General features: G+C 39.0%; 4 protein-coding genes across 6 annotated transcripts; 1 reads left to right on the top strand and 3 right to left on the bottom strand.

Moving 5' to 3' along the window:
• Window positions 1-23918: 23918 nt before the first annotated feature.
• Window positions 23919-124110, top strand: LOC108076854 (uncharacterized). Of its 3 annotated transcripts, XM_070283207.1 has the most exons (3): window positions 23922-24358; window positions 52549-52873; window positions 52938-53181. In XM_070283207.1, the coding sequence occupies exons 2-3, from the start codon at window positions 52721-52723 to the stop codon at window positions 53100-53102; spliced, it is 318 nt and encodes a 105-aa protein (XP_070139308.1). In that variant the 5' UTR covers window positions 23922-24358; window positions 52549-52720; the 3' UTR covers window positions 53103-53181. The 3 variants fall into 3 exon arrangements, with proteins under 3 accessions (XP_070139307.1, XP_017025462.1, XP_070139308.1); XM_070283206.1 differs by lacking the exons at window positions 52549-52873; window positions 52938-53181 and adding an exon at window positions 123983-124110 and having other exon boundaries at window positions 23919-24358; XM_017169973.3 differs by lacking the exons at window positions 52549-52873; window positions 52938-53181 and adding an exon at window positions 33228-33611 and having other exon boundaries at window positions 23919-24358.
• On the bottom strand, window positions 34681-35470 carry LOC108076853 (caspase drICE-like). Its single transcript, XM_017169883.3, has one exon. The coding sequence runs from the start codon at window positions 35437-35439 to the stop codon at window positions 34681-34683; it is 759 nt and encodes a 252-aa protein (XP_017025372.1). The 5' UTR covers window positions 35440-35470.
• LOC108076855 (uncharacterized) lies at window positions 58447-59373 on the bottom strand. Its single transcript, XM_017169885.3, has 3 exons — window positions 59111-59373; window positions 58872-59048; window positions 58447-58811 (listed from the first exon to the last, which is right to left on the bottom strand). Exons 1-3 carry the CDS (start codon window positions 59354-59356, stop codon window positions 58647-58649), a joined length of 588 nt encoding a protein of 195 aa, XP_017025374.1. The 5' UTR covers window positions 59357-59373; the 3' UTR covers window positions 58447-58646.
• On the bottom strand, window positions 75877-80332 carry kek1 (kekkon 1). Its single transcript, XM_017170518.3, has one exon. The coding sequence runs from the start codon at window positions 79096-79098 to the stop codon at window positions 76408-76410; it is 2691 nt and encodes an 896-aa protein (XP_017026007.1). The 5' UTR covers window positions 79099-80332; the 3' UTR covers window positions 75877-76407.
• Window positions 124111-125781: the final 1671 nt, after the last annotated feature.

The following is a 125781-nucleotide window of genomic DNA, read 5'->3' as shown; positions in this document are numbered from 1 at the left end:
AAGCTTTGCAGGAAAAGCCTTATTTTCATTGGCCTAACTTGCGAAAGTAAGTTTCTCACGCAGACGCGGTTCAAATTAAAATAATATCTTACTTTTTGTGCCAAAAGAACATTACAAAATTATTAAAAATTAATAAAAGGATTATTCATTTATTTTAAATTATTTAAAAATAAATAGTATTTCTAATGACGGCTTAAAAATATAATTAAACGCTTTTCGCCAAATAAAAATATATTTTTTGAAAAGCTTAGAGAGCGATTTTCTTTATGGCTTTAACCCATGCGTGTGACTTATTAAAACCCATTAAGTTAAAATTTACATTTTAATTTTTGACTTCCCCTACTTCAAACCTTTATTTACCGAATATTTCACAACAGCTTTCGATGCCAGTGATTATTAAGAATTAAACACCATCAGCAAAAGTGTTTTCATCTCAGGGAAATCCTTCGAACTTTTCGGTCTCGCCTTTGACAACTTTAAGCTTTAGCCTCAAATTTTGCCTGACTAATGTGGCACTGGACGTGGCCATAAATTATATTTATAAGCCCCCCAAAAAGCAGTCCAAACTGTTTTGGAGACAATTTCCAGCCACTTATTACCCATCCACCTACAGATATATATATATATATGTATGTATATATATGTATTTATTTTAGATATTTGCTGGGCGCCACCCACCGAAAATGAGCATTCCATTTGTCTTTATTTAGGCGCGCACACAAAATGGTTGCTTGGAGGCTGCATTTATTGACAATAAACAGGTCATAAATTACAAATTGAATGGTCTGAGAAGTAGGCAGGAGACGGCCTAAAAAAAATTGTAAAAAACAGTATACAATATATGACAAGTCATGGTATAGAAAAGAATGGTTAGTGAAGTTACTCACAAGTGTTGGTGACTTTAAATAATTTTTAAAATTTAAATATTGAAAGGTGGAGCTTCCTATGCATACATATATTATTAATTAACTCTTTAAAATACTATAAAAAACTTCCATATAAAACTGAAGGATTGTATTAGAGAATATTTTTAAAATAATAAATATTTCTATATTTAATGCCAGAAAAATTATGTTTCTTCAATGGAAGTTGCATTTGTCCTAGTACAAAATATTTACTTAAAAAAAGGTCTAAAGTTATGTAGATTAAATGAGCTATGTAGTTATAGCTTAAATTGTTAATAAAAAATAAAATAATAAATAATAAATCAATACTAAAAAATCAAATCGCATCATTAACATTCTATCTCACCCTGCAATGTCTAAGTTTTCGTTTGTTTTTAGCAGTTCCAGCTACAAAATATAAAAACCAGGGCTTTCTAACTTCAAAGGGGAAGTTGCAAGGCCTTTTGTTTTTGCTTTTAGTGGGCGGTGTTTTTTTCCTGAGGGGGGCGTGGCCGCTGTGGAGTGCACTTGAAAACAAAAAGCGTAAAGTTATTAAAGGTTTTGTGTGTGCGCTTTGTGTGCTCGCTTTCATGTCACTTACACTTTTGGCCATGTTTCAAAGCCCTTCCTCATTCCCTGTCATTCCGCCGGCTTTTATGTGTGCCGGCTGGTCGGTCTTTTACTTGGTAATCTTGGCAACGCCTTTTGCATACACATTCCACTTTGGCGGGAAGACGGGGGAGGTCAGGAAATTTGGTGGCGAACGCAAAACTTCAAGCGTGCGGCAAATTCAATTTGAAATTTTCAGATGTTTTTCTTATTTTCCAACTCACAACCTTTCTTCCGCCGCCAATGCACACATATTTTTTTTTGTTCTTCCACTGTTTGGAAATTACATTTTTTATGAGGGGTGCCGCTGGAGTGTCAATCCCCGATGCCAGGACATGAATGGGGAGGGCGTGGCGGGTCCCAGGACCGCCCCGTTCTCGAACTCCTTTGAAAGTTGCATCGCCCGCGCCAGAGAAAGGGAGCCAAATGAATATTTTATTGCCTGCGCATCAGCGCCAGCCGAAAGTGAGTGAAAGATTTTTGATGTATGGCGGCAAGTTGCTTCCCAAAAATTGGCCACCCGCCGTGCAGCAGCAGCAGGAATAGGAGGTCCTTTATATTGGTAGAACGGTGGATGAATTTTGGTACATTTCATGTAAATATAACAAATTACTAAGCTGTTTAATAAATATATGAATGGAGTTTCCCTTAACTGAAAGAGACTTTTGAAATAAAATTGAATTCAAGATCTTAAAATCTGACACAAAAGATAAATCTTTTAAAATAATTCTTTTTATGTATGAAACCCCCAATTTCTAATCTAAACATTCCCCTTATTTTATATTAAAATTTCCTGATCCACTGTGCTGAGTTTCAGGATCCAGAAGCTGTGCTGTTCCCGGTGCCCTGGAATCTTCTTCTATGGCCGCTGCGGGATTGTGCGTGCCACGCAACTAAACAAAAATAAATATATATTTCGAGGACCCTGCTCCGGTTCCTGGGGGGCAGCTCCATCGGTTCACGCATCAAAGGAGCTATTTCGGATGTGCCAAAAGCTCCTCAGTGGATGTCATGCGGCGCCTTCATTTCTATGGCTCTCCAGTCGCTGGCTGCAACAAAATGTTGCCAGAAAATATATATATATCCTCGTATATGAATATTTTTAAAATATTTATTTTTGCAACCGAAAAGTGTGAGAGGGGCAAGTGAGTATTTCTGCAAAGTGTGAGAAAGTTAAGCGAGTGAAAGTTCGTGACTTTCACTGGAGAAAGCTTATTGCAAACATTTTTTGGTTGAAGTTTTTACTAAAAGAATAATTAAAGTATTCATTTCGCTCGACAGTTGCAATTAAGACATCTTTTGGGACACATAAAAGTCTCACTTTTGTTGATTTTTTATAGAATTTTTCTTTGTTACATATACATATCTTTGGTAGAGGGAGTTTACTTTTAGTATCCTAAAAATAAAACAAAATATTTGTGTTTAGAACAAGCTGCTGACAAATAAAAGTAAACAAAACCACAAAAATCGCATTCAAAATCTAAACAATATAACTCAAAAACTAAATCGGTTTTAATAACGATTCTCCAAAAATCCCGTTTCGGCAAGAGCGATGGATGGCCGAGGGAAAACCGCAAATTATCCAAAAAACCGAATCACTGTTGGACGCCAATTCCCCGATGGTTTCATTTGCTTTTCATGTCCTGTCTATGGTGCAAGACACATGGAAATGGGCGCTCACACACGGACACACTGACATGCTACTCCCGCAAAGAGGTGACAGCGAGCATACGGCTTTTATAGCATACTTTTTCGCGCCTCCTTCCCTGTCTCTGTGGGTGTGCGTCTATTTTTCATTCTATGCCCAGTGACAGCAAGCTGTCTAGGTGTATGTACACTTCAAAAAAGTACCTATTTTAATTTACAGTAATGTAGAAAAATTAAATAGAAAGGTTTAATTCGTTGAACTATGATTTTTGAAAGTATATAAAATAGATTTCTTGATTTTAAGGTGATTTTAAGCTTTATTATTCTGGAGATCTTAAAATTTTTTGTCTTTTTAAGTAAAACATTCAATTCTAAGCCTTCCAAATAGATCACAGATGAAATTTCACTCTTGAATTTAGATCGCGGCTTTTTCCCCGTGCACGTGTCTGTGTGTGAGCATGTTAAAATTCATTTGTCAAAGGGATTACCATGGTAATAGGGTTTTAAGCATATCCCGGCAAACATTCACAGCTTTTTTTGCGTGAGAGATATTCCTTTTTTTGTGTAATTTTTTTTTCCGCTTGGCTTCGTTTGGTTTTTGGTTTTGGTTTGTTTTGCTTTGTTTGCTTTCGGTTGCGGCGGCCACAGGTGGCTGCTAATTAAAAAAGCGGGATTAAGCAATTATGACTGACATTTGTACAACACACACATACAATCGCACCATGGCCATCCTGGGTACTTTGCTCACCTTTGGCAAACAGATTTTTCTTTTGGCGGCAAGCTGCTAATAAATTGACTGCAATCAAAGCTGTCATAAGTTGGGCAGGACAACGCCCACGCAGCCTTGGCCAAAGGACAGATAACTGAGGTCAGGTCAGTCAGGGGTATGGAATTAAGGGGGTTTTTTGATTAACTATTAATATTTAATATTTAATATACTATTACAACCTTAAAAACCCTTTGAATTGTAACAACAAATTACAAACATTATACATTTAAGAAAAAAGAGTGTAATTCTAAGGGAGTAATAAATAAACATTAATATTGTATATTAAATTGTAAATTTAAAACTTATTTCTTATACCTAATAATAAATAAAAAATCTGTATCAATATTTTGTATTACTTTTTCTCAGATAAACATTAAATTTTTAAGAAATTAAGAAGTAATTAAGATATTAAAAGAACATTTCCTACAGAAATATCTTAACGTAACTTGTATATTTCTTTAATTATTTTATTAAATTTTTACTGAATAATAAATCCAATTAAAATTTTTATTTTATTTAAAAAAAAAAGTTTATTAATTGCTGAAAATTGACTGCTAATTTACCATCCCCTCGTAGACTTAAATCCATGCCGTCTCTGTCTTTGAACAGAGGCAACATCCACGCGCAGCCAAATGACAGCTTAATCGCCCAAAAAATCAAGCCAAGCGAAGACATTGTCCTCTCCGAACTCAGGGATTCCTTTCCTGCTGGCTGCCATGTGTCGCCTTTGCCATCATCTTCACGGCTGTGGGAAACTAACCCCTCGAAACCCGCATGCTAGCCAGTCTCCAACGAGGCGAAAATGTACAAATTGTTGTGATTTATTTTAACAGATTTTTTGTTAACCCAAAAGGAGCGAGTGGAGACAGAAGGAGGTCCGTAGCTGGTGCTGGTCCTCTGGCTTGAAGCATTTGCTACTCTATTGATGAATATGCTGGTGGGTCACTCACATGTGACAGAGGGGCCGGCGCCGTAGAGAGGCAGACCGAGCGGGAGCCCGGCGCGTGACAATGCGCCAATGTGTGGTCAAGTGCGCACGACTGAGCCGAGGGAGCCCCCAAAGGAGGCTCCATCAATTTGTCCCCAGTTGCTGGGCTGCTTCGAGGATCGCAGGAGGTGTGGAACATGCCGGGATGAAGCAAAAGTTAACGTTAACAGGTTTAACCAGGCTAAGGACAAGTGTGGAGACAGTGGCCAGAAAGGCAGCGGCAATGATGGAGAGCTGGGAGGGAATGGGGACGGGGCGTTTTCTGCTGCTGAGAACTGTGTGGTGTGGATGATGATGTGGGGGGCACCCTCATCATTAGTGAGAAATGCTTGAGTTTTAACTGAAAGATTTAGATGAACACGTGTCCCACAGCGTATGTGTGTTGCCAGCAAGGACGTGACCAGGAGGGGGACTAAGGCAGGTTAAATGTATGATTTTTTTAAATATTGAGGGGACTTTAACATTTAAAAAATTAATATTTTATATGTTTATATTAATACATTCAAAATTTTACATAAAAAGTATTTTAACTTAATTTCAAGGCGGCTTTAAAATGTCTTTACATGACTTTTGTGCCAGATTAGTTTATGAATATTTTGTTAATCTTTAGAATTTCTTGAGAAAAGATTTTTTTATTTAATTTTAAACAAGTATTTTTGAAGCCATAAATATACCTAGTTCCCCTCCTTTGGCACGCCTGTGGTTACCATGGAGATGCCTTCGGTGAGATTTCCCAACCGAGAACCGGCTGAAAGGCTTCACTTTAATGTGAACACACAGCATTGTAACAAAATGTTTAGCACATCTGATATCTCTTCGATTTTGTTTTATAGAACGGTGGTGCTTCAGTGAAGTTTTCCCGGCTGGGAGTGGGTTTTAACCAGGCCTGGGGTTACAACCGTGAAAGCATTGCTTTTCAGCTGAATTTATCAAATTTAAGTTAACATTTTCCTCAAATAGTGGTCATTTTTTCATATTGTAAGATTATTAATTATAACTTCACATTGCTAAATTATTAACTGCTTTAAAATGGAAACATTTTAACATAAAAATTCATGTTATCCAATTAAAAGGGACCTAAAAAATTCTATTATTGTTTACTAATTGCATTAAGTGTTTATTTATGAGTACTCTAATGATTGCTACTACTAATTCAACACTGAAAAAACGTAGATTTTTTATTAAAAAAATCGTATTTAAAATTCTGTTCATATTTTTTTCCCCTTGTATCTTTTCATCAAAGTCAATTATGAGAAAAATAATAGAATTTGTGTTACTTTTGGCCCAGGCTAAAATAAATGCCAATTAGCGAGTTCAGCTGGACTTGGCAGGCACTTATCCTGACTCCGCCTCTGTCCACTCACCTTCCCCTGATTTTCTACGCAAAAACAAAAAACAAAAAACTCCACTTCTTGGTTACAATCGGCGTGGTTTTCTTTTATTTAGGCTAAACAAACGATGGCCCGGGATTAGGTTCCGTTGCTGGGTATCTATGTCAGCATTAGCTAATTCTATAAAGCTGCGCCCGGACCCTCGTTCCGTCGTCCATCTCCACTTTATGAAATATTGCGGAACACTTTTTTTGTCCGCATTCTGCGGCCGAGAGCTGGGTGGGGGAGGGTTTGTCAGCTCCGGTTCCCTGATGGAGATGCTGCACATCGATGGTGGCACGTACTTTGGTTAGCATTTCAGCTCAGCTGCGGCGACAGGGCGACAATTTAATTTATTTGGCCGCTTTACGGGTACGGAAGGCTGAGTGGTGGGCGTGGCTGGAAGTCAGCGAATTTACGATTGACATTTGCGTTTAACCTACTTATGCTGATTTGATGGCAGCTCATAAATAAAATTTAAACCAATTGCTCGGACTCGTCGGGACCTAGACCTCCTAGATCATTTCCGCCCCATCCCCTCCCCTAAGAGTTCCTCTCTGTCCCACGCCCACTCATCAATCGCAGCTGCTATCAATGTGGGCCATCATCATCTGGGGTCCCATCATCCTAATCATCATCCCACTTTATCATTATCCTCCATGAGCTCTGCTCGTAATTGAACTCTTAGTGAGGCAAGCAATTTTGATTTTTAGTACGAGTACCAACCAGCAAAGACAAATATTTAAAATCGCAGATCCACGGAGAGAAATTATAGTTAACATTGGCATATTTACATGATTTTATTAGTGAGAGTCATAAAAAGATTATGGGAATAAAATAGACTGAAATGTGGCTCTGGAAAAAAAAACAAATTTATATTAATAGTTTTTAAGTTCCCATTTATATTTCTAGCATTATTACGAGGTTTTTTTTTATTCTTTAATAATTTAACTATCTGAAAAACGATTGATTTATAAATATATTTTATTTTAATAATAAATTATGCAAACCTCAAAGATCCACAAAATGAAACTTCACTTCTCATGTAATAAACATTATACAACTTTTTTCCAGAAACCCTACCCATCGCATGTGCATTTCTCTCAGTGCACTCATCCACTTCATCCTGTCCAACTGCTCGACAAATTTTTGTCGTCGGTGTCAAATGACGCAGAAAGTCGGCGCTGCCTAGAAATTAAAACGTGAAATGAGTCGTAAGAAAAACAATGAAAAACTCCTCGAAATGGGAATGGGAAAGCGGAAAACTCGGCTGAAAGTTTTTCGATTGTCTTGGGAGCGTCTCTACTGGCTGGTGAGAGTTCGGAGGGGGAGTGCATGATGGGGGTTTGGTTCGGTAGCAAGTGAAAGGTTAGGAGTTCGGCTAAATGTGTCACTGGGGTGCAATTTGAAAATGAAATTTTCCTTACTTTTTCCAAGCTTTTTGTATTTTTTTCCCATTCCCTACCATTGCACAGTGGTTGGGCTTGTATGGAGACGCGGCCAAAAATACTTCTAGTTGATATATCGTTGCGAAATTAATACCAAAAATCAAGAAAAATGTCATAAGTATGTCCACAAAAAATTGGCCATATAGCACGTCTATATCATATAGCTGCCATAGGAACAATCTGTTAAAAATTAACATTTAGTATGAAAAACTTTTTTGTTTTTCAAAATATCTAAACCAAATTCACAGATTATATGTTTGGCGTATATTTATATATTCTTACCAAATTTGGGTTAAATCGGATAAATATATCTTATAGCTCCCATACAAAATTTAAATAAAATCATTGTTTTCCATGACTTAAATTTAATTTTTTAACTCTTAATGAGAACATTGGTAAAATATAAGTGCCGAAAAGTAAAAAAAAAAATATTAACTTATATATTCCGTATTTTATTCGTCTAGCAACAAATGTACACAGCTTCAGGGGGGGGGGGGGGGGGGGAGGGTAAGATTAATTCGGTGCAAAACTAACCACTTTTCAAAAAAATGTTTTGGCGAAACGGCTAGACTTAGCTTAATAAATTAAATACCATATAATGAAACAACGTTTGGACTTTTTTTTAAATTTTTGTATTAAAAAATATTTACAGGCTTACGATAAAAAGCGAATCTCCTGAGTCCCCAACCTCAATTTTTAACTAAAAAATTAAGTTAATTTGTTTAAAAAAAAAGAATAAAAATATAAATTAAAAAAAGCTTTACGTGAGTACCTGTAGAATTAGTTAAAGAACATATGTTCTAAATTTCAAATCGATTGGTAATGTAATTTGCGAATTATCGTGTACACCGATATTCCAAATGGCATTTTTCAGGAGAGCGCAGTAAACTTTGTGATACTCATACATCGAACACCAAACGACCTCCGTTCAACTACCCATAACTTCGTTAATTTTGTAATAATCGATGTGAAACTTTCACACAATAATTTTAAGATATTAAACCTTTATTTAAAATAAAAAAAAAAAAAAACTAAAAAAAAAATATTAGAAACCTTACCCTCACCTGTGTTAGTATTTTTAAGATTATAGGCAAATTAGCAAATATTAGCAGCTAAACTTAACATTTTTATTACCTTAAAACATTGAAAAATACCCTGATAACACTTATAAAGGGGGGATCGGGGGGCAACATATCTAAAAATCTACTTAAACAGACAAAATGACCATCACAATATACTGAAAATTGGTATTAATTAAAAAAAATAATAACAAATACTAAATTAATCAAATTAATTTCAGTAAAAAAACTTATTAAAGTAAATACCTTCAACTTTAAAATCCTTTTTAAATAATTGAAATCGGAGATAATTTGAGTATGTTTGTCCACTTTAAAGTGCAGATTTGATGTGACGCAAACCCACTTTAACGTCGCTGTCCTGTTAAATTGAACACGTGTTAACGCATTCTATTCTATATTTAGAAAGTCCCATTAGAATTCTGGGAAAAACAGGTTTGCCAATGCAAAATTTGGACAATTTAGAGCTGATTTGCATACATTTTGACTTAAAATTTTTAGATGGATTTTTTGATTTTTGGCCTATGGACGCAACCACTGTGCATTGCGTACTCTTAACGCTCTGGCAGATGCCAGATGACCTTGAGGTGGTGTGAGGAGGGAGTGTAGTGTGTGCTTGTGTGTGTCGAAGATAGTTTCTCAACTTTTCTAACTTTTCATGTATATGCAGAGTAAGTTAATTTGATTTTTTCCAATAAACGAACAGAAAAAGTGGAGAATATTTTTTTGTATTTTATTTTCCAGCAAATTATGCCCTAGAGAGCTAAAACAGTGTGTTTCAAGGCTTTAAGGCAGGTCAGAGATGTCACTATTAGGTTTTGTTTAAGTGTTTGCATTTAGAGGGCATTTCAGCGTGATTATTAGCAGTTTTAACTTTGAAATTGCCCTTTTATTTAGAAAATTGGTTAATATTTTTTTTATTTAACGCTAGCTTCAGTTCGTTTGTTTTTTAATTAAAATTATAATAGATTATATATTAAATTTTACTAACCAAAAAGTTAATTATTTATTAATTACCCATTTGTCTTCCCAATTTATGATTATATTTCATTTTATTCGACTTTACATAGTTACAATTTATTTATATTAATTATTAGTGAACTATATTTTTTATTATTTTAATAAACTTGCTCAAAGGACCCCTTTTATATGTTAATATCTGAGCCTTCCTCTCGTCCCAATTAAAATCAACTTAATGCGATTATTAAATATGTAATTTAAATTACTCTTAACGACTGCCAGAGCGTACATATGTGAAATGTGATGACCGACCCTTTTTAATATTTAAAATACACCCATTTTATTACAATATCTCACCCTGCAACATAATCTCTTCATAAATATAATATTTATTAAATTTTGCGACTGGCACATGCACACACGAGAAGCTAAACCTGACCTTGGCCCAACATGAAATCCCCAAAGACGCTTTAAAACCATCAGCTCCCAATACTTTTTTTTTCGTGTTGTGTTCCTTTGTGCCAACTCTCTTTTCAGTTTTTTTTTATTCCGTTTTATGCACTGGCCGGAGGAGCCAGTAAATGGTTTGAAATTTGACATACTTATGCCCAAACAATTCAAATAAAGACCGGAGCTGAACAAAAAAGAGCAGTGGGGAAAGGTTCCGCTTTTCTTCTGGGTGTCAGCGGCATCCCAGAGGGCTGAGTGTAATGGGGATTGGATTGGTTACGGGGGCCAAAAGGATGGCAACCCCTTCTTTTCTCGTTCTCTCTCTCTCTCTTTCTGTTATTCGGCAGAAGCCCTATTCAATAACTCAGACGAAAAAGGAGTCTGTAGATGGTGAAGAAGTGGGTTCACTTCGGTTTGGTGCCTTTGGTTTAATGTGCATGTCGAGAACTGAGGCAAGCAAATATTTATAAATGCGCAAATAGAACAGATAACTGTATTTTTATATGCACACACTCAAATCCTCATCACCCCCAGCATCCTTCTACCGCCATGAATATACACGTATACGTAATACGTATACGTAATATGGGTATATATATATTGGGGCTCACTTTGCTGGGGCCAAAAGTATTTCGAGATTCGATTCGATTTCCCATCTCGGGAAAGTTGAGTCGTCGACGGGTCGACGCTTTCGTTCATTCATTCATTCATTCGTTCAATGGCAGCGCGGCAGCAGCAACAACAGGAGTTACATTTTTATTGCTTGGCATCGAGCATATGAAACCGCTCGAACGTACTCATTCCCCCAGTCAGAAGAAAACAACAACAAAAGCACACCCACACAACCCTTTAATGCTTGTTTTCAGCTGAATACCCTATAAGCGGATGTCGGAACTATTAACGGAATTATTCGCCAACGGGAAGATGCATTCGATTGTCTTTATTTTCATCATAAGGTTTCCGGATGTTGAGCTTGCAGTGAAAATTAATAATAAATAATAAAAATAGTAATTAGGTGAGCAAAAAATATTTGATTTGATGAATGAATGATCTGTTTTAAATATGTATATAATAAGAGATGGTATTACGGTTTCTTAAAAGTCTAAGCAATTAAGATATTTTCCAAAGAAGATATAAAAGGAGAACACACTTTAAATATATAAATGTAAATTTATTTTTGAATCTTACATTTTAAACTGTCACAAATTAAAACAATTATACAAACTTTAAATAAAATTCAAGTAACGAAAGAACTAGATTTTCAAGCTCAGAAAAGGCTAAAGAAACGTTCAAGGATATTTAGCATTCGATCTCGCCCTATTATCCATACTTCCCGTTTCCCGGTTATTTCGATTTTCCCCCTTTTCTTTTTTTTCTGTTTTATTCTGCTGCCAACCCAAACGAAAAAAGCGCAAAGGCTGCGGGAAAAAAAGCTGGAGGAATGGCAAGTGGTGTGGGGATGGGGAAAGGAAAAAGGGATTGCTTGCTTGCGCGCAGGAAAGAAATATATATTTTTCCGATATTTTAACATGAATTTTGCATATTGTTAATTTTGCCTTTCAACTGAAAACGTAGCGCAAACAGTGGCAAGGAGCGGGTTGGAGGAAGCGGAAGTGGGAGTGCGCTTTTATAGCATTTAGCTTCCGCTTTCGAGTAAGTGTGTGTGTGTATGACTAAGCGAACGTTGTCGTTTGTAAGTGTGTGTATGTGTGAGCGTGTGTAATATTTATTTGACAAGCGCATTGAGTTTGATTTTTGCTCTTAAGTATGCGAAATGGAGGAAATGGCACGGAAAACTAGAAAGTCATTTGCCACCAGTTGCTTTCTGGCAGCTCAACCAGTGTGAATATTTCCCATCTTGCTCTTTCTAACGTTTATTTGAAAACTTGCATAGCTGTGGATTTGAAATTAATTAAACAAGTGTCTAAAAGTATGCAATACATTTTTTATCCGAAAGTAGAACCAACCATTTCACTATGGGGTTTTTGACCAGTTTTTGTGGCATTAATTAATAACTCGGTCAGTTTTGGAGATATCGACATGAAACTTTACCAATCATCAATTTTTGATCCTAAGCACATATAGTATGAAAATCGTTCGGATCAGGAAACTATATCCTATAGCTCCCATAGGAACGATCGGGTAAAAGTAAAGATAAATAAATGAAATTTAAGGAGCTGATATTGTTGCTCTTTTAACACGATATAGCAATTTTGAACAAAATCGGACAACGCTTTCTCTAGGAACGAAAATAACCAAAAGACGGGAATTCAGTGTTTTCCCATACAAACAGCCACCAAATTGGCGTTGAAAACAGTGAGGTTATCTAAGAAAAATTCAAATTGCACCAAAAGTGCGGAAAAGTGCACAATAAGACTAACTGATTTTTGCTCAGAATTGACAACGCTACAACATACACTTGGACGCATTAAAAACTAATGCGAACTTCTATTTCAAAACTCTTACCAAAGTTGAAATTTGTTTCTCAAAATTCAGCTTAAGGTGCACTTATAAAATGACAAAGTGCAAGTATAAACAGGAACAAATTAAATAATTAATACATTTAACATGTAGTTAAAACCTGTGAAATTAATGTCCATTAGTTTTTTCCTTCACAAATGGTGTCTTACACGAATAGTTTAATTTCAAAGATCACTTCGTTAAAATGGCAAACTTTGCAGACGTGCTTTCGGATGCAACAGCTGACTTTACAGCTCTGTTGCTAACATATGCTGTTAAGTATTAACATTTTGAGTATGAGGCATAACAGTTCGATGTTTTGTTAATACAATCCCACTATTTTTTTTTAAATTAGAGCACTTTTAAAAAATGATTAAATGCCACATAAAGTGGTCAAAAACCCCATAGTGCATTTCCCCGATATCCTTAAAATTCTAGGTTTTATAATACAAATTCTGAATTTTCTTAGCTTATATTATAAAATCGAACTTTTATTACATTTTACACAACTCATTAGTATTTGAATTTATTGCATATTTTTAGACACATTTTTAAAGGTTTTCAAACTTCCCCAATTACACTTTTTCTGCAATAAACCCATTAACTCTTCGAGTACCTATTTTAAAAGGTGTTATATGTTCTGCTCCTGGCGTTGTTCAATTTAATTGCGTTTAAAGTAAAAACTGCAGTTTTTTGCCTAACAGGAAAATTGATTGCAAAAAGTGGGGATTTTTAGTGCAAATACTTGAAATGGCCAGCAGCAGCTGTCCGTTGAAGTGAAGCCTCTGGCAATTGCTATGATATGTGCCTTTTAATCGAGCTGCCAAGCTGCAAGAGCGTTAATAAATGTTTATATTAAAATCAACATACATACATGCATATATTCCATGTTAATTCAGAGCGTGCTTGCGGCTCTTAAATAACTTGAACTGCCATTCGGGAGTTAAATGGACAAGATTTAATCGAAATGCTAAATATGAGGCAGAGACTGTGGTATTTAACACAGAGACAGAAACCAATTTAATGGTTAAATTTAAAATTTCATGGGATTTATTAAGTATGATTAAAACTTTCAACTAAACTTTCCCACTTCACAGCAATTTTGGCTTTCTGCTGCTGATATATATTATATAATTTATGAAACTATTTTAATTTTAAACAAATTGTGGGCAATGAAACAGAAATTCATCATTTTCAATTAGCTTTCAGAAGTTGCATTTTCATAAACCCTAATAATGGTAGGAAAGCCAATTAAAGTGATAAAGTTAGTCCCAGATGTGGGGAAGTATAATCATAATAATTTAATAACCAAATCCGGTTAGTTGGTTTGTGAGAGAGATCGCTGCCATAAGTTAGCCCCTCCTTGTGTGTAAGTACAAGCATTTGTACTGCTGCTGGCTATTAGATGTTTGCATATGAAATTTGTCAGCTTCCCATTTTGGCCAAAACACTTAACTTTAACCTTAACCTTTAGATATTTCTTAGTGCATTTATGCATATTTCATGTGTTGCTTGTTTCTCCTGCTGCTGTTGCTTGTGTTGCCTCGTGTTGCCTTGTGTTGCAGCAACAACCACCAGCGATTTGACTAATGGCCTTGACTGGAGGAAGGTGCGGGCTTTAGTACTTTAGTGGGTTAAGACCAGGACAAAGGATGGAACCACAGCAGCTGCATGGCCTGATAAACATTTGTTTAACATGACCATTAAGACAAGTCAAACTGCAAACGCACATGCATGCAGTGGCATACAAACACACTCTAGCTCTCTCTCTCTCTCTGCCCAGATAGAGACACTCTCATCCATGCAAATGGCGCAATATGGCATAGAACATGCAATATGCCACAAGCACACACACATCTAGCACCGGCACACACACTCACATACTAATAAGTAACAAACAACAGACACGATTACAACCAAATGACACAGAAAATCACTCCTGGGCGTTATGTAGATGCTCATTGCATTCAGTTCGCCAGGTCCCACCTCGCTTCGCTCCTCCTCGGTTTTGGTTTTGGGTCGGTTCGCATCTGCCACGCCCCCTTAAATAAGCGACCCCTCTCCACCGCTGTGGGTCCGGTTCGGTTCATATGAAAGTAAATTAGCTTAGTTCCCGTGGATGCACTAAAAAACAAAATGATTTTTCATTAGAATTTTGTGGCTTAAGAGGAGTAAGTTTTGGTTTTTGTAAAGTCCTTTATAATTCCTAGCCAGAGAGCGCCGCTTAAAACTAAGCAATGATTTTGAAACCGGGTATTCTGCGGTCGGTGTTCTTACTTCTACCATTAAAAAATATATAAAAATATTTAAATAATTTAAGGAATTTTTTGCAGTGTACCTTCGGCTGACTTCTGGCAGCTATTTATGTGCAATATGCTCCCCTGCCATCAGGCCCCCGTGCATGTTCCATAGGCTGGTGCGTGTCTGCAGTCCACAAAATACGCCGTGCCTCAATTCCATTGCCGGACGGAGAGATGGAGAGACATAAGCCCAGTGCCAACTGACTTAGTGACTCTCTATATCCTGCTGCCCCTTCACGCTCCACGCTCCCCGTTCCTCGGTCTTCCTTTATGGGCTCGGTCCAGCCAGCCAGGCGATATGGCTTAAATCGACATAAATGCGGTCATTGGGGGGCCATGGCGAGCATTTCGCTTTCGATTTGTTTATAGCTGCGTTTAATAAATTGCAAATGAACTTGGAACTCCGCTTCGTCTCGTTGTACCCAGCCTTGGCAGTAGATTTCTCTCTATGATAAGCCAATCGAACTAAAGGCATTTGCATTGTTTCTGGGTTTTATGTTCGATATGTACGGGGATTCATAGAGTCTCTGAACAATCAAGAGGAACTGGTGGATGGAGAATTATGGCAGAATTCTGGATGAATAATGAAAGGGAGGTTAGGTTGTGGGAAGCACTACATCAGTTTTTCTATAGAAATTTCTTGACGAAGAAATTAATGAAGAATAGGGAAAGTTTTAGGGGAATAACATTTTCCGTACTGGCATCGGGTATAGAGGTGATATTTAAAAAGGTAAATAGAAAAAACAAAAACGCAGTTCTATTAAGAATCATTATTATTGAAAATCTTTTAATGAATATAATAGAAAAGAACTCACTATCTATTTACTAACACATTTGTTGACAAAGCAATAAAGATTATCCCAAGCTCGTGGTTCCCAAGCCAAATACTACCCTCGTCTGAAATAATTGCAAAAGGGCAATCCCTGGATGGCAAACAAAAAATTCATTCATATAATACCACCACCATCATATATTGATCGAGTTTTCTTTTTGTATTTGCTCTCCGACTTGGCAATGTTTATTTAGCTTGGCTCTTGGGCTGGCTTCTCTATTAGTTTTTGTGAGTGTTTTGTATGAGTTCCAAGAAATATGAGTGCCCCGTGGCTGGTCGAGCGGCTGCTCCAAGTTGCAGCCTCCTCTGCTGCCGGATCCTTGCCGCCTTAACCATTTTGCTGCCCCCGTTGTGAGTCATAAAAATAGTGCAAAATAGTAAATGCTACAAGCGCCAACGAACCAAAAATGAAATGGCTTAAGCTTTCCAAAGCGTCGCCGATGGTAACTTCACTTTTTTCCGCCCATTTCCTTGCCCTCCGTCCGTCCCTTCTTTCTGCATTCTCCCTTTCTTCCAATTCCCTTACTCCCACCACTAAATTCCCAGCCTTCTTTTTCCCATCGTCCTTTAACTGTGTCCTGTTGTTGTTGTTGCTACTGCTGCTGCCGCTGCTCAAATATAAATGCATTTGCGCCCGACCACAAAATGTGTTCAGCCGGAAATTGTACGTGAAGAGGTGCACTGCTAGGAAAAGTTTCATTTAAAAGAAAGAATAAAGTTCTATGGACAATTAAACAAATAATTTAGTTAAAAAGAAAGAATCCACACAGCGTATGAGTGATATTAATTGATTGAATGTCCGTCAACACTGCGTATGAGTGATATTATTTGACTTGATGTATATCACTCATTCGCACTGTTGACGGACTTTACCTGAAAATGTGAATATAGAAACATGTTTTTAAGTTATTAATGATATTTAATAAATTATAACAATAAATTAAATTAAAAAAAAAAATATACAAACGGTGCCATTGCATAGAAGTACCCATTTGTAAAGTCTTTTTAATTTCTCATAGTGCATGGCACATGTCGGAATGTCGGGGGCAAATGAAACCCCCCTTCACTTTTTGGGCTAGGGATGAGTGCCTAAGCTTGGACGGGGCCTGAGTGTGTTAAGATCCCCTTGGCCCCTGTTCTGGCAGCCATATGTTCCATTAGCTTTTTTAAGCGCCTATTGCCATCGCGGTTGGCAACGCTTTCTCACTGCTGAAATTTTAACAGATTTTCCCCTCCTGTTACGCTGCCATTTTGAACATTGCGGTTGAACTTTTCACTAACCGACAACACGAGTCAAAATAAGGAGTGAAAAAAATCGAAATAGCAACCGGCAGCAAGCGAAACCAACAAAAAAACAAGAAGGGCAAGGCTAGCTCCGATTTGTGGAACTTCGAATACTCTCATGGGAAGATCGCTTCTGTGGCAGCTGCAAGTTTAAAGGATTTTCTTTATGTTTTTTATTGAAACCTCTTTCTTTAGCTAGTAAATATTAAGTTTGGAAGATGATTTCTTTTTGGAGATTAGGGAAAACCTTAGAATATTTTGTATTATTTTGTAGAACTGCTAAGTTTTATCTCAGATTAAATTCTTCAAAGAATCGCATACTTCCATTGACAGCCAAATTTCCCTCTAAAAGAGCATTAAAGCGCGATCGGCCTTTGGCGACTCAAGGACTAAACTGAGCAATATCGCCGCCTTTTGCTTATTTGCATCGATTTGCGGAGCCAAAGGATGGGGCTTGGACTTATTGGATTCGGTGTTCGGGGTTTAAAAAGGGGGATGCCATGTTCTTTGGTGCTGTTTTGTGGACTCGTTAACATCGCCATTGCCGTCAGCTGCACCTGCACCAGCGCCAGGACCTGCACCCGTCTGACGCTGCAGTTTCGTCCTGCCACACGATGCCGTGTCATGGAATTCTGAGCTGAGGACGCGTCAAAGTGCAAATGAGCTCAACGATGTCTGCATTTGCACCCCCCTCCATTTCCTCCACCTCCTGCACCTGCTCCTTTTCCCTCGAGGGACACACACAATCAGGACGAAGGAGTTGGGACGCTGGGTAAACACAATAAATGCATTCATGCAATATGCATCAGGTAATCTCGTTGCTTTTAATCGCTGTTTGACATCAAAATTACAATTTTCTTAAGACGCTCAGCCTCAGTCTCATCCCTATCCATCAGCCGGCAGCTGGCAGGATGTTGTATGGAAAAGATAGCCATTCATTCCAAGGAAAATGTTTGCTTAAGCTCCTTTCCTTTGATGGGGTTAAAAAACTGGCAATATCTTAAGAAACTTTCTGGCCATATCCGCAAACAATCATTATTTCTATGGCATAAAGGAATCTATACGCATCTTTGTACAGTGAAAATGGTTTTAGTTTTTCCTTACTTCCTGGCAACTTTTCTAGCAATATAATCTTCTTCTTCGATGTAGTCTTTACAGAGTAAGTTTCAAAATATTTTAAGCTAAGAATTAGGATTGTTAATTATATATAATTTATATTAATAGTAAATAAGACTAAATGCAGTTTTTAATTATCTGTTTTTCCATCAGTTTCTAGACACAGAACACTCCTGACTTCAGTTGTCAAGCATTTGGGGAATTAGCTCTGGGGTCCTGTGTCCACTTGGACCTTCTATTGATGCCCCGACACGTCCCGAACAATCGCTCACTTTGACGGCTGCCTATTGTTTGAAGTTTTTCCTCGGCCGTTGTTCGCTTTTTTTAGTTTTCCCCTTGCTACTTTTGTATTTTTCCCCTGTTTTGTTTGTTTCCTCCGTCGCCGTCGTCGTTGCTTTCCTAGTTTTTCATACTCCATTACAATGGCGTTGGAGGTAGCTGGAAAATTGGGGCTTTCTGTTCCGGGGGCCAAAGGACTTATTGAACTCGACGCTCTCTCTCTATAGTGGCCAATGCTAAAGGCTGTCGATGGGGCATCTTGGGTCGAGTAGCCTTTTCGCTCTGTTCCTTGAACTATGGAGTGTTTTCAACCTAAAACGATAAAGTGATTTGGGACATTTAATCTTGTTTGCATATCATTTGGTCGGAGTTTTAGAGCCAATCCTGGAAGCAAAAAGCGTTTCATAAGTGTTTCCGGATGATTCAATTAAATAATTCAATAAAAACAAAAAAGGGGAAAAAAATAAACTAATAAAATAAGAGAAAATCAAACAAAAGGCTATTAAAAGAGAGCTTAATAAAGAAAAACCGTGTAAACACAACTGATTTCTGGACAATAAACTTTTATAATGAGATAAATCCAAAGTAAATTCTGGTTTATTTAAACAAAAGGCTTGGATAATTAATTTAACAAATTCTTTTATATTTGCGGTTGTTGCTAGAATTTTTTATAATAAAATACAAACTACATAAAGTGAAAATAAATGTTTTTTAAATAAAAAAAGGGAAACGGTTTAATGTTATAGAAGTATTTACAAAGTTTCACATAAAATATAATTTTTACTAAAATGTTGGGCTAATTTCTTTAAAAATTAATATATTCTATATATGCTTAAAAATAGCAGAGCACTCCGTTCCTTGACAAAGCTGCATCAAACAGTTGGGATTGTACATCCTTCACTGTCCAAAGGTCTCGTCTCAGTTGTGTTCTAAGGAAAGAACAGCTGTGTAACATTGCCTCATGCATTCAGGTGAAACAGTTTTGCAATTTCACGCGGACCAGGCTTTGTTTCCCCATTTCCTCGTTTTTTTTCCCCCCTTTCTCCTTCGAACCTAATCGGAGCTGGTGTCCCTTTCCGCTGCTTGGACTACTCACAGATCCAACAACGTCAGCAGTTGGCCAAAAGACAAATGGAAGGCTTTCGCTTGCTTGGCTACTGGTGGCAGCAATTAAAAGATTTTCATGCTGCTTCAGCTGCTTTCGTTTTCGACCACTCCTTTATCACATCTATTTAAGTCCTGGTTCAGATCCCACCACCCTGGGCACAAACACAACATTTTTTTTTGCTCTTGTCTCCATTTAGTCACTGTTAGTTTCAACTTTAAGGGTCATTTGTCTTTTTTGGAAAACTTTTCGTCTCACTTTGTTTCGCCAAGTTGCCATGTCATTGTGACGGAAAGGGAGCGGACATATATAGACCCGTCTTCCTCGGCTTGGTTTTTTATGCTCAGAGGATATTTATGTTTTGCCAGAGCATCCTTTTCGTTTTTTCTGCTGTATTTTCTATTTTATGGGCTCGGGACTGACCTGGATTGAAGAACTATTGTTCTGCATTGACAGCATGTTGTTTTTATTTATTAAAGGGTCATTATTTCTAGTATGTATTAAGTCTTGTTTATAAATTTAGAATTCTTTGTCCTTTTAAAATATAGTTCTTATATTTTTAAGCTAGTTTTTTCAACAGCTTTTAATTTTTTGTAGCTTTAAATTCTAAAGAATACTTCTCAATTTATTTATTCAATACATTTTCATCTAGCCAACTAGGGCTAAAAATTACTAATTAAATGCCTTGTATTAACCGCAAACATAGATCATTGAACACTAATAAATCACTGCTCATATAGAAGAAAAATAATAACAAATAATTTAGCTTTTTGAGCCCATTTTCAATGGCTTCTCAATGACCTTTAGAGCCGAAAATATTAAACCAAAAAAACACTTGCCAAAATACTAAAAACTAAACCAAGGGTATGGGAAAATCTACACGGCCACTTGGGTCATCCGCCGAGTGTAGTGAACCACAAAAATGGCGCTTGACCTCGCTGCGTGTGTGTGTGTGTGCGTGTGAGTGTGTGTGTGCGGACTCACACGAGTGCATTGTGTCTGTGCGGGACCGCAATAAACAATACAAATTTATGTGCGCTCGGAAACATTTTAATTAATCACTGGAGGGCATCAATTGCATTTTGTATGCTAATAATTTGCGCCATAAATATTCCATAACCTTTTGCGATCAAATCATAGAGACCAAGGCCCGGCCTCATCTGCCATTCGATTTCTTTTTTGCAGCCAAACTCCACTTCATCCCTATTATTGCGCGCATTTTAAAATGAATTGATATTCAATTAAGCTAAAATTTCCTCTTTCCTACATACAAAAAACGAAAATGTGCATACAACCACTAGAATGCAGCAAATAATAAATATTTATTTAGGTTTGCAGTTCATATTTTATACTATTGATGCGCTGTTGCATGGTTTGTTGTTTTATATTTGGTGTGCGAGTGTGTGTGTGTGTTAACTGCAATGGAAAACAAGGGAAAAAGTTAAGTAAACATTGATGGGAACGGAAAATGCTTTTTGCCCGGAGGTTTATCGAATTTGAAATGCGCTGTGAGAAGAGACAATAGTTATTTGTAAGAGTGGAAGAGAGGGAAACGCCTAAATTTGTAAAGAATTTAATAAGCTAAATTATTATAATTTTGTGTAATTATCTTGATATCAGCTCAGATAATTCATCTTTTAAGATTTTTGTTTACCCTGATTACTTATTTACAAAAAGATAAATTGATTTTAATTAGTATTAAATGCCAGGTAATCGTTAAATAAATTTGTTAAGCTAAATCAATTAGCAAAAATGTAGTTATTCCCTTACGCCTTCAGTAAATCCTCCTTTAAATTTTCCACTTTAAGGAGCATTTAAAACTCAATTAAGCTAACCATTCCCAAAGGCTTTAGAATTGAAACGAAAAGCCTACGGAATATAATCTCTTTCGAATGGGGTTTTATATTGATTAGCAGACATTTTAATATGCAGCCTGCGCAAATAAACAATTAATACGGAAAATTAATGTACATTGTTCATTGTTATTCATTGTAAAAGGTAAATCCCCAAAAAACCCATCCCTTTTTGCCCCCACCGCGCGTGGACAACAAATTTTAATTATGCGCCCAGTTTCTGGCTTCTATTGAGGGCGGGCCCTGCTGTATACACATATATATATATATATATATATATATATATAGATTATGTAGTATTTGTGTGTATATGTATATTGAAATATTAGTAATTACAAGTTGAAAATTCATGAAAATACAATTTGCGATTATTGTTATTAGTGTCAGGCAACAGGCAGGCTTTCGGCAGGGATTCGTTTCCCTCGCACAAACTTTCGTCCTGCGTGGCTGCGAAAGTTTGCCGTGTGCGGCGAGGAGGAGCTGAGCTGAGGACGCAGGACCGGCGACAGCAACTGAAAAATTTATAAATTCAATAGCACCTAATTAAAATTAAATCTGAAAGCCGGTCCCTGTATCGACGGTGGAGCACGGCTTAGGCAGACGTCGCCGCCATTGGAAAAGCTACAGGCTTACAGGATGCCAAACAACAGAGCAGACTGCCAGTAGAAAACAGAAGGAGAGTCCTTGTTGGCTGGCCAAGGATACAGCGCAGGATATGCATGGTAAACGCTGTAGCCGGAAATGAACACGTGCTGATGTGTGGCAGTTGAACACTTGGCAAAAAAAGGGAGATGTATTATTATTTATTTTATATCATAGAGATACGTAAGTTTTAATTTCTCGAAAAATATAGAAATATATAAAATTCTTGAAAAATACAAGCTTCAAATTATCAAGCAATATAAGGACCTCCAGTCAGGTATTAGCGAGAAAAATATCCTTATAATATGTAGCTCAATTTATATTTTCATTGTTAACTTAATTAAGGTTTAGAAAATCGTTTAACTTTTATTTTAGCTGGTAATGCTAATCAAAATAAATAAATTATCCAATTTTTTAACAAATATATTTATTGATTTTAAGTAAAACATAATTTATAGATCCTTTAATCATCAATATCCCCAAACACCGAAACTTCTCCAACTAGATTTCAGCAATAAAAATATTATTTTGTTTACTTTACGCAATATATTGTTTCCTTTTGCCAAATATTCTCATCTGGCCATTGGTAAATTTCCCTCTACTGGTAAGTGTGTGGTGTGGTAAGTGTGTGGATTTTCGGCAGTGTGTGTGCACGGCATGGAAAACTTTACCAACTGAAACGTTCTGTGTGTTTATTTATGAGCCGGCGTTTGTTTGCCCAGCCAGCTCCTTTCCCAATGGCTGTCGTGGGGTTGGTTGGGGCTGCCGGTGTGCTATATTAATTATTGAAAGATTTGATATCGGCTTAAAGTTACGTTCGTCCGTCTGTTGCTCTTATTGTTCCAGCACACCTCCCTCCTCTGGCAACCCCTTTGAGCTCACACACACACACACACACTCATACATACATCTTAAGGCCTTCTCACCTGAACTGAAAATTTAACTCACTTGTCGCATGCATCATCATCAAGGCAGTGCCAAATCTAATTTACCTTGTATACTCGTCTTCCCTTTGCCACTGGCACAGATTTTCCCCAACTCCACCTCGACTTTTCACTGACTGCTAGCTGCACTTAGTCCTTTACCCAGGCGCCTGAAAATGAACCAATAAATCAGTTTATAATAGTAAAAAGGGCGCAGGGTGAAAAAGAGTGAACTACCAAGTCAGGTTCAACTTTTGATGCAGGCCAGATCAATGGACCCGATGGAAAGTTGAAAGTGTTTCTTCCCAAAAGAAATTATGTTTGCCTGTGCAGAGGGGAGAAAAAGCCAAAGTCAGAATCTTAGATGGATTGAAGTCTAAGCTGGAAGGATACTGGTGCATTTGATGGAGAAAAGTCAGCAGGAAAAGGGGAAAAAATACTTGGTAATTGAATAACGAGCTGGTTAGGCAGTGTCTATAATAAAGAATTTTTATGCCTGAATAAAGTTTCAAAACGAAATAATTATGAAGAATGATAATGGAAATGCGAGAGAAGCCTAAAATTAATTAGAATAAATTCCTTTTGCTTTATAAGCTAGCTATGGACAATGATAAATAAGCTTTTCATGAGTTTTCTTATACTAAAATCATCTTAAATTCAATGCATTGGAAACACTTTTGTCTCAGTTTTGAGATTATTTCAACGTTTCCATTTGCCCGATTGATTTTCTGTCGAAAATGAGTCATTGTTGTGTGGACTAAGCTTTCAATTTGCTGAATGAAATGTTTTTCAGTTGAAGAGAATGGTTCATAATTTAATTTTGGTATTAGTATTTAAACTTTTCAAGTGAGCCGATTTTCCAGATCCTGAGCCGATTTCTTGGTAATCTTTGAGGCCACAACACACACGCTCGCACCCATAGACACAGAGACAGACAGAACCGGAAGCTTAGCGAAGCTTGTCAAGTGACTTTTCAAGTGCTTCTCGAATTTCGTATTTTATTTAAAATCAAGACAAATCTCTGGCACATGGCAGATGACATTTAATGTGGCCTTTAGAGCAAGGCCTGTCGACACCAGCCAACAACGTCAAAATCGAATAGTCAACAACGCAACACAATGCAAGTGGCCAAAATGAGAGGGAGGGAAATAAACGGATGTTGGGGTGTGGGTATGCCGTTGAGTGAGGAGTCAGAGCCACGCTGCATATTTCAACATTTCCGGTTTGATTTCACATTCCAAACAAAATGGCCGGCAGACGTGCTTCCGCCATCTGCTGCACGCACCCGCACCTGGTCATTGGAGGTGGAGCCAGAATCAGAATCAGAATCAGAACCAGAACCAGATTCCGGATCAGGGCTCAGGTAAGAACCATATGCATGTGTCCATTGCGTGCACTGAAATATTATGTTAAGCTTTGTTTTTAGTTTAGGGAGAGTTCAAGTGCAAGATTCTATGGAGTGGTGTACTTTTCAATTTGTAAATTACAAGCTTTTAAAAAAATATTCATAGATAGGGTCATACGGAACTGATATAGGCACTTGACAAGAATATTTACCAAGGGTTATAACGAATTTTAAGAGTGAGAAACTATTTATTTCTATGAAACTGAGAGGCACAGAATCAACTTTTTATTTTGTTAATATTTCCTCGTTTATTTATACGCCAAATTATTTTTTTAATAAACATAATTAAACCTAAAAGGTTTTAAAAATTCCCTCTAATTATAAATATTTTTCTTGCAGTGCCTTTTGTAACTTATACCCATACCAGAGCGTGTTGCCATCGACAAATTTATTGTAAGCCAATTGATTAAATCAGATGTCCTTTTCATCATAACAGGCTTATTATGCCATTCAGTTGCATAGAGTGATAAAAAAATAAAGCAACAGAAAGAGAGATTGCATGAATATTCCAGGCGAATATATACATATATATAGTTTTAGGCTCGGCACTACGGGTATAACATTTAACTCTTTAATCTTTTTGATGGGCCAATCGACATCGGGCAGGGGGGACATAAAAAATTTACCAGTTGATTTTATGCTGGATTAAGCTTAAACTTTATACTAAAAGGAACTAAGCAAGCGTAAATGGAGTTTCTTTTTTGCCCCTTTTTCTTCAATGCTGCCGCTGCTGTTGTTGTTTCCAGTCCCTTTCCTTGTTAAAATAGCTTTAGTGCGGTCTTTTGCCTTCATCTGGGCCGTGTCCTGGCCCCAAGTCCTTTTTCGATGTATGTGTGTGTGTGTGTGTTTGGGGGAACCTCTTAAGCTACGTCTGACTGATTCCGGCACATTTCGGATGGGATGTCGAAAGATATTTGCTGTGACAGTTTTTGGCTCCAAGTCTACTCTGCGCTTTTTCCCGTCCCGTTTTCTCTTTTTTTTTTTTTTGGCTTAGGGGGTTGCATTTCGGCCTACCGCATCTCTAGACCATAATTCGCATCGAAAACCCATCAAGTAAATTTTTCAAAAGGCAGGAAAAAAGGAGCAACAAAAACAAAAATAAAGAAAGCAAAAAGAAAAAGCTATGGTCAAAGGCTGGGCCTTGGTGCTTTGACGAAGGCAATTTTGTGTTCAGGTAATAGCTCTATTATATAATTATGGTACATTATTGTCTGCGGTTTGGTCTGCTGAACACGCACTCCATAGGCATAAATATATAACTATTGGGGGTGCATAGGACTTTGACCCGACGTACTGGTCAATTTCGCAGTAGTTGAGGTACGCTTATTAATATTCCTTGAAAAGGCAATACAAATTTGTGTCATTCAACTGCGATGCGATGACAACGATGAATTGGAATCCCAGAACTCTTATTCCCCAGCGATTCATCCCGGGACACAGAACACTATCGATATGTGCCCTGACAGAATCCAATTCCATTTCAATTGACCAGGCAATGCATATATAATACTGTGTATATATATGATTTGCCACCCATCAACATCGAGGGACTCAAAGCCAGTCCGGGTCGTAAGTGTTGACATTATTTATTATGTGTAGCCATCGCCATATGATTGGCTTTTTGTATATCTCTGCTTTTGCATTTTACATATTCCATATCTATTGTACATGAGGCCAGTATATAAATATATAAATTACTTTTTACCTTTTTTGTCTTTTGGTTTATGTGCAGCACAAATCAATCGCGAATTCAGTTTTATTTCATTTCAGATTAATTTCTCCTCGGGGATGGATTTCTAAAGAGTGACTGTTATGGCATCGTAATTAATGTAAATATATTTTTACACTATTTTAAATAAGGATTATTTCGTCTTATGTGGGGGGGGTATTGACACTTAATTGTCTTAAATATAACAAAATGAATTATTTTTCATAATTATTTACATTGTAATAATTAATTTAATATCTTTTGATATTGGAAATATAAAGTTCTTGCATCAAAAAATATTAATACCTGCTTCTGAAAAATGATTGCCATAATTCATTTCATTTAAAGAGGGTTTCTTTCTTTTTCACCATTTTCTTTCACATAAAAGATCAAAATCAGGTGAATTTTTCTGAAATTTTCCGACAAATTAAACTTAAATTTTCTACGTCATTAATCTCGATAGTACACGCACATATGTAAATCTGTCTGTAAATATTGAATAATAATTGTTAAAGGATGTCTGTCTGGGTTTCTGTTCATTTGCGGTTCCTGCAAAAATTATCAGCAGGACCTCCTGTGTGTGGGTGGTTAATAAAACCATAGCAAATAAATCAATAATTTTTACTCTTTTGTGAAATGCTCGCGGCTACTTTGTGTTTGTCCCTCCATTCCCCCTATAGTATGTTTCTCCTCTACTTTATCTGGCTAGCTCCTCGCTGGGAGAAGAACAGAAAGAAAATGTACATGAACGTGTGTATATATAATATATATATTTTTTTTATCCACATAAAAAAGAGAGCCGAGCCAAAGAAAGGCGAACACATTTTATTTGGCTTGTTGTGGTTTTGGTTGCGAGCGGAGCTACAGTTCCACGCTGCTAGTGGGCCAACAGAGGGCACTGAAAGAAACGAGGCAGGATCGAATATAATAAATAATATTAAGAGATATTTAGACATACATTTCATATGAATTCAGACATATAATTTTTACATATATTATAATTATTTTTTAATTACTTTTCTTTAAGTAAGCCACGATTTTATTTTTTTATGTGCCGCCCTCCGGGCAACCGTTTTTGTGGTTTTCATCCTTTTCAGGCTACCAAGAGAAAGAGTGTGTCCTGAGCCGGGCCTCTTTTGCTCTGTTTCTGGCCAGTTTCGGTCCTTTTTTTTCTGATGCTTGGTCTGGCCTGGTCTCGCTTTTCTTTAACTGAAAATGTGACGAAAGCAGTGACTGTATTTCACTAGCTACCACAACACACTCACTCACACACCTCTCCTCGCAGGATACCACACATACATACATACTTACAGGCTATGTTATCCTCTTTCCTTCATTATTTTGGCTCGTTTCTTGTAGTAGCCGCATAAATTGGTTGGCAAACTAATTGAAAATGGTCTTTTCCCCTGTCACCCATACATGCTTACATATTCAATAAGCTGCCTGTGCATTAGTGTGGTGTATGTGTGTGTGTGTGCAATCTAAACGCTAATTAAATGATTCAATGATTCCTTTTCCACTGGTCTGTCCCCCTCCCTCCCTTCCGTGCTTGCTGGCTACTTTACCTTAATTTCTTTTTATTGTTTTTCGCATGTTCTTTCAATTGCTTTTATGTGTGTGTTAGTAAGGGGGTAGGAGTGTGTGGCAGTGTGTGTAAGTCCATGTAACTCCTTCAAGTTAGCTGACAAGTGCCAGGGGTTGTACTCCCCTCAGGATACCATCAGCGCCCCTCTCTGATTTCTGTGTATGTGCCAGTGTGTGTGTGTTTGCGGGTTAATTGAATTTTATGTGTTGGTCGCCAATCCTTAAGATTGTCTGCTCCCCTTCCTCCCCCCCCCCCCCGGGGGCCCCAGCCTGGTTCCTGGACTTTGGAAATTAATTTCCTTATATTGACTTTTTTCTCCATCTGCTCTCTCCTCACATTCCCGCTCAATTTCCGTTGCCGTCTGTAGAATTTCTTAGGAATTCTTTTTCTTTTTTTTGCGCTCCCATTTTTTTTCTCAGGATTCTTTGGATTTATTGCCTCTGCGGTATATAGAAATTCTTTGGCTGACTAATGAGAAAATTATAACCAGGCATCTGGGGGTACTTAAGAATCTCCCCCTTTACTCAAAAGCTCTTCATCTTGGTCCTTCACATGCCCAAAACATGGTTCCTACTAGTATCTGGCCAGAAATTCTGTACACTTTACAAATAATTTGGAATTTTCAAAGGAAAATGTAAAGAACGTCGCTGGGTTTTTGTATAAATTGCAATGCTTTCAGATAAGTTGAAGTACGATCATTAGCTTAGTGATCTCTCATATAATTATGTCTTGATTTAAGCTTTTTATTTATATTTATTAATTTTTTTCTAATAATTATTAAATTCATTTACCTTTAAAAAATTTATTTAATATTTATAAACTTAGCTTTTGTCATAGCTACTCATTTCTCTTAGTGCTTTCCATCTAATGCTTCACTTGATGTTAATGGATTCGCACTTGCAATGAACCACAAACATATGCAAATGTCTCGAGCACCTGCTAACAACATTAACTAGCAGGGAGTCTGCATACTAGCATTCCCCCTCATCCCCCAACCCTTGAGTATACTCATCATTTTCAGGCCTGCTCTAACGCTCACACTCCATCAATAATTATATGCTGCATACATTTAGGCGTCGCTCAACCCCTTTTCCACCATTCGCCTCGTTTCACTGTGCAAATGTTTGTGCAGCACTCGAAGTATGTGTGTGTGTGTGTTGCATTCACCCAAAAGGAGGTGGTAGAGTTTTTGGAGGCAGGGTGGCAGAAGGTAGAAGGTAGCGCCGTCATCATCAACGTGGCAAAAATAAGACGGTTAACATTTTTGAGTGCGTGGTTGCAATTGGGTCTGCCTCAGATGGTTTGATGTGGCTTTGCACGTAGAAAAATGTCAAGTAAACTCTTGAAATTCGTAGGTATTATTTACGTTTTAAATATTATTTTTTGTATAAATTTTAAGTTTAAAAATATTCAAATTTAAACTTCTGGAATTATCTAAAATAATATTAATAACTAATTCTGAAATTTCTAATATTATGTCCTATTTTTCTCTTTGTGTATATGGAAAGACGAGGCTTTTGGGTTGCAATAAGGTGGAATCGTAGGCTGGGGGCTGCCGGATTCCTGTCGAGTGTGTGTTTGAGGCTTTGCTTTGCTCTTTGCCGGCTGCACTTAAATATTTTGCATATGCGTAAAGTGGAGCATCAGCGTCGACGACAGCAAAGACTTTGTTGTAGTCTTCAGGCTTCAGACTTTGGATTTCTTTGAATCCTCCTTTACGTCGCCGCAGAACTTCTCATACCAATTTTGTAGTACTTCAAAATGGAGCGCCAAGGATGAGACTGTACTTTGGTAGTTAGCAATTCGATAGAACCCTGGTAATTGATGGAAATTCAACGGTTTTTTCACTTAGGGAAGAGGGAAAAATTTAAAGTAAAATCACTTTATTGCCTTCCTAAGTAATAGTCAAATTATAATAATAATTTCTTATGCCTTGTTTGTTGTCTGCTTACAAATATTACTTCTTAAATCCTAGATAGTCTCTCTTCTCCCTTTCCCTTATGAATATTAAATAAAAATTCCAGTTGACTAGAGCCTCCAATCTAAATTATGTTTGCAGCGACTCACTTGATACATTCTATTCGATCCTGCTGGTTAATTGCATTTGGCTCATTGGCTTTGAAGTGGAGAGATATTACCACATGGCCGCAATTCAATTATTTTATTAGAGAAAAAGGGGGCCTGAGCAGCAGAAGCAATTGCTTTGATTGCCGACGGCCCTAACCGCAAGGCAAAGCCAAGCAGCCAAGGCTCCTGTTCCTTCAGCCACCCAAGGAAGGACCTTTCCCCCAAGACAACCAGTCCCTGCCCTACCCCAGTAACCGCAACTATGATAAGGATACTAGGTCGGGGCGGGCGGGTGTTCTGATAGCAAAAATGCGTTTTAAATATGAAGAGTTGTGGGCGGGGACTGTCGAGTGAGCTGCAAGGACAATAACCGACACAAGGCCTTGGGTTGCCTGGCTACTTCTAATTAGGGATGTGAAACGTAAAGAAATAGTTTGTGTTAAGACTATTATTGCTATAAATTTCTATATATTTTTAATATAAAGGAGAATCGTGTTATTTGTTAAAATATCTATTAAAGTTTGTGGTCGTTTTAAAGGCTTAGGATTGGGAATGACAGAAAATATAACTAAATCAATATTTTGTCGATATTTTAAGCAAAAGGTGATAGGTGAACTTCAATACATAGAATAATGGTATATTTCTAGTTTGATTAAAAGTAAAATTTCCATTTACTCAAGAAAGTCTATTAAAATATAATTTAATTAAAACTAATACCTAATCGATCTAATATAAATTCTACTCCGATATTTCAATATATTCTGTCATCCCTAATTCCAGCTCTTGGGTTCTAAAATTTAACCGCCACGCTGATGGCAGCAATTAAACAGAAAATGCCAGGCCGAGAAAATGCTCAAGAATTTGTGGTACAAAAATTCAATTAATTTTTGCCCCAACACACAATGGGTGCAGGAGGTGGAGTTGTAGGGGGACGAGGAGAGCTGGGCTGGGAATAAGGGATATTTTCCGGGGGAGACTCGTGCTCTGTGTCTTGCTCGGCGGTTAGCGGTTAGCAAAACTATAATAAATTATTGTACGACATTTTCGCCCTTGATTAGCATGGTGGGCATCATCAGCTCCATTCTCGTGAAAGTGCTGCCAAAGGGAAATAAATTACTTGCCGGGTGCCAGAATGGAGTCGATGGAGGCCATGGAGAGCCTGGCTGGTGGGGTTGCAATTGACCAAATTAGTGGCCACATACATAGATGGGGTGAAAGGAAAAAGTATATATCACATCATCGAACAACTTCCGTTAGTGTTGATGCTAAAAAATTAAGTTATCAACTTGCAGGCAAGTCTGCGTGTGTGTGTGTGTGTGTGAACATAGAAAACTCTAACCTAAATTGGTTCATTGTGCGATTGGCTGGGCGATTTTTGCTGGCGGACTTTCCACATAACCTCGCTCGAAAGTTGATAAGTTTGTTTGGTTGCAATTTTCCCAATGATCGAATTATTTGACTTTCATTTCGTAATTAGTTGAAGCCTTTGGGTTTCAAGAGTCAAGAGTTTATCATTGAGTATGAGAGGAGTCCAGTTGGGCAAGGACTTTCAACTGAAATTTTTAATTGAAATAAATATATAGTATTCAATTATAACTTATTCATTCAAATTTTCTTTTTTAAACCAAAAATCACTTTGGGTTTTCTGAGAATTTAAAAAAAGAAAATACATAAACTGGGACAATAGAAGGCCAATGGCTTTCTCTAAATTTCCTCTCTTTTGGGACTTTTCTTAGATTTATTTAAATTGACAAAAAGGCAATTTTCAATTTACTTGTATAGATGGGCGATTCCTCAGTTCGAGTATAATTTATTTGATTTGTGGGCAATATTGACGGCAATTAAGATAGCAAAAATGTACAAAAAAAAAAAAGGAACGAAGAATTCTAAACGAATTTAAATTGAACTTTTATTATGCTCCCACTTCAGGCTACTTCTTCTATTTTATCTATGCTCTGAGGTAGACAACAATAAATTCTTTTAAATAAATGTTTTGTGTGTTTGTGGGGGTTCTTGAGAAATAAAAAATAAAATAGGAGGGACAGAGATGAAAAAATTTCCTTGGCGGTCGAGTCAGCAAAGCTTAAATTGCCTACGCAGGCAAAGACAAGGTCTAAGGGGATGGGAAATTGGAGGGGGGAAAACGGACTGTAGGGGTGTGTGGGCCCTATTTACCATTAAAACAAACACACGCACACACACACACCCACACACAACAACAGCAACAACAATTCACGATGCATAAAAAATGGGCTTGAGCAAAATACAAAAAAAAAAAGGAATTTGGGAAGGGAAAGCGACGCATTGCCAAATTTTTTTGACACTTATCCCTTGCCTCCTTCCCGATATATTTACTTTACACTTTAAATATAATTAAGTGATTTAAAATCGAACTTAAAATGGTTTTCTTAATATTTAATATTTACATATTTTTATAAGATTTGTTTCTGTATTTTATGGGACGACACTACAAGTCTATAATAAGACCTTAAATATTATTTGTATCAGCTAGGTTTCTGCTAAAGTTCAAGTTTATTTTATTAAATAAACTTCTGGACTTCAAAATATATATTTAAGCAACACATATTTTTATTATACTTGTAATGATCGATTGTTTTCCTCCAGTGTATGCAAATTATGTGCGGATGTGAGTAAGTGTGTATATCTAGGCCCTTGTCACCTGTCTCGCTTTTGCAGTCTCAGAGAGCCTTCATTATTATTATTATTATTATTATTATTATTATTATTATTATTATTATTATTATTATTATTTTGTTTTCTATTTGTGTATCGTGTATAAAAATATTTGGGTTGGGTCTTCTTGGGGGAGTATTTTCGCTTTTTGATTTTTATTGTGAAAATGCGAACGTCGGCCGTTTTTTTAAAGCCACCACAACACAGCTCAGCAGCGCCCACACACATTCTCACGGACGGCAAGGATTCCTATGAGTGTGTGTGTGTTTTGTGTTTGTACGTGTGTAGAGCCCAACACTTACACGAAAATGATGAATGATTTTATGGTTTGCTTGACCTGAATTTTATAGTATGCATGCATGGTGGCTCCCACCGCTATTGCCGGTGCCACCCGCTGTTCCCCATTGCTGGTGGTGGCGGCCAGCCCATTGCGAGTGGAAAATTTTATGTTTGCATAAGAAATTGGATTTTTGCATTAGTTATGGAAATGAGAAAACTTCAACTTGATTTGTTTTTCACTGGTTCACTCGTTCCACTCCCCACTCCCACTCCCACACCCTCTGTCTCATTCGAATTTTCTTCATTTTTTCTACGTGTGTATGTGTGTGTTTGCTGGTCAGAAGAAAACGGTTTTTGGCAAACTCTCTCTTGGAAAACTGTTTGAATTTCCTTCATTTATTTTCGGTTTTTCTCTTGTTGTTGTCTTCCATTGGGTTTTTTGGTTTTGTGCATTTGCTCTTTGGGCTTTTGTGGTTCCTAAACCCATTCGGCAGGAGAAGGAGAAGAATGAGAAGCAGAAGGAAGGTCGCTGGAGGAGCCTGGGATATACTATACTCTTCTTGCCTAATGCTTATTAGATTTGGCTCATGAATCAGTCCCGGATTGCAAAGTGACTGCCGGTGGTGGAGCACGGTGAAAATGCAAATGGAAATGGAAATGGAGATAGCCTTCCCTCAGAGAGCTTACTTTTAGGGTAGCTCTGTGTCAGCGGCTGATTGTTTGAGTTGCAGCTGCATATTAAGTATACGTCAAGTGCCCGGAAAGATGAAGGACTCAACAGCAGCAGATGGATCCCACGTTGCCCCAGCCAATATTGCGCAATATGCCAAAACAATCGACGATATATATGTATATATTCCCCACACACTTATAGAATTCACTCCCACAAGGATAGTGCCAAAATATACGATTAGTATGAGATTTTAATACCCTTTAAAAATATGAAAAATTTAAAACTGCAATCATAAGATAATCATAGTAAATTCATTTTACTAATTTAATTTCACTAATAAGATAAATATATATAATTTCCAAATCAGAGTATTCAACTAGGGTCTTTAAATAATCAGCGATTGAATATATCTCATATACTTTTATGTGTACCAAAATATATTGTGTTTTATAGAAAAAAACTTTTACACGGAGAAGCAATAAAGCAGTTGAATGCATCGTCTGGAGTGTGTGTGTTTCTGGGAGATTCCTCCGGGGGCATAGAGGGTGGAATATGGGTTCACATGCCAGCGAGACCAAGACACAGGGTTCAATAAACAGACAGACACTTTCCCTGGGGCCAGCTGAGCGGCAGAGCAGTTCATGTCTCTAGCCACAGAATTTGACCGATTATAGCACCAAAAACAAATTGCTTTGGAAAAATAACAAATAAATTCTTTTACGGAATTTTAACAACTTGAAAATGGTTTAACGACTTCGAAATATCGTAAGATAAATAGTAAATTTGTAGATAATTGATTTTTAATAGTATCAGTTTAGTTACTTGTTAATTACTTTACTCGTAATATATTACTCATACGCAGTGTAGACTAGGGTAACATATTTTTTGTTAAGTTCGGGGAAAACGAGATATTTTGAGCTCCGAAAAATGAGATAAGATTAAGAATAATCTAAAGTGTGAAAACAAAGTAATCACTGATACATGTATCTAACCTATCTTATCTTAAAAGCCTAAGAAACGGATTTATTTATTATTATTGTCATATTATTATTTACCACCGTAATATACGAATTTAGGGAATCCCATAAATATATTTTTTTTACAATAACTACTTCTACTTGGAAAGTTCATACATTATATCTAAAATTATACGACATTTAAATTATTAAAGAAATTTGTATATTTAATTCAACCAATTTTATATTTGTTTTATTTTAATTTAAACACAGAAATATGGTATTTAAAATGATAAAAATTTTCGTAAAGTGGATTATCTACTTGTCTTCGAATCGCAAAATACGGGTCAGCGTTGTGGCGATGCAAGATATTTGCTGCATGCCATTATCCGGTGGGTGAGACTCGAAATTGGTGACCCGCTGGCAGACAAAGGTGAGCAGAGTAAGCAAGTCCAGCAGCTTGCCATTCTCCTCCAGTTCGGCGCACAGACTCTGGATGAAAACTGAGCCCTTTTTCGTGTTACGCCAAAAGAATCCAGAGATCGTGGAGTATGCGATCAAAAAGTCAACATCCGACTCAAGGGAATAGAACTTCAATGCGGTTCCTTCCATCAATCTCGTGCCCTGGGAGGTTTGGATAAAGAACAATTTGGGTTTGCCGGCCAAGGATGGGCAATTATCGGATGTGAAGGGATTCCAGATGTACTCTACAGGGTCCTCGGCGCTGATGTGGCCCTGTTCGCCGTGGGAGAGCACAGCCACCAGAATGCAGTCACTGTCGCTATGATCTTGTGCTGCCACTTCATTGATCGTCTGCTGGATCTGCTCATAGCGATAGTCCTCATAAACGGATACATGGAAGTCGAGTCGCTTAAGCTCCCGTTCAAGGTTATTGGAATCCACTTCTGCTCCTGCACAGGCTGTCTCGTCATCATAGTGCATTTGGTTGAAGATCAAAGCCTGGCCGCGATTTTTATGTTTCATATTATACTCGGAGGCACGGCGAGCTGGTACCATTTTCTCCACACTTGGCTCAGCTTTGCTAGTGCCCCATATCGAGTCGTCGGATTGTGCCATTTTAATAATGTATATTCTAGACTTGCTGAGATAGATGTGTTCACAAAAGTCACAAAATTATAATGAAAATAACTCGATTTATGTTTAGCTCTGAAAGGTATTAACCCACTAATGAGCAATTGGTGGACTGCGGCCGGGTTTTCATACGCGTTTCTTATCTCTAAAAGATATAATCGTTGAATCACATTCGGTTCCTTTCTTCTTGAATTGCACCTTATCACTGATTTAATGAGTCTTTGTCATCTCTTGCGAATATTTTTTATTTGAGTATGATTAAGTACATTTAAAGTCAGAGCTTTAAATAATACGGGAAAAATAAGCTAGACTTTTTCAATATATCCTTCAATTTAAAACCTCGTTAGTTACACTTACCTTAATTTTTTCATCGAAAATACATGGTTTAAACATGACTTAATTTAAATATTCCTTTAGTTTTATTTATGGCACTTAGCAAATGATTTTTTGGAAGTACTTTTACCAATTCACTAGCAACTTTCCAACCTTGAAAAGGCCATTTGAAGGACTTCGTGTGAAGACTGCCAACCATTTAATCTTCAGTCTTCACCCCTGAGAAACTCTGCTAGGGTTCCTGATGGCTCAGTTTTAATATTGGCAACTTTTTTAATTATTTGCTTGAACCGCTTGTCGATTTGTTGGATGTTGCCGGTTGATTTGTTGGCCCTGTGCCCTGTGTTGTTGCTGCCAGTGCCCGATGGTGCCAAACTATGGCGGCAATATGTGCCAACAGTTGAATAATCTGTCAATAAGCTATTGTCATCGCTTGGGGTCCTGGTTCTCCGGGTTCCCTCTTCCTACTTTTTTTACGAGAAGGACAACAGCGTCAACTGCTGCTGCTACGGCTGCTTCGACTCCTGATGCTGCCACAAACAAACATTTTTCTATTGGTTTGCCAGCGGTGCCCCGAGGGGTCACCCTCAGATGTGTTTTCCGCAGGGATCGGGGTTGGGGTTGCTGGAAAAGTGAGTGGAAGTTTTCCCATATATATTGCGTCTTGGGGCCCGCTCTGTCTTTTTTTTTGTGGTTTCCTGGTTGGTTTGGCGGTTGGCGAAAAAAAAAACTTTTTAATAAAGGTCGATTGCTGCATGTCAATTTGCCACCTCTTCAGCTCGCCCCTCCAAGTTTTTGGCTTCCTATTGTTATACCCGGTACTCATAGACCACGGGGGCCATATTGTATTCGCGTTGTATATGCCACAGGGAAATTTGAAGCCTTTAGGAATCTATGAAGGTGTTCCCTGCATAGTTCCCTTTGACTCTTTTAATTTTCTCTTATTAAAAGCTCTTAACTGGGGTTTTTCCTGTTTTAAAAACATAATAAGAAAATTCACCCAGATATTTGACTTAGATATCGTTGATACATTCTTATAGGCTATCGATTAGTACGTTTAATATATCGAACTTTATCTAGAAGTATTTTTTTTTATCGTTGTTTGACGTGTAAGATATTATAGTTGAAAAAGGAGGTATAATATAAATTATTTAAATACAATTTAAAAGGAAGCGATATGGTGAAATTTTATCAGTAAAATATGAAAATATTTTTACATGTTTTCATTAAAAAGATCAGAAATCTTTAAAACCGGGTATCGTTAAGTCGGACCACTTGGCTTTAGCTTATTATTTCCTCTTTTTTTTTTTGAGATTAGCTTTGACAATAGTTTTCTAGCGCTGCATGGCGCATCCGGTGTGGAGGCGTTGCCCCACCCCCACCTCGATCTCCCACTCCTCCATCTTGGCCTTCTCCTCCACCGCTGTCGCCTGCTTGTCTTTGTGCTTCCGTTTTATCACTTATTACTTCCGTTTCGACACTTTGGCACAAGGTGCTTGGCAGCTTGAGCTTAATGCCGTGTCACCTTTTGAATTTTAATTTATTTTCCTCCTTTCGCGTAATGAGCTGCAGTCCAAATTGCAATTTCGGCAGTTTTTTGTCGTATTTTTTTTGTTCTTCCAAATTAGCATTTATATGAGCGGCAGTAGCACAAACTTTTCATTCGTCTAATTGCTAAGCTAGATGGCCGAAATAAATCTCGGGCCGGACCAGGCCAGAGCTCTCAAGACTCTCGAGTGGGTGGGCTTTTCCGGTGCAACGGAGGGCGGCGGTAAAATATACATAAATAACCTTTATTACACATGCTGACGACGCTCAAGTGCTCCAACTTTTTCAAGTCCACTTTGCCCGGTTGTTTCTCGAGTAGTTTTTCGGTGGTGCCTTTGTTGCTGCCGTTGAACCCACCTTTTAGCCACGTGCAATCGCAAAAAAAAGCGAACAAAAATAAATAAAAGTTGGCAACAAGAAACTCCTTTTATTATAGGCAAAAACGGTAAACGAAAGTCGATGGCTTGGACCATATATAATTTAAAGGGAGCATTTTAAGAAATTGGTCCTTTGATGTCTGCCTTCGCAGAATAACGTTTAAGTTTAATTTTTGCAAGTATTTCAACAACAGGAGCTATATTCTTGGGAAAATCTTTACTTTAAGTATATGTTCTTTCAGTGCTAAAGAGAGAATTTTCTTTTTAATATATTTTTATTCACTTTGATTAGGTATTTAGTAATTCTCAAATATGCTTAAAGTATTGTTAAAATAATCCTCTGGCACATGTTTAAGCCAATTTCTATGTAATGCCCTGACCAATACCTCGCAAATCTTACGTAACCATCTTCTGTCTCCAATGCCACAGAAAGATAACCCAATTTTCCCCTTCAGTCTTCTTCTGCGATGAGGAAATGGAAATAGATTTTGTCAAAGGCGGGGACACACTGTGCCCGAATCGGTGTTTGCAGTCCGTGCAACCAATTTGAGTTAATTAAACCACGCAAATCCTAATGTGACCTAATTGAGTCTAGTTCCTTACAGATTGGCAGATGTCCCTGGAGAGGGAATAGCAGAAGGATAGAGGATGGCAAAGCTGGCCTAAACACTTCGTTCGCACTTCGAGGGCTCCTCCTCTCTCATTTACACCCATTCCCGGACATTCTTTCTGGCAAAGGCTTTATGTTCAGCAGCTCCTTAACATTTCCTCTATCCTGATTTCCTTTTTTTTTTTTTTGCAAAGGCAATGCCTTTGCTCTTCCTAATGTACACTTGTGCAAAAAAGTGTATAATCCAATTAGGGTTACAGAGAAAAAAACAAAACAGACAGATAATAAGAGTATGTATAACAATAAATTTAAAAAAAATTTAATGTGTATCTATAGTGTATTCCTATGATAAAAATTAAAAAAAAACAAACATAATTTAGAAAAAATTTAAAAATATTTATGAAACAACTTTCTATACAAAAATTAGATCACTTAATTATAATCAATAAAACAAAAATCTTTGTAGTTATAACCTTTTAGTTAGAAATTATTTATTTGTGTTACTTTTTATACTACCATTTTGTTTCCAGTGTTTCCCATAGCTTTTCTATTCTAAGTTATGACCCTTTGAGATGTGAGCTTGTTGCATGCGCGAATGCCAAAAGCCCCTGCTTACTCCTTCGTCCTTCGACTCCCATTTGCTGGCCGAATTCAGCTGTCCTGTCCGCATTTGAAGCTGTCCTGCCACGACTGTCTCGTGTTCGTCCTGGTCCGAGGCTTCCGTTTCGCCGCGCCCCATAATCCTACAAGCAACTATAAGCCTTGGTAATTATCTGCAAAGTGACCATTAGGCGATTAGTTGATGCTGCCTCGCTGCTTCGCCTTGCTTGCGTATTTTCTACCACCTCTGAGCCAGGGCCGGAGGTCGTACTCCTTTGCTATCTATTTTCGCCATTTTTCCGCTTCATGTGAAACTGAAATATTTTTCTCGCTCTGCGTTAACTGTCAGTAAAGGCGACAAGCAAAGGACCCAGAGATTGCACCAAGAAAGAGCAACTACAACAGATAAGAAGCTGAGATTTAATTCTATTTGCTATATAGAAAGTTTGTAAAATTATATATCCTTTATTTAATTTCTGAAATTGTATGTATGTAAATAATTCCATGTACATATACATTTCGAAGTTGCAACAGTTTGAATAATGATTTCCGCAATTATGTGCAGCATTTGAATGCCAGCGGTAATGAATCCGGCGGTTGATAACTCGCTTATTAGGTTATTAGCCTTAATTAGCAGTTCATTTCAGTTGTCAGCGCGCTCGCCACTAATTAGGCCAAAAACTGAAATATCAATTTTTGCGCCGACAACATTTCAGTTAAATCACTTTTATGGCAATATTTGTGTAAATGTAAAATTTGTAACTACTACAAAAGAAAAAGATTATGTGAATTTTAAAATTTACAATAAAATCAAAAAAAAAAAAAACGTTACGTTAAAGGTAATTTAGAAAGTTATTAAATATTTAATTTTAGAAGACTCCAAATTTAAGGGAAATCCTTTTGATTGTACTCTAATATTGCAAACCCTATTCAAAGCATAAAGTCGTTTTAAACAACAGACAATTTCAAAAAGTTTCACTTATCCTGTCACATATATATCCTGCTCTATTTCCCCTCCATAACTTTACGTTACAATCTTAATGTTCACCATACCGTATAGACAACTTTTGCCGTTTTATCCAACCGCATTTCTTTGTGTCTCGCATTTTCATCTAATTTGCATTTCCATAGTTTTTTAGCTCTTGAAATCGTGGCGAAAATGATGATGAGCTTTCTTTTGCTCATTTTGCATTTTGCTTTATGAACTGCTGCATAGGGCAAAATGTCCTAAGTAGCTGACTTAGTATGTGATAATTTCGCTGGCCGATAGTTACATTTTCATGTTTTTGTCATAAACGTGGCCAAGACGACGGCGAAAAGAAAAGCCAAAACGGATTTCCATAAGCAGGCGGAAATGGTGTGGAGAGTGAGAAGAGAAAAAGGGGGCAAATTGTAGTCGAAGCACATGCGAAGCATTGAAAATTATTTACGATAACGATCGCATAATCATAATAATAATCACATTATAATAATTCTTGCCTTTATGTGGTCCGCCGTGGCCTGTCGCTGGGCTCCTTCGGGGACGTGTAATAGTTGCTAATAAAATGCAATGCCCATCGACAGGGCAGGCGCGTAGCAAAAACCACAAAAAAAAAAAAGTATGAGGAAAAGTGGGCGAAAGATTGTAAATTTCACAGTGGGCAGTGGTTAAGGGGGTGGTGGCTCTTAAAAAAAATGGCAACTGCATTGATGTTATTACCTCAACCGACAACTATTCGCCAAAGTCAATAAACCAAAATGACAGGGCCCCCTCACTATAGACCCACTATGACTGCAGTTATGTTGCTGTGGTTTTTTTTTGCGTTGCGCTGCTAACAAATTATTGTTATGCTTTTGGCTTTTGCGCATAATTCTGCCGTTCTTTCCGTTCTCTATTTGGAGTATGTTACTCATACGCCACGTTGGCAACTTTAGCATGCACTTTTAAATGAGGCATAGCCATAGCAGACATGACACCAATTTTTATTCATCCCTGCTTGCCGTTTTCCCCCAACTCATATTTGCCCGGCTTTGTTCACCCATTTTCAATTTGTTTTGGCCGTGGTTTCTGGTGGGTGGTGGTGCCTGGTGGTGGGTGCTTTGCTGTTGAAGTTAGCTGTCGCCGGGTTTTTGCACTATTTTTTGCTGTACTTTTTTTTTAGACAATTTCTTTATTTTTTTCGGCATACAGAAGTGAGGGCAATGACAGAGGTTGCTTGACATTTCTGTGCAAGATGTGAATGGAAATGATGGCAAAAAAAATATAAGAGGGAATGGAAAACTAGAAAGAAATTCTGTAAAGAGGGGTGGTGGGAGGAGGATTGAAATAATGCTATCAAATTTAACGGAGCATCTAAAATGGCTTTATCCTTGGGTATTCCTTAGAATTTTGCGGGTTTAAAGTGAAGCTCTTCATTAGAGGGTTAATTTTTCCTACTTTAAGTTGGATTATGGCTAAGATTATCGTATTGTAAGGCTTTAATTGTTAATAAATAAGGTTTCCCTTGAATATTTAGTCTAATTTAACTGGTTTCCATTATAAAAAAATTGTTAAGTTAATATTTAATACAAAACAAGACTTTAAAAACGCAGGTGTAATAATTAATATTTAAAAGCCCTTTTTAATGTAATTAAAATATTAAATTTCACTCTTTCTTTTTGCTAAAATTCTGACTGTTTACTTTATCAGTTTAAACCATAAATCTTTTCCAACATGTAACACAGATTTCTGGTTATTAGATAAAATAATTGAATAATTTATCTATTTCCGCTCACCTACTACTATTGCAGATAATAAAACGTCTGATAGAGATGTCACGCATTATAAAAAAACGAGGACAATATGTTTCGTTATCCACTAGGGTATTCAAATGTCAGGCCATGGGAAAGTGTCGCAACTATTTTTGTTATGCCAATGTTGGTTTTTTGTGTTGCGGTTGGAAAACAACCTTAAAAAAAAGTAGAAAACGTATACGAAACGAATGGAAAAATCGACTAAAGCGATGATGGGGAGACAGACTATGGCAAGTTTATTTATGCTTTGCGTGTCTGCTGTGAATTAGTGCCAAATTTGATTATCTATGACTGCACATACACACCCCGGGAAAGGGAGGAGGTAGGGAAAGCCACATAGCGTGGGAAACACGCCTATAAGTAAGGCACGACGACAGTTCTTCCTGGTGGCCTTTTTGGGCTAAAATTTACGCCCCTCTTAAATTGATTTCTCTCTGATCAATTTTGAAATTTATGAATTTCCTTTCATTTTCCGTGCTCTAGAATAAAACTTTCTATTATGCGGAAAACTTTTATTATGGCCGCCGCCGTTGCCGCCGGGCGGAATATGATTTTTAATTTCACCTGAAATAATTTAACTTTTCATTTCGAGCATCGAACGGGTTGTGTGGCCGCGCACACGCCCCCTAAAGCCCACTGGCGTGTATCCATAGATTTTAATGTCATAAGCCACATGCCAAGCAGTAATTAGCCAACTTTCGCCTTCATCATCCTGATGGCCCTCGCCGTCTTGTTGGGCTTTAAAGGTGTCGCTTTAAGCCAGTCGCAGCGAAGGATTTAAACATGCTACTGCTTCTGCTGGTGATGATAATGATGATGAAAAGTTACCGAAGTCTGTGGGTGTAAGAAGGATTAATTTGATTAGTCTATTTTTGATTTCAATTATTAATTGAAATTCCTCAAGCTTACGCAATATTTACTTACTGGGAAATGTAGTCATTTATGTAGTCGTTTTCTGTAATATTTACTCCAAAGAGTTCGAGGCATTCGGAGAAAGTTATTAACTTAGATTTGTAATTAAGCCACAGCAAAATCCTGGCAGAAGGTCAACTAGCCTTTGGGGTGATACACTTTAGGGGAAAATATTTAAGGGAAATTGTATTCAAATTAAATATAATAAGGGGGAACGTTAAATGATATGTTAAATACTGAAACCGGCAACCCTTCAACCTGGCTGTTAAAACATTAAATTCATGTTAATGTTCATGTTCATCTCACAATTCGTGTGCAATTCCAGGATCTCTCTCGAATTTCTTCGTAATAAGGCCATCAATCGAACGGCATTACTGGCCGGAAGTATCAAATATTCGGCGCACAGTATGTGCCACATCAATTATGTTTATTCCTTATGATATGCCATAACAGATCTCTGCTGTTTCACATTAAGCTATTGTGAGTGAATTCAATGGAAAACATATTCAGGGCTTGTGTGCGTGCGAGGGCGGGCGGGGGCGCAACAATGAATTCTCTGGCTCACAATATCTAAATCTTTATTAATTCGACTATTTTGTGACAAGTCCTGGCACCCTCCTCCCACCACCCATCTTGTACACCGGAATATCCCGGGCTTTCGGGGACCATTTTGTTTGGGCTCCGTACATTGGGCAAGCGGCGCAACTCAACAAATAAATTAATAGCTATCAATCAGAAAATCTGCCAAAGGACCTTTTCCTTTGAATGCAAAAGTTCCTTTTACCCAGCGTATGTGTGTGTCCTTTGTGTTTGTATTTGGAAGTGGCGCGTGTGTGTGTGCGAGTGTGTTTGTTGAGGAAGCGCACAAAAGCGCGCTATAAACGCACTCAATGAATGGCTAATATGAGGAGTGCACGCGCTTCCTCTGTTCGGAATGAGTTGGCGGTTTCCTTTGCCAGAGGTCACCAAAAAGGCCCCTGAGAGGGGTCAGAAAAATTGATCCGCCAATTACATCAAGGATTGTGCAAATTAATTGGAAAATATGGGGTTTCAATTATTTTCTTTTAAGGGAATTACAGCAAGCTACTAGCTGGGAATTAAGGAAATAATCCCTTTTTATATTGAAGCTGCCTTCAGTTATTCCCTTAGAATATATTAATCTATATTTTAATATTCCCTATAAAACCTTCAAGTAACTTCCTGGCAACTTCACTCATAATTTCCTCCACTGTCAGCTCTTGAAATTCATATAGCTGATCTCGGCTTAGATCTCAAGTCATGACAGTTAAAGAAATTACTGGGATTGCCTCATGCGAATGGGGCCAAATGTGTGACAGTTCAATTTTATCAACAACAAAGAGAGAAGGTGAAACAGCCGGAGCAGGACGAGGAATGCCATAGGAGACAGAGGAGAACCGGAGACGGAGCAAGCGACTCATAAATCATTCGCGATGTCGACTCCGATGACGACTGGCAATCGCATGGATCTGATTGACTACTGTCAAACGGATGGATGGTCGAGGGGAAACCCAAAGAGAGACAGAGTTCCACGGATATACACACCATGCTATATATGTATAGGTATGATGCTGCTCAAATAGAGCAAATATATCCTGCGAGCAGCATACACACATCTACATATGCTCGCTGCGATGTTTATGCTGCATGTAGCTCGTACAATACACAATGCGATATATGATGATGATGTACTGCTCGACTTTGGTGTCTCTTTCACTGCCTATCCTATATGTATATCTATATATATAGAGAAATATGTATTTATATCTGTGTATTGGCATCTGTATCGCCTGCATTTTGTTGTAAACGACACTAGGAGACGGCTCTTGCAAACGGTGGGTTGTGCTTTGGCCCCGGCTCGAATGAGTTCAATTCTGTCGGTTCGGTTGGGTTCGGTTTCGTTTGTTTGGATGGGGTTTCCCAAACTCATCTCGCTGGGCTCTGTTGAATTCATATGCACAGTCTGACAGTGGATAGTGTAAACTATTTATTTGATTTTAGAATAACAAGAACTATTGCAAGATTTATCCTTTAGGTGTTTTCTTGGGGTACTTAGTTGCGAATAAATATAAAATAAAATTAATTTATACAGTAAAAAATCCCCCAAAGATCAATAAAATTCCCTTGGTTATCAAAACTTTATATTAATTCCCAGACCAAGGTGCATTTGTAGTATTTGCCATCGTATTCGGTAGAGCATAACAAATGAAATGTGACACATTATGCGACGAGGCGTATGACTGTTCTTCCCTTCGTCTTTCGACGATATACAGACATACAAACATATATCTCTGTTAGTGGGAATTGGCGTGGTATTAAATCAAATCGAAATGACTTTCGTACTCCATCAAAGGCCGAAATTATGCAATAACTTCAATTGATTACGCGTGCGGGAGTAATCTAGTGGCTAACCCAGTAAGGACTCCTAAAATTCACAACAAAATCGAAACGATACTTGGTTGGAAATGGTTTAAAGCTAGTGGTAGTAGGTAGGTCCTTAATGGGGCTTCTTGGCTGTCTTCGTTTTATTATTATTCGTTGTTGTGATGTTTGCTTTGACAAGCCACTTTAACTAGATGGAGCCAACAAACCTGTGTGCTCGTCATCTCGTCCCGTTTTCCCCTCAGCTTTTCCTTCTTCGACAAGCAAATTGCACACGCATCGACAGCACAAAAAAACCGAATAACACAAGGGGTTTAGTGGGTGGGAGTTGGGTTGGAATGGGTTGGAATGGGTGGCGGAGGAAACCCCTTCAAGTTGTTATCTGCTTGCTTAGCTATTGCTGCTGTATGGCTCTTGGTATTTGCTTGCCATGTGTGTGTTTTTGTACCCCGCACTTATTTGGCAAGGGGAGTATGTTAAAAGTTTATTTTGGTAAAGCAAAACAAGAAAAACAAGAAAATATAAAAAAATAATAAAAAGATATATTAAAATTCCTATATTTAAATGTAAGGAGTTATTAAAGAAGCTATAACTTTTAAAGGGGCTAAAAAACATATTTTTCTATGGACTATCCATTTTATTAATCTGATTTAATTGATCATATTATTTGTATTCTTAATCTTTAAAAGTTAAAAAATTAAATTTGATATCTTAGAACTTTTCTAATTATTTATTATAATTTATTTACCGGGTATCTTTTAGTCCATAAAATTAGTAAGTAGCTTCAGCGACTCCCTTTCTGTTTGTATGTTTTTGTGCAGTCTTCTCTACATATCCAGTTAAAAGGATAATGGAGCACAACAATTTTTACACGCATATATTTTACAAATATTTGCATTTTTGCAGGGTCTACCTGCCTGACAAGTGAACGAGCATGCAGAGGGGGTCCTCAAAGTGCCGAAAGGGGTAAGAACGACAGCCACATAACTTTGGCGTACCTTTTGCATTGCTGCTTCTCCTCTTTTTTTTGACAGGAGGAGAGAAGGTGGTTTAGGATTTTCCGTTGCTTTCGCTCCACTTTTGGGGTTTTAGGCCTCGAAAGCCTCGTCCTCGCCGGCTCTCAACTAAACGGGGATTGTGATTGAGGTAAAAGTACGCCGAAGAGGAGACTGACGGGTACGGAACGCCTTTTTGACTGCGCTTTATTGTATTTTATTCCCCCGATCGAATTACGTGCCCTTTACTTTACACAGACACATACACTCTGTAATGTGATCGGCAGCAGTTGATATTACGACGAAAGCCGTTTATATGCAAATTTTAGGGGAGCCAGAAAAGGAAGTATTCTTTAGCGACAAATTGTATGTATGTATATAGCTCTTATCGCTGATGAGTAATTTTGGGAAATGCCTTTTGTCAATGGTTTGATGGAAGATAGTTTATTGTAATTTAACTCGAGGAAATTATTATAATTTTTAATGTATGTTCAGGTAATGTTTCTGTATCATATCTCTTGATTCAATTTTAATAAAATAAAAGTAAATCGTATTTGATTTATTAGTCTCATTTATCCTTAAACATTTTAATTATTTATCCAAATTAAATTGCAGTATATTCAGTTTTTCCCAACAAAAAGAATAAACTCTAACTGAATGGCATTCCTATATTGAGCTCTTGTTAATTCCTTAATCGAGTTAACGTCAAAGAACAAAATGTTGCACCGCAAATCCAATTGACGTGGTGTGTGTGTGTGCACACTAATCTACACATCAACTTGCTCTCACTGACAATTAAAGAAATTCCGAAATATTTCTGGCAACCGACAGTTATTGCATTTTAACAGCAGGACAAAAATGCATTTCGAAATACCATCGCATAGCTATTCGGCTGATGGAGTTTTATTGCCGCCGCCCAGCCATTAACAATTGCATTCGAAAATAATGAAGAAATATGAATTGATGCGACGCGAGACGGTCAGTCGAGTTCGTATTTACCAATTCATACATTTATACATATATTCAAGCAGATGCAAATGCTAACTGGCATATACATAGAGCTGGCGGCGGTTTCGAATGTATAAATTAGTTGGAAATCTGTATTTGATGGCCATTAACCTGATTGTGTTCATTAAGTGGGTTTGCTTGTCCAATGACGTTCGGTTTTCCTCAGCTTAATTTGGGTCGACAATGAATTATTGCACAATTATTTCATAATTTCTATTATCTTCTTGCTACATTTTATTCATCAAGATAGTGCTAATGATTAATAGTGAAAGAGATTTTAGCATTGATGATTAATTGATAAAAGTGCTTGGCTATCTCAAGATTTATATATTTATTAATATCTACATAAACTCTGTTAATTTAATGGATTTGCTTATCAGACCATTTCTGATTTATGTGTTTTAATGGCTAAAGAAGGTTCAAATTCTTCTGTAAAAATGCTTTTGTTTGATGTTCTAAAATATTACCTTAGTTAGTGACCCAAAAAAAGGACTTTAATTAGCTGTGCAGTTTGGCTAAGGTCAATGTGCAGTACTCTTATTATTTGTGCATCCTGCATCCTGCGGATATAGGTCACCATGGGCTCATCCACGTGGCTCCTCTCAGCGTCTCTCACTCTCTTCGTCTGGCCCTCTGGCCATCATCTCCACTTGAGCCTTTTGCATAAAGAATGATGTGCGTGCCGCGCAGAAGGATATGATGATGAGAATGACTGGGAGCCAGAGACGCCACTATAGCCAGGTCAGGTCAGGTCTGGGCGGGCTTAAAGCTGCCAGGTTTGTGCCTTTGTTCTTTGTCCTGTATTCGACTTGAATGGCCTTCTGGGCACTTGAAGAAATGTGTAACTATAATATAACATTAACATCTTACGAAAAAATAATAGAAGCTTTAGGAAATGGTCTAAAATGTATTTATATATAATTATAATTTTTTTGAATTATTTATTTTATTAAGAGAATCTTGGGCAGATTTTTGCCAGTGTTTGAAGCACTGTGCCTTGTGCCAGCTTTATCTGAGCTAGGGGACGTGCACCATACTGTCAGCGTCGTCCTAGTCCTCGTAGTCGTTCTGGTCGTCCTTCTAAAAAATTGTTGGCCTAGCGGCTGCGTGCAAGGCAAGTGGCGCCAGTTTGTATTGTCATCCTTTTTGCAGCTTTCCTTCTTTGCTTCCTTTTTTTTTCCAGTTGCCTGCCTGTGTCTCTGGCTCCATTTCCAGTGTCCTGCCTGTGTGAGTGTGTGTGTGTAAGTGTGCTAGGAAGCGCTTTTTCTTTTCTATTATTGTCTCACTTACAAGTGTACCCGATGTATTATGCATATCCTGTAACACTCCACTTTTGTTGTGCATTAGTCAAATGTGCGACAGTTGGAAAATGGCGAAGCCAGAGAAACATTGAGGGGAGCTGCAGGATACCCGGCAGGAGGCCGTGAGGGGGTCAGGACACATCCATTTAGGGCTCGCACACACAATTGGCCAGGCACAAGACGCAGCCAGGTTGTTGTTCTTGGCCAATTCTGCTTTGTTCTTGGCCAAATTAAGAAATTAAAATGCTGAAAACGGCAACGAATTAATAAGCACCTTAGCCTCAGACTTAGCCGCTTAATTGGTGAGCATTTGGCTGCAAAGCCATGAGCGCTTTATTTATATTAATATCAACCTGTAAGCCCCGGCTAGATTGGCTCTGCCCGCCCCTCGGAGAGGGGGCCCAATTAACACAGTTCCCTTCAGCTGGGCCAATGCCATAAAAGTGCCACTTAAACTGTTTTAGTTTTTCCCTTTCTTTGTTTTCCTTTTGTCGGAATCCAGTTGCAGGTGGCAATTGCCCGATGGCTAGTTGGGAAGGCGTTGGCCTGGCCCCAGACTAATGTCCTTACACACGGATCAGGTGAGGTGATGAGAACAAGGAGCAACGAGGGTAATTCGGATGTGGATTCATTGGATTCCCAGTTGCAAATTTTGAAATATTTTTCTTATTAAATAGAATATTTTTAATGTTCAATGAGTCTTAAGAAAGAAACTTGATCATTAATCCTTAATACAAGGCTGATTTTAGTTGTATTAATCATTAAACATTTACTTTTTTACTTCTTCTTCTACTATTTCAACTCTTTCTAAAAGACAAATGATAATGACCTATATATTTCTCTATCAAGCAAATAAAATACCCACAAACTACGTCTTTTGTAATAATTTCGATTAATTACTAGACACAAAGATTAATGCTAATGGTTTTGTGTGACAGATTGCGTAATGATTTACTTAGGAAAAAGTTCGAAAATATATTCCAAAGTCAATTGAATTGATTGCCTAGCAGGATAAGTGATTTTCTGATACGCTTTTAATAGCTTATCGATTTAGTATAGTATTTTTCCATTAGGGCTTCTCAAATATTTAACTAAAAGCAACCGTATTCAAACGTCGAAATGTCTGTTCTGTTCTGGTCTGCTCCGTTCCGTTGTTGTGACAACGCCATGGAACGAAGTACAAGTTTTAATTACAAGTGCGAAGGTGGTGCCTAGATGACGGTGCTGTTTCGCACTTCAAATTTCCAGCTTTTGACAAATGCTTTCATCCTTTAAGTCCTGCCCCCAATTGCGCACCTGTTTCCTGCAGCGCTTTCGGTGAGTGCTCGAGTGCCAATTATGGGACGTGTTTAATTGCTCGATTAGCGAGCATTTTGTTTGGCCCAGTCATGCCACGCCCACGCACCTTCCTGCCTTTCTACACCCATTTTCCGTCGATTTCCATTTTCACATCCACACAGCGCGCTGTCTGTCATCGCTTTCCCAGCTGCACACACAAATGAAAAGCGCGTCATCGTGTCCGCCCTCGCCTTCACCTTCTTTTTCGACTTTGACTCCGCCGTCGCCTCTGGCGGTTCTGTCTTCGGAGTCATCATCTCGCCCCCGGAATTCCCAGAGCTATAATCTTGAACTTGCTCCCCTTCGGGGGAGTTCGAAATGAGATCGGGGCACTGGGACTGGGGTTACTTTGAGCTGGCTCTCCATCCTGGTTTTTAACTAAATCTCGTTTTCAATTTCATTTCCACTCGAGCAACACTTAAAAACAGTCGCCGAATTAAATTATTCAAAATGTCAAACAATTATTCAAACGCCAAAAAAACGGACGGACGAACGGAGAAGTTTCATCTCCCCACCCCAGCCCCCTTGAGTCTGGGGCACTGCTCTGACTTTAGGAGTATATATAAGCCAACTTATGATTTAAAAAGATATTAGACTTGTTCACAGTTTGCCGCTCCCTTTGTTGTTGCCTTTTGTCCTTTATGCTAAACAGACGCCGACGGAGACGGCGCCCAACAAAAGCACTAGAGCAGACCAAGGGGAAAAAAATAAAGCCGGAAAAATCGAGGAAACCTGGGGTAAAAAAGTAGCACAAGCTTTGGCAAATTATGCTGGCAATGGCAAATAAATATATGTGTATACTGATATGTTTGTATGTAAATGAAAAATTTGTCACAGTCTGATATTATTGAGGGGAAGTTTTAAACCAAAGATGGGATGGGAAAAAATTAAGATAAAATGCAAAGGGAAATTTCTTTCTCAGCTGTCTCCGTTTTTTTAAGCCTATTTATTAAAGGTGTAAAATAAGTATTATAATTTGTGGCATTGTTAAATAATAACGGTGTATTAAGAAATAAACAAAAACCATTTTTGTATATGCTAAATTCACTTATTAAGAATATTTTCCATTTTCCGTCCATTTTAATGGGGCTTCTCTGTTATTTAATAGGGGGGGAATTTCATTATTTCTAAAGTTGAGAGGGCAGGTTTATGGACGAATGCTAGGCATAAACTTTTATTAACTGTGTGCGTATTTTACAATTTTCGGGGGAAAAAGTTTTCATTTCCATTCCGCCAAGCCGTCAGCCATTGTGATGGCTTTTAAAGCGCCGCAAAGTATAGCAAAGTAGGACTTTCGTGTTCCAGGTGAATCCCCTTTTTTCAATTTTAAAGAGGCTGCTATGAATGTTGCATGGGCCCTGTCTGTCTGGCCGCTTATTCCGCAGCTCACGCAATTATGCAACTTGTTTCTATCAATCAAAGGTCCTTGCCACAGAAGCCACCACCGTTGCCACACCCGCACATACACGTGTATACAAACACCTGCGATTACAGCTTTCCACTGAGCAAATTTAATGGCACTGTGGTTTTTATTTTAATTTGCCCAACTAGAGCTGATCAAAGGCGCGAAACTAAAATATCATTCTACGCGGCGCGACCCTGCACACTTCCATCCAAATAGCTGTTTTTGACTTTTCCGTTGTGCGGCTTGGTTTGGTAAATATTAGAGTGTGTTTCGGTGACACTAGGCACAGGCCTAATGAGTCAGAATTTGGCTTTGACGTGTGCAAAATTTAACGAATGAGAGTTTATTTAGCCAACTGAGCGAGGCCAGGCGGGTTTCTCGAGCTAATGGATAATTGGTATGCCAAAAGATACGTGTGTGCGAAGGTTAGAAACATGATTTTAGGAATTTTGCAGAAAATCACCCTTAAATTATATGATACTCATATGTATTTATAAAAAATTATTATGTATATTAAAAATTAAAAATAATTACTTACAACATTATATTGAATATTGAATTTAAAACTCCCGCCATATATGTATTTTAATTCAAAGTTCGTCTTGACTATTTTTTTTTGTTAGAATTTAGAGAAAATACTAAACTACAATTAAAGGTATCTATGACTTAATAAAGTTCATTTTAACATAGTCATTCGGTGTGTTTTGTTATAATCGAAATATCTTTATATTTTTAGAAACTAATGCTTTGGGTTCAAAAGTCAGGTTTAGGTTTAATTATTATTATTATTTAAACCATTCAACGAACCAGTTAATAGCTCTAGTAATTTACAAATAATTGTTCACAATTTAACAGCCTAAGCTTAAACCATTAAAAACAGAATAGAAAAGATATACCATTCTGTTCTTTCGTTGCTCTTTGAGAGCGTTTCGTTTGATATTAGTGTAACTTGAACATTTTAACTTAATAATATATTTAAATATTTAGAAATGTAGTTTTTAGTTTATTTTTAGGGGATTTTTTAGGGATTTTAAGTGAGGCCTTTTGATTCCAACCGATTTCTTCTATGATTACTTGCTCTAATGTCATGCACATAAAACTTTAGTCTCAATTAAAAATATATAATATTCAATATTTATTAAAGTGAAGAGAATAATAAAAATATTTGACAATCTTCGTGTATTTATTGCTTGACAAATCTTTTTTCTCATTAATGATTCATCGAATAATACTTTTTAAATTATATTACCAAATAATGGGGTTTTTAGAATAAATGTATGGATCGATTAAGCATATAATTATTAAATGAAAGCACTTTAAAGCTCATGTTCAGCTTCATATTTCAGTTTTTTGCTACAACAACTATGAGTTGGAGCTGTAAGGCCCATAAAATGAGGCTTTATTTAATAGTTTGTCCTGTCCTCACGATATTATTATCATATTTGAGCGTAATTTACAACAAATAATTAACAATTACCTTAATTACTACCATAAGCTTTTAGATTGCTGTCATCTTTAAGCTCACAAATGTTGTCTGTGAGAGCTACAATAAGTCCTGGTTCGTATTCAACCAATGCCGCCTGAGGGCCGTGAGTCGCAACAAAGTGGTCCTGAATTTAAATGGAACCTTATTACATCCGGTAAATGACATACAAGCTCACTATACAATGTTTAAAAGGGAGAATGGCTATAAGCCGTGGCTAATTAATAACAAACTGGACTGTTGCCGGTTTTGGCGCAAGCACTATGATCCGTTTTATAAAATCGTCGCCAGTCTCCTTAGCGAATTTACCAACATGAATCATACATGTCCTTATGTGGTGAGTGGTGTTTCTTGAATTTAATTTAAGATTTTAAATACTTTTATTATTATATTTGAAACAGGGCCCACAGATTCTTAAGGGATTCTATCTGAAGCCTGAATTATTGCTGCTTCCCTTTCCAATGGGTAATTACATGTTGTCGTTAAGGTGGTACTATGATAAGAGACTGCAGGTGGACACAAATGTTAGCTTTGAGTTCATTGAGGATCTAAAAACTGGAAAATAATATTATATTTAAAGATACAATAATTATAAATGTGAAAGTTCAGTGAAACTAAGAAGTAATAAATGCATAAAACTTTAAAGGTGGGCAAGCTCTTGCATTCCCTAATTAATGTTCAATTATTTAGTAAAAATGAATAGGAAATTCCAATTAAAATTACTAAAATACCAGATAGTGTTCCAGCTTCATTTGGTTAAACATACAATTCACACAATAGAGTCTATAGTTTATTGAAGCAATTGAAGGCACTACCTTCGCCACACCTTCTACCTCCGCTACACCACAATTAATTATATAACCACAGAGCCAGAACCAGAGCCCTCTGTGCCCGCATGTAGCTCCTCCAATACGGGATCTAGTTCCTTTGAATCTCGCCGGAAGAGCAGTTGTGCCGTCTTAATTATGTTTTCTTCATCTGTCACTTCTCTCACGCCCAAGCAATCGAGCACTCGCTTTCGCCGCAAAACCAATAGCGCAACAAATGAAAAGCGCGTTGTGGGGGGTAAAGGAGGGTGGGAAAAGAGAAGAAAAATATGGGAAAAGTGTCATAAATCCATAACAAAAATGTTGCCCCATTAGTGGGGAGCAGCTAGAAGCTGAGCCGGAGCAAGTTTTGCAATGGCTTTCAATTACACTTGACGCTCATAAGTATGCCATGATTAATGTAAAAGGTACACTCGAAATTCGAAATGGGAAATGCGAACAGCGAGAAGCGACCCCTCATTATGGCATAGCATCGCCTCAGTCGATTTATCATAGACATCTTCGGTTGGCTGGAAGTTTGGGAAGTTGAGAAAATGGGAAATGGTGTGTTCGTAGCTCTCAGCTCTATGGCAAACTTTGGCTTTCTTCGCTGAAGCAGGAATGATACACATACACATAACATGGCTCATAATTACAAGGGTCCAAGCGCTAATAGATGGTCCACAAAATTTTCATTTGTTCTACGTAATTTTGGTACCCTGGAAAAAAGATATTTTGAAAGGTTTTAGGCGAAAAAGTGGAATTGGTTACAAAAAGGTGAAATTTTAAAAATTATTTATATAACTTGTGAGACGAAAATATATATAAGAAAATATAAACAAAACTACTTCTATGATTTCCCGGGGTATTGGCTATTTCAAACCATTTCATCTCCTCCATTTGGCTTCTGTCGCAGTGCAAATTAAGTCATTAGACTCGCACTGGATTTTCGGTTGATTGACACAACATTTCGCACGGCAACTAATTGATGTTAATTATTCGTTTTTAGTTTTGCTTCAGGACGATGCCTTGATGGATGGTTGGCCATTATGTAAGTGGAAAGAGCATTTTCTTTCGCGGCAGCTGTAAGTACCAGCTTAAAGCCTTTTTATAGACTAGATTAGCCGTGGAAAATGCTATTTAAAAGCAATTTGGCTGCCTTGGCTAAAAATAGAAGAAACAAAGTCTCAATGGAGAGGGTAAAGTTAAAGCGACACAAATCGAATTGCCGAGCAAGCCAAAGGACGAGTTGGTATTAAGCCGGTGCCGAGGGGCTGGGTAGATGTTAACCATCTCTCAGCATTCGACACTTGAGGAAAAGTTGTCCTTGTCGATGCTAGAGCGTAACGGTAGCAATTTCTGAATTTATTTTTATCCGTACGAATGCCGCGGAAATCCTTTCAACGATGTTGACGCATTTCTGCGTGGGTAGCTAGTGGTGGTGGTGGTGGTGGTGCCGTCACCGCAGCCAAGTATTCTTTATCCCCACTTCCACATCCCAGAAGCTGTCTTTTTCTCATCCTTCCTCCTCATCGAAAATCCCCGCCTGCTTGCTCCACCATCCATCGGTCTGCGTGTCTGTGATAACAAATGCAATGGCGTAATCAGGAGCAGACTTGGCCCTGCAAAACAATCACTCACTGTTTGACTTGAGTTAATCGCCGTTGGCCTTCGAAAGCCACCTCATCGACTCTGGCTCCGACTCCTACGACTACTTTGCCTTGGAGTGTAAGTACAGTTGGAGAAATGTCTTGGTGAAATCAAATTAAAGTCTTGAGAAGAGAATATTATCTACATTTGGTTTAAGTAATGTTTTAATAAAAGCTGTAAACTATAGCTTACTTGAAGTGATCTCTTAGAGATGATAACAAATTTCTGGTATTTAATTACTGATTTTTTCAAGTGCTTATTGAAAATGTTCTCCCTTATAACTGCAACCCCCGCACACACACTCACGTATCGAAGGAGCTCCGGGGGTAAACAGAATTGATTGCGTGTATTTTCATTTTGCGGGCATTGCCGCAATGCCATTTCATTTTCGGCTTGCCAGATGAATAGTTTGCCCAGATCCCAGGTCCCTGGCATTTTGGCTTGACTAGCATCTTCTTGGCTCTCTGACTTTGCTCTGGATATATGATATGAAACATTTGAAGTATGCACTTCGTTCACAAACATTAAGCCAGGGCTGCAGTGTTCATAGAATTTAATTGAGGGAGCTTAAGATATTGTTAAATAATAAGATGTATATATAGGCTAGCATAACATATAACACTTTATAATTTAAATAAATTTAACTACCATTCATAGAGGTTTATTTTAAAGGCTTAATGTCGCTATGTGCTTTACGTTCTCTTTCCCTTAAAAATCTCAGAAATCAAGCCTTGAGTTGTCATGTTGTTTCCATATCGTATTAATGTCAATTGCGGCGGCCATTGATTAAAAATCGTGCGTCCTGCAGCCCTGACACGCACTCCCTCCTGCCAGGATGTTTGCATCAAGTGCCTGTGTGTTTGTGTTTGGGTGTGTGCGTGTCCTTTTGGCTTAACTTGCAATTTACTCAACTCGGTTCAGCTCAACTGAGATCCCGGCAATCCGCACTCCACTGTCATTTGTTGGCGCTTCCTTCGACCTGCTTGCTTGCAACTTATGCGTGACTCAAGTGCACACTCGAGGGCTCACAACGCTCGGCGGAGCTCTGGGCGAGTTGGGGGCTAAAAGCGTACGCGGCTAAAACTTTACCCACTTGAAATAGTTTTCCGCAACCCACTTTTCATCATCTCCCAGGCTCGACTGGTTGACTTTATGCAAATAAATGTTTTTACTCATTTTAATACACATTTTTATGGCACTTTTGCTGGTAATGCGCCGCCAAAACCATTCCATTCCACCCTTTCCCCCTGTTTTATATCCGTGCTCATCTTTCATCTCGTTAGTGTCTTGTATTTATACAGAAATTGGCTCAATTTGCTCTCGATTTATGCAGAAAGATACTTGAATGGCTCTGCACTGCGAACTGCGATTGTTTGCACTGATGGCCTCCCGAGAGCGCTCCCGCTCCGACTCCGGTCTCGTCCGAGCCAAACCATTTGATACTTAATTGACTTGCATTTTGCCCAGCAGCTGATTGCCTTAATGATGGACCATTAGCGATGAGTGCGTGAGCGAAAGTTATGCAAACAACGGACAAGTATTGTTCAGGCAAGGCCCGGCCTGAAGGACTGTTGAGAAAATTGTTAAGAGGCTTTCGGCGCAAGCCACTTTGACTTTAAAATACAATTATTTTTATAAAATTCAATACAAATGAATGTGGAAAATAATATGCAGAACTGAATTTGTTAACAAAACTTTAAAAATATTTAAAATTCTCAAAAAATAGAAGAACAAACTAATAAAGTTGTATGGTACTAAGGATATTTCTTTAATGGAAAAGCGAGTAAAGTCCCTAGTATTTTATAACAATTTTAAAATGTGTTTTAGAACTATTTACTATTTTTATATATATCAAAATCATTTAGTTTTCTCCCATTCCAAGAGACCGCACTTATCGCCAGGACATTTCCCTCCACTATCGCATGAAGGCCATCACCATTGACAGCCTGATGATGTCCGCTAAGTGCATAATCCCCCCCTTTGGACCCAGAACCGCCTCTAACCACTTGGAATATATAAATACATACATATATATTTATGTGCGATATTAGTTCTCGGCGCTAGGCCACAATGTTGCCAGTTTATTGTGCAATTGCCACGAGAGGAGAGAGAGGGAGAACGCGCGACATTGTGGGTAACCTCTTGGGTAAAGAAAGGGCAATGCAGGACCAAGGGGTTAAGGACTAAGGCGTAAGGGGTACCAATGGGTCCGTAGTATTGGGTAAACCTTTCTTGCCGTTCTCGCCGGCAGAGTAAGCGATTTCCGGCGCAGGACGAAAAGGTGGCGCCTTACCAATTGAATTGCAAATGTTGGCGGACGACAATGAGAAGGAGAAGCAGCACCAGGAGGAGCACCAGCGCCAGCAGTAGTCCCGAGTCCTGGATAAAGGATGTGGCGGTGGTAACGGACGGAGGCGGAAGCGAGGCCATCAGAGGCAGCCATTGAATGGCTTACTGAAGGCGACTCATGATTTCTGATTAGTGCACTGAAAATAAATGGGGTTTTCTATTCAATAAGCTTATAAAATTAGAAATAAATAATTGGATAAAACCATATTTATAAGAGACAAACTTATATAAATAATATTAATATATCATATTGGAAATATCAAAAACTTTGATTTATACTAGAAAAATTTTCATTCCAATACAGGTTATAAATTGTTACTAATACCATATTATTAAAAAAAATAATGTTTTAATAGAATTACATTTTTTTGCAGTGCCAAGTTCGCTGTGTGTTTGGCCTGCGGTTTGCCTAACGCGTTGTTTGCTCTGCGGTTCCTCCGCTCGCCCGCTCTCCCGACTCTGATTCGGATTCCGATTCCGACTGCGATTGCCGTTGCCGCTACGGCTGCGTCTGAGGCACCTCCTGTTCGTCCTGCTCCTGCTCGTGCTGCTCCTCCGGACTGTTTGTTTGCTTTTGCGGCATATTTATTTGAAACGAGCCTGCACTTAGCGCGACGCTTCAGGGGCATCGGCGGGGGTTGGGCTAATGCAAAATTCAAACGAAAAGCGCTGCAAATGAGAAAAGAGAGGAGGCTGCAGGGGATGGGGGATGAGTTCACGCCAAAATGGTTTCCGGCACGAAAGCGGAAGTCAAAACACGGGACGGGATGACGGAGACGGTGACGGAGGCGGGGCCATTGACTTGGCGCCCCGCTTATTTATGTTTTCTGCGGCACCGGCACCGGCACCCCTTTCCATTCCTTTCCTCACCTCAAATCCCCATCGCAGTCGAAGGGATTGCCTAATTTAATTAGTTGTCCTAACCGGGGGTAAAAAAAATGGAGAGAAACAACTGAAACAAGGGCAAAGGAATGGCAATTTCAGGAGCTTTAACACCCTTGAATACCCTTGCCTGGGGCCTTATGAATTATGATTATGAATTAATATCTTAGGGAGCAATATGATTTCAAATTTCGTTTTACTGAGATTTAAAAATGCACAACAATTAACTGCTGTAAATATACATCATATAATAGTAAGCTTTAATAAAAACAATCTTGTTTTTGAATAACATAAATAATAAAGATAACCCATATACCAGAACAAGTGCAGGAAAAATAATATTTTGTGGTGAAAGATATCTCTTGCGAGTTTCAAATAATCAACACATATGTGTGAAATATATTAATTGAATGTGGATCAGGATTACACAACTTTTCCAGGCACTTCCATGCAGATAGAAGTTGGATTTGGTACACCATCAGTGTTGTAAGCAACAAGCTTTACTACGACCCTGTGGGGTCCCGGACCTAAAGGAACGGCGACACTTAGGACAACTTTCAGCACAAACGGATCAACAAGTATGAGTGTCTAAAAAAAAAAAACGACATTACAATAAAAAAATAATAATATAAGGCCACGTTTTCTTACTCCCTTGTGGTTGAAGCATTTATCCTTAACATCCTGCTTATTGGAGATATATTTAATCGAATAGGGATAATACAGCGTGTTCGTGTCATACATCTCCTTGCAAAAATCCTTTACATTCACTGCCAAAGCGGTTGGCTTCCAGTTTCCTCGATCCAGCTTTAATATGGCGACATTAATCTTAGATTGAAATGATACGACATTATTGATATATTTTTGTATTGTTCAATCGTCGAGGTCACCTCAATTCGATCAGTTGGTCCGATATCCCAGGTTGTTGTTAAGTTTCCTGAGATGTGGATTCCATCCTTATCTTTTTTGGTGGTGAATCGGGAAATATCTACCAGGTGGTTAAACGGCTTGGATCCCGGAGGTGGGTTAAGACATTCAGTAAAAATATTCTCACTGTCTAGGACATACTCGCGTGAGCTTAGTGTAAGCCCTATAATTTGTAGCAGGATCAGAATTTTCCAAGGGGCGCGGTCCATGGTTAACTGCCTTTCGGAATGAGTTTAAACCTCGGGCTTTGTTCACTTAAATAAGAGTTTTTATTACAGTTTTACGTGCTATTTATTACATGTTTTGTTGTTGAAAATAGTAATTACTATCTAATTTGATAGTAAAATAATTGTAGATCAATATATAAACTTATGAAAACAGATAACAATGCTGAATTAAAACTATAAAACTTCTAACAGATAAACATCTCAAAAACAAATGGCCTTTTGGCATGCTATTTATATTATCTGCTGTGACATCAAATGTTAAATTAAAAATAAAAAAAAAATTAATTTTAAATGCTTTACAAATATATAGCATTTAAAATTTTTAATTTGCAGTTTAAAGAGCTATAATGTTGGCAAACCTTGGCATAAAATATGAATATCTCCTTAGCCATAGTATAAGCAACAAACTTAGGAAGGCGCCTTCTTACGCATGGCTTGATCCAATGATTTACTCAGCTTTCCTGCTGCTGCTGCAAGTGGCTAAGGACAGGGATTCCGATTCGGATACGGATGCGGATGTGGGTGGAAGCAGGTGGCCGAGGAGCTGGTACCTAGCAATGGAACCTGGCAGCTGCTGGCAGCAGTTGGCAGCTTGACGTCGACATTGCTTGTCATGTTTGTGACACACACTTCAGTCTGCCGTCTTCAGCCAGTTGAGGTGCCAAGCCCCGGCCTGGCCATTCCATCGCAGCCAGTCGTGGTTTTCCAACCTCCCCCTCACCTCTTCTATAATTTTTGAAATTCTTTTTTTTGTATCTTTCCCTTTTTGTTTCTCTTTTCCCCTCTAGCTCTCTTTTTCTCGTCGTTTCTTGGCGTGCCACATGCAAGTTGCAGGGCGGATCACTGGCCTGCCTGCCTAGCTGCGTACCTGCCGTGTCCTTGTCAGAGAGGCTTTTGCCGCTGTCAACGTGGCGTATACCCTGCAGGATTTGCCAGGTAACGGGGTATATATCTAGGCTAAAGCGTAGGAAAGCAGCTTGGCATGGGATCAACTTCAGACAAATGTAGAGTGAAAGAACTGTAGTTTGGATTTGTGTGGGCAAAAGGACAAATTCTAAGAATTGGAGAGTCCTTTAAGAGCAAATAATATTACTTTAAATTATTACACATAAGTATTATGCCTATTTTATATTTATTAGATATTATTCGAGGATACGAAATTTAATTTTATATAATATCCTAAGGTATATCCTTATTTATTAATTTCAATTTAAAACCAATACATAAATGCAAGTCTATTATTTTTGAAGAAATTGACAAGCGAAATCAGGAACCCACTTAATATCCACTGATTTCAGTACTTAACCCCTACAATTGCTCAATTGAGGACGGGACGGTGCCAGGTAACAGGTCAGACAACCGTTGACAGATTGACGGATAACAGTCACCATGAGTTTGTTAAGGTTCATCCTCCTGTTCATTAACATCATCATCTTCATCTTTGTCACCTCCCCTTTTGGAAATCGGTTAAAGTTCAATTTAAATTTCTTTTCTGGGTATTTCGTAGTCAATCACTCTCCGCCGCGTCAGTATTACTTAGATGTTGTTTTTGGTTTTTCTTCATTTTATCAAGCACTGCATAAAAAGCTGAAGCTGTCAAAGATGGCGGGGAAGTTGAAGGCGGTGGGCGGTACGGGGGAGTAAGGTGAGGTTAAAATACGATTCGTTGCCACGGCGATAAAAATCCTTTTGATTAGAGAAAGACAGAGACACAGAGGGCGAGCGAACGAGTACGGCTTGAGAAATTAAATTGGCAGCTTCTTCTTTTCCCTTAAGCTGCACGCATTATGTGCACTTCAAATAAAAGTCTTGAAAATGATTTAAATTTATTTATTAATAAACAAGAAGAATAATAAGTTAATAAGCCTAATTTAAATGTTTTTATTTATGAAAACTATTGTTATTTTTATAAGTTTAAAGGATTTTCTAATCTAATATAATATATATGAATTTCCAAAGATTTTCAAATTTGAATTAAGCGAATAAAAAGTTTTTGTTATAAAGTAATTCACTTTCAATTTTAAATTCAGGACTCTTCAAAGTCCAAGTGTAGTGCATTTCTGCTGCGTCTGGCTTTTGGCTTCAGCTTTGCTCCTGATAAATTTCCTTATTTCATGCTTCGTTTTTTAATTTATTTTGTTTTTTGTTCGCGATTTTTTCGCTTTTTTTTGCGCCTTTCTCCCTCTGATTCTGTTAACCGCTCGCGGCATTTCCGCTGAGCCAGACGCAAGGATATACAAGGATATGCCACACACACACACACTCTCTGAGCGAACAGTTGTGTATTCTTGTAATTACAGTTATGTCTCTAGGGTAATATAGAGTACACGAAGGATGGAAATCGCCTCTGATCAAATGAGTACAACATCTTTTTTGTGCATTTTTGTTTTTCATTTAAATTATTTTCATTATTGTGCTTTATATACTCTTATTTTTGGCTTTAATGCAATAATAATGCCAGATAAGGGAGCATACGAGCTGTGAGAAATCTGTTTAGTAAACGTTTTTCTCATATATGGATTTCTCCTTGCCCCTATTTCCTTCCCCTGTTTACTGGCTGGACGTGATTGCAACAGATTCTCCTTGGGATTTGCTCAGGATTTTGGGCTTCTCATGGCGTGTGAGTGAGTGAGTGTAAGAGTGTGCGTGTGAGGGTCCTTATCGGGTTTAGCGATTATCGCTGCTGTCGCCTGTCTTCTGTCTCTTGTCCTTTTCGGCTGCTATCTTGTCTGTTATATGCTCTTTGATAATGACAAGCGGGGATTTTATTCACGTCTTACAAAGTCTGTTATTTTTGTACTCCTTGATTTGAATTAAATCGGACTTCAATGGGGAATACTTCACATATAAATACCATATACATATATATGCATTTGATGTGAAAGATGAAAGAAAGTGGTGATGCATCTGCAGTCAATTGGGAACTCCCAAGCTGTCAGACACCTTTTGAAGTTTATTTATATATATTTAGAGATTTTGTTTAGGTATTTAAGGTCTGCGAAAAGCTGTAGTAAGTACTGTAAGAGAGCGTTTAAAGATATGAAATTAGCTGAATTAAATTAAGTTTATTTTATAAATTATTAACCTGGTTTCACCAACACATGTTTAACTGATAGGTATTAGCTGATGAACTAACTACTAATTGCAAAGTAGAAAGTACAAACATTTATAATATACAAACAAACACGCCCCAAAAAGAGCAGAACAAATTAATTATAGGCTATTCCGCCCTAGTACCATAGTTAATATACAAGGTCGGGCAATTTTTCCTCAACACTGCGGGCATACACAGAGTTTTCAAGTTCATAATTTTCCACTCTTATAAGGGGTATTTATATTTTTGAAAGAAATATGTAGATTACAAAATAAAAGGATTTTATAACGAGAAATTAAAAGATTAAAGTTAGGTTGCTACATTTATAGTATTATATATACATTTTTTGATTGGGGATATTTATATATATATATATCAAATATAGGATTTATTAATTCTCTGTAAATTGTAAATTGAAATTTAATTAATTTCAAGCTCCTGTCTGCCTTAAAAATAAAAGCAAGGGTGTATAAACTTTGGTTTTTTTGTAGTTAAACTTTCCGCCCCGCTTTCAATGTTCCGCGTCTCTTTTATTATATTTTGTCCACCTTTTTTTTTTTTGTTCTTTTTTGTTTTATTTTACTTTTTAGAGCTGAGCTTCTGAACAGAGAGTTGAGTGGCTTGCCCTGGGGCGCGATGTTGTCGAGGGGCTTGACATCACGATGGTTGTTGCCACTGCCGCTCATCGTTAGCCACCTTAGTGTCCAATATGCCATGGCACCCTGGGCTCTTATACAATATATATACATATATATATATATATTCATCCCTGCTCTTTTTATTATGACAGCGAAAAGAAGTGGGGCGAAAAAAAGGGAAGAAAATTTAATAATGCCATCAACAATAAATCTATTTGCTGTTATTGTTCCTAGACAAGAGCAAAACATCTGCCGGGCACTGGCACTGGGACAACGACACCACCGACACCACTCTCCCTGCCGGATCCGGTTCATTCCGTTTAATGGGTTTTGTGTTGTTTGGGCTTAAATAAATCTGCGGCTATTTTCATTTTTACCTACTTTTTTAATTGCATTTTGATGACGTCTTAATTTTTATTTCGGCTGCCGGACTTGGACCCGAAATCCAATTTACCCCAGCTTCTCGAATAGCTGTTGTTTTTTTTTTAATGCAGGGTATAAGGTGAGGGAAAGGGTATGTGAATTTTATAGAAAGAAAAAATAAAATATTAGAAGAAAGTAAAGAAATTCTTTATAGTTTTTAATAGTTACTATAAGTATCTGAACTTCAAATACAAAGTTTAGTAGTGAAAATGTCTATGTATTGCTTTAAAACTTTAAAATACCAAATCCGTTTCGTTTTTCGAAGCTCTCTGAATTTTCTCAACAAATAATTAAGTTCGTCATTATATTAAACACATCTTTCCTAACGTATGCAATGCTTTTTTGAAGTGCAATGTCCGGGTATCCAATGGTCGGTAGAGTTTAGCTTAACGCTCTCCCACTTGTTCTCCCTGCGAGAGCTCCATTTTTATGCGCTTAATCTGCGGTTGCCATTTTTCAAGGTTTTCCCGCTTTGGTCGCTTTCCCAACAACCCCAACATCCAACTGGCAGTACATTAAAACTCTCTGTGGCCGTTACAATTTCATTCTTTCTGTTTTTTTTTGGATTTTTGCGCTGTATTGTTTTTGTTTGCGGCAATTTTTGGCATTTGCTGCGGGCAGTAAGCAACCAAACAACGACCAAAGTCACTCAGCAACATTGTTGTCATGTTGTTTTTGCTGCCGTTGTTGTTTTAATGTCGCGTGATAAGCGATTTATGGCGGAGCTCTCTTGAATTGGTACTTCAGTTTTTGGCATTGCGCTTGACTGACTGCCACCGCCACCACCAGCGAAAGTGGAAAGCAGTGCGGAAAAGGGGAAAAGCCAGGGGAAAGCGGGAAAAGACACCAGCAAAAGGAGGGGTATGTCTTAATTCTATTTAATGGCATGCCATGGTTATAAACTGTAAATGGTTTAATTGTTAGGCAGCGAGCAACAGCAAAAGTATTGCCAATAAAATTTCGACTTTTACTTCCTTCTGAACAGTAGAAAAAAAAAAAACAAAACCCCAAAAATAAATAAATAAATATGTAGAGATAGGGTTAAGGTTTCCCTAAAGAGTCAGAGGAGTTCCCCACTGGCACCTGCAGCGGAGACTTTCCTGGATAGTTAATCAAGGCTCGGAGAGATGGCATGACAAGATATGGGGTCATATTATAGACATGCGATCCTATAGGAAAGGAGTTTAAGAAAAAAGTGCGGAAAGAGGTAAAGTAATGGTGCAGTAAAAATAGTCTTTTGTTAAAAAATTGTTTAATGGAAATATACTCCTGTAAAAATATTATAGCTGAGGGAAATCTAACAATATTCACCACACCTTTTCAACGATGATAAATAAAAAGAATCTAAAAAGGAAATATTTAAATTTAGGTTCTGGGAATGTAGGTGTTACATGAAGGTGTGTCCTTCCTAGCAAAGAAATTAAAAATTAATGAAACCAGGTGGTAAATAGTAGCTATGTAATAGTTATTTAGCGTATAAAATCGATTTTTTAATAGAGGATCTTAGCTTAATAAGTATCGGTATATATTATTCATTGCAATTTAAATTTCACATAAATAATTACAATTAAAATGACAGGCAATTCAAGGTTTTTTTAAATTCTGAACCACATATTATTTACACTTTAATAATAAATAATATTTTAAATATCTAAACCTTTACCCAACACTCTTATATTTAATATTAAAGGACATCGATAATTTACTTTAAGTTCCGTTGCACAAACACTGACAAGAATGTCTGGAATGGCATATGTTCTTTGTTTTCCCTGTGCTTTAAAGCTTTCTGAATGTTTTCCGTTGGGCCACCTGGCCCAGCTTTTCTGGCACCATTTTCTTCCACCTTTACCTGCACTTAATTGAGTTACGAAAGTATCTTATCGTCGTAAATGCACTCCGAACTCCCCAAAAAAAAGAGCAAGAAAAGAAAAGGAAAAACTTTAATGGGATATGCAAGGCTTGAGTGGCTTAAACAGCATGAAGGGGCGACATTTTCCAATGCGGACTCCAAAAATAAACAGGAAAAACAAGGAAGAATTCATTTGTACATATTGTACACACTCATGCAGGCAATAAATAATGCGAATTCGCTGTTCTTGGAGCAAAAGCGAATCATAAAAATTGCTGTTTTTCGTCCTGACCCGTTCTCTCTCTCTCTTCTTTTCGTGTTTACCCCGGTCAGAAGCTTTATTTTCGGTATATAATTAATAGTTTTTCTGCTTACCTGACATTTTACTTGCTTCTGTGAGCGACTTAAAGCCTTGGTCCAATAATAGAGTTCACTTTAAGTTCCTTCCCGACGAGGATGATGAAAGCAAAAGTTTGCCCCAGCGCCTCCCGTGGAAACTTGTTGTGACGCTCTACTTTGGAGGCATCGATGAAGGCTTATAACAAGTTGCTTCCCCCTGTATTTGTTTGCGTCTGAGTGCGGTGTAGATTACGCCTTAAAGTTGCCAATTAAAAGTTTTCCTCAATCTCTGATGGATGAGTGGATGGGGCAGAATACTGGGAATTCTGAGGGTGGTCTCGCGGTGTGTCCTCGCGCACTGATTCCCGGATTATGTTTAATATCTGACTGCGATGGCAAAACCACAAATAGTTAATTAATCTTTGGAATACCTAGAATACTATAGTTATGAGATAGCTGTCGCGTATGTCATGTAAGCTAATGAGTGTAAGCCTGTTTCATATATCAACAGATTTCTGTTACATTTCAAGGGAAAGGCTGTGATTTTATATGAATTATCATTAAATTTGTGTCACATTCTAAGTTTGTGTATTAAAGCTAGCCCTTTTCCAGTTCTGTTTTCTTATAGGTTTTCGTGAGCTGACGACTTTTGTGTTTATAGACCGGAAAAGTTATTGAGCCCAGCTTCGAACTGCCCTTAACCTGAATTCTTGATCACTTTATCCATCTGATTACGATTGATAAATCTTTAATTAACACACAGTCACGCAGGAAAGGCAACCAAATTGACACGAGCCGTTCGTCATTGACCCTGGCCGAGGACCTGGTGTTCAAAGGGTTCGGCCTTGCTGCCACAAAGTCATCGAAAAGGGGCCAAAAGGAGTCGCATGTGTGGGCTGTTATTGAATTTTTAAGATTTATCGATTTTTATGTGCACATGAAAGCGAGGCAATCGGGGGAGGGAGAGGCAGAAGGACGCCCGTGTGTTACCTGGCAGAGCTTTGAACTCGACTCGACTCCTCGGCTCGACAGCTGGCGGCGGCATATCGTACGATGTTATAGTCAATGTAAAACACAGAACATAAAAAACGAAACACATCGTAACCAACCAACTGACTAGGGGGCATCATAAATTAAGGGCCTTAATAATGATGAATGGTTTGGGGGTTTGAGAGGTTACACCAAAGTACTACAGCCTGCAATCAAGTGCTTTAAGGGCTGCCCCGTCGAATGATTTGTAAGTTCGACCCCTGAAAGCAGCCTTAGACGCCTTTATGACGTATTCGAATAATAGTTATGACTTCATAAAACCCGTTCAAACTGACACTTATGGCTGTCGAGGTACTAACATGTGACGTCTGAAGTCGCGCCTTAATTCATGTCGGCCAACGGAGCGTATACGCAATGTCCTCCTCCCATTGAATATAATGTAGTTTTAAGTTTCTTTGGCTTTTAATTAATGTTTACACAGTCTCGACTTGAATGACGTATGCGGTTGTGTGTGAGGTCATTGATGGCGAATCTAAAAACATGTGTTTAATTGCGTCGGCGGCAAGGAAAAACACGTAAGTGAACTGTAAGTGTTTTCCATGACAGTCGAGAGCAGAGAGTTTAATTTTAGAAAACCCTTCGATTGCCAAGATACATAAATTTAAATGAATCAATCAATGCACTTAGCCGGCGGGCTCAAATAGACAATTAAGTGATTTATTGACTTAGCTTCGGTTATATTAATTTGGATTTTAATAAAAGTTGAGAAGGAATAAAAAAAAGTTATTTAAATGATTTTAATGGTTTAATTGAGTTTGGTGTTTATATATGGATATATTTTGAATAATTTATTAAATGATTGATCTTGATTTAAATGGTTAATTGGAATTGATGAATAAATATGTATATTTATATTTATAAAGAGAAAACAAACGAAGAAATCTGAGAAATAAGAACCATTGAGCTCTATAAACCTTTCAGTTAACAGGGATTTTTTATTTATTTTTTTTATTAAGCCAATAAATACAAATAAACGTATATATGGTAAACTATTTTGCGCTTGTAAAAATTTGGATACTAAGTAAAATCTTAGTTTCTTTTCATATAAAAACTACGATATTAGATATAATCTTTTATACCTCTAAAATATAGGTTTTCACCCATAGATTTTCCCATAAATGAAGCAGAGTCTGCTACTTTGCTTCATCCAATATCATTTCCTTTCCGTTGCATTCGTTAAACGCACTTTGTCACATAATTACCGATTAATAAACCAGTCTCCGTTTCGGCTGCCATTGCACTTTTCATTTCGACGTTTTCCACTCAGCGGGCATCACCGGTTCGCTCGTTGTTCATTAACACGTATTTGTCAAACCGACGAAAATTGTTCGTGATATATGGAGATAATTATTGACGATATTGTCAGACAGGAATTGTAGTGGAAAGGGGGAAGACACGGGCAAAACCCAGCCAGGATTTGTGTGTTGGCACTCGCACGCACTCGCCCCTGATGAGGTGTGACAGATGGCGGTGGGCCGCCAAAAAGTGAAAGTTCCACTTTTTCCCATTGCACAACATGAATTATTAACCCCTTATGTATGTGCCCTGCCACGCCCTCGCAGTCGCAGTCGAAGTCCTCGTCGTCGGCGTCGTCGTCCTTCATTGCCGTGCTTTTTGACAAATTGACTAAATATTTGAGCTGGCGTTGGGAAATGAATAACAATCGATAAGTCATAAATGTCTCCGAATCAGACACGCAAAAACCACCGGGCGCAGCGACAGGATATTACGGGTATCGTCGAGTGGCACCAGGATGGGTGTTCGTTGCCAAGGTGGGCTGATTATTATTTAATCACGCTGACAACATGGGCGTCGGAGGTGGCAATGAACTTAACTTAACTAGCCGGCTGCCTCGACACTCAACGAATCAATAAGAGACCAGGGAACACGGATTCGATTTGATTGGCAGCAATTTGATTCGATTCGACGCGATTTCAGCTGAGTAGAGTTGGGGAATGGAGTCCATAATCCTGTCCTATCTCCTCTGCGGTGGCGTTGACACACGTGCCCAATTATCCTTCGAGGCGAAACGAAACGAAACAAAATGATTTTGCTACTGCTTTAATGCCGCCGCTACCGCCTCCTCAAAGATTAAAGTCAAATTGCAAATTGTTTTTATAATTTTTCCTTTTGCCCCCCCCCCCCCCCCCAACATCTTTTTCCAATTTGATTTGCATGGAAATGTAATTGTTGTTGCCGAAAAAATAGAGAGAAAGCGGGGAAGACAGACGGGTATCTATCTCAATTCAGGTAAGGCCACCACCAACAACAACAATGCATTCACAATGTATTTTCTATTGAATTTTTAATGAGTTCGACGGCAAAAAAGAAGCTGGCATCGGATAGACTGAGATCTTGATATTCCCTGTACAGCAGCATTGCGGCCTTGTTATTGCCGATTCTAGCTGAATTCCCCACGAATCCCAAGCAGAAAATAAAGTGGGCGAGAAAAGAGACGATGATGTGCCTAGAGTACATTTTCCTGGAAATTAAAAATGACAAGACGGAAGTAAACATATCTGCACATTAGGTAATTGCGTAAGATGGCGAAAAAGTATGTAGAAAATGTAAAACATACAAGAGACCTGATTTTGTGCTTTAAGAAAAGCATAAATAAACTGTTTTCAATTATTTTTTCTTGGATTTAAAGAGGAAAAGTATTTATAGGTTCTGTTTGTGAAAATTTAATTGAAATTTTTGATTTTTGTTAGCAATATAAGTTAGACTTTACATATTTACTATCTTTACTTCCAATTTTTACATAATGTGGCTTAATAAATTTTTACATTCACATTCCGGATTTTGTACCAATAACGTTTCGATTGAGACCCACTTAAAATCTCTTCTAATACATTTGTAATAACCATTAAATGCATTTTTAAACCAACTCAAATGCTTTATTGATTCCCTATTTTGGGCTAAGCTCTCTGCTTGTGTGCCGGCAAATCTGTATTTTACATTTTCAATGCCCAGCGACCGCCGCCTCACAAAAGTTTACCATAATTTTCCGTTTCCCAAATTTTTCGTAGCCTACTTTCCCGGGCATATGCTCAATGGGCTTTCCTCGTTATATCTCTGCGTGCTGCGATGTGTGGGTGTGTGTGTGTGTGCCATAAAACAAATATCGATAAAAAGCAACAGACAGAGAGATACAAATACAAATACAAAATTGTGATTTGCATAATGTGACTCGCTCGCACACACGCACAAAGAGAGAGACCTGGGCTCGGCCCACGTAATATACAATATAATTTACATTAAATTGCTGATCAATATAAATGTATCTATCTGGGCATTAGCTTAATTTGTAGCTGTATTTGTGCTGTATGTGTGTGTGTTTCTGTTTAGGATTAAATCGTTTACCTATCGCACACACAGACCCACCCACACACATGGACACACATCATATGGCAACATTTTTGGCGCTGACCGCCCGCGAGCCTCGATATATATTTTTGCATAATTTCTGGTACTGATTTGCTGGGGTTTTTCTGGTTTTTACGCTTTGTACGCACCATAAATTATGCTGAAAAAGAAGAATACCAAAAAATATGGTTGCAAAAACCATAGCAGAAAGTAATTTGGTTTATGCATCCAACTCCCCCTTTTCGTTCGCCACAATTGGAGGCGTCAAATTCTGTTTGCCGATCAAAACAAAATTATCATTTGGCCAAAAATTCATCCCACATTCGTGCTTATTTGCATTTTTGGCTGCTGATTAATGTTTGATGTGCAGTAATTAAATAGACACACACGCACACACTCTACTCGCATGCAGCCATGTTGCATGCAAATTTTCTGGGCTCCGAGTCCCTTTGTTACTGGCCCCCTTTCCCTCTCTCTGTCTCTATTGGGGTTTATGTTTATGCAATTTCAATTTGGGGCGTGCAATAAAAGCGATTTGTTTTAATTACTTACGCACATGGCATTTAATTATTTTTATTGATTAAATAAAACAATTAAGCTTATGTAAATTAATGTAGTTGACGAGTCAAGTCAGAGTCTCTTCCCCTATTTTTGTTTTTTTATGTTTGTGTGTGTGTGTGTGTGTGGATTGTTTGGGCGTTGGGCGTCGAGTTGGTGGGCGTGGCATGTGGGCTGTGGGCATAGCAAAGTCAAGTTAATGGAATAGCTGAGCAGGGCAGGCAAGTAAAATAATTTAAGGCCAAGCATACAAAATTAATGAGGCCATTAAATCCTGGAGACGCTAAAGAGACACACACTCACACGCAGAACAAGAGTCCTCCCTGTGAGTGTATGAGTGTGTGTGTGTGTGCTTGACAGTCAAAGGACAACTCTTTGTTGAGTCTCTGTTTATGACTCTCGGTGTAGGTGTGTGCGTGTGTGTCGCCTCTTTGGCGTGTGTGTGCCTCATTTATACACTATGCAAAGCTGAATTTGTTAGCAGGGCATGTTTTCTTTTCCCTTCAGCAGCACTTTTTGTCATCCAGTTGCCGCAAAATTTAAGTTTGATTAACAAAAAGAAAAGAGAATTATTTAAGTTTATAATATTTACATTACAAGTTATTATTCTAGCTAAAATATATTAAAAAACATTTAAATTTATATTTATTTGTGGAAAACTTAAAATAAAAACTTTGTAACATATTTTAAAAGCATTTTTAAGATGAATTCGAATTTATTAATTATTTAATATTATTACAAAAATAGTTAAACATGTACAAAAATTAGTTTATAATATATATTCTTATACCAATACTTACTGCGTTTAAGTAAAACCTTTTTTTATAATTTTTTTCCCTTTAAATTTTTATTTAAAAACTTTCAACTGGTAAGGCCACTTAATTTACTGCCAACAGCTTTCCTGAGCTGAGTTACCCGGAGAGTTTCCTGCTCGTTGGCTCCTTATTTAACTTGTGGCCGCTTTTGGTCGTTCGGCCCTAACTCACACACACACACACACACACACACGGGCCAAAAGGAAGACAAAATGGTACAAAAATATCGCTCAGCATTATGCTCGTGCACCTTCAAGCAGCTGTCTCTTTGTTGCTCCTGCTCACATCCATCAGCGGTTGCCAATTGTCCTTCAGTCCTGCAGAGTCCCCGAGGCCTACACTTCTTTTCCTGTACCAGGATCAGACCCAAGCTGGCCGGGTTTGGATGGCTTGGCTTAGTAGCACGGCCAGAAGCCCCTCGATTGAATGATGTTTTCTGGGTTCCCCCAAAAATAAACTGCCGTTTTCAACAATATTTACGGCCCGTTGTCTGTTAGCTTAGGCATACGCACACTCTCGTATGAGTGAGAGCGAGTGTTTTGTATTTGCCTGCGTGTGTGCGGTTTACCTTTCGTCTTCGTGGCGCGTTTTTTTTTGTTCGCTTATAAATTTCGCATGGCTGGCGAGGATGGGGGTGGTATAAATACTACGCTACACTTTAAAGATTAAAGTCAAGATTTTTTCAAGTAAAAAAAATGTACAAAAATATATTGAATTGGTAAGTACAGATCCTGATCCTTCCTTGAAATTAAATATAAAAATATTATAAAAATTGTTTGAAGGATTTATAACTTGATTTCTAAATTTAGTTCCCCTATAAAACATTATTTTAGTGATTTAAAATTATATTTTCATTTATGAAATATATAAATTCATAGTTTTTCTCATGGTGCAGAGGCATATGTTGGCCAAAGTCGTTAAAACGCCCCCGAGAAGGCCGCAACGTATGCAACATAAAAGTGCGACGAGCACCTGACGATGCCGCCATAGCCATGGCAGAGGCTTCATTAGAGATCACCTCGGCAGCAGCGGGACGGGTAGAATTAGCGCGGTCTGAGGAGCAGGCCACGTTTTGCATTTTTGGTTATTTGCACAGGCGGCACAACGGCACGTATACGTAATAAAGTTGAACAAATAAAATTCACTTTTTTTTTTTTTGTTTTTGGGTTCTTTCGGCGCAGAAAAGTTCTAATTTTTTCCATACCACGACTACCGTTCCCGCTCTGGCACTCCGCTGTTGGTCTGTGTTTTGTTTGGCTTTTGTTGGGCTTCAGTTGCAACCTAAATTTCATTTGAGGCACAAAACTTGTTTAGTTGGCAAACTTTGCGCGTCGTCAATAAGGCTTGCTGCCGTGGCTAAGGAGGGGCTGTTGGTGAGGTTGAGCCCAGACAGTTTGGCATAGCCGCCGCACGCCATGATATAATCTGGTGCTGGGCCGCTGTATTTATTACGCGCTGCCTAACAACTCCCACCCATTCGGGTCTAAACACACACATACACACCCAAATCGGAGGCACCGTTGCCGCCCAAAATAGACACACGGATCGGGGCAGAAGGCCACCGGGTCGCTGGGTGCATATTGATGGAGTCTTGGGGTTACCCCACAAAAAAGGCATCTCCAATTTGCCATGAAAAATGTCTGACCAAGTATAGTTCTTTCTCAGCAAGTTCAAAGATTAAGGGCTGTAGGAAAATTGCCTAGGGTAAATATGCAAAAAGAAAATATTCAAGTTGCAGAGAAAACACAAATATAGAGAAATAAATATGTAAAATTTGACATAAAAATAAATAAAATAAGTAATGCAAGGAAAAGTAAAATAAGGAAATATATTAAAGAAGTAAGCCAAAAACTCTTAAGGTTTATTTCGAACCATACATTTCATTTCCAGTTAAGATATGTTTGGCTTGGGTAAATAAAGGCAAAAACTATTAAATGGACTAAGGATAAATATGCCAAAAACTTTTTAAAGGTTTAGGTATAAATACATGGCCTGTTCAAAACAAATGAAATTTTTATCATGTTATATGCTCAAGAGTATAAAATACTTTATTTTATTGAAACTTAGTTCATTTCAAAGCGGCCTAAATTTTTTCAAGTGCATCCATATTAGTTTTGTGGGTAATCTGCTTAGGGTATTCCATATTCTGCATTCATGGGCATCATTTTGGCCTCAACCGATTAGCCATATCGATTCCAGCCACACTTTCCGCTTACCTCTGTGTGGGAGGTGAGCTCAGGGGCTGGGAATTGGAGGTTTTGGTGGCTTGGAGGTTGGTGTTTGGGGGTTCAGGTTGAAATGCATAATTGGCGATTAGACGATTGGCCCTAATATGCCAGAGCTTTGCAGCGAATAACAGGCGGAGTGCAACGGCAGCGGCAGCGGCAGCAGCAGTGACAGCAACAGCAGAACCGGAGGCTTTTGGCTTTAGCCCCAGCTTCGGACGGCCAACTAATTGGGTCATGTCATCCCCAGGAAGCCCCCGAAATCTGGTACCTACCTTTGGTGTCGCTGCGGTGGAACCTTGTGCCTTGTGGGGGCATCAACAGAACAGGAGAAGAACAAAAAAGTAATGACAATGGTTTATGCTTTTCGTTTATATATATATAGATATATATAATGTTATATATATTTCCTTTTTGCTTTGTTGTTCATTCAGTTGCTTTCATGCATTCAATGCTCGCCTTTGTCTGCGGGCTCCTTTCTCCTTGTTAGCTATGCCGCTCTGTTGATAAGTGTACACATCTATAGACTATATATATTATACTATACGTAGGTATATATATATATATATTATACAATACATAATACATAAGTTCAACTTAAATGCTACGGTTTTTCTTGCTTGCTCTTTTACGTCTCGTTTAAGATTACTTTTCCGATGTGTGTGTGTGAGTGTGTTTGTGTGTTCTGTTTGCTGCGAGTCCTTTGAAGAAGGAAGTCCTGCGCTCATTTAGATGCAAAGAAAAAAGTCTTTGGTTTACCTTAAAAATATTATTTTGTGTCTGTTTCTTTTTCATCTTTCGCTTGCTTGTTGTTCTGTCTGCTTAAATCTTAAGTCTTAGCACATACGGGCAATTAATATCTTGCGGATACGTTTTAAATCTTTACGGGGGACAAAAACTGGCATACTGACATACATATCTACATGTAAATGGTGTGTGTGTGTGTGATGTGTCTGTGTGTGCACTTTGAGTACAATTTACATATGTTTATTTACGTATGCATTTGATGAATATTTTCCACTCTTTACTTTTGAATTCTCTTCGATTTGTTTTGCTGATTTTATTTGGTTAAAATTTTTTGTGTAGCTTTGCTCTTACTTTTAGGGAAATGTACATTGTTGATTTAATTTTTATAAGCTTCTATCATTTTTGCGTGGAAAGCTGTAAATCAGTTTTTGGGCAACAAGAAAAATGGTCAAATTTAATTACGAGAGTATTTTTGTCTGATCAAATTGGGTCAACATCTTTTCTTTATTTTTGTAGTATCAATTTCAATTAACTTGGTTGAGAAAGAAGGTTGTCAAGCTGTCGAGTTGTAAATAGATTGGGTTTTAAGGGGAGTGAAGAAAATAGTAGAATGAAAAATCCATGCTTATTGGGAAATACTTTTATAAGAATATTTAAAAAAATCGATTCAGATAATTGTTTAACGAAATTACGTATTAAAAAATCGTTTAAAAATATAGATTAGGCAAGAATTATTTTCGAAATTTAATAATGGTTTAAGGATCAAGTTCTGATTAACTAAAATCAGGAACTAGAAAATGTACTGTTGAAGAATATATATTTCCGGATGAGAATATTTTAAAAGTTTACATTTAAGCTCAAATAATTTTTATAAATATTTAAGCTAAAAATGAGCCAAGAGGAAGTAAGTTAAATATGGACCATAAAAGATATATAAATTATAAAAAATAAATAATTCAAGCTTTTTCTGATTTACTGCTAACCCTTTGTGAGACCTGCTTAAGTTTTTCGCATTATTTCACAGCTTCTAATATGGGGAACATGGGAAGATTTCAACAATAGTCGGATCCAGAATTGGCTTTCTTTTCTTTTTGCTACGGGAAATAGCTAATATATACACACACAGTTACAATGATTTATGTTAGTTCTTATGCAGTTTTTTACCATTTACCATTTACCGTACTGTATACATATATATCTATATATACGAATAAGTATTTTACAAATGTTGAGACACCATTTTTGGATTTATTCAGTTCTGATTTACGATTACAACTCTTGGAGGGGAAAATGGGGGTTGTGGGCTTGGCTTGGGTTCCTTTTTAACACTTTTTCTTATTGAAAATTACACCACGTATACACACACACATATACACATACATATGCATATACATATATATTTCATAGATTTAGTTACATTTTTCCTTTCTCAAATTTATTGGGTTATTTTTTGTTTTTTGTAATTTTATGGGGACTTGAGGCTCGTTTTTGTTTTGTTTTTTTGTTTATAAAGAAAATGTACTGTACATATCTTAGTCTTAGGCTTTACGTTTACAATTTAGTTTTAGTTGTAGTTTAATTTTAATTTAGTTTAGCTTTAGTTTAGTTCAGTTTAGTTTAGTTGAGTTACTTGCCAAGAAGAGAGTATACTTTAGTGTTAGTGCAGTTGATTTCGCTTTAGCTTTTCTCTTTTGCTTTGGGCAATTATTATCTTCATTCGCATTATCTTTTTTGTCAGACACTATCACAAACAGTTCGCTTGCACAATATAATAATAATCGCTGCTCGCCTAGGACCTCTGCGCTATCTATTATGAATGTTTTTATATACCTAAACGGAGGAGCAGCTGCCTCCACCACCTCCCTCTCGCTGTGTTAAGTTTAGTCAGTTCTTGGTTTGGTTTCCTTTCCGGCTAGCCGTCTCCGCCGCTTACACGTCCGTTCCGCATCCCTCCTGGTAGCCCTCGTCCGGCGAGTTGCGACTGCTGCTGATAAGGGCCCGTTTCAGGGCCGTCACCGGTGGCAAGACGGGCACGCCGCCCTTCTGCCACACGCGTATCGTCTTGGCATTGATGGGCTGACCGTTGGGCAGGATCGAGCAGGAACTGGATGAGCTGGGATTCGCCTGGGCGGGCGTTGGCGAGGAGCGGGACGAGGAGCTGCCGCCGCCGGCGTCGTGCAGTCGTGGCAGGGTGCGACTGCTGAAGTGCGGACTGCTGCCAGTGGAGCTGCCCTCCTGCTTCTGATGGTTCAGCGTGGAGGTGAGCTGCGCCTGGAGCTGCTGCAGCGGATGCATCTGCAGCTGGTGGTTGTGCTGGTGCTCCGCTCCCGGCACCAAGGGCAGGCCATAGTCGTTGGGATAACCGCCTCCGCCAACGCCAACTCCCGCCGAGGAGCCACCCGAAAGATTTGTGGTCACCGTCGAGGCAGTGGAACCAGTGCCTCCGCCTCCACCTCCCGCCGATGTTAATGCCTGCTGCTGGAGGTGCGACCTGGGAAATGTCTTGCTAAAGTAATCCGTGGCTGCCGTGCGCTCGTGTAAATCATAAAGCTGCGTGGAGGAGCTGTCGATGATGGGTGTCTTGTCCGTGTAGCGTTTCATGAACAGATCATCCGCCGAGGTGGCGCCCACGGATGCATTGTGCTCCCAGAGACCGGAGGGATACAGAGAGTCACAGCCATTGGCGCGGCTATACTCCCCACTGCCCCCCACTCCGCCACTGATGGGTGGAATCTTCAGATCCGCAAACTCATCGCTGCCGAAGCGCTGGGTGTCGTTGATAAGGTCAGGATTGTTACCACCATTTCCCGCTGATCCAGTGGGTGAGATAAAACAGGTGGCCGTGGACAGGACACTGCCATTGTTATCATATCCCTGATTGGCGTATGGAAGATCCGTTAGCCTCGGTGGTTTCTGTACGGGATTCGTGCTGCGTGGGTCATGTGCCACATGGGATCCTCCCCTGCCTCCGCTGCTGGTCTTCCGCTCCAGAGTTCCGGCCTGAACCACACTGCCATCGATTATGTTGGCCACAGCTCCGTTGGCTATGACCACGCCACCGATGCTCCCATTCCCCGTTGCCGGCTGCGTCTTGTTCGTTATGGAATTCTGATGATTGACCGATGTTATCACCTCCATGTGATTGGGGGTCTTGCTGTCCACATACGGCTGCCGTTTGACCCTCAGCAGGAGGCACATAATCACCCCCAGGGCGAAGACAATCAGGGCCACCAGGGCGGCACTCAAGCCCACAATCTGGCCACTTCCCAGCGAAGCCATTCCAGCGGCTCTCATGCTCACATGCAGCGTGAAGTTGGCCTCGGCCATGCCAGCGCGATTCTCGGCTACGCAATAGAACTCACTGGAATCCGTCTCCTGGGCATTGGTCAGCACCAGTTTCGATCGCTTCTCGAATCCGCCTTCGACCTTCTCGAACATGTGTATCCTCTGGTACGCAGTGAAGGCGGAATTATTCGACAAGAGTCGCCCATTCCAATACCAATTGATATTCGCCACAGGGATCGAGCGTGCGCGGCAGGTGATCGAGGCATTCTCACCCATAGCGGTCTCCACATAATGGGAAATTGGCAGCATTTCCGGTCGACAGGCAAACTCATCCACATGCAGATCGGCAAAGGTGCGATCGATGATCCTTTCGGGGCCGCCGGAGCAAACGGGCGCCACCGGATATGGAATATTGCGCTGCATCAGCCACAGTTTCGTGTCTCTCAAGCGGCAGTCGCAGAGCCAGGGATTATCGTGCAGCTCGATGCCATGCAGACGACTCAGTGTCTCGATTGTCTTGGGCAGCAGCTCGCTCAACTTATTCCCATTCAATCGGAGCAGAGTTAGACCCTGGAGGCCACCGAATGCCTGGGCGGAAATGGTTTGAATATCGCAATGTGACAGATCCAATTTGTGCAGCGACGGTGTATTTCCAAAGGCCTGGCTCTCGATTTTGTGTATGTGATTGGAGGCCAGGGTGAGCTCCCTCAGGGACGAGATAAAGCCCAAGGCCAGACTGGGCACGGTCACCAGGAGATTGTGGGAGAGATCCAGCTCCACCAGGTTCGTGAGACCCTTGAAGGTCTCCCGCTCGATCTCACCGATCTTGCAGTTGCGCAGATACAGCTTCTGCAGGTTGAGGAGATTGGCGCGGATGAACTGCTCGTTGGACAGGGTCTGCAGCTTATTTCCGGACATGTCCAGCACCTGGGTATTGGGATCGATGTGCTCTGGAATCTGGATTAGCTGACGATCGATGCATTCCACTGTCTGCTTGCCGCCCTTCCACTTGCAGGCGCACACCGTCTGACAGGTGCTCAGCTGCTGGGCAGGTGGATCCAGATCGGAGCCCATGGAATGGTGGACAGGTGGTGGGTAGTGGTGCTGGTTGTAGCCATCCTCCGTCATTGGCTGGCTGTCCGCCACGGAGTACACCTCGTTCTGGGACGACTGCGAGGATCGACTTGAAGATGTTGAGGAACTACCAGCTCCGGCTCCTCCTCCTCCCGCTACTCCATTGGCGTAAAGATGCAGCTGATGATGGTAGCGATTGCCCAGAATAACTTCAGGCAGCAGCAGGCTGAGTACCAGGATTGCAAGTCCCCTGATCTGCATTTTCCTGGCTTTTCCTTCGATTCTTCTAGTTTGCGGTTGAGCTTTCTAGGCTGGAGCCCAGCGTGGTTTGGTTTTGACTAACGATATCATATAGTTTAAGTTCTTTTTCCCTTGTGATATGGTAAGTTTTATGGTTTTCACAGGTTGTCATTGGTTAATTTATTATAATTATAATTTAATTGAGTCTTTTTGTGATATGAAAACTTGATTAATTTCTGTTTTATTTATTTTATAAAGTAACTTTAATGTTTAATAAGCTTTCAGCTTGGTTTTGTTACTTTTTTTGATGTGTCTTGTGTTTATTTGTTAATATATTGAACATTTTTTGGTTCCTTGTCTTTGCTTTATTTATATTCTTTTTGCTTGATTTAAGGATATGCTTTCGTTTATTCTTACTTTCTTTCGGTTTTGTATCCTTGGTTTTTTTTGTAATTATGATATGGAAACTTTTGCTTATGGGTCAAGCGGAAAATTGATTAATTGCCGCCTTGGCCTCACTTGTTGTTGTTGTTTTTGTTGTCGGTGTTGCGGTTTTGGCCAAGATTTTCATGTTTCGCCGTAATTAGCCAATGTTATTTATAGGGCTAGCCTATAAAAACAAACACACACTCCGCACACACAACACTTACACACATACACACACTCGACACACACTCACTCACACCCGCCTGGATGATAATCGTTTTTATTTTTTTCGTATTTTTGCTTTTTTCTATTATTATTTTGCTACGCAACTTTTGCCAGCACAATTTTCCTCCGCTTTTCTTTCTTTCACGTGCTGTATTCTTTAGATGTGTGCATGTGTGTGTATTTCATTTATTTTTTTCTAGCTTCTGTATATATTTTCTTTTTTCTGGTTTTTTGTTAGCGCATTTTGCCACGCAAAGCTTTAATTCGCATCGCGTTTTTTCGTCGTTTTCGGTTTCGGTTTAGGTTTCGTTTTCGTTTTCGTTCGGTCCAAACTCAGATGATACGCAACCGAAGGGTCAGTTCCAAGGGGGTTGAATTTGTGACTGGGCCTCGGGGCTGTGATTGCGAGTTGTGATTTTCGGGCACGTGTCACTCTACTTTTCTTTCACTGCACTGCAAACCACAGTGGATCCTGCGAACGGGACTCTTTATGCATCAGCATCAGCCAAAGCCATAGCACACACACTCGCGCGCACACACACACAAAGCAACGAAGACGACGACCAGGACGACGGAAGCGAGAACGACGCAACCGCTCGGCAGCTTCGACTTGAACTGACTCGATTGAACTTGATTCTGAGCTTCAGCAGTCGCTTTTCTCATTCGGCTAGAGCCGAAGGCACTTCGGCCACTCGGCTGGCCGTTCGTATTCAGCGAGAGAAGCGACATAAAGCCATAGAAAGTGCCATAGAGAGCGGAGCTTGGACATGTTGCTGTAGCCGCTTCGCAACTCTGCAACATGTTCGCAACATGCAACATGTGGCAAAGGGAAGTAAAAAGGATTAAAAGTACGAGGATGAATAAAAAAGGAAATTACGCACGCCTCCGTTGTAAAGATTGTGAATTATCCTGGCGCCAAATAAATAAAAGGATTTATGCGTTAAAAATAAACTGAAACGGATGCGTGGGTCGATTACCTGACATCATTAAAATCATTATAATTGAAGAAAAGTACATTTTTCTTTGTGATTTTCCCGGAGAAAATTGACTAAAGGAAGACAATTAGCCAAAATGAAAGCAAGAAATAGGCCTAATATAAACCGAAATACATTTGGTAAGAACATTATTTTGTTGCTGGCTTTTAGTTTTCAACCTATCATACAAAACAAAAAACAACTTAATTAATTAAAATACTTTCTCACAGCTTTCAAATGTTTTCTAAAAAATATGTTAACTCAATTGTTAACATATTTAAAACATTTTCGAATTCCTGGAAATCTGGCAAACCCTATAATGTTTTTTTTTGTCTCTCCTCCTAGGTACATCTTAACTTTCCGACTAATTAACTTCGTTTGCCCAAGTTTAAGTTATACTAGGTAGAAAAAAGTCTTGTTTACAGCTTTCGAGTGTACTTGGGATACTTCCAACCACTCGCTCTCCCATTCTTAATTCTTTATTCCCACTGCCTACAGTCAATCAGCGATCAACCTACTCAGGCATGAAACACCAACAGAAACAGCCAAAAAAAAAAAAAAAAAAGAAAATATATAGTATATATAAAAAAGGCAACGAAAAAATCCGGCATAAAGAAGTAACAACAAAAAGAATTGCTTAGCTTGCAGCCGGCACAGACGAATAAGTAGCTGGAAAAAAAAGAAGGAAAGATAGCTCGGCTTCGCTTCGCTTTGCTTTTGCTTTGCTTTTGCTTCGAGTGCGGCGCAATTTCAGTCTTGACCGAATGAGTCACATCCGCCAGATACGAGAGATACAGTGGTCATTCGATAAAGGGGAAACCAAGGAAATTGGAGCTTGAAAAAATAAGTTATCCAAAGTAAGCTTAATCTGCGAGAGCTAGTAATCGATAGAACTTTGTACATCTAAGTGACTTTCGCATAGGATATTTATCGATAAAACTAATAGTAAATTAGTTTAATGTTCTTTTATAGGTCTGTTTTAGTTTTAACACAATAAAAGCAGCTTTACTTATATTTATTGTCTCATATCTTGTGAAAAAACTATATAAAATTATAATAAAAAATATGATATTCATTGATAAGTTAATTTAAATTATTTTACCTTTCGACAGTTTAATATTTCTGGTTATTTAAATTAAAATTTATCCACATTCATACTTACAGTAGTAATTAATCTACAATTTAATAAAAATGTTTATTAAAATTATTCATAGGCAGTGCTTACTGTCTTTGACTCAATGGGTGAGTCCAATCCACTGAATGAATTCCCTGCACGGTGTTCAGCAAATTTCACAATTTGATGATTTTATGGCCAAGTCGTTCGTTCATTCAAGATCGGTTTACATATGCCCAGGGTGAGAGATCTGCTAAGCTATAGAAAAACTATCTCGGTGGCTCGTTTAATGATGCCAAAGACTGAGAGCCAGAATGGCGAAGAGCTCTAAACTAATTACCCCGAGGGCCTAGGGCTTTTGTGGAGCGGAGGCTGAAATGGCGTATAAGTTACTTCACCTGCGGACGACTCCGGGGCAGGTACATGATACCTCTCATGTCTCTTTTGGCCAGACAGGAAGCGCTCGCAGTGTTACCTGTTTCCAGTTACCAGTTTACCTTACCTGTTCTGCGTTGTGCCAGCCAACCTACCTACCTGTCTTTATTGCATACGTATATATGAATGAAATTGCATCGCCGCATCTCCCAGCACCAGCAGCAGCAGATGCCTTCGTCCAGATTTAGATTGCCTGAGAAGTTTTCGCAGCAAACTTGTTTACGGCCAGAAAAAAAAGATAGATACGATACCTGCTCGGCTGTTGTTTGTCCCCTTTCGGAGGCGAAGAAGATGAAAAAACACGCGATGCCATTGCATATGCTTGCTACACTCGAAGATACATTTCCAGTGCAGATACATTTCCATTTTCCCACCCACACGGCCGACTGACTGGCGAAGGCAAGAAAAACAAGCAAACTCAACGTCGTAGACATTGATTAAGGTCAGTTATGATTGTGTATTGTTTTCTCGTATCTCTACTTCGCTTCGCCTGCTTGTCTAAGCTTCAAAAAGTGAAACCTTCTCTAGCGTGTTTCGGCGTTTTTTTCGGCTGTTGTTTTTCCCCCTCATTTTTTTTTGGTAAATCGTTGCTGGGCAGCCAAGCATGAGCATACACAGAGCTCCTCAGGTACCAAGAACTCTGAGCAGATTGGGTTGAAAGTTGGAACTTTATTCGCTTGAATTATTATGTGGAAAATATCTACTCATGTTTGTGACATCTTATGGATGTCAGCCTTTTGGCAATTTAACTCAAGTGCCAGAATTTATGTTTATTGTACAAAATTTATAATGATAATAGGTGGTGAGAAAAGTCTTGTGAATAAATATATTACATTTTTATCTATAAAGGAAATGCTGAGAAAGCTAAACAAATGCTTTTGGTTTTATTTTTAGAGATTAGAATATGTACATGAGAATACGCAAAGGGTTTAGAGACTTTTGTTTAAATAGTAATCGTTTAATTAAATATTTTTTGTATGTTTAATTTTTATTCAATTAATTTAAATAGCACTCCCATTTAAGCACATTTTTCCCCGTTATTATATTTTTTTGGTTTTTGCAATTTGTAGAAATCTCCTATAAAATTAATGAATCAAAAATGCTTACTATAAATTATTGTTTTTTTTTTTTGTCTCATTAAAAAATCCGTACTTCCTTTCTGGCTTTAGCCATTCCCCACACTTCTGGCCACGCTTGACCGTCTTTGATGATCTTTTGCTTGGGTTGGCGAAAGTAGAACTCGGCCACTATGCAAAATAATTTTCTGGCTGCGGCGGCGGCGGAAGTTGGTAGGAAAAACGCTGATCGGTGTTGCATATGATCAACAATTTTGTCGATTTCTTTTTTTTGCCCCGCTTACCATAATTTTTCCACTCTTGGCTGACTCCCCCGACTTCTTCTATATAAATTTTGTTGACTTTCTCGTTTCGCATTTGGCGTATGAGCGTTTTTCCTCAGCGGTCTCTCGGTACGCAACAATTAGCCGCAGTTAATTGGCCAAAAATGCTGTTTGCTATTTGTGCTACGCTTTCTGCACTTGTGTCTGGGCCTGGCCAAGAAAATATACCGCTAATCTCGGCAGCCAAACAACTTCCGCCATGTCGGTTTGAAAACTGTTTAATTTACAGTGTAAAGTGCGCAATTAAAAATCACAGCAGCCGCAGAGAAGATGACTTTTGAGTTGTCTGCCAGCGAAAACATTTGCGTTCATAATTTGAAAAATCACCTGGCCCGACGGAGTTTCAAGTGGCCGGAGGAGTCTGAGTTGTGCTTCGGATGCTGCTACTGGTTCTGTTTAAGGTTGCCTTTGTGACCGTAATGCTGCGCCTAATTGCCCTTAATTTATTTAACTTCAAGCTGTGGCCCCCAGACTGCTTACCCTCTCCCCGCTGAGTCAAGGGTTTGCTGCGTGTCCTTTTGGGTCACTTGGGACGTGGCTCCTCTTTGGATTTGAACAAGTGTCTGGTGGGTCCTTCGGCCCGCTTTCCATTCCCATTGGAGTGAGTTGCAAACAAAATCCGGTCAAGTGCGTTAAAGGTATTTGCAATTTGTCATGATCTGCCCAACAATTAATGCGAAAATCTCCTTTGAAACAGAAACAAAAAAATTTCCAAAATGTTAAATGTTAACATCATTAATAAGTACGGTTTTTTGGTTTGTCTCTGCTAATTGAAGTTGAATTTCTTTGGTATTTTATGAGACAAAGCTGGGGAAAAGAGGGTTTAATTAAGACTTTGAACTTACAATTTAATTTATGATTTAATATTTATTGTGTAGCATTGAAATACATTGAAGTCAGATCCAAAATACAACGAAAATAATACCATTTCTCTAATTACTTGTGCACAACTATGTTTATTTTATCATTTAAATTGTAAATTTTGATTTTGAACCAAAATAATGTTAGTATTCAACACTATCTATTTTCCGCAGCCATTAAATATGTTTGAGCTCTTCATCAGCGTCTAGTTATGTCTCCATCTTGATTTATCTCTGCTTTCAGCATGGGGAAAATCGGAAAATTAGTGGGTGGCGGTCAGTAAACGCTCTAATTATTTTCAAACAGCTCGGACTTAAATGTATCTCTCTCCGTCGCTCCCACTCGGAGGCATGTTGCATTGGCCAAATCACTTTATCTTCATTTCGGGGCATTAAGCCGCTTAGTGCAGTCTCCGGCGAGAGTCTACCATCTTTCTGCTCCCCCGTATCCGCTTGGCATTTAAACAGATTTTGTCTGCTCTACTAAAGGAATTTTTAGTCCGGGGCAATTATTCAAAGCGTTCCAAATTAGGTAATTGCCCTTTAAAGAACACCGCCCACACCCACCGCCCGTTTGCATTGCATATCGCCCGGCACTGTCATCGGTCTGACCTCCGACCCCAGGCTCTGCCACGCTTGTTTGCGGCCTTGATTAATGGAGTCGTCCTGCGGCCGTCCATTGCCTGGAGCAATCCGGGAAACAACAATAACACCAAAAGGCTGAGGGAAGGGAAGCTCAGGATATGTAGGACTTGTGGACAAACAAATTTAAATAATAAATAAACAATAACAAATAAAAACTGCTAGAATAATATGTGAGGCAGCTGTCGGCACTTTTTAATTAAATGATTGAATTTTGTTTATTTACTTAACTAGCTCTTACTTCTGAAAAATAGAGAAGGTTTTTATTGTTTTAGTTTATTGTATTACTAGTTTTCAAGAAATTTTCAACCTTAAATCGTTCTTGTGGTAATGATAATACCCCTCGAAGCACATAACACCAGCAACTCCCTCCTCTGATAATTACAACAACGGTTGAACCGGGACTGAGAGGACTGCGACAGGACTAGGACAGGACAGGACTACGGGTGCGGACTTGGCTGCCCCGGCTGGCTTGCCTTGTTTTGTTTAGATTTATGTCAAATTGTTGGGGGGCCACGCAAAGTCAGGCGGGGTGGGCTGAGTCCTCTGAGGGTGCCTGTAGGGTGGCAGCAGGGGCAGGCAGTGCTCCTTTTAAGCTTTTCAATCAAATCGCGCTTAAGTGGTTTCCAGTTTCAGTCCAGTTCTCGGGTCCAAGGCGACGGCGGCGCCACCATAATTGGCCGAAATTAATTGTTCGTCTAATCAGTTCATTGGATGCGACGGCGTCGACTATTTCGACCATTGAACTCTAAGGCTTAGCGCCACAACGAACGTGGCCCGAAAACCGTGAACCAAAAAAGCGATGCCCGATTCCAGATATCGATGGAAAGCGGCTTTTATGGTAATCTCTGCGAAAAATGAAATTGATTTTGTCGGCGCCAATTTATGGGTCTCTATGCGAGCTGGGTTCCTAAATCTGTCGGTTCGTAATTGGAAAATCTGTTTGTAAATTTATAAAGGGTTAAGTGGCTACACAATGGCTTTACTGTATGATTTTAAAATCAAATTATACATTTTTTGGGAAGTACCAAAAACAATTAATATTTTCCTAAGCAGTTATATAACAGAACTAAATATATACTCTTAGTTTAAATATTTCAAACCTTGATCGATTTTAATTATAAATCCTCTGATCACAGAGAAAATCAAGTTTTATTCCCTTATCTTTTCTGTCTGCGTTGAAAAAGAGTTTAAAACCAATTAGAGTGACATTCTTGTTGACAGTTTTCACACATTTCCATGGCTGTCAATGCTTTTACCAAATCCCTTAATCGATGTCCAGCTTATCCCATTAGGCAATCACAATTTATACGTCTGCGGCAAAATCATTCCCATACCTCGATGTGTCATCATTAATTACTTGAACGGAAGTTACATTCCATCCGTTCGCATCGGTCGTTCATTCATTCAGTCACTCACTCGGGCCTTTTAATTTTCTATGATTTATGCGTAATTTGCTTTCGAACCGAACCTGCTGTCCATTTAACAGGAGACTTCCCCCGCCGAATGCCGCAGGAATGGAGACATGTGCACCTGTGTGTTGTTGGCCACTTCCTGTGAGAGAGAGGAACAGCAAATAAGCCAAACCAAAGTGGAAGAAAAAACTTGCAGAGGCACACCAAGTGATACAAATACCAGAGCTAAATAAGGTAAGGCTGAACGACTAGCAGATATCTCGCACTGGGTATTTGTATTCTTGTCACTAAATTACTTTTTCTCTGCAAGCTTTAAAATATATATATTTGGAATATTAGTAGGCCACTTCAGGTAGTACTTCTTATTATCTTCTCTACGGCGTATATGCACAATATACTCTGGCAGACTTTGCTACCGAATTTCTGGTTTAACTAGACCTGTCTCCACTTGTGGAGACCCTCGAGGCAAGAACGTGGCGGGAGAATAACAGAGTTCGGGTCCGGGAAACTGAGACCCAAGTCCAGAGTCCCTGGCTCTCGGTCCCGCAGGTCGAGACACCTGAGAGCCTGTAAGCTCTGCCTCAACTCGCACTCTCCGTCGCTGTGTATTTAGAGCGTCCAGCTTGGGCCTGTGACTAAATATTGGGACTGAGGTTGTGGCTGAGACTCAACTCGGACTCCGACTCTGACTCGACTCCCGACTCGGTCGGCTATTAAATGTCAATGGACTTCTGCATGAATGAGTTGTGCGACTTCTGCTCGTTGCTGGTGCGTCTGGGACTGCTTTCTGTCCCACTTGGCATTTAGGGAGCTGCCTTTTAAAGGCTTTCACATAGTTTCATTTAAATTTAAATTGCCGAAAATAAATCTCGTATGTAGGTGGGCCTACGCCTCCTACAATTTCAGGCATATTTTTAGAAGTTATTGAAATATCTGCCAGGCGGCGGAAACTTCATGTGTCCAGGGGCTGATACGGCGATTTCTTTCTTTTTTTTTTTCTCCTCTTAATTAAAATGTACAGCCACAAGTTCAGCTGTAGGTACGTGCCCACAGGAATCGAGGCCGGAATTGGAGACCCGGGGGGCATAATTTCCCAGGGACTCCTTGGGGTCCAAGGAGCCCGCAGCAGGACGACCAAATGGCAAAGATGAAACCTTAAACCCCAGACTCATTATGTAATTCAGGCAGCGCATTCAGGAGCTTATCACAGCGATAGTGAATGCCAGCGAGGAGACCGTGATAAGATGCCAAGGATGCTAAGGTAAATGGGAAATTAATATGAGCCATGAACGGTGTAAGGACTTTTAAACGAAAGGAGAACGAGCGTTTACAAAATTCATCAGAGATGGGTTTGAAAATTAGAAACAAACTTTAAGATTAATTTAATTATTTTACTAAAAGGAAATGTATATAGATAATATATAGTAGATTCTTCCTTTTTTAAATTTACAGAAAACCCTGACAATTTTAAAGACTCCAGGGACTAGTTTTTGGAGAAGCTCCTCGGGTGAGAAGTGTCATTTCTAATCTCTTTGCTGTTAATCTGTCGTGACACGCTTTCATCTCCACTTTCCACCTTCTGCTGTTATGCGTCCCCCGACCATTTAGTGGCTGCATTAAATCTTCAACTAAATATTAAACGATGTCTCCCTCACTCTCTCTCTCTCCTCTCTCTCTCTGTCGTCCCCTTCTCCGGCAGATAGATAATAAAAGGTCGTGGCTTCAGTTTTATGCCACTTATTGTTCCTTCGCTGGTGGGGTGTATTGTGGTGCTTGAGATTTTGAAGGCTTGTCGAGTAATAAACGGGTAACCTCCCTTAATCCCGGCAGCACAGTTGGAAATATTTTTCATTAGCATTAAGAGGCAATAGAAGCCAGGACGAAAAAATATATAGCCGAAAGGGGATGGCTGGTAGAGAAAGCAGGAGCGGAAAAAAGTAGTTGAGCTTGCCGCACATTTCCACGTGTCTGACTGGTAAATCTTGGGGCTTGAGTTGATAAGGTTTTTCCTTCTCTTTGCCCAGTTTCCCTTCCCCTTACCCAAGCCTTATGTCTTATCTTCAGCATAAGTTTTCCTCGCCGCGTGTGTCGCTTTTTTTTTCTACACATCCCAGCCCATCGCATCCTATTCCCATTCCCTGTGTTGGCCTTTATGGCTACGTGTTTAGCAAACGGAAGTGGCCAGAATAGACGCTGGCATGTGATGTGTAAAGACACACATTTCGGTGGGGGCCCCTGTGATTTATACACCGCTGTTTAATGCCCTAACGACACCCATTAGAAACAATTGCGAGAAGTTTTAATTAAACATCGCCGCTCATTAGCTTGCCATCTCCGCGGATATGATGTTGTTTCGCCGTTCGTCTCGTCCCCCAGTTGCATTTCCATAAACGCTGCTCCCTCGGCCAGATCTTTAGAGAGAATTAGCGGTAATTACGCTTTTCACGCTCCAATTGCTCATTTCCGCTCGCAGCGAATATTATTTTACTTTCCGTTTTTGGGCAAGAAATTACAAATAGTCTCGAGGATTGTCTAGAGTCCAGAGTCTACGAGTCTAGACCTTAAATTTGAGTCAAGCGGAACGCAATGAGTTTCTTTTCGACAGTTTGCGTTTACGATTTTCTGCCCTGAACGAGCGCCTCCATATATGATTCATTTTTCGGCTCTATATATGGATCGTTTATGGTTAGTTGGATGTATCAGGGCATGCTTCATGGCAAGTCATCCGACTGAAAAGATTTATATTTTATTGGTGATTCAACTTTTTGTAGATAAGGAGTATGAAGAGTTGTGATATTTATTGATTAAAAGATTATTTATTAATATTTTTAAGTAATTGATTGATCAGAAATATAACCTAATTTCATTATTTACTGACTTGAATAACCCTCTTATATTATTTATTAAGTAAACTAGCAGTCTTTTCATTCAAAAATGTTCTTAAAATCGTAAACTAAAACCTTAAGAAATATTAAAAAACTACAATTAAGCAATAGGGATAAGAACAAGTCAGCCAGTGATTAGCTGGTCCTTGATCCTAGACTTTGCCACTTCAACTGGACTCTCCAACTGTTTGCGACAACTTTGCCAGGCTAACGCCAAGTGACTTTCCACTCGGCAACAATATGGCTAACATATTATGGCCATTTGTACTCGAGTGTATAACCGGCAACACCCACAAGAAGGACAAGGACAAGGACAACAAGCATAACTGGAGCCAGAGAGTGTGAATTCTCCTCTGGCTAAACTGTAACAGTGACAATCAACTGGAGGGAAATAAACTCCGTTGGCCAAGGATAACAAGAGCCTCTCCATTTTCCCCCTTTTGACCACTCTCCTCTTTTCCGTGCTACTACATACCCACTTTGTCCATCTCTTTTCCACTGTTTAAGCTGCCGCGAGACTTTTGACTTCCTGTGGCAAAAAACAAGGACAACAAAAACAAGAACACGAAGTAGGCTTAGGCTTCCAACTGTGAAAATGTTGCCTCCAAAGCTGGCTTGGATTGGGTTTTGGGTGGGCAGAGACGCAAAAGAGGTGCCACAGCAGGATAACTAGGAGGTGGAGGAGGGCGAGCAGGACCAGGAGGTGTACCCCATACGCCGCACTAAATTGCGGCTTTTTGCAGTCCAACAATGAGATACTTCAGAAAGAATTAGTTGCACTAAAAATTGCTAAAGTCGCACTCTCCGCACTCGGCCAGACTTTCACTTTCCCTCTCGCTGGAGTGTGTTTTTAGCTTCCTCTGGCTTTATATTTTTGGTTTTTGTTTTTTGGGCACAGCATGGGTTAAAGTCCCTACTGCAAAAAGGAAGCCGAATGCAAGGATAACTCGCAGGCAGCCATGGGAGTTAAGAGCCCGGAGCGGAGACGGAAGCGACGACTGTTTTAGCGGTTTTTTGGCTGGACACTTTATCCTGCCGCCTGCATTTCGCTTCTGTCTCTATCCTTGCTGTCTCTTGTGTCTCACCAACACCGTCATAAATGGTGCACCAATATTACCATGAAAGAGTGGGAGTAATTTAACAAATTTAACTTTAGTTTATTTTTTTTTTAGCAGAGAAAATGTACATACATTTTAAGTTTACTAAATTTCATTAATTAAGTTCGAGTAGCAAAAATGATGGTTGAACTTATTTTTCTTACCTTTTCTTACATACTTTCTAATGGATATTTGTTTATTTTAATTATTTTTTAATTTCAGAGAAGAATATTTTAAGTTATAAATATTATTTATATTTAAACATATTTTTAAAACGGTAACAAAACAGAAACAAATATAACAAATAATATAATTGAAACCAAAATAATAATTTCATTTAAATTTATATGTTTATTAATTTCTAAAATTAGCTTAGAGTATTTTTTTAGCTTTATAACTCTTTCATTCGCTACTCTGTTTTTTGTATCTGCTGCTGTTTTGCATCTTCTCCGGAGCATGAAGTGGCATTAGGATAAAGGCGACGCTTTTCCGCTTGCCGCTCCGTAGCCACCACTCCTCCTTCTCCTCCTTCTCATTCTTCTTATTTTTTTTTAAACCTTTAACTCTATTTTTTACAGTTTTATTTGTTGCTGCTTTACAGCGTCATTTAGTTGGTCCAAAAAAGTTGCAGTTGCCGCAATTTCTGTTTCTGTTTCTGAGTTCTTTTTCTTTTTTTCCCCCTTTTCGAAGGCCAACGGCAATTTGGTTTCTGTTGCCAAAGTTGTTAGTATTGTTAGTGCTGTTAGTGCTGTTATCTAACATGTTTAATTCAAGGCGCATCGCTTGAAATTAAACTGAAGTTTTCAAGCGTGACGCGTTGCATATGTACTCAGTGGGTGTGGGGGCTGAGATGGAGATGGAAAAGTGGGGCTGAGGGCATGACACACGGCAAATTTAGCGTAAAATTTTACTTCATCTTCGTTGTCGCATTTCTTTTTGTTGACGAAATAACAGTAATTACACTCCAAATCAGTTGCAAAGAAAAAATATTGGAATATTCAGAATATTTAATACCTGCAGAAAAATAAATTTTATAGGTATTTTAGTAGAACTATTTTATTTAAAAAATGTATTTAAAATTTATTTAAATCCTCATTTAAATGTCTTTGAAATACACATCATTTTTCCTGTCATATATTTCTAGTAAAGTAGATTTATTTAATATTTAATGTCCCACATTTTCTCCCTGTGTTCGCTTTCTTCTTCCTCTATCTTTGACCGCTTCTTCCTCTTTTTCGCTCTGTTTCACTGAGAAATTGTCACTGTCATTGCATTCGCTATTGTCATTGGGTTTCTGCTTACATAAACCATTTCGCTTTGATTGCCGTAAACTGATACAACATAATTATACGGCCAAAACCAAAGTAACTGAAGCCAAACCCAAAAACCCAACGAAACTGAACCAAACTCCCCCTCGCTCCACACACCCTAAAAACCCTTTTGTTGCAAATGAGCAAAAGCAAACAAATAAACGGAAAATGTTGATGATAAGACCAATCTCGATGAAAATTGGGGAGGAATGGAAAACAATTCCAGTGGCCAAAACTATGACAGCCCTCGCCTATAATTAAGATATGAAAATTCGTCACTTGATAGAGAAGCAAAGATACACTAAACATTATTAAATCAACGAAGAATAAAAGTGGTTTATATTCGAAACGATCTTATTTATAATTTATAGGTTTAAGGTCATCATATAATTTTATCATCAAATATTTAGATTATTAATAAAATTTGTAATTTCTTTTGAAAGTATTAAACTACAAAATTGAGAATGAATATTCCCTTAAGTTCTGTTCATCTAAATTGTGTATAGATTACTTTAAATATGATTTAAAATATATTTAAATGCTTCATTAAATTACAAACTCTTCTCAGATATTCCCTTTGGAGTGTTTAGGGTATCTAAAACTTTAAAATCCTCTTTACCATTAGATAATACACAAAATCTGTATGGGTCAGTCGGTGGCTGTGCCTGCGTGTGAGAGTGCGTTTGTCTGTATGTCAACCATTGTTGACAGACACAATCAAGCAATCAGAACCTAAAAACTTTATCCCATTCATTGGAACTCGTAAGCGCGTGTGTGTGTGTGTGTGGGTATGGCCTGGCTGTGCAGGGTATGGCGTGTGTCTACCCTCTAGTCATAATCAAACACAGAAGGCTCTCGTACTAATGCAGTTAACAAACTTGCGGAAACACAACCCACACACTCACACTCACTCACAATTGTGAGGTGGAGACCCACACCCACAAGGACGCGTAGAGAGATGGCATGCGTGTGAGAGTCTTAAGTGATCCACACACACACACACCACACACACACACTCGCACTCAATGATGATGATGTATTGTGTGAGATGTGAATGTGATTAAATTTCCATAGTAGCTCGTCTTTCATGCCAATTTTCCATTAGTCCTTACAGCTTCTACACTGGAAATAAAAAGGTTGTGTTATAGAATATATTTAGAAAACTAAAATTAAGATAAAAATAGTTGTTTAGGAGTTTAAATCAATTAAAAAACTGTCAAAAAGTGTGCAAAATGCTCCTTATTATTTAAATTTAATAATTTAAATGTTATTAAAGGGAATTTTATAGCATACTTTTGTACACATCTTAAAATTGTTTCAATTCTTCAGCTTTTTCTTTGGCAGTCGTATTCATTTTTTGTGGTATTACTTATAGTGTTTTAATAACCAAAACATAGTATTCTTCAAGAAATCTATAAAATCATGGTTAACATTTTCTTAAACTGCATTCAATTTCTCTAAGTGCATGCGTGAGTAAAGCCCCACACACACATATGCACTTAAAAGCACATCATGGCCGGCGAAGCTGGAAAAACGAGGGGCTAGCATATGCTACTCTCTGATGTTTGCTGTGCCGCGTCAAAAAGTGATGATGAATAGTTTGTTTGATGTTACTTTGACCATTCCCATGATCAGCACAAAATAAACTCTACATGTGCTCTTCCTCTGCATGAATATATGTACATACATAGCTTGAGGGTGGCAGATGAATGGGTTAGCAGTGCAAAGGGTTAGGTTTCAGAAATAGGCTAGTTAGCGCTGCTTTAAGGAATGTCTAAGGGTAGCCCCGAGATTTCTTGAAATGATTTTCGGTTAAATTTATGATAAGCCAGCAATGACAGGGCAAAACTTTGGGACCAAGAAATATGAATCAAGTTGGGGGAATTCAAGCGGATAGAGGCAAGATGAACGTGTTGTAATTAAAGTTAATTGGATGCCCAGAACATTTCTTGTGTCTTGATGTGCGGTTTAAAATTAGATTATATATATATTTGTATGTATTGGAAATGATTAATGAACCTGTTATGAAATATTTTACCTTTTTGCTAATATTTTTTGCCTATTTATGAGTTCTCCAACGCTACAGTTTCAGCTTTTCTTTACCGAAATCTTTACTTATCCTCTTAAATGGTAATTTGCATTTAGTCCACAATAAAACCCATTAATGGATAGCAATCTAATCATTAACGCTTCACAAATTGCCACAGCTAGCAAGCCCTGTTGGGTATTTGAGCCAAATGCACTCGGCACTCTTGCAAAATGGAGCTTAATCCAAATCCCCAAACCCAGACCCAGACCCAAAACCCAGACCCAAAACCCAGACCCAACCCAACCCATTGATCTTCCCGCTGCACTCCCTTCTGCCCCTTGCCAAGCCAGCTTCTCGAAACAATTAAATGCTTAGCTCGACAAAAGTCTGCGGTTCGCATTAAATCATCAGTCTGCTGTTGACTCCGGCTCTTGGAGTGCATCATACCCTGCTCATTTTCCCCTCCACATCGGCTGAATAATTTACATAAGCAGCGGCCACAGACTTGCTGCAACTCCCCATCCCCAAAAAGTACTCTCATTCCAGGACCAGGACCACCTTCACCGCTGCTGGCGACAAAAGAGGATGCCAAATTAAAGCCAAAAACCCATGCAGGCAAATCCCTCAACCAGACCTCGGGCAGAAATGAAAAACAAAAAAATAACAAACATCCCGGCTGCTTTCCTCCGGATATTCTTTATGTTTTTGTTGTCTTTTGTAGTTTTTATACACGGTATGCAAAGTTGCTTGCTTTTAGGCTAAGCATTGCGAACAATGTGAAAAAAGTGGTTCAATTTGGGATCGGAGTTTTATTCTGGATCAATGGATATGGAAATTCCAATTCCATTTGCCAAAGGTTCTTAAAAATATTGAACAAGTGGGACGACCATATGTGCCATATGTGCATTTGGAAAAATTTTGTGTTGCTTTAAATTAATAAACAATGAAATTTCCAATATTTAATTTGTATCAAATTCCCGAAGGGGCGCTACTAAAAATATCCTTTTTGATCCAATTTCATTTAAAATAATATTTTTTGTTTATTATTTTTTTATAATAATTTAGTGTCCTATATTTTCTAGAAAATACTATATATAAGCTCTTCCTTTATTAGGTATTCTTTAGTCGCTAAAACTTCCCAATTTTTCGGTGGCTTTTCTTTATTATTTTTTTTTTTTGTTGCGTTTTTTGTTTGTTGCTCAGATGTTTTGTTTGGATTTTCGTGCATTCACTTGCGGAATTTTCGTGCTGTTGACTTGGCAACGCATATGAATGTATGTCTCTCCGCAAAACGCCATATAGAATATCCCATCCCTTGGCCTGCCCCATTTGCCATTGCCGCCCCCTTTTTTTTTGCATTTAGGGAGCGTGCATATGTGTTGGCGCATACATAAACAATGGCACAGGAACAACAACGGGGCGGCCAACGCAGGCATAACAATGACAAAGGAACGCATTTCTCCCAAACCCATCTGAACCATCAGATATTCCCCCTCGACCACGAAGAACCCCCCACACCCATGGTCGTCGGATCCCTCTCTGTTCCTGTTTCTGTTCCTGGCTGGTTTATTATGCAAAAGTTATGCAAAGATAAGCAAAACTATGAGCAACGGCAGCAGCTCGCCAGCCGAAAAATTGTAAACGTACCCCAAGCCTCAGTGTCTGCATTGAGAGAAAGGTTTTCTTAGTTTGGAATTAAAAATAAGTCCACAAAAATATTTATTTATTTTATTACAAGTTTTTGTGAGTGAAAGAATAGGTGTTTTTCTTTGCCTTAGCATAGATTTTATAGCCCGATTGCGTGACATAAATGTATAATTAAGTTGGTTATTACCTTGATTTTACATACTGGTGTTATTCACATTCCCAGTGTAATTAAAGAGGATGATGATGGCAGAATATATATAACTGAAAGAAATTTATGAACAATTTTTTTAATCGAAAATAATATAATTACGCTGATCTATTCTTTATTCAATTTTCTAGATTATTCTGACTAAAATTATAATGCCAGAAACTATTTATATTATTTATGAAATTATTATAATCATCTTCTATTGCTTCTTTTAATAATTTTTCCAAATGAAATACCAGTTTCTGTAAGTGTCCCATCTCCCCCCTCACAAAACCCCCTAAAAGACAAACGGGTTCGGGTTCCTATTCTTTTTTTTTCGAGTTGATTTTTTTTGGGCGTTGTTGTTGATTTGCTGTGAAGTCGGGCAGCTGTCATGGGACACCCACCAAGTCATTCAAGTTAATTGTGCGGCCAAATGCAAAAATCAACTTTTTTACAAGTTCAACGGTGCGAGGGCAGGGGCGTAGTTGGGAGGGCAGGGGCGCGTACTGGCTTTATGGGGGCTCGTCGGCACCTCGTGAACGAAATGGACACTTAAACTCTAATCGAAAAACTTTTGCCCATATACAAGTCACTTTAAAATGCGCTTAATTTGATCAGCGTGCGGCGATTGTCGAGAGGGGGAGAGCGAGACTCACTCAATTCTCATTTCTCTTCGCATTTCTCTGCCATCCAGTTACCTTTCCTTCCCATTCCAGGACCTAGATTTCACAGATTTTTCCCTTTTCCCTGCGTAGATTACCATAATGAGCTTTGAGATGGGTACAGGCACAATTGTTATAAACTTGTTACTGCCATTCGACGACGACTACAATTTGTTTGAGTTTCTCCGGACTTCTTTTCTTTCTATTCATTATTTTATTATTCGACTGAACATTTTTGAAATTGGTTATATGAATGGCAAGGCCTGTGTATAGACATGAAATGAAGCGGAAATAGCGATAACCAATTTTTTGGGAAAGTCCTCCAAATGCGGGTGATTAGACCTATGAAAAAGGGGGTTGCTTTCAGGCGGTGATATCGCGTCTATGATATCTTTTATGACGAAATATTTTTATTATCTAAGGGGAAATTTGAAATTTTACTCGTACTATCATATTTATAATATTTGCAGATTAAATAAAAGTAAAAGAAACTCTAATAAGTTAGAAATATAATTTAAATATTTAAATATTAATTTAAAATAACTCTTTCTTCTTATCATTATCTCACATTTTATTCCCATTTCCCCCATGTATACTAATGCACTTAATTTTTAATTCGATTACGCAAGAGGGCATCTTTGATGCGCTATTTGCTCCCGTGTTAAACAATTCACTCGCCTGCTTGTGACAGCTTCAAGTGTGGCGCTGGCCGAGAGTGGGATTTTTTTTTCTGTTTGTTTCCGGAGTGAGAGCCAAGTGCACACTTTTGGTCCACTCGGCGCTCGGCCACACCCACTCACATATCGCCGCTCGGATGACAGCATCCTGCGGTGGCAGTCGCCACTTGACGCGGTCTGCATTTCAGCCAAACCCTACCTCTATCGCACCCTCCTCTGGCAAAGCAGCCTCGCCTCGCTTCGACTCGTTCAATTGAAAAATTAAGCAGCCACTTTGTCAAAATGCTGCTTCAATGGCCCTCGTTCATCGGGTATAGGGTTTGGGTCAATCCCCTGTCCTCATAGTCATTGCCATCAGGGTTCGGATCCCGAATCGCTGTCGCTTTTGCTATATAGCTGCTGCTGTCGCCTTTGCCGGGGGCTTTAATTGTCGACATCTGGGCTTGACATGTAAATGCAAAAGGTTCTTCAAAACCCAGGATCCAGGGCCAATGTAGGCAGGCTTAGCTTCTTTACAGTGATGGCGATATGATGGGAAAAGGACTTAAAATGAGATATTAGCATTTATTTATTTATTTTGAATTATTTAAATAAGATAAATAATATTTTAAAAAATTACTATGTTCTCGGAAAGCGTTTTCCAGTAGTTATAAAAAAGTTGTTCTATAAAGATTTGACTAGAAATGACCGAGGCGGCAGTCCAGCTTTGATCTTTTAAATATTTTTAAAACCTCAAAATTTGTACTAAATCTATAACTAAAATTGCTAGATTTTCTGGAAGCTACTTAAAGCTTTTTCTAAATTTGTTTCCTATATTATTTAGACTTTGAAAAATCCGAGGCGACACCACTGCCTTTCTGTCCTTTCTCTCCGGCTCATCTGGCTTGATGGAGCATACTCGCTTGGCACTTATTACATTGGCATCTGCGTATGGTTTTGGCGTTTATTGATGCAAATTCGGCCCGCCGCCGCTCCTGATCTTTTAGCCCAATGTCGATGGGCAAAAATGGGGGGCCACCCAATTGACGGCTAACGTCGAACACAAGTGCGCCGCGCGCTGATTAGGGTTGCCGCTCCACTCGTTCACTTTCATTTCCAAGGCGACCCTAGTCCTGTTTCTGTCAATTTGTTGTCAGAAAAAGTTTTTCGGCTGCGAAACCTTTTTATTTCTGGAGGCAGGGGGCACTTGCCACGGCAGCTACCCGTTTTTTAATCGCCTTATTGTTGTGCGCATCTTTTTGTATTTCGCATTTGCCTCATTGATTGAGTTGACATTAATGGGCACTTGGAGGTGTCAGCGAATGGCAGCAATTGGCAAACAGTTGGCATCATTTAGCATACTAAATGCTGTTTATACCCATCACAAAAAATAATAATAAATAAATTAAGCGGGGTTAGAGAAAATGAGAAATGAATTTGACAGCAAAGAAGGTAAATAATTGAAAAGGGAATAGAGTTTACATTAAAAGTTTAATGCCTGAAAGCAGCAGAAACAATTTGATGATTTATATACTATAATTAATATAATACTTACATTAAAATAACAACACTTTATTCTGAAATTATTGATGACATGTTCACAGGGTAGATATAAATTATATCTTTAATTATTTTTTTGTATCTTTAGTAAATCAACTTCAATCGCTTCAACATCAAACAAATATTTTCACGAGCTTCATTGAAATCTGCATGAAGATTTATGAGTCCTATAAGCCATGTCAAGACGACAGCTTTGGCCATGCTTTCTTCTCCTGGAGCAATGCCAGAGCATCAGGCTCATAATTATGTGGGTGTTCCCGATCTGTGTGTCTTTCCGGGCCTCTCCCCGATTTTCTAGTTGGTGCCCACTCTTCGTCGTCATCAACATCGTGGCAGTGGGCGTTCGCCGGCATTCCTCGTTCATGTGATCCACTTGGCAGAGATTTTCAGCAACTGACATTGCCTGCAATTTAGTGGAGTGTGGGCGATAACGTGGTATACCACTCGCAAAGCCTACCTTACCCAAGTGTACATATATTTTCTCTTTCTGGGCAGTACCTCTTGCTCTAGAAAGGAGTGTGATGGGTTTTTGGAATTGCAGTCCATGTAGGATTGTAGGATAGAAAAGTCTATAAAAGGCGTAAAATTGGTATAATTAAATGAAAATATATCTTACTAAGCTTTTAGTATTATACAACTTTCAAGAAATTTGTTTATTTCATATTTATGAAGAAGTTGGCTTAAATTTATTTAATATTATATTATAAAAACCTGCGATCACATCCGAAAATTGTATAAAGTTAGTCTTCATTTCTCATCCTGAACCTGAGCCCGACCCAGCCAGTGGAGCTCCCAATGAAAACCGCAAAGTCATCTCCGGTTTATTTACTGGCCAGCAGAAAATAAACCAGTAAGCGAAGATGATACCAAGGGAATCAAACAGAAACAAAAAGGGCCAAAACCAAGAAGGTTCGAGCTTAGCAGAAAGCAAACCAGTTGATGCTCTTTGAAGGGACTTGACTTGAAAGCGAAGAAAATCTTTTTAGGGTTTTTAATATTGATTAAATTGATTTTTAATATTATTTAACATTTAGTATCTATTTTGTCTAGAGTATGTTTTTTGATTTATTTATTTTTCACTATATTGAGCTGCTGCTTAATTTCTACAAACTCCTTGAAAAGGGTACATACATAAACTGAAGCCGCATGAATTTTCAGTTGGCAAAAGGCTCTTCTCCGCTGCCAAGAAGCGCAAATAAAAAACAAAAGCCCAGAGAGCTGGATCCCAAGCCTCTGTTCCAGTCCTGCTCTTGCGTTTCCATTTCTTCCCCACCTTGGGCGATACATCGAATTTAATTTCCTGCCAAAATCGACAGAGACCAAAACATTTCTGCTCTGGCGTTGCGGTGTGGGGCCCAGTCGAGCGTTAAGAATTCGCTCGGTTACTAAAACTTAATTTTGCGGCTTGCGTTTCAGGGGAAACCAGCACGGCGATGAATGAAATTTCACACAATTAGCCGGCCTGGCCAGATCCTGTCTCATCTGGAGGAGGCCCACCAACTGACGCCGTCGGCACGTGATCGAGGCGGACAGAAAAAAAAAATAGAGCCGAGACTTTGACAGACGACAGTTGCCGGCAAAGTTTTGGGCCAACATGTGGCACTTTAGGCCCGAGTCCACGTCATATTTCAGCGCCAACTGGCGCCCAACTTATTAGACGGCTTCCTCTTACTCCCGGCATCGATATCAGAGCCTTGGAGTTTTATTTTTATCCATCCGAAAAGCAACACCAGCCAAGGTCCAAGGCAAAGGTTTTTTTTTTTGTATGTACCCTTCAGTTTTGAGGATTTGTTTAATTGTCTTAAGAGTAAGAATAAAAGAGTTTTAATTTGAATATATACAATTTAAATAATATCATCATTAAATGTATTATTTTATATACAGTTTAAGATACATTTTAAAGTATTACACACACATTCCTGCTTCAAATATAATCCCATATTATAAGATATATTAACTTCTCAGTAAAAATAAATATATTTCAAGCATTTTCCATTATTTTTCTTTTACAAAAACCCAAAATCCAAGGGTAACTTCTTGTCGAAATAATCCCATTTATATTGCTATTGGATGGACATTGAAAAATATTGTTTGCCCAAAAAGAAATCTGGCCAAAACAAATGCGATTCGAGTTGAGCCTAGGCGAAAATCATAAAAATAAATGGCAAGTGATTTCAAGTTTTCGACGCAACATGTGTAATTAATAGACTCCCCCTATATATATATATATATATATATATATACTCTATGTGCCGGGGCGGAATGATGAATGCCTCGTAAAACGTTAAAGCTGTGGGGACTCTAGGTGTCTATTGTATTATTTACGTCTGCATTGCTCCGTCATCCCCATTCCCCACGTCCTGTAATCCAGCCCACCTCCCACCATTCGAGATCCATAAAATGGACTTCCCATGGTTTTGCGACCCCATCTCGTGTAGAAGTGTCACACATGTCCTTGTGCGGCTTTGACTTTGGCCCCAGAGCCGAAAATAGCCAACTGAGAGGGGGCGCACACAGTAGTGGCTGTTACTGTAGCCGCTGTTGGTCCTGTTTTTGTTGCAGCAGAGCAGAGTGTGTGTGCTGCCTACCAAGTGTGTCACTGTCACACACTTGACGATTTTTCGGAACGGCAATAGGCACTACTACACCACACCAGATGGCAACACAAAAAAAAAAAAAGGGACACTCAGGTGTCGGCCAGAGTTACTGATGATAGTACCCTACGGGGACTCAGAGTTTGTCGTAATTTAATAGCCAATAGTAGTGGAAATTCTCGAAATATAACCTGCAAAATGTTTACCAAATAATAGTAGCAACATTAAATAATATATTTAAATATAGTACAATAAAAATTAAACCTCTATAGGGATCCCCAGGACACCACTGCCTTACAGTAAGGATCACACTCGATGTAATAGAAATAAGAAGACGGCCAGCGGCAAAGAGAGAGAGGGAGCTCCTCTGTTCTCCGGCGCTGCTCAAGTGTTTGTTATATCTGCCCCGTGTCCATGTCGGAACTAGCATCCACTCTGGTGTCCTGCTCCATGTGCCCATGCGTTTGTTCGCCGCCTTGGCAAGGACATTGTTCTGCTACGGCTGCTCGGGGGCCTCATTGGGGTTTTTCGAGACCACTGGCAGCTGCGTTCACGCAAATAGAAAAGATACTCAAGGCACTCGTTCGAATGGGCGGGGGTGGAAAAACTGTTACGTGATGAGTGCGCATCATGCGGGTCCTGGAACCGCAATGCCACCAGTGGGCAGCATGGGAACAGCGGGCCTGGGCCCAGCCACTGGGAAAATCAGGCATCAATGGGCGTTTAAGCCAGCTCGCTTGATGTCCGCAATGAGATTTAAATAGAATCAAATTAGTCTGGCATTTTCCGACTATCGTTCGCCCAGAGGGCAGACACAGCCCAGTGCCACCGAACCACCTAACCACCCAGCCACCGGTTCAATGGACGCTTTCCAGCTGCATGAGGAATTGTTTGCTTTGGCAGCTTAAATCGTTTACCTAAAAACATAAATCCGTTGTATATACACAAACATTCGCCTCGTCGAACGTTACGTTTACCTTTGTCAACGGTTTTTGCTTACTCCAATCCCTACCTGCACCTGTACCTGTAGCCACCCCGAATATCTTTCTAGTCAGGTGCACAAATACAAACAAGTGGAGCGCAGACGACGGACGAGCGACGGTTCCATGTTCCCTGTTCCATGTAAAGTTGAGTTCGGCCCAAGCATTGACAGTTTGAGCTTAAAAATCCAATTAGTCTTTGATTTGCATACAAACATACAACAAGCACACACACACACAGATACAGAGGCAGAGAGGCAGGAAAAAAGCAGGCCGAAAGGGCGGAAATCAATATATCGACTGGGGGATGATCTCTTATTTCGTTACTTTAAAATATATGTATCAGGAGAAAAATAAAAGGAGAATAATATAGGAAAAAAGCTAAGACTTGGGAAATTTATTTTGCTTTGTAAAGTTTTTATTAATATTTTTGTAATAATTATTCAGCTAAGATCTTAATTATTCATACTAAAATTAATTGTGTACATACAAATGTTCAAACCAAGCTGGAATTCCACAGACTACCCTGTATTAAAAGAAAAAGCGAGTCAAACACACGTAGAGGAGACAAGAGAGCAAGGGAAAGCGACACACAAAACAGTCGCAGAATTTCTTGCTAAATATTTTAAGACCATTCCCCGAATGTGAACCGAGCGAATTTGTATTTTGGCTTTGATTTGGGCCCTCGCTTTGAGCTGTTGCTTTTCAGAGGGGGCTCCCTCCCCGAAAAATCCGCTAAGCATCCTTCCTTCCGTTACCGCTATTCGACTTTCTCCGGCTTTCTGCGACTTTCTCCATTTCTCTTCGCCCTTTTCTCGATTTCTCCTTAGCTTTCGCTTCTCGGCAGTGGCACCACAATAGACAATTGGATTTTTGCGGTTTCTAATCCAATTTATTTCGTCTTAAATACAAAAACTTGAAGCTACGTCCTTTTTGCCTTCGCTACAAAGTGTCCTCAATGCTTACCTGTGTGTGTCTCTCTGTGTGTGTTAAAGTCCTGGGTGCGGTTCAATGTAATTTAATGGATGGCCAGAACACACACACAGGCACAGGACAGGCACACACATCCGGCAACAGTAAGTCGGCAAGTTAAGCCCTCAAAGAAGGCGGGTCCTGCCCACCTGCGCTCACTCAAAATCAACGAGCAGAGGACAGCTCTCAACAAACTAATTTAAATATTTCAACAATTAAGGAGCCCAGGCAATTAAAATAAACCAACGCCACCTCTGACCCCCCGAAAACAATGGGTAAATCGGGGATTATTCTGCAGCCGGAAAGTCGAAATTTGTATGCACTATTTATGAGAGGGAAAGCGGGGAGAGCTTAAAGAGTGGCTGCCACTAGCCAGGATATTGTTTGGAGTAAGCCGGACTACTTTAGGATTATGATGGCATTTAAGAAGCACTGTAAGGAATCTGGAGTCTGCTTGGGCAGAAAGCAAGTGCAGATCATCGATGTTAGTAGCTTGTTTGGTATTGAATGGAAAATTAAATGGAAATCAATTCATTGTTAAACCTTTCTAATCCATTATGAAGTTGGCAACTTAAGGTTTCTATATTAATCTTGTAAGTTCAGTCAGATATTATAAATTCACTAAATAGATTCCAGAATAATTAAATTTCATTTTAAGTGGAATAACAATTTAAAAATGATTGAATATAGTTTTAAGAATGAATTACTGAGTGGTTTATCGTAGAGTAATTAAAACGACAATTATTTCATGCAGGTTCTTATCGTTTCAATGGGAAAATGAAATATGAGAAAAATAATAAAAAAATTCTTCAAATGAAATTATTAAAAGCTGATACAAATCCTGGCATAATCTCAAAAGTATTCATGGCAATTTATAAAGGTATAATTATGGGTCAATTTGATTAAACCATTTTGATTTTATTTATAAGATAATTAATACGTTCTTTATTATATTTGGGTAAATATTTAACGATATCTTTGCAACATTTTCCCCTGAAGTTTCCTCCCCAATTAATATCACTGATCATCCTATAAGGCTTCAATGATACCCCGATGATTGGCTAGAGTAGAACAATCAACACCGTGTGACTAACAACAAGCCATTTTAACCTTTTATTTCCTATTCCCTTACAATATCCCTTTCACCCACCCCAACTCATTCCCTCACCCAGGTGCCACCTCTCACTTAGCGTGGCAGTATATGTGTGTGTATGTACTTTGTTGTGTCTTGTTGTGGACAAAACGTTCAATCAATGTCAACGTCAGTGTCCTGCCACCACCTGCCCGCTCCTGTTGCTTCATTTCTCTCGATTTCCGCCTGCTTCTCAGCCACCCTTAACCCCATCAGCTTATCCACAATCCGAATCCAAGATTCTTTCACATTTGCTTACCACAATTTCTGGAAACCTGGTGACGATTTCCATCTCCTTTGGCTGATTTTGGAATGCCACGTGCTAGAGATAGGATAAATGAGGAATTTACACTGTAGAAAAAGTAAGTTTTGGGCTCTGAATTTATTGTAGCAAATATTTATGGGATTTCTGTATTAATTAGATATTGTTTTGACGATTGTTTAATTAAGTTCGAGGATATTTTCCCATAAAACGTATAGCATACTTCCTCGCGTTACGCTATTTACTTACTCCTGGCAAATACTCGTTTAACCCCGAAAACCGTATTTATTGTACAATAGATTCAAAACATGATTTTTGTGGATGAAATTGAAATGTGTTTTTCAAGCTATCTTCTTGTCGCTCCACTGATTTCTCCAGGCTCCAGCTCTGGACCTTCAATGGCGTTTAGGTCTTCCTTTGCTGCTGCTGCTGCTGCTTCTTTGTGTCCGCCGAAGCAATTCAAAGGCGCTCCCGTGCAACTGTCAATATCACACGCAGAGCTGGACACATGAGCGACACATTGACACATGGCGTACAAAGGCAAAAGGACGGACCAGACCAGCACAGCTTACAGGACACACACACTGGCGCTCTTGGCACATCCTTCCTGTGCTCGGTACGACTCCACATGTCTGTGTGTGTGTGTGTGTGTGCGTGTGTGTCGATGTATTAAGTGGAAACACCTTGTAAAATGGCTGACAGGTGTTAGAAGACTTTGCAAGATTTATGCGCTGACATTAACATGAATATGTATGACTGCAGTCGGGTGTGTGAGCGAGTCTATGTCTCTGCCACTGTAAATGTGTCTGTATGGGTGTGTGTGTGTGTGTGAATCGCCCAAGCAGTTAAAGGATAACAGCGCATTAACTTAAGCATTACATCTGCAAAGGGGCAGGGACGCACACAGGTGCCAGGACACGCTGTGGTTGCAACAATTAAAGTTTATTTGCTCCCACATAGACACTCGCACAAGCGCCCGCTCGCTCGCTAGTAAATGTGTATTTATAGTCACCTTGCCACAAAATTAAATAAAAGCAAAAGTCAACAAGGAACATAGATTTGCTTGCCAGCTTTACTTGCTTTGCTTTGGTCAACTGCACAACAAATACCAACAGCCACAGCCATAGCTAAGGACAACAACCACACAGCGGCAATATGAGGCAACACAATGTGAGGCAACATGTTAGCCATCATCGTTATAACGCTCGACAGGATCCCGTAGAGGGTCGCACACACAGGACATTTTGGCCCGGCCAACAAGCGGCAATGTTTTCGTTATTCGAAGCAAAAGAAGAGCGATCTAAGGCTGCGTGAGGCACGCGTGATTGGTCAAAAATGTGGTAATTAGATCAAGAATTTATTAATTAAAATAAACTAGATTTTATTTTAAGGAAAATAGGAATAATTGTGAATCGGAATATCCTCAGAAATGGAGAGAAATTCCTCTGGCACACATATTACCAGAAATATTTCCCTTTAAACAAACTTATTGACAAAATTTCATTTTATTTGTCGACTTTATACTCTGAACATACTGCTAACGAGGAACCCATTTGATTGCTTGCATTTATATTTGGCTCAAAAAGGAACACAATATCTAGGTAGAACCTTCGCTTCCACTTGCGGGCCATCTCTAACTGGGTCAGGGTGTCAGTGTCCTGCAGTCAGCTTTGCTGCTGTCAGCCATTTTGGTATTTGCCTTACCTGCTACCCGGCTGCCTTGGCTCCCTTGTTGTTGCCTCATTATGATTGTCAAAGTGACGGACTGGTCATGCAAAGGTAAACACAAAATGTGTAAATACAATGAGACATGGACAAGCCAGAGCCAGCCAGCCAGCCAGCCAGCGGACGGATGATGGGTGAGTGTGTGTGTGCATCGGGGATATTACAATATTGCTTGACTCACCTGCTGACTCTCGGTGTTGGCATTGTAATTATCATTGCGACACTATTTGCTGTTTGGCTTAAGTGCTTTATATGACCAGCCAAGCAAATCAATAAGCCCAGTTACAGCCCCTATCTCTTACTTTTACCCGTACCTATGCCTTTTGTCAATCTGCAGCCCCCAAACTGCCGCCCCTAACCCACTCACAGTGAAAAAAAGAGCAAAGTAGGACTATTTTCATTGGTAGTAATATTCATGGAAATAGAAATTAACAAATATTCTGAAAATCTTTTGAATTTAAATATGTAGAATTTTAATTTCCGTGGAGCTAGGTTAAGCTTAAAAAATCTCAGTGTGAGTATACCACTACCCAAGGTTCAATCCTAATTAAGGCATGTTCCTTTTATATTTTCAGTATTAGAAGGAAGACATTTTAGGGTACATTTTGGTGCTAAATTTAGGGGTGCTTAATTTCTTTGAGTGCGCCATATCATTGCATACTTGATGGCTTTAAGGCGTTGCGGAAATTGGTTTGTTATGCGCCTTTAAGTAGGCTAAACGCTTCATTTTTATGTCATTTCGCTGTCATCGCTCACAGCACCGAGCACCGAGCACCGCCCCCACCGCATTTTATACCCCTCGGGAGGTTCCGCCCCTCCCCCTCGATTGCACCCCCATCCCCCGGGACACGCAGTGTCCCTTCCTTGTCCGTCATTCATTATTTGCACGTTTTTTGTTTCCGACGTTGTTCCTTTGTTTGGTTTGTTTTTGTTTGAGCTTCTTTCCGCTCATGAATTTTTTATTATATTTCGACACCTGCCCCCCGCCCCTCGGAATCCCTTGTCCTACACCTTCGACTTGGCTGTTGTTTCATTTTTAAATTATTAAATTTTATTGGCGTATCACTTTTTATGTGCGACCGCCGCCAGAAACATTATATTTCGATTAGCACCTGTTTGCTGACTTCCCACCCACTCACCTTTTTTGTTCTTGTTTTTTATTTTTGGTTGGTTTATTTTTCAATTGCAGCTTGTTCTGGGGTTTGTTTTTTTTGTGGGACAACAGGTGTGACCCGTAAATTTGTGCCCCCCAACCATTTGCCATTTCTATTTCTCATTTACTTTTATGCTTTTTATGGAAATTTCATCCGTCGTCTTCTCCGTTTGATTTCCAGTAAATTAAATGCGATTTGTGTTTCGCATCAAAATCATCGAAGCGAGCGGCGCGTGTTCCATGCCAGACGCTAAGTCGAAGACAAGGTGAACAAACCAGGCGGGAAAATCGATTTGGATGCGAGAACACCTGGTGATCACATTAAATGTTTGCTCTAAAATTAACTATTCGTGTTGAGTTTAAAGTTTGCCCGCCAGCCGTGTGTGTTTGACATGTTTCCTCAGTGCGCATTATGTGGGGCGATTGTAGCGGTGGAAACTTCTAATCAAGCTGGGATTTTACTTGCTAATGTGTGGGTGTTTGGGTTTTATTGGGGGATTTAATTAATAATAATGAGAAGTGGATTAGAAAGTGGGGGTAATATTACTATATCCTTAATAACTCCTACTAATTAACTTTGAAATGTGTTAGATAGTAGGGTTAAGTAGGGAAAAACCTTAAGGAACTGTTTTAAATATGGCTTGAAATATTTTTAGTCATTAAATGTTATATACTTATATTTTTGAAAAATGTCTGGCTGAGTTATATTATACTGAGAATATAAATACATATTTTTTAAACATTTTTTAATCAATTTTTAAAGTGAAAAATGGATCTTTATTCACGACAACTACTTCATTCTCTTAACAACTGTTGTCTTTAGCCATTTACCACTGTGTTTGGTGATGCAATTGAAAAATGCTGTTTCGTTGGGTGGCCTTGTTGAGGAGCGGAAAAAGTTTTCCTGTCGCCGCTGCCATTGTCGCCGACTGCGTTGTCTTCTCTGATCCGCTTGGCAATTACCCCAGGGAAAATCGCCCGACATTGTCCACTGCAATCCAATGGCGACTAATTAATGTGCCCATTTAATGGGCCATCCCGTAGCCCAGAAATCTCCGCTCAGCTCCCCACCAAGCTCCGCCCCCTCGGTTGCTGGTTGCGTGTGTGGGCTGTCAAGAATATTTCGTGCTCGGTCAGTTAATATACTGTCAACGTGTTGGCGTCGATGGCATTTATACGCACACATGCACACTCCACTCGAAATAATTGTATTTTTATTTAATCTGAAAGCTGAGATTGATTTTGGTTAAATAAAAAGCTAAGACAACTTTATTTAAAGTATTTTCTGGGCATTAAACTAAGTTCTAAACTTGAAGACTGAATATTTGCATAGGGTTTTTGATTGAAATATAATAAATAACATATTTAGTAAGATAAAAATAAGCATTAGACAAATTTGTTGAAAATTGTAATTGTCATATCTTGAAGTATCTTAAATCTCATGTCCAACTAAGCCACCTCAATGAATATTTGCCTTCGCATACTTTTAAGTATGGCCTAAGTCATGGCTTTTATGTGAAATTTATTAAATTTAAACAAAGAAAGTTATAATTTTAAATAATTTCCTTTTTAATATATCCCATATAGTTTTAAATATGTTTTTTGCTTTATTTCTTTATGTGCAACATAGACTGTATGTAGATATGTTCGTTAGTGGTCGAAAGGCGTTGACTGGCCTGCAATGAAATTGATTTTGGTGCGGCATCAATGAGCCTGCCTGTCAGGTTGCCGCCTCCATTCCTATATGGCCCCAACTCTGTCATCCGTCCAACTGGCGGCAATCCTCGCATCGCCTCATGCGTATTTTAATTGAATAAACATCCCGGCCGCAGTTGGCGGCAAGCGAAGAGCAAAAACAAAAAAAAAAAATAAATAAAATTAAATATCCCCGTGACTCCTGCTGCTTCTGCCGCTGCTGCAATCGAGTCGAAGACAAACAAGCGGCCAATGCCAATTAAATGGGAATTTTAATTAGCGCAAGTTACCCGGCATGACGTCACAGCGTTGAGAAAGACAGAGAGAGAAGCCAGAGGCAGGTGCATTGGGATGGAAAATAATATTAATATTACTTATCAATAAAAGTGCCTGTTTACAAGAGCAGGTTCGAGTTGCTGTTCCCAAGGGTTGCAAGATAAAGGTAACAGATGAAGCAAATAAAAAGGATTTTGGGGCTTAAAAATATTGGATATATTTTTACATCTTAACAACTTTTAAATATTTGATGAATTTCCCATCAAACTATGATTGATTTTTCTATTTTAAATTGAATTTAAATAAAGAAATCTGTCATTAGTTTATTACTGTATACTAAAATCCTTCAAAAGCTTTAAAAATAATTAAACCTTATATATGCAAAGGCTGCCTCGATGTACCCCTAATACCCAGCTAATGCATTCTGAAAACCCTTTCCAAATAAATGGATTTCATGAATTACAAATATTACCATTGCAATGTAAATTGTTTTAAGCCCTCTTATTATTTTTTCAATACTTTTCTAGATTTGTGAACAGAAATTTTCTTTGTGGGGATTTGGGGAATTAAGTTCGCACTCGCTTCCATTTTTCCCATTTGTTTTTTTTTTAACTATAGCAAAACCTAATCAAACAACAATTATAACGCATACCCATACATACATCCTCGGAACGAGCATTTATTTCAAATATTTACCAACTCAATTCGATTTGACCCCATTGATTCCCCATATATATTTTGAATATTTCCCCCAGATTGGGGTGGGAGAGGGAAAGAGCCTCGCAGGCAAATATAGAAATGCACATTCGATTTGGTCGCACACTTTTAACAATTTCAAATGCCGCTCTTCATTTGTTTAAGCAGACTATATGGTTTTTTCCTACTGTTTTTTTTTGGATTATCACCACCATCCGAATCCTTTTTTGCAGCCTCACCGTTCAAATTTCACACTTTCTACCCTCTCTCTCTGGCGGCGAGTAAATAAATAAAAATTTCAAATTCAAATTTTTGCAGATTGGCCGAGTTGAGTTGAGTTCCCTGGTGACCGACAGAATGGAAGCGGGACAGGGAGGCGACGAGGCCACGACGAGGAGGATAGCATCAAGGCCGGGAGTGGACTGGACCGGAGGGCCGGACTAGTTAGTCGTTCATCAAACATGGCCAGCAAATGTAGCTACAGTTGGGTTTGCCAATGAATGGTTTTTCGATAGTTTCTATATATATATTTTTTTGTATAGAATTTTTGATCTGGGCTTAAAAATCATCACATCACATTCATTCTTTATTTGGAATTTTAGAGAGAAAGGGACATAAGCTGACGCAACCATCAGAACTTAACTGAAAAGTATAGAAATATTTATAGAAATAATTATAGTAATAATTTATAAAGCAAAGGTCTAATCAATCCGAAGTAAGACTGTTCTATATATGGTACATGTGTAAATCCCCACTTTAGCCACTAGAAACTATCTATCCAAACTGCTTTGGTCTACTGTTTCTGCTCCTGCTTCCGTTTCTGTTTGATTTCATTACATCATTTGGCGTCTGACTATTTGCCGGCCGGTTGGACTGGCTTTTGCTTTTGCTTTTGGTCTGGGGACTGGCCCTGGCACTGGGACTGGGATTGGTTTCGTTTCGTTCGTTTCGCTTTGCTTTTGGGGGAATGGAGACAGTAATGCTGATGGGGGGGATGGGTGACAATTCCCCCGAGCACTTGCCGTGTGAAAATTGTGCGCTATGATTTTTGTAATTTGATTTGCAGATTTTCATCTCTCCCAGGCCTGTCTGTCTCTCCATCCATCCATCGGCATATAGAACATGGCAGAGGATAGATACATATTTAGTACATATGTGAGGCATTTCCCGAACTGATGAGAGTCCTGGCCACTCTGGGGACGAGGTCCTTGTTCCATCCTTTTTTCGTGTTTGTTGCGAGTGGCTGGGAAACAGCACTTTTTATGATGATGTTCCTATCTTCCTACTCCTATCCTCATTTTGTTTTTGATCAATTTGTATTCTTGTGCCACATAGTTTATTTTGCTTTCATGCATTTCAATTTGAATGGCCTGGGTACAGGCTTGCGAGCCGGCATCCTTGTCATGTGTCAATTGCAATGCTGGAATTAAAATTCAATTCTGTTTTCATATGCACAAAACGGAAATTGAAAAATAGTGAGTAGCAGCAACATCAGGGAAAACTTGCCGCTGCCTCAGTCACAGCCTCTGCCTCTGCCTCTGATGTTGATGTTTCCTCGCCCCTTTCTGCGCTTTCCTTTGTCAAACTTGGCTTGGAAAATGTCATCAAAACTGAGCAGAAAGCTGCCAGACAGCTCTTCCCTTTGACAATTTCCGACGGAACGGAGCAGCGATCTCTCTGCGGTTTTGGCTATTAAGTCAAAACCCGCCTCGGGACATTGTCTCAATCGGCATCTCGCAAAGATAACCTGGAACTGCTTATAAATTCTTTTGTCCTCGGCTGCAGCTGTCAATGCAGCATCCTTAATCTTCCGATCTGACGGATCCTCGGCCTGACTCGTTTAGGGGGATCGCCTTGCCCTCGTTGGAACTACACTGGATGGTAATTTATATGCAGGAATGCATCCAGTTGGCCAAAGAGCCCCTTAACTGGTTTTCGATATATATATTTTTTTAACTTGTTCCCTACCAGCTGCCTTGACTTGAATCATTCTGTGGTGTTGGGGCTTGCGGATTCAGTGTTCTTGGTAAGTGCTTGCAAGTGAGTTACGCCATGCTATTTTATATTTTATATTTTTAAGCCTTTTCGGATTACAAATCAATGCAACGGTAAGCCCTTAACTGGGCATCCCGTATCGCATTCAGGTAAGCTTCCTGGGGGGTGAATCGGTAGAGGCTCACTTCCGCTGCCGCTGACATACACAAATCCACATCCACAGGCCTGTCCATTAGGGGCGTCAATTATTTTATGATGGCCATGCGTCCATTATCATCAGCCGAGAGAGAAAAGAGATATGACAGAGAGAGACAGGAGGAGAGAGAGGACTGAGATTGCATGGATCGCTCGGAAGCCGTATCAGAATGAGCCATAAGTGGAACAAAGCTTGGAAACGTGACCAAATCAAATTTAATGTTTATTCCCATCAAAGCGACGGGAATACCAAGCGGCGGCGGGTTTGGGAGATTGATAGAAACAGTCAGCAGGCAAGGGCGGGAAAAGGGAAAGGAAAGTGGTAGGGAAAGTGGAAAGCCAAAATGAAAACAGATGCAAAAGCTGCTGTCAAAAATGAACAATAGCAACGCAGAAATGAAAACGAAAGGATTTCAGGGCAGGCAACTATCAACGCAGGGTGGTGTTGAAAAATAGCATACAGGAAAACAAATAATTTATAACAATAAAATAAGCATAAAAAACAAAACAAATAATGTGCTGTAAAACCTACAATGCTGTTTTAACTATATATATTTTAATGAGAGTGCAAACAATCATATTTAATTAGCTATTTTAGGTTTTAAATTATTAAAAATTATGATCTTTTACGGAAAATTGAGTTAATATTTAATTTAAATTATCGGAAGAGGCTTTACAATAAATTAATACATTGATATTATTTTTTGGTTTAATTTATATGCCTGTTACAAATATTAACAAATATTTTAGAAAAACGAATTTATAACGAATGAATTTTTAAAATTTTAAATATAACTTCAAGAAAGATTCTAAACTCTTTAACTAAATTAAAGTCTCAATACCTTCCAACCATTTATCTTGAAAATAACCAAGTGAAATCCATTTTATTGTAATATTTTATTCGCTTAATTTTCTGCCCGATTGTTTATTATGTTTTCCCCCCGAAAAAAATGAAAGAAGATTAACTGTATCGGGGCATTTTGGTTCCTCTTCTTCCTCTACTTCTTTTTTTTGGGAGCTCAGATTGTTTGAGTAAATGATTTATGCCTGCCTGCACAGTTTCGCCCAAGGAGACCGGGCAGGGAATCAGTTTGGATTCGCATTTGAAATATCCATATAAATATTTAAAGAGCACGTGGCCATTGTAAATGGTATGTCATGTTAGATGGCAAACAATTAATCAAAGATTTGTATTTCCCTAACTCCGAATCTCGCTCTCCTCTGGCGGCTCCGGTGGCAACAAAGCAATCGCCCGACTTTGGCCCCCAAGGAGCAGCAGCTGAAATCATTATTTTCTCTGGAGTTCTTTTTTGCTGCCTTTTTTTGTTTGCTTCCTACTTCTGGCTTTGATTTGGGCTTGGCAACATTTCTGTCCCATGTTGCTGGCCACATTTACCCGGTGGCTCTCTTCGAGGGAGAACTGGTTTTTGCTGAATTCTCCGCAAATGCTCTCTCCTGCGGCTCTCGCAAGTCAGCGGTTTGGCGTTATATACACAGGAAACGAAGGAAGAGAATTTCGACGCATGTCTGACGATGGGAAATTTCTTGGGGACAAGCACAGGGTGTTCCATGCTCCGTATTCCCATGTCAAGTGTGTGTTTCATCATAATTTGGCCATTAATACACGCACACACACTGACGCACAGAATCCTTGAGGGTGCCGAGCCTCCGCCTCTTTGCACTCACATTATTAAATATTTAATAACAACAAAAATTTAATGCGAGGTTTTTTCGGTTCCTTCGAGTTTTGTTTGGCTTTTTTTTTTTATTGCCACCGCTTTCGTCATTGATAAATATTGTAGGAGTCGCACGTGTCTGGTCGAAGGTGTCAGGCTTTTTGTGTGTCACATCCTTGCCGGCTTTCGTTTATTAAAAATTATTTATAAAACCCATGACACCTTGCCGGTCGAAAAAGCCCTAAAATACACTCTAGTACACCTCAAACTGTAACTAAAAATAGATTTTAGTAAGCTCTTAAGTTCTTTTTGGACGTCAAATTCCTCTTTAGACTTCTTTAGATATTCAGTTGAATCTAAAAAATGTGTTGATGGACTAGGAACTTTGGTTCAAGGCCACTTATTTGGCTATTCAGGGCATTGAATGTTGAATTTCATTCATTCCAGGAGAACTTTAAATAACTACCTTTGTAGGTAGCTATTATTATTCAATGAATTAATGAGCAATTTGACACTTCAAATGATTGGAGGAATGTATACAACAGTTTACGTATTTCTCAACAGTGTTCCTAGGCTTATTTAAGGTTTTTAAATAAATAAATGCAGTGACAAAGTTTACACCCCTTAACATTCTCCAAAACGTTTTTTAAAACTAAATTATTCTTTGAATTTCTTAACTAAAATGTTTGGAATATAACGTAAAAAACAAATGCAAAAATAACAACTCGCCCAAAAGTAAACTGTTATATTATTTTTTATGCAATTATTCTTAATTTCTGTCGTGGCAGTTGTCTTGTTTGTTTCTAAGAGGCAGCACCGCAGAAGTTTGAAGTGGCAAACTCGGCCTAAAGGAGGGCTATCTGCTTGGCTCAATCAAACAGTCAACAAAACATGGCAGACTTTAGGGGCCAACTTTGGCAAAAGCCGGCAAAACGGCAGGGCAACAAAACATAAAAAAAAACCAGAGAATGTTGCAGGCAAATAAAAAAGTCGTAAACTGTTCGAGGAAAAAAAAAACCTGAGCATCATTTTTCGGGTGGAGCAATGCCGGATTTTTGGCCCTGCGGTCAGTTTGCTTATATTTCTTATTTAATTTTACACTTCCAGCTGCGAAGGAATGAAGAAGGATTTGTATATACATTTTTCTCTCTCTCTTTTATTTGCATAGCTGGAAGTCCTTCTTGGACTTGGTCACGTTTTGCCCAAAAAATTGTTGTGGGTTCCAAAAAATGTTATTTAATATTTTAGTTTTGTTGCATCGAGGGTCGTCGTCGGAGCAATTTAGTGAAATATTTTGATTGCCAAATATGGCAAGCGTTTGCATATGAATAACCGGCGACTGCACTTAGGACTTCCCAGCACAGATACAAATGTGCCAGTGTGTGTGTGGGTTTGTGTGTGTGTGTGTCTAAACGGAAGTGGCAACATTGGCGCCACAAGCAAAAGTTTTTGTCGCTGACAGGAAGTTGCAATTTTGTTTGCAATTTCCTTCAGCGCACATTTCGGGATACTGGCAAAAGCGGGAAATGGGGAGGCAAACGGTTGGAAAAGCACAACAAACGAGGCGGTGCCACGCCTCCAGCCCGCTGTCAGCATGTTTAGTTAACTAAGTTGCGGTTATTACAAGTGAGAGGTGCTAGCTTTCGAGTTACTCCACAGTGCGGTTCTAAAGGCAGCCGCAGACGGAGATGCGGTTCAAGTGGAGTTATAATTTTTCTCTAGCGGTGGCAAATTAGCTTCTTCCTAGAAAAGCTACAAGATTTTTTAAAGGAACAATGAAATATATATATATTTAAAAAATTATAAATTAAGTAACAAAACTATATATTTTTTAGATATTTTAATGAGCTCGAAAGAAACTTTTACTTCTGTTTTTACTAATAAAATGTTATAATATTAAAAGGACCCCTCAAAATATTTCATATAAATTTAATTATTGTTGTATTAATTTTTTCAAATATTTAGTTTTAATAAAAATCTCTAATTGGTAACACTGTTGTTACCATAGAGTTACACGTGAGTTTTGCTGCTGCGCCGTTGCTTTGCCCCTAGCTCTGCCCCTGACTTGGCCATATTTCAGGAGTCAACTTTCGTGGCAAATTAATTTGCAACAAAAGTTGCATAGAGCATTACACAAATTGAAATATGCAGAACACGCATTGCACTCTCTTTTTTTCCCGGCTTTAGTTTTTTAGTTTTCCAGCTTTTAATATTTATTCTCTCGTAATTTTCGGATTAAAGGGGAATTATGGAAATTACATTGTAAGCTGATGGCGCAGCGTAGAATCCAAAACTAGATAAAAAAACAAACATTGTTACGCCTGCAATTTTCAATTAGTTTTCTGCGATTTTTGTAATAAGTTTTAATTCTGAAATATACATACTCATGCGTATATTGCGAATTAATGCTGGCTTACGTTCTGCTAATGGTGGTTATGACAGCTTAATTAACCAAAACCCACACGGTAATAGTTGCACTTTTTGCCCTGAACTTTCGGATAATAATAATTCCGAACGAATGCTGAAATATTTATCGGGTAAAACTTCAAACAACTGACTTTTAGTGATCAATATATGCCCTCGGCAAGTGCTTAAATATTTAAACTGTCCCACACACCGGCTCTAAAGGTTCATTAATTAAAGGCCACTCAGGGCCACTTTTCACCCCTGTGTTGTTCCCCAATTAGCGGGACCTTAGAACGGGTAGGTGGCCCCCATCTACCTGCCCCAGCAACAAGAGCAGCCACACCCCCCGCCGACACCATTTTCATACATAATTTCATTCACAAATAAATTAATGGCGGTGCCAGAAGAAGGAAAATATTTTTCCGAAATGTTTTCTTCAAATAATTTTTGTTTCGTTTTTCATTTTGTTTTTCTGCTGTTTGCTTTTTTGTTTACCAACTTTTCAATTGACGGCATTTGCTGCCATGGACATGAAGCGAAAAAACAAGAGAGAAAGCGGCTCAAAGGTCAGCGGCAAATATACAGATACAGATATAGGTGCGTACGCGTATATAAACGCCGCTCTGACATAATTTGCTCAATCATTTGCATAATTTTTAACAGTCCACAGCCCTTGGCACGCCCTGCCTCGACGCCCCAATACCCCGACACGCTCCTTAGCATTTTTCGGGTCCCTCACTGATTTATTTTATTTTTTATTTATATATTTTTCGGTTGTGTTGCGCATCTCGTTAACAGAAGGAGACGAGGCGCAAAAAACAAGGAAAATGAAAAATATTCAACACCAAAACAAACAGACAAACGAATACAAAAACCCGCTGGTGTTGGTTGGTGTTATTGGTGTCTTTTTTTTTGTTTTTATTTTGTTGGTGTGTGTGTGTGTGATAAGAGGACATTTTTGCGTAGCATACTTTGCGGCGGAAGGCCGAATGGCTGACCGAAAAAAAAGGGAAGTGAAAAAATGCGACACGTGTTGCCGCAGCAGTTAAAAAATTGCCATTGCCGGCTGCCATTTGCCATTTGCCACATTTCGCACATAAAAATAATTGTGTTTACTTTGTTTAATGCGATCGAATGCGGCATAAAGAGCTTCGCATCTCGTCCCGTTCCCATCCGATGGCAGCTTTGATGTAAGCGTATCTGCAAGATACACAAGCCAAATGAGTGTATCTCCTGCTGTGCTCTGTGCTCTGTTCGGGGCGTTTGTTTGCCTAAAATGCCAAAATGTGCTGGAAATCGATTGCAAATTCGAAGAGTGCGTGTGTGTGAGTAGCCTGCCCCGGCCTCTCCTTGCCTCGCCCGCCCCTTCGATTCCAACAGGTTTCTGGTGTGACATCCTTTCTCGGTTCCCCGGAATTTCTCTTGTTGATTTTATCTAAGCTGGCAAGTGGCTGGGATCTTAATTGAAACTCTTTGCTGATTGCACAACGTTTCTGAATTTTGATTTGCGATTTCGATGGCTCGAATGGAATAATAAAAGGCTTGGAAAATTTAACTAAAATGCAATCCGTTCTTTGATTTAAATCTTGTGAAATACAATATTGTTGTGCGTCTTGAAGTACGTGTGTAAATGTATTCTTATCTTATTTATTTATTTCTGTATTTTGTTGTATTACAAAATGTGGTTTTAAGATTTATTAGAAATGTGAAACTCTTGAGTTTGTATCATGCTGATATTGTTTAAGGCTAAGCTAAATTTTAGCTTTGTTATTCCATTTATCACAGCCTTTTGATGGAGTTCAACCTTTGAACCCACCTGTATTCACTTGTCAATTAGGCTTTCTCATTTGTCCTAACAAAAATAGGGAACTCCTTTAAAAAATACTATTATCCTGCTGAAAGGATTTTTGGCGAAGCATCAGTTCCATTGTGATCCATTCGACTGACTCTATCCCCCAGCACTCGTCACTGTCAACAGACCCAAATTAGGTGCAATACGTTCCCCCTTTTTTTGATCAACACCAAAAAAAAAAAACCCTTGTTCTTGAGGCAAATAAAAACAAAAAACGAGTACAGAGGGCTCTAACTATTGACAGGTGTGACTGTCACGGCCACAGGATGTCAGGCGTTGTTGGGCCTCTAGTTTTGGCAAAGGCAAACAAGCAGAAAACAAAAAATTTTCCGGACACCTAACACCACGTTCCTGCATCCAGTGCACCTGTAATGCCTAAAGGACATGTCCGAACATTTCAATCAGAGTCCAGTTGGCAGGACGTCGCCGCCGCCTCCTGGCTTATTTTTCACGGAATCCAGAGACTAGAATCCTCCTGGCATGTGGATGCAAATGCCTAAGAACGATTCCAGCGCCATCGTTATTGGCACTGACTCGGCCAATTCGCAACCCCCGTTCTTGGCCTGCTGGCTTTTCCCCCATCCTTACCCTTACCCGCTGGCTTCTTGGCCAGGAATCGATTTAAAGCAAAACTTTTAGCTGTGGCAAAATACATTTAGCAAGTCCCGCATCTGGATCTGGTTGGGAATGCCTTCCTGCCTATTTTTAGCAGCCGTAAAAATGTTTGTGCATCAATATTTAACCAGGACAGGAATTTCGACCATTTTCGTGCTTTTTGTGTTTGCATTTTTCCAGCCACTCGAGTCATTTGGCATGCAAACTTAATTACGATTTTATTCGGTTTGCTATGTAATACTACTCCCACATCGCCTCTAAGCTAGTTTTGCATTTCCTCCCGTTCTTTGCTGTGTCCAGTTTGTAAAGCGAAACTAATTCACTTTGCAGCCTAAATATTTAAAGGTCTCTGCAGAAATATGCAGCACTTTAAGTGCGGGGCGGGCCTGGGGGTCCTGGTACACTCATAAAATTTTTTGCCTAAAATCGCCCTTAAAAAGCCTCTTTTCGCCCTTGTATTTAGAAATTCGCCATAGAAAAGGTTCCAAAGGCGAGTCGCTCTAGATTTGAGAAAATTGGCCCTAAATTTGAGAAAAGAATCCTTCCTAAATCTACGGCGATTTTTCTTAAATGAAGAAACATTTTCTTGTTTATAAGGAGATTTGTCCTAAATATGGGAAAAAATTTTCCTCAAATTGAAGGTGAATTTTTCTTTAATTTAGAAAGATTTTTCTTGAATGTAGAAAAATATAAGGTAAGTTTCAATTGTTTGTTGTTGCTGCTGCTGTGTTTGTAAATAAGCAAATTTATTATTTGTTGTATAAAATATTGTTAATAAATATTAATAATATTTTTTGTTGTTGTATTATAACAAAAACAATATTATTATTGTACATTAACAAAGGCGGCTAAAATGCTAACACTTTTGGTGTTGCAAAAGAGACTTGCTCTTACTAAGTGTTGGCCGGCCACCGTCACCTCATGCCAGAGACGTTTGAACCAGTTGGGAATTGTATGCGCACGCGTGCGGAATTTGCCAAAAGAATCCGCCATAGTTTTACGAAAAGTTGACCAGCAAAACAAAGAAAATTCTCCCGTAATTTAAGAAAATTCGCCCGTAATTAAAGAAAGAAAATGAACGAAGCAAATCCGAAAATTTTGCCCTAAATTTGAGGAAAATATGTAAATTAACCCTAAAAAAGTGTATTTATGGCGGCTTTTCTTGGTTTTACGGTGCCTGCCTTAAATTGATGAAAACCTTTTCTTAATTCCAGAAAAATTTTCTTAGTTTAAGGGCGTTTTTTTTGTATGGCGATTTTTCTTATATATAGAAAATTATTTTTATGAGTGTACTTTTTGCAAATTAAGTTGTCACTTGGTTGGCATAAAATCAAATTGAAATTTATTACAACAAAATGATTATTTAATAAAAATGCAGCAGCATCAACCCATCCCCAAAGACTTGACAGGACTCGACTGCACTTTTCATAAATATGCATAGGACCGACGTCTGCATCGCTCGCTCTCGTTCTCGTTCTCGCTCTCCATCTCGGTCTCGACATGATTTGTGGCATTTTCCGACTCCTGCCTGATGTCCCCATTTTCCAACAGTAATTGTAACTGTCATGTTGTGCGTGTGTACCGCCCCCACTCCTCCCGAGTGTGTGTGTGTGTGTGTGTGTGCGTCGTCTGCAAGTTAGAATTGAAATTTATTTGCATTTTTGATTTGTCAGTCATCATAAATATGCAAAGACCAAGGCGAGCAGCAGAGGGAAAAGGAAGCGAGCAAGCGAGCGGCAGCAAGTGGCATTTGCTTTTTGATGAGATTTTTTAATGAACTTCTCTCAAGCCAACCCCGAGCCCAACCCAACCCAGGCAACCCCTGACCGACCCTATTACAGAACCAAGACCAACACGAACCCCACATCTGCTATGCCTAAGCTGAAACAAATTTTTTAGAATTTCTAGATTTAAAATTTCAATTGCTAAAAGTAATATGAAAATGACTAAAAATAAGTTTATATTTAAGAGAACAATTTATGTGAATTTATGAGAATTTATTACGATTGAAAAATATAAATCATACCCACCAACAATTGGTTTTCAGTGTTCTAGGGCTTATAAATTTATGTAAACGACACTCTACTTGTACTCGTTTTTTTCTGTGTGCACGAGCAGAGGTCCTACTAGAGAGGAAGCCACAAGAAGTCGCATTAATTGTTCTGATCTTTGCTTTGCGTTGCCGCTCCTGCAGTGCCAAGTTCAAAGCTAATGACGAGAAGCCCCTCGAACTGGCCCGGCCCCTCTTAGAAGGGAACTGGGCGAAGAGGGGAGAGCCAGGAACTGCCCACGCAATTCAACGATTTCAGCTTTGATTGAAATGGAAACCGAAAAGGATTTTACTTGGCCGCAGACTCGACATCGACATCGACATCGAACTCGGGCTCGAACTCGAACTCTCGGACCTTCGGCTTAAAAGTTCAATGCATCTAGGCTTACTGGAAAAAGCAAAGAAGCCGAGGGCAAAGTCCCTGAAATCCGTTCGCTGAGCTTGGGTTCAGACCCTCTCCAACCCTTGGGCCATGGTCCCTCAACTTTTTGTCTCTATTTATCTTATCCTGTTATCCCATTTCGTCCTCTCTAGACAATCGAATGTGGTTCTATTTCCTTTCCAGCTCGCACAAACAAAAACTTGCACGTCACTAAACATCATTTGTATTGCTTTTTGCTGTCGGATGGGGTGGCTTTCCTCTGCCACCCCTCGGGGCATGTGCTTGGAAATCATAAATTACCCCAAAAAGTATGCAACATAATACCAGAAATTTGTGTAAGCGCATTCTCAACGCATATTCCCCCTGTCCAGTGGGTGGGTGGTGATCCTGTGGGTGGTTGGGGGTGTAGTCAAGACAACAACCCTAAGCGCATTTGGCTTGCACTCGCCGTGACCCACCCACACACACAAACACACACGCAGGGAGAGGGAATGATAGACGGACACAGCTGTCAGGATTCGCAGGTCCTTCGCCCCCCTTCAAACCGAAGGCGGTTAACTAACGTTTTGCTCTAAATGTTATAAATAAATAAATAAAATAAATATACAAATACACACGTAGCCCTCGTCTATAACGGAATGCTGTTTTTGTTTAGCTTTTCCCCCTCAGGTTCTTGCACAACCACACACAGAGTGCACACAGAAATGAGAAATACAAAAATAAGGAAACCGGAGCAGCACAAAATATCTTTCTTCGGCTCTAATGAAAGTTGCAGCTGGATTTCGGTCAGCCTTTGGGCATTGATACAAAAAAAGAAACCCAGCAGCTCCCCCATGTTATACAACCGAACATTTTGTAAATGTTTTTTGTTTATGCTTAAATGCGCTTTTGTTTTCCCTGTGAACATTATTTTTGCTTCAACTAAACATTGCACTTTATTAGATTACATTTTCAATTGTTGAAACGTGGAATTAGGATATTCAATATTCTGTTGCCTGGTAATTGAAGCTTAAACCTAGATTGCATAAGAAAAATAAATGAAATAACAATGGGGTATTAAAATGCAAATAAGAATTTTAGAAACAAAGGAGATATTTATTTTGTGGGGGTTGTATTTTAACACTTTTTTTATGAGAACCCTTGGCCTTGTGCTTATTCTTGATGTCATTGATAAATATATACTATATATGAATATACCTCAAGGCAATAACTACTAAAAATCATAGCTTAAAATGGAAAAATATCAGCAAATTCTGATAGAGTATCGATTTCTCTATCAGCCACGCTGACTAAGGATGCTTGACTGTAAAGCATCTGCTGGCACTTGTACTTATTTAATTGAAAATGAAATATATTTAGCTTGCTCTTTTGGTTCGTTTATTGAATGCCACATATAGTTCCATGGCACTCATGTGAATATCGCGGGTTCATAATATAATCTATCACATGGCCCAGCTATCTGTCTCTGTCCAAGTGGGTGGCATAGTTGGGGGGCATTTCGGGGCCATGGCCCTGCCCCGCCACACGAGCTCACTAATTGCAAGCGGTGCGTGTAGAGGGCACGAAAAAAAAAGAGAAGGAGAACCGAGATGCGGAGAGATGAAATAATAACCCAATGGTACTCAAATGAAGACCGCTCCAAGGGGGATTAAGTGAACGCGCGGGTGAGGGCTGGGAATTGGGGGTTGGGTGGCTGGGTTGGGGAAAGCTGGAAAAGCAGGAAAGCGGGAAATTGTGGGCGGTTGAGGGAGCCTGGGACAGCACTCATTTAAATTTCATGCTTATTGCCACAAAATAGCTCAGTTGGTGGCAGCCAGAGTTGCCCCAGCCACGGAACACACACATATAGTACATATGTATATATATATTTTACATATATCACTGACAAGCGACGACGGATCAGGAAATGGCCAGAGGAGTGGAGGGAAGAGGGGAGTGGCCACGGCCAGTCAGCCAACCAAAAAACAAGCTTGGGGAAGCACCGAAATAACACACCGAGGGACCCCATCACGCGAGTGTGTGTGTGTGTGTGCGAGCCGGGCTGTGTGTGCTTGGTTAAGCTTTCAAGTAAAAATAGCAAAAATGCTGTCAACATAATAACGAAATTTTAACGCGCCGAGCGCAACGAGACCCAACTCTGTACTGCCCTCCTGCAACTCCCCTGGTCTAGCAGCGCCATTTCAACGCATCAAGTGATTTCTTTTCCCTGCTTTTTTTTTACCCGACAGGAAATATCCACTAGATGATGGCATATATTCATGAGAAATGAGAAAAGTTTTTTGGGTTCTTCTTTCACTTTAAATTAATATAAAATATGATTTCTAATTAATATTTAACTAATAAGAATTCCAATTTCTATAACAATTTCCTTGCAAAAACACTTATTTAAAAAAAAACATGAAAGTAAACATAACATAAATTTAAATACATTATTTATTGACTTATTTTGAATATTTTTTTTTTAATAAAACAATGTTTTATTTAGTTTTCTTTGAGAAGTGCAACGTTAAATTGTTCAGTTGCATATTTTAAAAGAAAAAACACTGCATTTAAATTGCAAACTCAACATCTTTTATTTCTCTAAATAAAAATAAAGTTACAAAAAAATACTTTTATTGTAGTTCAGTTATTATTTTATCCTATAATCCCTCAGCAGGGCATTTTTGACTTCGTGCTGAGTTAACCTGTTCTACTGCATATGTAATTTTTTTTTTTTTTTGCAGCCTTAACCCTCTGTTGGCACCCATTGCCACCCAAAAGACGACCACTGTGGATATATTCTGTGGAAAAACGTACGGCAAACTAAAAACTGATATCCAGAAATAAATAAATTGACGTGGCTATGACGCTTACACGGTTCAGATGGGCAGGACGTGGCAGGGCAGGGGACAGGGACAAATGGGATCTGGGATCGGGGAACTGGGAGCTGGGAGTGAGATGTGGTGTTTTCTGGGATTGCAGGATGTGCAAGGACACAATCATCCGCAGCAAACCGAGCCCAGCTCCGAGCTGAGCTTCGCTTCTGCTGCACCGGCTCCTGCACTCGCTCGTAAATTCGGCATGAAAAAGTTGCACGAATAAATTAAATTTGTTTGCAGAGGGAAAAGACCAAAAATACAAAAAATACAAAAAAAAAAAAAGGAAGGAGAGTAGAAGAAACGAGCAGGAAAATCTCCACTCTTTACTGCTACCGCTGTGGCTGCCACTGGAAATTGTCTGGCTAGCATGTGAGTGCATCTGTATTTAATTTTGCCATTTTAAACGAAATTTTCACGCTGCCTGCATTTGGATTTTAATTTATACATTCGTATACCTCAGCACGCTGACGAGTCAAGGCGTCTGAGAAATCCATTAGGAATTTCACTTAGCCGGGAATGAAAGCTCGACAATAGCAGCTAGAAATAATACAGGCACTGTCATTTGTTTTGGCCAAAATGCTGAGTATTCGGTTAGTTTAATTAGAGAGCGTTTTGCTGCAAGCTCTCTCAAATTGGTTCATCTCAGTTATCTTTTTATTTTGTAGTTTATTTTTACTCTGAGAAGAAGTATTCCAAAAGCTTGCCAAAATTGGTTGCATTTTAATCAGAATTGAGTTCTTTGTAGGTTCAATAAAAACCTTTCTTCAAACTATTTTAGAATCCATCAACTAAAAATAAAAATTTGAAAATAAAGTTCACTGTACACAGTAAAGGTTTGTATATCAAATTAAAGTTAGACTTTAATGAAAACGTATCTTTATCTTCGTTCCACGTAAAACACTTCTTGACACCCAATTGATATAGACAGGCCCTGCAGACGTCTCAAGAAATTTAAATGGAATTTCAAACTGATTTGGATTGCAAATAACATTTGAGTTATAAGTCACTCGACTCTCTCCCCTTTCCCTTCTCATCTCTACTCATTATTCTCTTTTTTCCTAGCTTATTGAGACCGACAAGTGTTAGGGTAAAAAGGCCATTCTCGGTGGCCAATCAGGCGTGCATCTCACGCAGTGCTCCGCGCCAGCTGTTGCCCAGGTGATGAGCAGGTGAAAGGCAGCTACTGGTCCTGGTCCCGGTCCCGGATCCCTAGCTCATCCCTTGGGGTGATAATGCGCCACAACCATTTTCATTTCTCTGGTGCCAACAAAGCAGCCGTGCACTTGCTCGATTTCCATAGACTTTTCATTCCCCGCTTTTGACGCTGTCGCGCCACTTGAGCGTGCAATTGGCCATGCAACGAGTCCTGCAATGGCGACACAAACAAGAGGCAAGGTCCGCGTTGGGATCACCAGATACCCTTTAATCTATATGGATTTTACCTTGCTATTTTTGAATTAGTCATAAATATAGCTCCCCCACAACTGTCACTAACACACCGCTCAACTGAAATGAATTCTTCTTAAAGACTCTGATTTTATTGTGCCCATAACCCCTTAAATCCTCCACCAATGGGCATAACAATCAGGCAATGATTTGACACTTGAGTAGAGCGAACGATGCTCGAGTGGCGGCAAGTGGCGAGAGGAGAGTGGAGTATCCCA

The sequence above is a fragment of the Drosophila kikkawai genome, chromosome 2L (genome assembly GCF_030179895.1).
Source record: "Drosophila kikkawai strain 14028-0561.14 chromosome 2L, DkikHiC1v2, whole genome shotgun sequence".
In the NCBI taxonomy this organism is placed as follows: Eukaryota; Metazoa; Arthropoda; class Insecta; order Diptera; family Drosophilidae; genus Drosophila; species Drosophila kikkawai.
Note: the sequence above shows the minus strand (reverse complement) of the source record. Positions and strands in the feature narration are given on the sequence as shown.

Coding starts and splice junctions, on each gene's coding strand:
- LOC108076853 (XM_017169883.3), bottom strand. CDS start 35,439: ATGGCACAATCCGACGACTCGATATGGGGCACTAGCAAAGCTGAGCCA.
- LOC108076854 (XM_070283206.1), top strand. CDS start 24,114: ATGCAAGTGGCCAAAATGAGAGGGAGGGAAATAAACGGATGTTGGGGT. Junction 24,359..123,982: donor GATTCCGGATCAGGGCTCAG/GTAAGAACCATA, acceptor TTTTTTTTGCAG/CCTTAACCCTCTGTTGGCAC.
- LOC108076855 (XM_017169885.3), bottom strand. CDS start 59,356: ATGGACCGCGCCCCTTGGAAAATTCTGATCCTGCTACAAATTATAGGG. Junction 59,049..59,110: donor GACCAACTGATCGAATTGAG/GTGACCTCGACG, acceptor TTTCAATCTAAG/ATTAATGTCGCCATATTAAA. Junction 58,812..58,871: donor AATGCTTCAACCACAAGGGA/GTAAGAAAACGT, acceptor TTTTTTTTTTAG/ACACTCATACTTGTTGATCC.
- kek1 (XM_017170518.3), bottom strand. CDS start 79,098: ATGCAGATCAGGGGACTTGCAATCCTGGTACTCAGCCTGCTGCTGCCT.